This window comes from Zalophus californianus, chromosome 4 (assembly GCF_009762305.2).
Source record: "Zalophus californianus isolate mZalCal1 chromosome 4, mZalCal1.pri.v2, whole genome shotgun sequence".
NCBI classification, from domain to species: domain Eukaryota; kingdom Metazoa; phylum Chordata; class Mammalia; order Carnivora; family Otariidae; genus Zalophus; species Zalophus californianus.
Window position 1 is genome coordinate 96,943,006 of NC_045598.1, and position 144,179 is coordinate 97,087,184.

The 144,179-nt window shown below is 43.3% G+C and overlaps 2 protein-coding genes, 1 long non-coding RNA gene and 2 pseudogenes across 6 annotated transcripts; 3 read left to right on the forward strand and 2 right to left on the reverse strand.

Annotated features, from left to right (window-relative positions):
• Nucleotides 1-15,678: 15,678 nt before the first annotated feature.
• Nucleotides 15,679-16,746, forward strand: TSHB (thyroid stimulating hormone subunit beta). Its single transcript, XM_027574979.1, has 2 exons — nucleotides 15,679-15,992; nucleotides 16,437-16,746. Exons 1-2 carry the CDS (start codon nucleotides 15,831-15,833, stop codon nucleotides 16,689-16,691), a joined length of 417 nt encoding a protein of 138 aa, XP_027430780.1. The 5' UTR covers nucleotides 15,679-15,830; the 3' UTR covers nucleotides 16,692-16,746.
• A 4,160-nt stretch (nucleotides 16,747-20,906) lies between these two features.
• Nucleotides 20,907-24,368, reverse strand: LOC113935601 (annotated as a pseudogene).
• Nucleotides 24,369-28,043: 3,675 nt separating this feature from the next.
• On the reverse strand, nucleotides 28,044-93,157 carry TSPAN2 (tetraspanin 2). 3 transcript variants are annotated; one of them, XM_027613182.2, is made up of 8 exons: nucleotides 91,013-93,157; nucleotides 74,383-74,485; nucleotides 62,972-63,069; nucleotides 61,123-61,197; nucleotides 59,734-59,832; nucleotides 58,414-58,485; nucleotides 30,838-30,921; nucleotides 28,044-28,231 (listed from the first exon to the last, which is right to left on the reverse strand). In XM_027613182.2, the coding sequence occupies exons 2-8, from the start codon at nucleotides 74,429-74,431 to the stop codon at nucleotides 28,166-28,168; spliced, it is 543 nt and encodes a 180-aa protein (XP_027468983.1). In that variant the 5' UTR covers nucleotides 74,432-74,485; nucleotides 91,013-93,157; the 3' UTR covers nucleotides 28,044-28,165. The 3 variants fall into 3 exon arrangements, with proteins under 3 accessions (XP_027468983.1, XP_027468966.1, XP_027468974.1); XM_027613165.1 differs by lacking the exon at nucleotides 91,013-93,157 and adding an exon at nucleotides 90,323-90,468; XM_027613173.1 differs by lacking the exons at nucleotides 30,838-30,921; nucleotides 91,013-93,157 and adding an exon at nucleotides 90,323-90,468.
• On the forward strand, nucleotides 89,787-91,006 carry LOC113933257. Of its 2 annotated transcripts, none has more exons than XR_003523307.1 (3): nucleotides 89,787-89,958; nucleotides 90,197-90,352; nucleotides 90,664-91,006. It is a non-coding gene; the product is annotated as an uncharacterized LOC113933257 (long non-coding RNA). The 2 variants fall into 2 exon arrangements; XR_003523305.1 differs by having other exon boundaries at nucleotides 90,214-90,352.
• A 41,777-nt stretch (nucleotides 93,158-134,934) lies between the features above and the next one.
• LOC113933241 lies at nucleotides 134,935-135,727 on the forward strand (annotated as a pseudogene).
• The last annotated feature ends 8,452 nt before the right edge of the window (nucleotides 135,728-144,179 follow it).

Below are 144,179 nucleotides of genomic sequence, written 5' to 3' on the forward strand. Positions count from 1 at the left end.
TTCTAGTTCTTCCTGGTTCAGTTTTGGTAGTTGATTCATCTCTAGGAATGCACTCATTTCTTCCAGGTTATCTAATTTGCTGGCATATAGTTGCTTTATTTCAGTATTTTAAAGATGATGGTCCACTGCCTTTTAGTTTGACTTGATTGTTCCAGTGAGAAATCTCCTGTCATCATTATCTTTGCTCTACTCTGCATTATGTGTCTTTTTCTCTGGATGCTTTTAAGATTTTTCTCTTTTTTCCTGGTTTTAAGCAATTAATTATAATGTGTCTTGGTTTGATTTTCTTCACATGTCTTATGTTTAAGGCTCACTGGGCTTTTTGAATCTGTAGATTTGATCGTGTTTATAAACTTTTTTGACCATTATATCTTCAAGTTTTTTTTTTTTCTATATCCCTTGCCTTCAGGAGTCCAACTACATACATTTTTTGGGATCTTGAATTGTTCCACAACTGAATCATTTATTGTTCATTTTTTTCATTCTTTTTTCCTCTGTGTATTTATTTAGAATAGTTTGACTTGCTAAGTTTTTAACTTTACTATTTTTTTTTCTTGGCAATGTCTCCTCTACTGTCAACTCATTTAAATGTATTTTTCATCACAACCATTGTTGTTTTCATCATTAAAAGTTCAGTTTGGGCCTTTTATATCTCCTGTCTCTATATGCTTAATCTTTCCTCTACAATATATGGAAATTAGTTATAATATCTTTTCCCCAACTTTATTTATTGAGGAATAATTGACAAGCTAATTGTATATGTTAAAATTATACAACATGATGATTTTATACACACACACACACACACACACATTGTGAAATAATTACCAAGATCCAGATAAATACATCCATCATCTAACATAGTTAAATCTTTTTTGTTACATATTGAGAATGCTTTACATCTGCTCTGAGCAACTTTCAAGTATATACAATACTGTATTATTAGCTATAGCCATTATGCTGTACTGTAGATCCTCAGAAATTATTCTTCTTATAATTGCAACTTTATACCCTTTGACCTACATATCTCCATTTCTCCCTATCCTCAGCTCCTGGCAACCACCATTTTATTCTCTGTTTCTATGAAATTGGCTTCTTTTTTCTTTTTAGATTCTGCATATAAGTGATACCATACAGTATTTGTCTTTGTCTGGCTTATTTCACTTAGCATACCATCTTCCAGGTTCATCCATATTGTTGAAAAAAGACAGGATTTCCTTCTATATTGTGGCTGAATATATTCTACTGCATACATATATACCACATCTCCTTTATCCATTATATGTTGACAAACACTTAGGTTGTTTTCATATCTTGGCTATTGTGAATAATGCTTCCATGAACATGGGAGTGCAGATATCTCTTTGAGATACTGATTTCATTTCCTTTGGAGTAGGATTAATGTATCATATGCTAGTTCTACTTTTAATTTTCTAAGAAACCACCATTCTGTTTTCCATAGTGGCTACACCAATTTACATTACTAACATTACTAACAACAGCATATAAGGCTTTTCTTTTCTTCATCCTTGCTAACATTTTGTATCTCTTGTCTTTTGAAGGATAGCTTGTCTTACAGGTATGGAGTGATATTTCACAGTTTAGATTTGCATTTCCAAATGATTAGTGATATTGAACACCTTTTCATGTACCTATTGGCCATCTGTATACCATCTTTGGAAAAATGTCTATTCAGGTCATTTGCCTATTTTTTAATTATATTATTGCTTTTTTGCTATTTAGTTGTATGAGTTTTTATATATGTTCGATATTACCTTCTTAACAGATACTGGTTTGCAAATATTTCCTCCCATTCTGTAGGTTACCTTTTCAATTTATTGACTGTTTCATTTGCTTTACAGAAGTTTTAAAAATTTGATATAGTCCTACTTATTAGTTTAGCTTTTGTTACCTGTACTTTTAGAGTCAGATCCAAAAGATCATAGCCAAGACACATATCAAGGAGCTTTTTCCTGCATTTTCTTCTAGGAATTCTAGTTCCAGGTCTTACATTTAAATTATAATCCCCATTCTGAGTTGATTTTTTTGAATAGTATAAGGTAGGATCCAGTTTCATTTCTTTGCATATGGCTATCCTATTTTTTTCAATATCATTTATTCAAGAGACTATCCTTTTCCATTGTGTGTTCTTGCCTCCTTGTGAAGGATTAGTTGACCATGTTTATGTGGGTTTATTTCTGGGATCCCTGTTCTGTTCCACTGTTTTACATGTTTTTTTTTAAATGTTAGTATCATACTGTTTTGATTACTATATCTTTTGTAATATAGTTTTAAATCAGGATGTGTGATGCCTATAGCTTTGTTTCTCTTTCTCAAAACTGCTTTAGCTATTCAGTCTTTTGTGGTTCTATACAAATTTTAGGATCATTTCTGTTTCTGTGAAAAATGCCATTGGAATTTTGATACAAATTGCATTGACTTTGTAGAATGATTTGGGTAAATGGACATTTTAACACTATTATTTCTTCCAATCCATGAACACAGGATATCTTTCCATTAATTTGTGACTTCTTCATTTGCTTTCATCAGTGTCTTATAGTTTTCAGTGTATAGGTCTTTCACCTCCTTGTTTAAACTTATTCCTCCTTGTTTAAATTTATTCCTAAGTATTTTATTATTTTTTGCTGCTATTTTAAAAGAGATTGCTTTCTTAATTTTTCTTTCAGGTAGTTTATTGTTAGTGTATAGAAATGCAAGTGACTTGTGTGTGTTAATTTTATATTTGGCAAATTTACTGAATTTATTATTCTTTTTTTTTTCCAAGTAACTTACTGAAGAGTATTTTCCCTATCATTAAATATCCTTGTCCACTGTGCTTTTCTGTAGATGCATAGTTTTGCCTTGTATGCTCCTGCTACACACCCACAATTGTTATATCCTTTTGATTGACCCCTTTATCATCACAGAAAGATCCTTCTTTGTTTCTTGTTATAGTTTTTTTTATTATGTTGTTAGTCACCATACTGTACATCATTAGTTTTTGATGTAGTGTTCCATGATTCATTGTTTGCATATAACACCCAGTGCTCCATGCAATATGTGCCCTCATTAATAACCATCACTGGGCTAACCCATCGCTCCACCCCCTCCCCTCTAAAACCCTCAGTTTGTTTCTCGGAGTCCATAGTCCTCTCATGGTTCGTCTCCCCTTCCAAATACCCCCCCTTCATTTTTCCATTCCTTCTCCTAATGTCCTCCATGCTATTCCTTATGTTCCAGATCTTGTTATAATTTTTGACTTAAAGTCTATTTTGTCTGACGCAAGTATAGCTACTCCTGCTCTCTCTTGGTTTCCATTTGCATGGACTGTCTTTTTCCATCCCTTCATTTTTTAGCCTATGAATGTCCTTAAAGCTTAAGTGAGTCTCTTATAAGCAGCATATCACTGGGTCTTTTTTTTCCCCCATTCAGTCACTCTAAGTCTTTTAATTGGAGAATTTAAAACATTTACATTTAAAGTGATTATTGATATGTAAGCACTTACTATCATCATTTTGTTATTTTCTGATTGTTTTGTAGTTCTTTTTTGCTCCATTTTCTTCTCTTGTATCTTTCTTTGTGAATTGATGATTTTTTATAGTGGTATGCTTTGGTTCTTTTCTCTTTATTATTTGTATATCTATAATGGGTTTTTCTTTGTGATTACCATGAAATTTATATAAAACATGTAATGTTTGGGAGCGGAGCAAGATGGCAGAGGAGTAGGAGACCTGGATTTCATCTGGTCTCAGGAATTCAGCTGAATAGGGATCAAACCATTCTGAACACCTACGAACTCAACAGGAGATTGAAGAGGAGAGTAGCAACAACTCTCTGAACAGAGAAGCGACCACTTACTGGAAGGTCTTTTCTGATTTGTATAGAGTATATTTGCTGGGGACGTTGTTAACCTGTTAGCATTTTGTTCTCTCATTCATCTATTCTCCTCCGGACAAAATGACAAGACGAAAAAAATCACCTCAGCAAAAAGAACAAGAGATAGTACTGTCAGCCAGGGACCTACTCAATACAGACATTAGTACGATGTCGGACCTAGAGTTCAGAATCATGACTTTAAAGATACTAGCTGGGCTTGAAAAAAGCATGGAAGTTATTAGAGACACCCTTTCTGGAGAAATAAAAGAACTAAAATCTAACCAAGTTGAAATCAAAAAGGCTATTCATGAGGTGCAATAAAAAAATGGGGGCACTAACTGCTAGGATAAATGAAGCAGAAGAGAGAATCAGCGATACAGAAGACCAAATGATGGAAAATAAAGAGGCTGAGAAAGAGAGAAACAACTACAGGATCACGAGGGCAGAATTCGAGAGATAAGCGATACGATAAGGCAAAACAACATTAGAATAATTGGGATCCCAGAAGAAGAAGAAAGAGAGAGAGGGGCAGAAGGTATATTGGAGCAAATTATAGCAGAGAACTTCCCTAATGTGGGGAAGGAAACAGGCATCAAAATCCAGGTGGCACAGAGAACCCCTCTCAAAATCAATAAAAATAGGTCAACACCCCGACATCTAATAGTAAAACTTACGAGTCTCAGAGACAAAGAGAAAATCCTGAAAGCAGCTCAGGAGAAGAGATCTGTAACCTACAATGGTAGAAATATTAGATTGGCAACAGACCTATCCACAGAGACCTGGCAGGCCAGAAAGGACTGGCATGATATCTTCAGAGCACTAAACGAGAAAAAGATGCAGCCAAGAATACTATATCCAGCTAGGCTCTCATTGAAAATTGAAGGAGAGATAAAAAGCTTCCAGGACAAACAAAAACTAAGGAATTTGCAAACACGAAACCAGCCCTCCAAGAAATATTGAAAGGGGTCCTCTAAGCAAAGAGAGAGACTAAAAGCAGCACAGGTCAGAAAGGAGCAGAGACAATATACAGTAACAGTCACCTTACAGGCAATACAATGGCACTAAATCCATACTTTTCAATAGTTACCCTGAATGTAAATGGGCTAAATGCCCCAATCAAAAGACACAGGCTATCAGATTGGATTAAAAAACAAGACCCATCGATATGCTGTCTGCAAGAGATTCATACTAGACCCAAAGACACCCCCAGACTGAAAGTGAGGGGGTAGAAAACAATTGACCATGCTCATGGACAGCAAAAGGAAGCTGGGGTGGCAATCCTTATATCAGACAAATTAGATTTTAAACCAAAGACTGTAATAAGAGATGACGAAGGACACTATATCCTACTTAAAGGGTCTATCCAACAAGAAGATCTAACAATTGTAAATATCTATGCCCCGAACATGGGAGCAGCCAATTATATAAGGCAATTAATAACAAAAACGAAGAAACACATTGACAGCAATACAGTAATAGTGGGGGACTTTAACACCCCCTGACTGAAATGGACAGATCATCTAAGCAAAAGATCAACAAGGAAATAAAGACTTTAAATGACACACTGGACCAAATGGACGTCACAGACATATTCAGAACATTCCATCCCAAAGCAACGGAATACACATTCTTCTCTAGTGCCCATGGAACATTCTCCAGATAGATCACATCCTAGGTCACAAATCAGGTCTCAACTGGCACCAAAAGATTGGGATTATTCCCTGCATATTTTCAGACCACAATGCTTTGAAATTAGAACTCAATCACAAGAGGAAAGTTGGAAAGAACTCAAATACATGGGGGCTAAAGAGCATCCTACTAAAGAATGAATGGGTCAACCAGGAAATTAAAGAATTAAAAAAATTCATGGAAACCAATGAAAATGAAAACACAACTGTTCAAAATCTTTGGGATACGGCAAAGGCAGTCCTGAGAGGAAAGTATATAGCAATACAAGCCTTTCTCAAGAAACAAGAAAGGTCTCAAATACACAACCTAACCCTACACCTAAAGGGGCTAGAGAAAAAACAGCAAATAAAGCCTAAACCCAGCAGGAGAAGAGAAATAATAAAGATCAGAGCAGAAATCAATGAAATAGAAACCAAAAGAACAGGAGAACAGATAATGAAACTAGGAGCTTGTTCTTTGAAAGAATTAACAAGATTGATAAACCCCTGGCCAGACTGATCAAAAAGAAAAGAGAAAGGACCCAAATCAACAAAATCATGAATGAAAGAGGAGAGATCGCAACCAACACCAAAGAAATACAAACAATTATAAGAACATATTATGAGCAACTCTATGCCAGCAAATTAGATAACCTGGAAGAAATGGGTGCATTCCTAGAGATGTATCAACTACCAAAATTGAACCAGGAAGAAATAGAAAACCTGACCAGACCTATAACCACTAAGGAAATTGAAGCAGTCATCAAAAATCTCCCAAAAAACAAAAGCCCAGGGCCAGATGGCTTTCCAGGGAATTCTATCAGACATTTAAAGAGAATTAATACCTATTCTCCTGAAACTGTTCCAAAAAAAAGAAATGGAAGGAAAACTTCCAAACTCGTTTTATGAGGCCACCATTACCTTGATCCCAAAACCAGAAAGACCCCATCAAAAAGGAGAACTACAGACCAATATCCTTGATGAACATGGATGCAAAAATTCTCACCAAAATACTAGCCAATAGGGTCCAACAGTACATTAAAAGGATTATTCACCATGACCAAGTGGGATTTATCCCTGGGCTGCAAGGCTGGTTCAACATCCGCAAATCAATCAACGTGATACAATACATTAATAAAGAAAGGACAAGAACCATATGATCCTCTCAAGAGATGCAGAAAAAGCATTTGACAAAGTACAGCATCCTTCTTGATCAAAACTCTTCAGAGTATAGGGATAGAGGGTACATACCTCAATATCATAAAAGCCATCTATGAAAAACCTACAGCCAATATCATTCTCAATGGGGAAAAGCTGAGAGCTTTTCCCCAAAGGTCAGGAACACGGCAGGGATGTCCAGTATCACCACTGCTATTCAACATAGTGTTAGAAGTCCTAGCCACAGCAATCAGACAACAAAAAGAAATCAAAGGCACCCAAATCGACAAAGAGGAAGTGAAACTCTCACTCTTTGCAGATGATATGATACTTTATGTGGAAAACCCAAAAGACTCCACCCCAAAACTGCTAGAACTCATACAGGAATTCAGTAAAGTAGCAGGATATAAAATCAATGCACAGAAATCAGTGGCATTCCTATACACCAACAACGAGACAGAAGAGAGACAAATCAAGGAGTCGATCCCATTTACAGTTGCACCCAAAAGCATAAGATACCTAGGAATAAATTTAACCAAAGAGGCAAGGGATCTGTACTCAGAAAACTAAAAAATACTCATGAAAGAAATTGAAGAAGACATAAAGAAATGGAAAAACGTTCCATGCCCATGGATTGGGAAGAACAAACATTGTGAAGATGTCAATGCTACCTAGAGCAATCTACACATTCAATGCAATCCCCATCAAAATACCATCCACTTTTTTCAAAGAAATGGAACAAATAATCCTAAAATTTGTATGGAGCCAGAAGAGACCCCGAATAGCCAGAGGAATATTGAAAAAGAAAAGCAAAGCTGGCGGCATCACAATTCCGGACTTCCAGCTCTATTACAAAGCTGTCATCATCAAGACAGTATGGTACTGGCACAAAAACAGACACATAGATCAATGGAACAGAATCGAGAGCCCAGAAATGGACCCTCAACCCTATGGTCAACTCATCTTTGACAAAGCAGGAAAGAATGTCCAATGGAAAAAAGACAGTCTCTTCAACAAATGGTGTTGGGAAAACTGGACAGCCACATGCAGAAGAATGAAACTGGACCATTTCCTTACACCACACACAAAAATAGACTCCAAATGTTTGAAAGACCTAAACGTGAGACAGGAGTCCATCAAAATCCTAAAGGAGAACACAGGCAGCAACCTCTTCCACCTCAGCCGCAGCAACTTCTTCCTAGAAACATCGCCAAAAGCAAGGGAAGCAAGGGCAAAAATGAACTATTGGGACTTCATTAGGATAAAAAGCTTTTGCACAGTGAAAGAAACAGTCCACAAAACGAAAAGACAACCGACAGAATGGGAGAAGATATTTGCAAATGACATATCAGATAAAGGGCTAGTATCCAAAATCTATATACAACTTATCAAACTCAACACCCAAAGAACAAATGATCCAATCAAGAAATGGGCAGAAGACATGAACAGACATTTTTCCAAAGAAGACATCCAAATGGCCAACAGACACATGAAAAAGTCCTCAACATCGCTCGGCGTCAGGGAAATCCAAGTCAAAACCTCAATGAGATACCACCTCACACCAGTCAGAATGGCTAAAATTAACAAGTCAGGAAACGACAGATGTTGGAGGGGATGTGGAGAAGGGGGAATCCTCCTACACTGTTGGTGGGAATGCAAGCTGGTGCAGCCACGCTGGAAAACAGTATGGATGTTCCTCAAACAGTTGAAAATAGAGCTACCATCCGATCCAGCAATTGCACTACTGGGTATTTACCGCAAAGATACAAAGGTAGGGATCCGAAGGGGTACGTGCACCCCAATGTTTATAGCAGCAATGTCCACAATAGCCAAACTGTGGAAAGAGCCAAGATGTCCATCGACAGATGAATGGATAAAGAAGAAGTGGTATTTATACACAATGGAATATTATGCAGCCATCAAAAGGAATGAAATTCTTGCCATTTGCAATGACGTGGATGGAACTGGAGGGTGTTATGCTGAGTGAGATAAGTCAATCAGAGAAAGACATGTATCATATGACCTCACTGATAGGAGGAATTCTTAATCTCAGGAAACAAACTGAGTGTTGCTGGCGTGGTGGGGGGGTGGGAGGGATGGTGTGGCAGGGTGATAGACATTGGGGAGGGTATGTGCTATGATGAGCGCTGTGAATTTTGCAAGACTGTTGAATCACAGATCTGTACTTCTGAAACAAATAATGGAATATATGTTAAGAAAAAAGAAAAGGAGAAGATAGCAGGAGGGGAAGAATGAAGGGGAGTAAGTCGGAGGGGGAGACGAACCATGAGAGACGATGGACTCTGAAAAACAAACTGAGGGTTCTAGAGGGGAGGGGGGTGGGGGGATGGGTTAGCCTGGTGATGGGTATTAAAGAGGGCACGTTCTGCGTGGAGCACTGGGTGTTATGCACTAACAATGAATCATGGAACACTACATCAAGAACTAAGGATGTAATGTATGGTGATTAACATAACAATAAAAAATTAAAAAAACATGTAATGTTTGTAATTGTCTATTTTAAGCTGACAACTTGACTTCATTTGCATAAAAAGTTCTATATATTTACTTGTCTCCCCCATTTTATATTTTTGGTGCCCTAATTTATATATTGTGTATCCATTAACAAAATTTTTTTCACCAGTTGTCTTTTAACTAACATACTAGAGTTCAATATGATTTACATATTCTTCAGTCCAGAACTTCTGTTTGGTTATTTTTTATATTTTCTGTCTGTTTGTTGAGTTTCTCATTTTTTTCATGAGTTCAGTGAATTGCCTACATTCCCTCGAATCTTGCTGAGCTTCCTTAAAGTAACTATTTTGGATTGTTTTTCAGGTAACTCCCAGATTTCTATTTCTTTGGGATTAGTTACTGAAAAGTTTTGTATTCCTTTGGTAGTGTTATGTTTTGATGTTCCTCGTCTACTAATTCTGTTATCTGTACTATTTCTGGGTCAGTTTCAATTGACTAATTTCCTTTTCATTATGAATTGTATTTTCTTGCTTCTTTGCCTGACTACTAACTTTTTTATTAAATGCCACATATTGTAGATTCTACCTTCTTGCGTGCCAAATATTGTTGCATACCTGTAAATATTCTTCGGCTTAGTTTATTGACAGTTATGTTACTTGCAAACAGTTGATCATTTTAGGTCTTGTTTGTAAGCTTTTTTTGGCAGGGTCAGAACAGCAGTTAGTTTTAGGGCTAATTTTTCCCCTTGCTGAAGCAAAACCCTTCTGAGTATACTGCCTGATTTCCCATGAGTTAGGAGATTTTCCACTGTTGCTGGTGGGTACAAGCACTATGCCTAACCCTGTGTGAGTCCCACGACTATTCTCTTTAATCCTTCCAGATATTTCTTTTCCTAGCCTCATCTAATTTTATCACATGCATGAGTTTATCATTTTCCACTGAATACTGAAAGACATCCTCTGCAGATCTCCAGATTTCTGTGTGTAGTTCTCTCTTCTCCAATATTCCTCTCTGTGAATTCTAGGACCCGGATTCCATGGACTCCCAAGTCCATCTCCTCATTTTGGGGACAATTCTGGCCTCAGCCATGCATGGTGCATTTCCCTGTACCACCTGCCAGAAACTTTCTCCAGGCAGTAAGCTGTAGTTCTCTTGTTTGTTTCCCATCTCTCTGGGATCACTTTTTGTTGTTGTTGCCTAATGTCCACTGTATGCAAAGCATTGTTTTATATATTTTGTCCTGCTTACAGTTATTTTAGGTGAGAGAGTAAATCTGGGCCAGAAGTGAAAGTTCAGTCTGCCTGGATTCTTTTAAGAGTATGAGATCATATACATGATATTCCCTTTGAAAAGAAAATAATTACATAAATATATGATATATTTTAATAGTTTTTTAAGTAATAGGCCAAGTATATATCAATTCTATTATACATATATATATTTCTCAGGGATAGGTATGTAAATGTGCTAGAAACTGAGTTCCTGAATTAATTATTTATACAACAGAGGTACTACTTCCACTAGAAACAAACATCTAATGTTCCCAATTACTGTACTCCTGTCTTAATATCTTGCTTGGAATCACATGAAGCAGGTTAAGTTTGGTATCTTCATTTCCACTTTTCCTGTTTTCAGAGTTTTTCTCTTATTACATAGTAACTTATATTTCTGAGATTTGAGGCCTCTGGAATGGCTATTCCTGGTAAATATACCAGATTCTGCCTTGATCTCTCCATCCCACCACCAGGGAGACTCACCTATACCGCACTTATTTTTTTTTTTTTCATTAACTTTTGCTAAAGACTAGGATAAATGAAGATCAATGGGGTTGTCAATAATCAAGAATAGTATCTATGATTTATTGAGTATCTACCATGTGCCAGATGTCCTATTATTTTCTCTAATTCTTTTAAAACACTAACCATGAGGAAGGCCTTGGGGAATCAAGAGAGGGCTTTCCAGAAGGTCTGCTTTCTCACTTAACTAATGAAAGATGAGTAGGAATTAGGTGGGATGAGGCATGGAGTGGGGGATCAGGCAGATGTTCTAGACAGAGAGAATGGCATATGAAAGGACTTGGAGGCAAGAAAGAAAGTGACTAATTTGAGGAATTCCTTTTAGTTTGGCTGAAGAACATAGAAAAAGAGGGAGGGTGGAGAAGATAGGGGGAGGGGTGACAGATAAAACCAGAGAGGCAAAATAGATTGCAAGGTATCTTGCAAAATAGATTACAAGTATCATTGTAAGGGACTTTTTTTCTGAGGGCAATGGAAAATTCCTCATTGAACTTTTGGTATATTACCTTGAACAGAGAAAAATGGATTGAAAGAAGTAAAATTGAGTTACAGCCATGGAGATGGAGAAAAGTGTATGTTGTTTTCAAAAATTCAATAATTTTTTATTCATGCACTCCCTCAGCCATTTGTGCATTAAACATAAAAAATGACTGCCTGTTATATACTAGGCATTCTGACTAATTATTAAACAAATAAGTGTTGAATTATTAAATTAGCTATCATTTATTAAGCACTTATTATATGGCAGACACTGTGTTAAGTGCTTTACATAAACACTGATATTACCTTTAAATAGGTGACAAAATGAAATAAAGCTCAAGCATGTTAATGTCATAGTAGATGGCAGAGCCAGGATTTGATTTCAGATCAGTTTGACATCTTGTCAGATTTGGTCATTTACTTAAATGACTGTTCTTACACACATGTAAATTATATTTATTATTTTTTCAAATCCGAAGATAAAACAATAAAATATTCTGAACTAATCAAGGATTTCTTTTTGTTTTAATCGGCAACACATGCTATTTGCCCTGGAGTTCCATTAAAAAGTTGCCTTTGTTTTGTAGATAAGCAATAATTTTATATATCTGTAAATGAGAATTTAGGCAAAATTTGGGGCATTCAAGCCCAAAATAAATTCTTTATTCTCAAGACTAACTTAGATTGTATAGAGTTTTTTTTAAATTTTTTCTCCTGTGTATATCCTTTGTTAGTATTACTAAATATTAATAAAGGATGTATTTAAAAGGGTAATTTTATTTTGAAATAGGAGAGAGGAAAATTCATGCTGTAATAATGTCAGAGTTTCCAGAGGAGTATGTTGTGAAATTGTTTGTCTAAACACATTTTATTTGGGGTTCAGTATGAATTTTCAATAGCTGTCTTTCAGATAAGAAAGCAGTAATTCAAACGCAACTATATAAACAAGGAGATCAGAGAGGATTTATCCTGAAGGGTATAAAATGAACCAAGAGTTTTTAGTCTGGGTCATTATACGATCAGCTCCCCAATGCAAAGTAAGGTAGGTGTCTACACTGAGAAGGCTTTGTGAAATGAAATGTTCTCATCCTAATTCTTTTTTTCATTTTCACCATTTTAGTTGATATTAAAAAATGGCAAATGCTAAGTGATAATTTGCTTCTATAGACTCTAAGAATTCTAATTATTGCTCCAAAATTGTTCGGTGGTAGGTAAAGGTGGGTAAACTACATATATAAGGATAAGAAAAATTTCATTGACTTCAAGTAAAAGGAATAACTGGTCAATTCCCTCATGAAGGCTAATTGATGTGCATTGCTTTCTCTTTCTATTTTGATTTAAACATTTTTATTAATTGAATAATCTGTATATTAAATCCTATAAATTACTAATGGTTATCTTTGATGATCATATACTTCTGGGAAAACTTACAGTAAATTCACTTTGGATAGTGTCCAATGAACATTCCCTGCCTTATAGTACATATTGGTTTCTAGAAAAATATATTGTTTAGTGAAGTTCCTGGATTGCTCATAGAGTGGGCAATTGATTCTTTTCATAGCATAGTAAGGAAATTGGAGAGAAAAGATTGGCAGAGAAAATTGGAGGAGTAGAGAACAATGTCTTTTTTAAGAATGAAGGCAGTAAGAACAAAAAGAGGGTAAGGTGGGGTAAGTGGTAAAGGAAAGAAGATATCTTATAATAAGGTAAAATATTGAAAGTGTAGACAGATGGTCATGCCACTGAAAAAGGCATCTCTCATTATTTAGGGCCTGAAATCATATCATGCCTTCTGTGCTTAGGTGCTCAATAATCATTTATCATGATTTTAAAAGAGGCAATTAAGTTGCAGAGATTAGAATCCAGTGACAATAAAGAAGAAATTATGGCAGATCATATAGGGAGGTATTAAACTAATACTGATTTATATAGTGTTATATAGTTACTAGTCTTTCTTCCATATCATTCCAAGAGCTTCACATATATTGGTTTTATTCTTTTTATGATTTTTAGGAAGGAGCATATGGAAAAATGAAGGCAAAAAGATATTAAGTTGCTCAGTTACACATAACTGTAAGAAAATCTAGAAGCAGAATTCTAGATCACTGAGTCTTATGGAATAGGGACCTGACACTAATTTATCACATAGAATTACAATCTATTTGTGCTGAAAAGAACTTCTCAATCATCTTCTGGTTCTAAGCCTTCCTTTTAGATGAGGAAATTGAGGCTCAGAAAGATTCTGTAGGTAAAGTTTTACTATTTGCAATAAAGGGGAAAGAATAATTCTTACTTTTTTTAAATCCACAAAATTATACAGCTACCATTGCTAGTAATTCAGCCCTTTTAGTTTTTCCTTTTTTTTGTTTAGAGTTTTACATTTATAAGAGGAAATTTGAAAAAATATAGTATCCATAATGAATATGATAACAACGGGTAAAAGTTCTAAAACAGTGTTTTCTCCTACAATTAAAAATAGGAAGGGAAAACTGAAGGGGGGGAAGCCAGAGGGGGAGATGAACAATGAGAGACTATGGACTCCGGGAAACAATCTGAGGGTTTCAGAGTGGAGGGGAGTGAGGAAGGATGGGGTAATCTGGTGATGGGTATCAAGGAGGGCACATATTGTAATGAGCACTGAGTGTTATACGCAAATAAAGAATCGTTGAACACTACATCAAAAATTAATGATGTACTATATGGTGACAACACAATAAAAAAAATAGGGTTGGGTTTACTTGTCTCTCTATGTTTTCCAGATAAGAAAATAAGGCCCAGACAGATTAAATATTTTAGTCAATTTCTTATAGAGCCATGGGAGATCTTGAAATAGAATTCTATCCCTTGACTCCAGGACTCACCACTAGATTACCACACATCTATTTTATGTAGAATCACAGAGCTAAAATAGTGATTAATTATTTTTTATGCAAAAACCCAGTAGTTGGCTGGCTAGAGAGGCAAGAACGATATGATCATGATGGCTGAGTATTTTATGTCATTTTTAGAGGATCCTCTAGGTCTGTGGCTCTAAAATAACAGAACCAATTCTGTACCATAAAGAGAGCTTACATTCACAAAACACTTGAGAGAACCAGACTCCATGAGGAAGGAATTCTTATATTTTTGCTCTTTAATTGAAATACCAAAACTTTCTGAAGAATACTTGAATATGCAACATTTTATCTAAAGGAGTTAACCAGGAAAACTTTTTAATGGATTACTTCACTTCCTTGTTTATACAGAAGAAATTTTTGATAATTTTGTCTCAGAGTCATAATTTGGACTCTTTCAGAGCACTTAGAACAATATTTTTTTATTAGTGCTCAATCTTATCTACTGTGATTAGACTCTCAGCCCTTGAAGTCAAGGACCATAGTTTATCCATTTTGTATTTCTCATTGCCTGGTTTAAATGCTCAATATATATTTATCTAATTTATCTGCCATTAGTCATAATTTTATCCAGCTCATTATGATAAACAGAGTTGATATTGAACAAACTCTTCATTAGACAGGTTCTACTGAAATACATATTCTTCTGTCTGGGGCACAATGGACCCTCTGTTGTCTTCCATGCAGCTAAAACTTATTCTACTTTTCTGGCTAACCAACAGCGGGTCTGTCCTGATGGTCTTTCTCTGTGTCAACCTATATTTTTTGCATATCCTCAGGGTTTTGAAAAAAGGGGGGTTTCTAGATTTCTGGGCTAGCCCTTTAACACCAGTGGTGATTTTAGTTGACCTATTCTGGACATTCTCTAGCTTTATCTTGTCTCCTTGATAGACATTGGATAGAATTATATGCAAGATGATTTGTGCTGAGATGGTACTGAAGTCTGATTATACTTTTTCTTAGTTTCTTTGGGCTTTCTGATTATGACTGGTCTGTTGGCCGTAATGAACTAAAGTTTTTAGAAAACTACTGTTCTGAGGAAAGCCCCTACTGAGGCCTCGCTTTTAGCTGACATCTTATAATTAGGGGCAGGTATTCGTACTGTTTCCACTGAGTGAATTGTTTTACACTTAGTTGACATTATGTGTCTCTGCCACTGTTCTGTTGTGATGTTTCAGGCTTTCCTTTACACTGCCCAGTGTTGCTAAGTGACACTTGCAAGCAGGACCTTGACTATGTGAGTTCCTCCATTATGAGGTATGTGACTCATAGTCACATCTAAATGCATAAAGAAAGATTATTGAGAGTATTAACTACGTAAAAGCACCTAATATCAGGCCTAGAATGAAGTAGGCATTCAATAAATACAAATATTCACACACACACACATGCATGCACACACATTTTAGCTCTTTCTAAATGTCACTTCTGAATGTCCTAAAGGATACATGTAATAGATTCTTTAATTTTATCTTTGATTTAGCATGACTGCTATCTACCTGATGTCCATGCTTTTTGGCCTTGCATGTGGGCAAGTAATGTCTTTTTGTTTTCCAACTGAGTATACGATGCATGTCGAAAGGAAAGAGTGTGCTTATTGCCTAACCATCAACACCACCATCTGTGCTGGATATTGTATGACACGGGTATGTAGTTCACCTCACTTCTTTTGGCTGTAAATTAGATAAACCTAGACTCAGTCCATTTCTATCCAGAAAGGAAATGAGATAAATAACAACCTCATTTCCTAAATCTAATGTTATTGGCTCCTTAGAGGTAGAGTCCCCAGGTTATAGTATTATATCGATCTTTTTAGCACAATTGGTATAGAAAATTTCATGATAGTTTTACTCCCAGAATTTATTTAAACCTTATATTGTTCCCATGATCAAGGATAAAAGAGAGGGGTGTGTGTGTGTGTGTGTGTGTGTGTGTGTGTGTGTGTGTGTGATTTTTGTCTCTATAGGATTCAGTGTGGATATGTTGACTTGGTACTGGGGAATGGGACTAAGGAATCCTCCCCAATCTTATTTGTGTCAAAGGAATATAAGTGAATTAACATTATGCTCCCTTTTCTGTTCTTTCCTCAGGATATCAATGGCAAACTGTTTCTTCCCAAATATGCTCTGTCCCAGGATGTTTGTACATATAGAGACTTCATGTACAAGACTGTAGAAATACCAGGATGCCCACGCCATGTTACTCCCTATTTCTCCTACCCTGTAGCTATAAGCTGTAAGTGTGGCAAGTGTGATACTGACTATAGTGACTGTATACATGAGGCCATCAAGACAAACTATTGTACCAAACCTCAGAAGTCCTATGTGGTGGGATTTTCTATCTAACTTACTAGTGATGTAACTTGCAATTCAGTTAAATGTGTTCACCTGGAATAAAATTAATAAAATATCAATACATTTCACAACACATTGTGTACATTTTGAATACTATTTCATCCAAACCTATACCCACAGGCTTTAGAAGAAAAGGTGAATGAAAGAGCCTTTTGAGCTCATATGAGGGTTAGTTTCCACATGAAAGGGCAGAGTGCAGGTAAAATGGCAAACAGGGATATGAAGTACTAATGAAAGCCAGGCTTGAGCAGGCTTTCTTAACAGAAGGCCATGACATGAGGCTTATCTTGACATAGAAAATGAATATGGGGATGCTGCCGAGTTATAAGGGTAATGTGATCAGAAGCTGAAGGAACACAGGGCATCAGGGTACTGGCGACACTTGCTTCCAAAAGCTAGAAGCAGGACTGGAGAGGACATAGAGAGTAAAAAATATGTGAAATCTGCAACATAACACTGTATTCTAGTTATTCAAATACACAGGATAGAACTTAACCAAAACTCAATAGACAGTATATTCTATTCTAAAAACTGTTCTCTTTAATTTAATTACTCTGATGGGCCAACTGACTTATGAAAGTTATACCCCAAAAGCCTAGAAAAGAGGCCATGATCATTTTACATGTGGAAGTCTAAATCCTTTGTATTCTTTCAAGTAATAGGAGACACTTTTCAGTATTTATACCAAAAGCAACTTGTGCTGTTTTAGCTTTTGGTGTCCTGAAAAATTAGTATGATTGTGAAAGATTTTAGGGACAGGTGGAGAGTGCTAAGGGATTAAATAGCATAGAATCATCCTAAATTCTAATCTAAACCTTCACCAATATTGAAACACTGTTTTCTGGCAGATGAACTCTGTAAGTGGCTGTTTATTTATTTATTTTTCCTTCCTTAGGTACTGTTTCATGAATTTGGTCTCAATAGATGCGTGAAGTGAGACAGACCTAGTGCCTTGCAGACTTGACCTCAAAAAGATGATTTATCCTATATTTGCCCATTTCTCTCCGTCTAAACTGTTACCATCAGGGTAAAAATCAATTATCATCAGGGATGGTTGTCTTTGCTGTATCCCACAGTCACTGGATGAATTCAGCTGGGCATCTTGTAAATGCCTACATGCTGACAGTGCCGCGTGTGTGTGTGTGTGTGTATGTGTGTGCGTGCGTGTGTGCAGGTGGTGAGGTAGTGTAGATGGATTAGTACCAAGGTAATGCTCTGCCAACGGGGAGGGAATAGTTGTACATTTATATACAAAGTCAGGGATCCACATTATGCTTACCTTAATATTTGAGGTTGACATCAGCATAGTCTTCAAATATTAATCTGGGGGTTTGGGTTCTCATATCACTTGATAACATGAACACTTAAAGCTGCAGGATTATAACATCCCCTCTAAAAACTGTATATGAAACACAGATCTTTGATTAATGAGTAAAATGTCTAATGTTCAAACCTAACTGGCACTAATCACATACGACTTTCATGGGACCTGAAATTGACAAGACATCGTGGGTCATGAGAGCTCCCCGTCCTAGCTGGTGGATGCCATTCTGAACAAGATTTCCTTTTATTAATTTTCACATTTTGATCAAGATCTTTCTTTGAAAGCATCACTGATCAAAAGTCAAGTTCTTTCTATTTAATGGGTTTGTCCCTTGGTACCAGGAAGGACTTTTCCTGGTTGTCATGTCCTATGTCAGAGGGAAAGGACAGAGTAGTTAGAAACCACTTCAGGCTACATCTGAGCAAGAAGGAAGGTTAGCAGGGAGAAACTCTCAGGTACTGCTCCTCTAAAGTCTATCTTTTCAGGGCACCTGGGTGGCTCAGTTGGTTAGGTGTCCCGACTCTTGATTTTGGCTCAGCTCATGATTTCAGGGTTGTGGGATTGAGCCCCGCATCAGGCTCTGTACTCAGTGGGTAGTCTGCTTGTGATTCTCTCTCCCTCCCCCCATGCTCTATCTCTCTCTCTCAAATAGATAAACAAATATTAATTTTAAAAAAGCCTATTTTTTCAAGGTTTTAAGTGTTGGAATTCACCTTGAAGCATTGAGCCAGCATCACCTTTATTGGGTACATGTTTTTGTTTTGTTTTGTTTTAATTTGAGAGACAGAGTGAGAGAGCACAAGATGGGGAGGGTCATAGGGAGAAGCAGACTCCCCGCTGAGCAGGGAGCCTGATGTGGGACTTGATCCCGGGACTCCAGGATCATGACCTGAGCCGAAGGCAGTCGCTTAACCAACTGAGCCACCCAGGAGTCCCAGGTATGTGGTTTTTAAAAGAAGTTTGATGGTAAAGAAAATACAAAACTTAACATAATAAAAGAAATAACATAACAATTCCAAATTGTATGATGGTTTTAAACCAGGACTCTAGGTCTGAAAATAGCCAACTGAAATATTTATTGGCATTTATCCCAATTATGGGGAGAAAGGTTCTCTCTGTGAAGGCAAACCTGGAGTCATGCATGCCTCCTAGAAGTCTCTGCTTAAAGCGACCATGAAAGCAGATTAGTGAATACTGCAGGAGTGTACTGAAAGAATTAACCCAGTGCATTTGGGAAGACAGAGTGCAAGTATAAACATGAAGAAATAGTTGATGAACTTTTTGAAAAATAGCAAAACTTCAAAGATGTTTTAAAATACTATTTATCTCAAAAGAACTGTTTGGAACCAAATGTGTTATTGATAATACAACCTGTAAGTTTGCAAATTCAGAAACCATAAATCTGGATAAAAATCCAAAGTCAGTTAATAGTTTAGATAAAAGAAGACTTTTGTGAATTCTGAAAATTCTAACCCTTCAGAAAAAGCAAGTGAAAATTAATGTGTCCCAGGATCATAATGAAGTTGTTTCTGAAAAGCCATAATCAAAAGACTAGGTTCTCCTCTTTTGCAAGGGCTTGGGAAATGCGGACAAGGATATGGTCTTTCCATGGAAGAAGCAGAGAGAAGAAGCAACAGGGAGTAAAAGGTATATAGTCCTGTCCAGACATCTTGGAAAAGCTGTCTCATCAGATGTGTCTGCTTCAATTCCAGGAAATCTTTACTTTCAGGTCACCAGACGGTGTACAGTCAGGCTTTGGTGCTTTCTTTAGATGCATCATGTGAATCCAAGAGTCTGTTCCCTAGAGTTTGGCAGCACAAAGGTGGTTAGCAATTCCTGATAATTATGGGCCTGTCCTGCGAGGTCAAAGAGTCTTTCTGGAGGTGTCTTTTCCAACAGATGAAATCCCCAGGTTGCAAGGTATGATGCTTAAGGTCATTGTCTCCTGGGGGTGCACTTCCTCATTCAGGGACCTGGAGTGATTGACAACAGGGCTGGAGTAGGCCAGCAGGTAGAGTGGCAGGTTGCAGGGTGCAGCACAGCCACAGGACATGGAGTACCTGCTGGACATGGGCAGGTTCATGTTTTCTTCTTCAGCATCTGGGTCTCGGGGCAGGGGCTATTCCTCCTGAAGGGTGTGATGTTGATGATCGAGTAGGGGTTGAACTCTCATTGGGACCACAAATGTAGTGCTTTCTACTGGACTGTCCATATCTGTTCCCATCCCAATTTTTACCTCCTAGCCAGGAGGTAGACAGACTCCTGCCTGTCATCCCTCCAAGTGCCTCTCGTCCTGTACCACCCCCACCCACATTTTCAATTCAAATGATGGAGTGGGGCATGCTATTAGGCTCAACCAACCCTGATTGATTGAGGGATGGGCATGTGAACTAATCTCTTCCAGTAGGAGTCAGTCTCAGGGCTTTTATTATAACTATTGGACAAAGAAGAATGTTTGGCCTATTGGGGTTTTGTAAGCTGTGAGCCTACAGCCACTGCTGGCCATCTTTGGCATCTCCTGGAAACAGCCAGCCTGAGAATAAAGCCAACCCAGAGGACAGCAAGAGAGGGTGAAGGAGAGAGACCTAATGATATCATTTGAGTCTAATCAGAAGCTGACTTCAAGTCTAAATGAAATTGTAACTTTTTTTTTATTATGTTTGTTAATCACCATACATTACATCATTAGTTTTTTGATGTAGTGTTCCATGATTCATCGTTTGCGTGTAACACCCAGTGCTCCATTGCGGTACGTGCCCTCGGTTAATACCCATCACCAGGCTAACCCATCCCCCACATCCTCCTCCCCTCTAGAACCCTCAGTTTGTTTCTCAGAGTCCATAGTCTCTTATGGTTCATCTCCCCCTTTGATTCCACCCCCTTTATTTTCCCTTCTGGCTATCTTCTTTTATCGTTTTAAAAACATATAATGTATTATTTGTTTCAGAGGTACAGGTCTGTGATTCAACAGTCTACTGAAATTGTAACTTTTAATCATAACTGCTTAAGCTAGTCCGAGTTGGGATTCTGACACTTGCAACTGAAAAGTACTGACTGATTCAGCATCTTTCCCCTTAGTCTTTTTTTTTTTTTTTTTTTTTAACAAGCTGTGGCCAGTTTTATTAAAGAAAAATTTGCATGATTTACTTTTCACCAGTCTGTTCTGGCATGCTTCTAATGATATCAGAATCACCTGGAATCAATGATAGCCAGTGTGCATACTCTGTAGTATTTCCCACATGCTTGTGCCCAATTCAATATTATTGCCACTGTAGTGATGGACACCAGTTTTTGGCTAACATGGCGTAGTATTCTATTTCAGATTTCCTCAAGGCTGGGCAGTTGTTGGCGAGGATGACCAGTTTCGCTTTGCCATGTCTGATCATTTTCAGAGTCTGCTTGTACCCCAGCACATAATTTCCACTTTTCATAACAAGCTGGAGCCTGGAGTTGATCGACTCCAGCGACTTTTTCGTCTTCTTTGTGGCCACCATCTTCCTGCCTTAGATGTGGGACAGCTCCAACCAAAAGCAGCCGCCAAAATGGCTGGGAGAGAGAAAGGAAAGACTTTCCCCTTAGTTTTAAAAGATCCCATCCCCCATTTTCTCCAGGACTTTGCTGTTTCTCTTTTCTCTTGCTTCCTCTTTATTGGCTTTTTTCTCCTCAGCAAGAATCATTCTTCAATCTCTTCCTAAATAAAAATGTAAAAGCAAAAACAACTAAATCTTCTTGTGAGCCTGTGCAACCTTTTGTTTATTTGCTCCTCTCTCTTTGAATTCTTATTCCAGTTTGTGCGTGCGTGCGTGCCTGTGTGTGTAAAAATCCCATCTTAATCTGTTTGGTGGCTATAACAAAATACCACAGACTGGGTAGCTTATAAACAACAGAAACCTATTTTGGAGGCTGGGAAGTTCAAGGTCATGGTGCTCAGCATGGTCGTGTTCCATTGAGAGATTTTTTCCTAGTTCATAACTGGTCCTTCTCACTGTGTCCTCATTTGGTGGAAGGGCCAAGAGATCTCTGTGGGGCCTCTTTTATAAGAACACTAATCCCATTTATGGGGGCTCCACTCTCATGACCTAGGAATCTCCAAAAGACCTCACCTCCTAATACCATTACACTGGGCATTTGGATTTCAACACATGAATTTTAAGGAGACATAAACTTTCAGACTATAACAAGCCACCTACACTGACCATTTATTTCCTCACTTCTCATTCTCTTCTCAACCCACTATGATTTGACTTCCGCTCCCATCTTCCCTTGAAACTGTTTCCAGTAATGTTGACAATGACTTACTAATAGTCCGATATACAGGTCCTTATCTTCTCTGACCACTGTGTCACCCTAGAGGGCCCAGTGGAGGTCACATATCTGGATTCATAACATAATACATCTATGGCATTTATAATCAGTCCTAATGAGGCCAAAGTCCACATTTTCTCTTTTCCTGTCTTTTCTTGCTATCCTTCTCTATGATGAGTAGAAATCCATGCTATGGTCTAGCAGGCAACTGTAATGTAGTTCTGAACTGTACTTCTTCTGGAAATGTAATTTTGCTTTGTGCTATAGGAATGAAATTTGCACATTTTGTGAAAGAAGGGCTAGTGTTCTGATAACCTTATGTATCCTATTGACCCTTCAGACCCTGTTAAATGTACAACAGATGAGCAACTACCCATTTCAATAAAAGATGGTTTAGATGGCAGCTACTGAAGGAGTTCGCAGGTAGCTGATAGAGACCCTCCAGCGTGAGATGGAGGAATGGATGGGGAGTATAGAACTGTTTCGGGCTTTAAACTTTTACTGGAGTAGAGGATTTTAGTTTTTGAAAATTTCTCACTGAGGTCTTTAATGTGAAAGGCTACCCATATTGTTCAAATATGGGCACTACTGCTTTTATGTTGCAGATTCCTAAACTATAGTTCCAGCTCAGACTCCTTTCCTGAGCTTCAGGGTATGTATCCAGTACCTGATTATGTTTCCTCTTGGATGTCCTATAGTCATCTCCAACTTGCTTCATCACTGCAGTCTGCTTTTTCTCCTGGGCACCACCATCCTTCAGCTGTCAGGAAACCTGGGAATGATTCCAGGTTCCTCTTTCCCTCAACTGCCCCTATATCTGTCTACTTCTTGGTAGGAATCCCAGTATGTTAGTTAGAAATCCTCATGAAATCCTCTGGCCTTTGCCCTCCAATCATTGTTCATACTAAAGCTACGTGATTTTTAAAAGGTTCAAATTTGATTCTGTAACTCATTGCTTAAAACTTATGCTGTGATGGCTGTACAAAGATAAGATATTGGGGAGGGTATGTGCAACGGTGAGTGCTGTGAATTGTGCAAGACTGTTGAATCACAGATCTGTACTTCTGAAACAAATAATGCAACATATTTTAAGAAAAAAGAAAAAGAAGAAGATAACAGGAGAGGAAGAAAAGGGGAGTATGTCAGAGGGGGAGACGAACCATGAGAGATGATGGACTCTGAAAAACAAACTGAGGGTTCTAGAGGGGAGGGGGGTAGGGGGATGGGTTAGCCTGGTGATGGGCATTGAGGAGGGCACGTTCTGCATGGAGCACTGGGTGTTATGAACAAACAATGAATCATGGAACACTGCACCAAAAACTAATGATGTAATATATGGTGATTAACATAACAATAAAAAAATTAAAAAAAAAATCTGCAAAAAAAAAAAAAAAAAAAAAGATAAGACTCCTTGGTATAGTTTAACAGGGCCCTTCATCTCCCCGGTTCTTGACATGTCCTCTTGGAATGCTTCCATGCTGTCTGTTTCAGGGTCTTCTTGATGTCGTTACCCTAGTGATCCACTTTTCTTCTCTCCCGCTATTACTTTTTATTTGGATAATTTGTATGAGTTCTTCAGGACTCAGTTCAGAGACCTCAAAATTCAGAAAATCTCTCTCCCCTGACCAGCCTCTCCAAGATAGAGAGGGTCTACTTCTGGTTAGTCAATATCATAGCACTTACCTCATGGGAATTATATTTGCCTGTTTTTGTCCCAGTCGAAGCTCCTTGAAGGCAGACTTCTCTTGTTCATCTTAGCATATCACTATCTTCTAAAGAGTTTTTTCAAATGTATAAAATAGTAGTCCTCAAACAAAGTAAACAAAAATCTAATATTAGAGTGGGTTGCATCTTATAAGGCAGAGCAGGCCCAGAGGAAAATATAGGGACTCAGACTATGGCTATTGATATTAAGTCTTTGAATTAAAATAGAATTGGGAAATATATCAAAAGTTATTCATTAATTCAACAAGTGAATGTGTTCAAATAGGCATTTGGTATGATGCAGAAGTATCTTCGGTTATGCATGATGATGCATATTTGATTTATAATTAACAGAAACTCTCATCAATATAATAATTGTAACAATTTAGATAATATTCATTCATTGCCAGGTTTGCTAACCTCATCGTTGGTTATTTCTTTTAATTTAAATTTCTTCTAGTTAATATAAGTAAAACTAACATTAAATTATACAAGAAAAAAACAACGAAAACAAATCCCAAAGCTTCAGATGGGTTTTTTGGCACATTAGCTAAAAGTTTTATGAAATCAGCACAGATTTTGCTTCACAGCATTCAGGACATATTACTTCTATACTTCATGCTTTCCATATCCCCAGGAGATAGCCATTGGAGTAGTGGTTTCCTGGGATGTATTTAACTTTTGTTGACAGTGAGGATATCAACAAAATGATTAATAACATTTTGAATTAGTGTAGTCTTTTTACCTTGCAATGGATACCTACAGATAATAACTTACAGGTACATTTTATAGGAAAAAATAGTCATGTTGAAAGAAAGTAGAAACTTTTTGTGCCCTTAAAATATACCTTAATATAAATTTGATTTTGACAAGTCCAAATTAAGATGATGCTGTTAATTGACTGGCCTTGGGGCTCACGAATCCTCCCTCATATGGGTGGGTAAAATAGGGTTGCTGAAATCAGGGGCTGGTGGCCAAAGGGGGTGTCAATGGAGCAGTGAACCAGGAAAGTTCCTGAACTCCCAAGGGTGCCTCTTCCTTTTAATCTTTGATACTTACTTCAGAAGGAAAGCTACACTATCTCCTTCACTGCCTTTTCCCCACAAGCCTCATTTTCATCAAGTAAATCTATTAATGGTACACAGGGGGAAAGGAGAGCAACTCTCTTGGATAACTGTGCGGGGGACTACACTGGTCCCTGTATCAGTGTGTGGCTTTACAGATTGAACTCTGGACAACAAAGGAGCTATTCTGGATAGTATGGTTTGGATGAGACAATGTTAATTGAAATCTATTTGCACAAAAGTCCTTAGGGTGTTGCTTTCAAGTCTAGCTCCTCATAGTCATACTACAGAAGGGTTACTATTCTTTCCTCTTTTTTTTTTAACCATATTGTTTGGTAATTGGACATTTAGATACGTTGCGTAAAGATGTGTATAAAGATATATTAGAATTTTGGGGCACCTGCTTCTTAGAAAGCAAAAAGGTAAGTTCTAGAACTTTCTCACAGTCGCTAAGTGCCTGTCGTCGGCTCAGGTCATGATCCCAGGGTCCTGGGATTGAGCCCCACATCGGGCTCCCTGCTCCGCGGGAAGCCTGCTTCTCCCTCTCCCCACTCCCCCTGATTGTGTTCCCTCTCTTGCTGTGTCTCTCTCTGTCAAATAAATAAATAAAATCTTTTTAAAAATCCCTTTTAAAAAAGATATAATAGAATTTTAAGAGAAATCAAGCAAGCAATTCCAGTACATAGAAAATTTAATTTGAAATAACTTAAAATAGTTCATCAAGAAATTTTAATTCAGTGCCTTGGTACCAGATGCTTAAGAATATGTTTGGGTCTGATCTCAAATCAGTTCAGGTAAACAGATATAACCAAAAATTTATATATGTGTGTGTGTGTGTATATATGTACCCATATATGTATACATGAATATGTCTGTATTCACACACATTCAGGCATACATATATTCAAGTTATACGTGTATATATATTCAAGAGTTATATATTCAAGATATATAGATTTTAAGACATATATAGATTCAAGATATATAGGAATTCAAGATATATATAGATTTACGATATATAAAAATCTACCCTCACTCAGAGGTGGAATTCTCTAATTTTACTCATGGCACAGATTTTGGAAAAACTACTCCCAAGAGGGACACATTAACCATAGATGGAACAGATCTCCACTCCCCCACTTTTAAGTATTGTAGTCTTCTTAAGGTTGTTAATCAGGTATAGAATGAAACAGTTTTTTGAATCAGAGACGATTCTGAGGTGGAAGAAACGTATGCACTTGGGCCTGTCTTCAGGTAGAGGATGAACTACAGCCATGAAGAGAGATGGGCTCTTTGTTCTTTGCTTAAAAGGTTATATTTCTCACCTACTGGAGTATAAACGTCTGTTTCATGAAGTGATTTTGTTAAAATAAACTTTCCTTTAGCTATAGACACAGTGAAGTAGCCATGTACAATTAAATTTTTAGCTTGCTTCCAATCTGACTTCTTTTTTCCATAGAAGCTTCCTCTAAAGTTAGTAGCCGTAGCAAGTATGGCAGAGGAAGTGTGGTTCTCTATGCAAATAAGACCATTTGTAGCGGTTAGGTCTTTTCAGCAAAACGTTTTGTAAAAGTTTCTTGGGAGTGCACACTTTCCTTTAGTGCATACCCAAAGACTTGTGTTCTCACAGGCATATGAACTTACATGGTTTCCAAAGTCCCCCGTACTTTCACTTTTGTGTGGCCTTTTAAAATGTATAAAAAAAAACCCCTCTATGATCTACTAAATGTACTAAGTTGTTAAAAATTGACAAAGATATAAGTTTAGATTCTAAATTTGGGTTTACCTACCTAAATTGAAGCATCAAGACCATAAAGAACATGAAAATTTTATTTTTATGGGAGATTTACATAGGAAAAATATTTCTGTTCTGTGGGTTTAAGTATTTTAATTTTCTTAGCTTGTCTCTGCTATGTGCACACAACCAGTAGATGCTTTTCTTTCTTTTGGTTTGGCCAAGGATGCTTATAATATATGAAGTAGGAAGGATTCTGTTTTATCTTAAGGGGTGAAAACAGTAGGTCAAAATCTATGAAGAAGAATTCTCTAGGTGAATAAGAAAAATACAAAAAATTAGGAAAATATGTAAACTCAAGTTATGAGGTATTTCAAAGATACAGTGCCAGTAAAAATTCTCTTTCCCACTATTTGCAACTGCCAGATCTCTTGCTTTTGTCTTTCTATTTGTACATTGGAGAAACATGGAAAAATTTGAGATAAAAGCCCTTTTGTTCATGTGAGGGCCGCTGTAGTTCAGAGCAGAGTCAGAAAAAGAAAGTTATAAAGTAATATTTAAATGTATTTATATAAGAACAAAAAATTTCTTTAAAAAGTTACTAAAAGGTATTTTTTTAAAGTCCTAAAAACACTCACTTTTATAGGGCACATGATTGTGTGACCACTCTTCAGAGGGAGTTTTTTGTTTTTAAATACTAGGAAAGTATGACTTATTCAAATTAGATTTTCCATGCTATATTTAGTTTTACAGATGTGTTTAGTTCTAAAATTGTGTTTTACTGTGTTCTGGGTAGAGTATGTATATAAAAAAATCCCAGGAAACCCTTACACCTAACTCAGATGTAGTCAGTTTTAGCACTACACCATGATCTCTCAAGTCCTGTAACTTATTGCTTCCGTTAACCAGAAATCCTGAATTCTCTGTATCTAACTTTCTATGGCTAGAATCTGAGAAAATGACCCATTATCATTTCTTCTGAATAGCCAAGTTTTTAAAGTTTATCAAAGTTTGATGATCTTTTTCTGAGAGTCAAATAGGTTGTTCCTCTGATACAATAAGAACCAGGAATTTCCAGCAAACAGATTTCATTATGTACAATGCATACACCAGAAACACACAGATCACACATGAATCTCAGTCAACATATACACAGCATTCACTCAAGGGGTAAACGAATAATGAGCCAAACATACATACATGTGCAAATGTACAATTAACAGCATATTATTTTAGATCCTAATGTCCTTTGAATATTAAAAATGAGCCAGGAGACAGTTCTGGTGACAGCCGTATGAAGGCTCTAGATTGCAATTTTCATGTAGAAGTAGCTTCATATCATATCTCGTGAGGTTCGTATTGCACAGCAAAGAACCATGCTGAATATCATGCCAAAGATCTGAAACAGAAGGAACCACTTGTTAATGACTTTCAAATGATAGAAATTGACTTAAAAAAAGTCAGCAAACTGCGTGGATGTCTAACAAATAATTATAACCAATAATTACTGGCTATAATGGCATTTTTATATATACTACTTAATTACGGCTGATGGCTAAAGAGTTCCATATTAACCTGTCAACTATTAGCTGTTTACGCTTTGGTCTAAATAGTTTCTTATTGTTGGAAAAGCTCTGAAATTTTGAAACAGTGACCACAGATTACAAAGTAGAGCATCTCTTCACTTTTCCTGCTCCATTTTAAGGTACAAATGATGCTTCACTATTTAACTCAATAGTTTTCCCAAAGCATAAACTGAGGTGTTGGAACTATGGTATTACTGACGTCTTCTGCCTCTTCGATAATTCCTTGAAAAGCCAAATACTTGGCAAAACCAATAGCCACTGGTATGGTTTGAATAAAAGGATGCCAAAAGATCTTTCTTGTTCTCAATCATTTCCCCTACAATTTCACAAAGCCTATAGAAGGTCATCTGTGGGTGCGATGTTTATTAACTACTGTCAATGTCTGTTTAAAGAAATCTGTACCATAACCCTATGATTCTCTCCTTAATCCTATCCTACATCAGGCTAGAACCTATAAATGTTACATTTAAAAAGCCATGTATTATCTGCTATTATGGAAGGGAAGAGGTAGGCTTAAGAGAACAGCCTGGAGCAGGGCTCTATGCTTCTGGCTGCCAGAACTCAGTTCCAGTGTATGGCAGGGGAGACATCTAATGGACATTTGGCTAACTGACCACGGTGTGCAACTCTTACCTTAAGAAGAAAGGAATTACAGAAGGAAACTCTGGGGGTGCTGATTCAAGATGACCAAAAGAGAGCCTTCCCCCTTTAGTGTGGTTGTCAGGTTGGATGCAACCCTTGCTTCATCCTGGTTGTACTCTAAAGGGATCCCCTCAGAAAGGAACTTTTTCAGCACTGTCCTGGCACTGTCATGAGTCAGGGGTGACTGCCTCTAGGATGCTCACTCATTGAGACTGTAGAATTGTTAGGAGTGTCTCTTTGATACCTCTATTATGCAGCCCATTTTTAAATCTTCTGCCTCAAAATTGTCCTCAGGAAGCCACAGAATAGCAACCAGGCTAGCCCCAGAGCAGGTGAGGAGGGCCTGAGAGATGTCCCTGGATTGGGAGGTCCTCAGCATAGTATTTCACCCCGTTGCCTCACCCCTCTGTGCTCTAAATACAGAAAAGAGGGAAGATGCTTGTGTGTCCCAGAAAACTGCCAATTCCTTGATTTTCCTTGTAATGCCCTTTGCCTCTGCCTTAGCTGATACCATGAATTAATCTACAGAGATAGCAAGGTGGTAAGTACTACATTAGCATTAGCTATTATCGCTCAACCCCTGGACAGTGGAAATCACCTCTTTACTGGCCTGACTCAAATCCTGCCTCCCTCCAACTTATCTCCACACGGCAACACAGGTCCTTCTAGCCCTTGGTGGCTTCCTACTACCTTAAGGATAAAGCCCAGTCTCTCAAAAGGGCACACAAAGACCACGGTTATGTGGACCCTCACACCATCCTCACGGTCATCTCTTGCTGCTCCTATCACATCCCTTTGACTCCTATCGATTCTTGCACACGCTTGTACTTTGGAGGCCCGGAGCCATCTGCAGCTGCCTGGGTGCACTATGCTTCACACTTCCGCATATGTTACTCCCTTTATCTGGATTCTGGGCTTCGGAACACTCCGATTATGTACGGAGCTAGCGTTCATTGAGTGCTATCTTCCAGACACTTTATATGAGTTAATTCCTATAAATACTTTATCTGTATTACCCCATTTTATCCTCACAACAATCTCATGAGGTGGGTACATTAAAATCTTCATTTTACAGACGAGGGAATTGAGGGATAGAGAAATTAAGAAACTTTCCCATGATCCCAGGGCCCGTGAGTAGCGGAGCCAGGAGGTGAACCCGGGGCCCGTGAGTAGCGCAGCCAGGAGGTGAACCCGGGGCCCGTATGTAGCGCAGCCAGGAGGTGAACCCGGGGCCCGTATGTAGCGCAGCCAGGAGGTGAACCCGGGCCCGTGAGTAGCGCAGCCAGGAGGTGAACCCGGGGCCCGTGAGTAGCGCAGCCAGGAGGTGAACCCGGGGCCCGTATGTAGCGCAGCCAGGAGGTGAACCCAGACAGCATGATGCCAGAGCTTGCACTATTAATCACTACACTACGCTACTTCTGCAAATCACAGGTGAGAGAGATTAACCTGGCAGGCTATTTTAAAAATTTCTAACAGTAAGGAGTGACCCAGAATTGGAAATGACTTGTCTAGTTTAAGCTTGCTGGCCTTAATGTGGGAAGTTATTGCAGTGATCAACTCAAGGTCATAATTAGGTTAAAGTTAAAATTGGTATCATATTTTAGAGAACTGAGTATTGCTATGTCAAATGAACTTTGTTCTTAGAAGATGTCCTGTCAACAAACGTCCGACTTTTATGAGAAATCTCTTCTAAGATACTGCCATATCACACTTGAAGACAAATAAGATGCAAAGGCTTCTTAGAAAGCAAAAAAGGTAAGTTCTAGAACTTTCTCACCGTGAGACCTGCAATCCCAATACCAACAATTCCGATGAGCTGGAGCTTAACACTGATTATGGCCTCAATTTCATCAATGCAATTCTGTTTTGGAAAAAAAAAAGGAATAACAAACGATGGTATCTGTGAATCATCACTCTGATCCAACCCTCTGCTCTACAGAGCATCCTGTGAAAGTTAATCCCTGTCAGCTTCTGCTCACATTTAAACCACTTCTCTCAGATAGCAGCATTCTGATAACCTTAAAGCAAAAATGTGTATTGGGGAAAAAATACAATCCTCTCTTTTTGGTGGAATGTTCCTATTTAGGCCAACGACCACTTCAGAACCCTGAAACCTGGCTGGAGGAAGCTATTCTAGGACCCGAAGCATTTAAAAATTTGGGGCATCTTCTTGCTTTCAGCATATAAAAATAAGTAAAATAACCCCCAAGTAATAGTCCCTTGCTTTTGTACTGTTATTAATAATCTAAAAGACTTTCTACATACTCGGTCCAATTTATTATGGAAGGTAGGTATTACCTAATAAGAGGCTTAAAATTCTATACACGTTCAAATTAAACAAAAGAAAACAATGTTAGCAGTTAGAGGACCACTCCTTTCTATGATGGCTGGGCTGGGTGGGTCTCTATCCTCTCATCTGCCCCATAGACACTTGTGCAGGGCAGGTTCAAAGATGGAGGATAATTGGACAGGGAGCAGTAGGGGTCACTTGTAATTATAAATAGTTTCTCCAGCTTCTATTTGGAATTCTCTTAAGTACAGAGGTATGCTCTCTATGCAATTTTGTCTTTAGGCTGCCTGGGGCCTTTTATTTGTCACTGGTCAACTCCCTTTAACACTCACATAAGCTATATGAAACCCTTACCACTTATGTCTCCTACCATACTGCATTCATTCATTCATTCATTCATTCATTCAACAAACAGCTCTTGAGCATCTGCCCTGCATCAGGCAGTCACTGGAATGGTGTGGTAGATATGGAGATAAGACATGATTTCTTCTGCCCTTAGGGAGTTCACAGTTTAGAAAAGGATACAGACCCACAGAAAAATAACACATTATAATACATTCTGGTACAAGTTTGAGAACCACTGCACTAGAGAGTGGCTCTCTTACTGGAGAAAATGGGAGTCAACCTATAGAAATCCTCCAACCTTCTTCTCCTTCACCTATAAACTGACATGCTCCATTCAGTGCCAGGCGCTGCTGTAGGCAGTGAGCATGCGAAGTCAACAAGGCAGCGCTGCTCCTTACTTCCTTCTCTCTCATCAAAGCCACAGAAGTGCCCTTCTCTGTTGAAAGTGAACCCCTTTACGGAGCCAGGTCTCCTCCCTCTCATCACCTCAGGAAGCCTGTAATGTCAGTTATCTTATTTTCTTCCTATACATTTAGCCTCTACTTCTCCATTGACGTTTCCACTCATCATATAATGCCGTGCCCGTGTTCTTCAGTCTAAAACAGTACCCTCTACTATTGTCCTCCCCTAGGCTCTGCCCATATTCCCCCCTTGCTTTCACACCCAGCTTCTTCTTTGTGAAAAAACTAACATGTATTTGTTTGCTTCATTGTAGAAGAAATATGTGTTTACTGTTGAAATTTGGGGAATTCAGTAGATCCCCCTTATCCGTGGTTTTGCGTTCACAGTTTGTTACCCATGATGAACCGCGGGTCTGGAAGCAGATGATCCCAGCATACTGTTAGGTCATTAGGAGCCCAGTGACCTAGTAATCTCATCATTTTATCATCTCGCATCATCACAAGAACAAGGGTAGGTAGGGTACGGCAAGATATTTTGAGTGAGAAAGAGATCATAGTCATATAACTTTTATTACAGTATATGATTATGATTGTTTTATTCTATTATTAGTTACCGTGCATGTTCTATGGTGCCTAATCTATAAGTTAAACTTTATCATGGGTATGTATGTATAGGAAAAAAGACAGTATATATAGGGTTTGGTACTATTTGTGTTTCAGCCACCAACTGGGGTCTTGCAGCATATCCCCTACAGATAAGGGGGAACTACTGCAGATTAAAAAAAAGAAAATAAGACATATGTGTATTCTTACACTAAAGATAATCACTAACACTGTTGGTGTATTCTTTTTCTTTTTAAGATTTTATTTTTCTGAAGTAATCTCTACACCCAACGTGAGGCTTGAACTCACAACCCAGAGATCAGGAGTTGCATGCTGTACGAACTGAGCCAGCCAGCCACCCCTATTGGTGTATTTTTTTTAAAGATTTTATTTACTTATTTGAGAGAGAGTGAGAGAGAACATGAGCAGGGGGGAAGGCGCAGGGAGAGGGAGAGGGAGAGGGGCAAGCTGACTCCCCACTGAGCATGAAGCTCGATGCGGGGCTCATCCCAGGCCCTCGAGACCATGACCTGAGCTGAAGTCAGACGCCCGACTGACTGAACCACCCAGGCGCCCCTGGTGTATTCTTAAACACAAACACATGCTAAATTCGTTCTTTATATCCAACTATGTGCTTTTTAGACTTAAAATTATGACTTCAAAATTATACTTTCTTTAAAAATTCTTTGAAATAGTGGCTTTTTTTTTAAAAGATTTTATTTATTTATTTGAGAGAGAGAATGAGAGACAGAGAGAAGGCGCATGAGAGGGAAGAAGGTCAGAGGGAGAAGCAGACTCCCTGCCGAGCAGGGAGCCCGATGCGGGACTCGATCCGGGGACTCCAGGATCATGACCTGAGCCGAAGGCAGTCGCTTAACTGACTGAGCCACCCAGGTGCCCTGACATAGTGGCTTTTAATGGTTGTAAAACAATCATATCATAGTACATAATTTAGACAATCCCCTATTGTTACATATTAATGGCCTATTCAGTATTTTATTCTTATGAAAAACACTGCAATGATACCTTATCTCTGATTTCTTTTCCTTAAAATAAATTGAGGAGTGGAATTTCTGAATCAGAGGGCATGAACATACTTAACTCACTAGACTTTTTAATTTCTTTTTAAATTTTAATTCCAGTTACTTAACATACAGTGTTATATTAGTTTCAGGTGTATAATATAGTAATTAACAGTGCCATACATCACCCTATGCTCATCACGACAAGTGCACTCCTTAATCCCATTACCTATTGAACCCATCTCCCCACCCCCCTCTCTCTGGTAATCATCAGTTTGTCCTCTATAGTTAAGAGTCTGTTTCTTGATTTGTCTCTCTCTCTTATTTTTTCCCCTTTGCTTGTTTCTTAAACTTCACATATGAGTGAAATCATATGGTATTTGTCTTTCTCTGACTTCTTTCGCTTAGCATTATACTCTCCAGCTCCATCTATGTCATTGCAAATGGGGAGATTTCATTTTTTAATGGTTGAATAATATTCCAGTGTGTGTGCGTGTGTGTGTGTGTGTGTGTTTGTGTATACACACAGTATCTTCTGCATCCATTCCTCAGTTGATGGACACTTGGGCTACTTTCATATTTTGGCTTTTGTTGATAATGCTGCTATAAACATTGGGGTGCATGTATCACTTTGAATTAGTGTTCTTGTTTTCTTTGGGTTAATACCCAGTAGTGCGATTGCTAGATCATAAGGTAGTTCTATTTTTAACTATGTGAGGAGCCTCCATAACGTTTTCCACAGTGGCTGCCCAAGTTTGCATCCACACCAACAGTGCATGAGGGTTCCTTTTTCTTCACATCCTCACCAACACCTGTTCTTTCTTGTGTTGTTTATTTTAGCCATTCTGAGAGGTGTGAGGTGGTATCTTATTGTAGTTTTGATTTGCATTCCCCTCATGATAAGTGATGTTGAGCATTTTTTTCATGTGCCTGTTGACCATCTGTGTATCTTCTTTGGAGAAATGCCTGTTCATGTCTTCTACCTATTTTTTAATTGGATTTTTTTTTTTGGGGTGTTGAGTTTTGTAAGTTCTTTATATATTTTGGATACTAACCCTTTATCAGATATGTCACTTGCAAATATCTTCTCCCAATCTGTAGGTTGCCTTTTAGTTTTGTTGATTGTTTCCTTTGCTGTGCAGAAACTTTTTATTTTGATGATGTCCCAATAGTTTATTTTTTGCTTTTGTTTTCCGTGCCTCAAGAGACATATCTGGAAAAATGTTGCTACAGCCAATGTCAAAGAAGTTACTGCCTGTGCTCTCTTCTAGGATTTTTTATGGTTTCATGTCTCACATGTAGGTCTTTAATACATTTGAGTTTATTTTTGTGTATGGTTTAAGTGAGTGGTCCAGTTTCATTCTTTTGCATGTTGCTGTCCAGTTTTCCTAACACCAGTTGTTGAAGAGACTTTTTTCCATTGGACATTCTTTCCTGCTTTGTCAAAGATTAGTTGACCATAGAGTTGGAAGGTCCATTTCTGGGCTCTCTATTCTGTTCCATTGATCTGTGTGTCTGTTTTTGTGCCAGTTTTTGTACCATACTGTCTTGATTACCATAGCTTTGTACTATTTCTTAAGTCCAGAATTATGACGCCTCCAGCTTTGCTTTTCTTTTTCAAGATTGCTTTAGTTATTATTCAGGGTCTTTTGTGGTTCCATGCATATTTTAGGATTGCTTGTTCTAGTTCTGTGAAAAATGCTCTTGGTATTTTGATAGAAATTTCATTAAATGTGTAGACTGCTTTGCATAGTATAGACGTTTTAACATTATTTGTTCTTCCAATCCATAATCATGGAATATCTTTTCATTTCTTTTTATTATCTTTAATTTCTTTCACCAGTGTTTTATAGTAATCAGAGTACAGGTTTTTCACCTCTTTGGTTAGGTTTATTTCTAGGTATCTTAGTATTTTGGGTGCATTTATAAATGGGATTGTTTTCTTAATTTCTCTTTCTGCTGCTTCATTATTGGTGTATAGAAATGCAACAGATTTCTGTACATTGATTTTGTATCCTGAGACTTTATAGAATTTGTTTATCAGTTCTAGCAAATTTTTTGGTGGAGACTTTAAGGTTTTTCTATATATAGTGTCATGTCGTTTGCAAATAATGAATGTTTTACTTCTTACTGATTTGGATGCCTTTTATTTCTTGTCTGATTGCTGTGGCTAGGACTTCCAGTACTATTTTGAATAAAAGTGGTGACAGTGGACATCCTTTTCTTGTTCCTGACCTTAGGGGAAAGCTCTCAGTTTTTCCCCATTGAGGGTGTTAGTTTTTCATATATGGCCTTTATTATGTTGAGATATGTTTCCTCTAAACCTAGTTTGTTGAGGGTTTTTTTCTTGAATGGGTGTTATACTTTGTCAAATACTTTTTCTGATCATATGCTTCTTATCCTCTCTCTTATTGATGTGATGTGGATTTGTGAATATCGAACCACCCTGGCAACCCAGGAATAAACCCCACTTGATCATGGTGAGAGTGATTTTTCAAATGTATTGCTGGGTTTGGTTTACCAGTATTTTTTTGTTGAGAATATTTACATCCATGTTCATCAGGGATATTGTCCTGAAGTTCTCTTTTTTAGTGGTGTTTCATCTGGTTTTGGTATCAGGGTAATGTTGGCTTCATAGAATGAATTTGGAAGTTTTCTTTCCTTTTCAATTTTTGGAATAGTTTGAGAAGAATGGGTATTAACTCTTCTTTAAATATTTGGTAGACTTTGCCTGTGAAGGCATCTGGTACTGGATTTTTGTTTTTTTGGGAGTTTTTAAAGTACTGATTCAATTTCATTGTTAATATTCAGTCTGTTCACATTTTTTTTTCCCTCTCTGATTCAGTTGTGGGAGGTTATATGTTTCTAAGAATTAATCCATTTCTACTAGGTTTTCCAATTTGTTGGCATATAGTCTTTCATAATATTCTCTTAAGATTGTTTTTCTATGGTGTTGGTTGTTATTTCTCCTCCTCATTTGTGATTTATTTGAGTCCATTCTCTTTTTTTCTAGATAAATCTGGCTAGAGGTTTATCAGTTTTATTGATTTTTCAAAGCAGCAGCTCTGGTGTCATTGGTCTGTTCTTTGTGTTTTTTTTTTTTTTTAGTTTATCATTTATTTCTGCTCTAATATTTATTATTTACTTTCTTCTGCTGGCTTTAGGTTTTGTTTGTTTTCTTCTAGCTCTTTTTGGTGTAAGGTTAGGTGTTTATTTGAGATTCTTCTTGCTTCTTGAGGTAGGCATGTATTGCTACAAACTTCCCTCTTAGAACTGCTTTTGTTGCATCCTAAAGGTTTTGGACCATTGTGTTTTCATTTTCATTTGTTTCATGTACTTTTTCATTTCTTCTTTTATTTCCCAGTTGACTCATTCATTGTTTAGTAGCATGTTATTTAACCTCCATGTATTTGTGGTCTTTCCAGATTTTTTCTTGTGATTGATTTCTAGTTTCATAGTGTTGTGGTCAGAAATATGCTTGGTTTGATTTTGATCTTGAATTTGTTGAGGCTTTTTTTGTGGGCTAATATGTGATCTCTTCTGGAGAATGTTCCCTGTGCACTTTAAAATTTTTAGGATGGAATGTTCTGAATGTATCTGTTAAATCCATCTAGTCCAGTGTATCATTCAAAGCCATTGTTTCCTTGTTGATTTTATGTTTAGATGATTTGTCCATTGTTGTAAGTGGGATGTTAAAGTTCTCTCCTACTGTATTCTTATTGATTAGTTCCTTTATGTATTTTATTAACTGTTTTATGTATTTAAGTGTTCCCTTGTTGGAAGCATAAATATTTCCAATTGTTGTATCTTCTTGTTGGATCGTCCTCTATATTATGATATAATGCCCTTCTTCATCTCTTGTTATAGTCTTTGGTTTAAAATCTAGTTTGTCCAGGGGTGCCTGGGTGGCTCAGTCATTAAGCGTCTGCCTTCGGCTCAGGTGATGATCCCAGGGTCTTGGGATTGAGCCCCGCATCGGGCTCCCTGCTCCACGGGAGGCCTGCTTCTCCCTCTCCCACTCCCCCTGCTTGTGTTCCTGCTCTTGCTCTCTCTGTCTCTGTCAAATAAATAAATAAAAAATCTTTTAAAAAAATAAAATAAAATCTAGTTTGTCCAATTTTAAGTATTGCTATCCCAGCTTTCTTTTGATATCCATTTGTAAAATAGACATTTCCCTGTCCCCTCACTTTAAATCTGCATGTGTCTTTAGGTCTGAGTCTCTTACGGGCAGCATATAGATGGGTCTTGTTTTTTTTAATCCATTCTGTCACCCTGTGTCTTTTGATTGGAACATTTAGTCTATTTACATTCAAAATAATTATTTATAGATGTGTATTTATTGTCATTTTATTATTTGTTTTGTGGTTGTTTGTGAAGATTTTCTCTGAAACTTTCTTGTCTTTCTTTTTTGGTTGCTGATTTTCTTTAGTGATATATTTGGCTTCCTCTTTATTCTTTGCACATTAGTGGCTTTTGACATATGGTTACCATTAGGTTTGTATGTAACCTCTTCTGCATATAGCAGTCTATATTAAATTGATGGTTGTTTAAGTTTGAACTGATTGTTTTTTCTTCTCCTCCCCATATTTTTATATGTTGTTATATTATTATATTTTATATCCTTTTTGTGTGAGTTCCTGGATGGATTTTTTACAGAAATAATCATTTTTATTCTTTTTGTATATTCTACTTCTATGCTGTCACTTTTGGTCTCTCTTTATCATTCAAAGAGTCCCCTTTACTATATCTTGCAGAGCTGGTTTAGTGGTCATTAACTCCTCTGTTGTTTTTTGTTTTATTTTGTTTTGTTTTTTGCCTGGGAAACTCCTTATCTCTCTTATTCTAAATGACAGAGTATTCTTCCTGCATAGAGTGTTCTTGGCTGAAGATCCTTCCCATTCAGCACTTGGAACATTTCATACCATTCTCTTCTGGCTTGGGAAGTTTCTGCTGGAAAATCTCCTGCTAGCCTATGGGTTTTCCCTTGTACTGACTTCTTTTGTCTTGCTTTAAAATTTTTTTCTTTATCCCTATATTTTGCCAGTTTAATTACAATATGTCTTGGTGTGGATCTGCTTTTGTTGATTCTGATGGGAACTGTCTGTGTCTCTTAGCTCTACATATGTTTCCTTCCCCAGATTAGGGAAGTTTTCTGCTATTATTTCTTCAAATGAATTTTCTGCCCTTTTTCTCTCTTCTTCTTCTGGGACTCCTCATATAGGAATGCTATTATGTTTGATGGAGTCATTCAGGTCCCTGAGTCTATTCTCACTTTGCATAATTCTTTTCTCTGTCTTTTGTTCAGCTTTCCATTACTTTCCATTACTCTCTGTCTTGTAGGTCACTAAATTCATTCCTCTGCTTCTTTCATCCTGCTGTTCATTCCATCAAGCATGTTTCTCATTTTGTTTATTAAGCCCTTTATTTCTGCTATGTTATTCCTTATCTCTGTGCTAAGGGTCTCACTCAGGTCTTCCACTCTTTTCTCAAGTCCAGTGAGTATCCTTATGATCACTGCTTTAAATATGCTATCAGGCATGTTACTTTTATCTGTTTTGCTTAGATCTCTGGATGTGGCCTTGTCCTGTTAATTTGTTTGGGATAAATTTCTGTCTCCCCATTTTGTCTGCCTCTCTGTGTCTGTTTCTGAGTGTTAAGAAAGTCAGCTGTGTTGGTGGGGGCGGAGCAAGATGGCGGAGGAGTAGGAGACCTGGATTTCATCTGGTCTCAGGAACTCACCTGGATAGGGATCAAACCATTCTGAACACCTGCGAACTCAACAGGAGATTGAAGAAAAGAATAGCAACAACTCTCTGAACAGAAAAGCAACCACTTTCTGGAAGGTAGGACGTGCGGAGAAGTGAATCCGAGGCAATATTTGGGAGGCTAGGCGGCAGGGGAGGGGGCCTCTGTTGGCCGCTTCTGGCAAGTGATAGAGCAGCAGAGCACAAAATCGCAACTTTTAGAAGTCGGCTCCGCGGAGGGACATCACTCCAGTGGCTAAGCAGGGGGTGGAACCCTTGTGGGACAGTGTGGTCTCAGGACCCTCGGGGTCACAGAAAGACCGGGGGTGCCTGAGTGCAGCAGAGCTCCCAGGTATCAGAGCGGGGAAGCTGGCTGCAGAGACGGAGCCGAGGCGCGGGCTCTCAGCTCAGGGTTGCCATAAACTGATCCGTGGCACAGTCGGGCCACTGGTCCTCCAGCAGGGACCCAACAAGTGGCAGATCCGGGGAGACTCCCCTTCCTCCCCCAGGAGGAGTGGTGCGTGAGCGCACCACAGGGATCTGCTGGGTTTGGAGACTCCACACTGAGTTGGGTGCCAGAGATAGAAATGCCTGGTCACAGGCCAGATAAGCGTGGAGTGTGGCCAGAGACTGGGGAGACGGGAGTGATTGACTGCTTTTCTCTGGGGGCGCACTGAGGAGCGGGGCCAGGAGTTCTTGGCTCCTCCTGGGCGGAGATTGGGAGGCCGCCATTTTCACTCTCATCCTCCAAAGCTGTACGGAAAGCTTGCAGGGAACAAAAGCTCCCAAGAGCAAACCCGAGCAGATTGCTTAGCCTGGACCAGCAAGGGCGGGGCAATACCGCCTCCGGCAAAGACATTTGGGAACCACGGCAACAGGCCCCTCCCCCAGAAGATCAGCAAGAACAGCCAGCCAAGACCAAGTTTACCAATCAGTGAGAATGGGGGGAACTCCAGAGCTAGGGGAATACTGCACATAGAATTCATGGCTTTTTTACCATGATTCATTAGTCTTTCAAAGTTAATTTTTTAACTGTTTTTCTTTTTTTGAATTTTTCTTTTTCCCTTCTTCAACCAACATCTTATCAATCCTTTTTTAAAAAAAATTTATTTTTCATTTTTAGAGTCATATTCTATGCCTTCATAATAGTTACCCTTATTTTTGGCATATATATATATATATATATATATATATATATATATATATATTGTTCTCTCTTTAAAATTTTGAGATAGTTTCTTCTAACATATCAAAGTATACCCTAAATCTCTAGTGTATGGCTTTGTTCCAGTCTCCTGCCTGATCACATTCTCTCCCCCCCGTTTTTTCTTTCTTTCTTTCCTTTTTTTCTAATCCTTTTCTTTATTTTTTCAAACACCTTCTTATCAATTCCTTTTTTAAAATTTTTTATAATTTTCATCTTTATAGTCATATTCCATCCCTTCATCATATCAACCCTTATTTTGTACATATATAAATCTTTCTTTCTTTAAAATTTTAGGAGGTACTTTCTTCTAACAGACCAAAATACACCCAAAATCTAGTGTGTGGCACTGATCTATACACCAGCATGATCATATTTGATCATATTCTTTTTTGTTTTGTTTTTGTTTGTTTTTATCTTTTTCTTTTTTTCTTTTTTTTCTCTTTCTTTTTTCTTTCTTTCCCTTTCTTTTCCCCTGGTTTCAGGTCTTTTCTGATTTATTTAGAGTATATTTTCTGGGGACGTTGTTAACCTGTTAGCATTTTGTTCTCTCATTCATCTATTCTCCTCTGGACAAAATGACAAGACGAAAAAAATCACCTCAACAAAAAGAACAAGAGGTAGTACTGTCTGCCAGGAACCTACTCAATATGGACATTAGTGCGATGTCAGACCTAGAGTTCAGAATCATGATTTTAAAGATACTAGCTGGGCTTGAAAAAAGCATGGAAGTTATTAGAGACACGCTTTCTGGAGAAATAAAAGAACTAAAATCTAACCAAGTCGAAATCAAAAAGGCTATTTATGAGGTGCAATCAAAAATGGGGGCACTAACTGCTAGGATAAATGAGGCAGAAGAGAGAATCAGCGATACAGAAGACCAAATGATGGAAAATAAAGAAGCTGAGAAAAAGAGAGATAAACAACTACTGGATCACAAGGGCAGAATTCGAGAGATAAGCGATACGATAAGACAAAACAACATTAGAATAATTGGGATCCCAGAAGAAGAAGAAAGAGAGAGAGGGGCAGAAGGTATATTGGAGCAAATTATAGCAGAGAACTTCCCTAATGTGGGGAAGGAAACAGGCATCAAAATCCAGGAGGCACAGAGAACCCTTCTCAAAATCAATAAAAAATAGGTCAAAACCCCAACATCTAACAGTAAAACTTACGAGTCTCAGAGACAAAGAGAAAATCTTGAAAGCAGCTCGGGAGAAGAGATATGTAACCTATAATGGTAGAAACATTGGATTGGCAACAGACCTATCCACAGAGACCTGGCAGGCCAGAAAGGAATGGCATGATATATTCAGAGCACTAAATGAGAAAAAGATGCAGTCAAGAACTATATCCAGCTAGGCTGTCATTGAAAATAGAAGGAGAGATAAAAAGCTTCCAGGACAAACAAAAACTAAAGGAATTTGTAAACACGAAACCAGCCCTCCAAGAAATATTGAAAGGGGTCCTCTAAGCAAAGAAAGAGCCTAAAAGCAGCATAGACCAAAAAGGAACACAGACAATATACAGTAACAATCACCTTACAGGCAATACAATGGCACTAAATTCATACCTTTCAATAGTTACCCTGAATGTAAATGGGCTAAATGCCCCAATCAAAAGAAACAGGCTATCAGATTGGATTAAAAAACAAGACCCATCGATATGCTGTCTGCAAGAGACTCATTTTAGACCCAAAGACACCCCCAGACTGAAAGTGAGGGGGTGGAAAACCATTGACCATGCTCATGGACACCAAAAGAAAGCTGGGGTGGCAATCCTTATATCAGACAAATTAGATTTTAAACCAAAGACTGTAATAAGAGATGACGAAGGACACTATATCCTACTTAAAGGGTCTATCCAACAAGAAGATCTAACAATTGTAAATATCTGTGCCCCGAACATGGGAGCAGCCAATTATATAAGGCAATTAATAACAAAAGCGAAGAAACACACTGACAACAATACAATAATAGTGGGGGACTTTAACACCCCCCTCACTGAAATGGACAGATCATCTAAGCAAAAGATCAACAGGGAAATAAAGACTTTAAATGACACACTGGACCAAATGGACATCACAGACATATTCAGAACATTCCATCCCAAACAACGGAATACACATTCTTCTCTAGTGCCCATGGAACATTCTCCAGAATAGATCACATCCTAGGTTACAAATCAGGTCTCAACTGGTACCAAAAGATTGGGATTATTCCCTGCATATTTTCAGACCACAATGCTTTGAAACTAGAACTCAATCACAAGAGGAAAATTAGAAAGAACTCAAATACATGGGGGCTAAAGAGCATTCTACCAAGGAATGAATGGGTCAACCAGGAAATTAAAGAAGAATTAAACAAATTCATGGAAACCAATGAAAATGAAAACACAACTGTTCAAAATCTTTGGGATGCAGCAAAGGCAGTCCTAAGAGGAAAGTATATAGCAATACAAGCCTTTCTCAAGAAACAAGAAAGGTCTCAAACACACAACCTAATCCTACACCTAAAGGGGCTAGAGAAAAAACAGCAAATAAAGCCTAAACCCAGCAGGAGAAGAGAAATAATAAAGATCAGAGCAGAAATCAATGAAATAGAAACCAAAAGAACAGTAGAACAGATCAATGAAACTAGGAGCTGGTTCTTTGAAAGAAATAACAAGATTGATAAACCCCTGGCCAGACTTATCAAAAAGAAAAGAGAAATGACCCAAATCAACAAAATCATGCATGAAAGAGGAGAGATCACAACCAACACCAAAGAAATACAAACAATTATAAGAACATATTGTGAGCAACTCTATGCCAGCAAATTAGATAACCTGGAAGAAATGGGTGCATTCCTAGAGATGTATCAACTACCAAAATTGAACCAGGAAGAAATAGAAAACCTGAACAGACCTATAACCACTAAGGAAATTGAAGCAGTCATCAAAAATCTCCCAACAAACAAAAGCCCAGGGCCAGATGGCTTCCCAGGGGAATTCTATCAGACATTTAAAGAAGAATTAATACCTATTCTCCTAAAACTGTTCCAAAAAAAAGAAATGGAAGGAAAACTTGCAAACTCGTTTTATGAGGCCACCATTACCTTGATCCCCAAACCAGACAAAGACCCCATCAAAAAGGAGAATTATAGACCAATATCCTTGATGAACATGGATGCAAAAATTCTCACCAAAATACTAGCCAATAGGATCCAACAGTACATTAAAAGGATTATTCACCATGACCAAGTGGGATTTATCCCTGGGCTGCAAGGCTGGTTCAGCATCCCCAAATCAATCAACGTGATACAATATATTAACAAAAGAAAGAACAAGAACCATATGATCCTCTCAAGAGATGCAGAAAAAGCATTTGACAAAGTACAGCATCCTTTCTTGATCAAAGAAATGGGGAAAAACTGAGAGCTTTCCCCTTAAGGTCAGGAACGCGGCAGGGATGTCCACTATTACCACTGCTATTCAACATAGTGTTAGAAGTCCTAGCCACAGCAATCAGACAACAAAAAGAAATCAAAGGCATCCAAATCGGCAAAGAAGTCAAACTCTCCCTCTTTGCAGATGATATGATACTTTATGTGGAAAACCCAAAAGACTCCACCCCAAAACTGCTAGAACTCATAGAGGAATTCAGTAAAGTGGCAGGATATAAAATCAATGCACAGAAATCAGTGGCATTCCTATACACCAACAACGAGACAGAGGAGAGACAAATTAAGGAGTCGATCCCATTTACAATTGCACCCAAAACCATAAGATACCTAGGAATAAATCTAACCAAAGAGGCAAAGGATCTGTACTCAGAAAACTATAAAATACTCATTAAAGAAATTGAGGAAGACACAAAGAAATGGAAAAATGTTCCATGCTCATGGATTGGAAGAACAAATATTGTGAAGATGTCGATGCTACCTAGAGCAATCTACACATTCAATGCAATCTCCATCAAAATACCATCCACTTTTTTCAAAGAAATGGAACAAATAATCCTAAAATTTGTATGGAACCAGAAGAGACCCCGAATAGCCAGAGAAGTGTTGAAAAAGAAAAGCAAAGCTGGCGGCATCACAATTCCGGACTTCCAGCTCTATTACAAAGCTGTCATCATCAAGACAGTATGGTACTGGCACAAAAACAGACACATAGATCAATGCAACAGAATCGAGTGCCCAGAAATGGACCCTCAACTCTATGGTCAACTCATCTTTGACAAAGCAGGAAAGAATGTCCAATGGAAAAAAGACAGTCTCTTCAACAAATGGTGTTGGGAAAACTGGACAGCCACATGCAGAAGAATGAAACTGGACCATTTCCTTACACCACACACAAAACAGACTCCAAACGGTTGAAAGACCTAAACTTGAGACAGGAGTTCATCAAAATCGTAAAGGAGAACACAGGCAGCAACCTCTTCGACCTCAGCCGCAGCAACTTCTTCCTAGAAACATTGCCAAAGGCAAGGGAAGCAAGGGCAAAAATGAACTATTGGGATTTCATCAAGATAAAAAGCTTTTGCACAGCAAAAGAAACAGTCCACAAAACCAAAAGACAACTGACAGAATGGGAGAAGATATTTGCAAATGGCATATCAGCTAAAGGGCTAGTATCCAAAATCTATAAAGAACTTATCAAACTCAACACCCAAAGAACAAATGATCCAATCAAGAAATGGGCAGAAGATATGAACAGACATTTTTCCAAAGGAGACATCCAAATGGCCAACAGACCATGAAAAAGTGCTCAACATCGCTTGATGTTGAGCACATCAGGGAAATCCAAATCAAAACCTCAATGAGATACCACCTCACACCAGTCAGAGTGGCTAAAATTAACAAAGGAAATGACAGATGGTGGGGATGTGGAAAAAGGGGAACCCTCCTACAGTGTTGCTGGGAATGCAAGCTGGTGCAACCACCCTGGAAAACAGTATGGAGGTTCCTCAAAAAGCTGAAAATAGAGCTACCCTATGATCCAGCAATTGCACTACTGGGTATTTACCACAAAGATACAAATGTGGGGATCCGAAGGCGTACGTGCACCCCAATGTTTATAGCAGCAATGTCCGCAATAGCCAAACTGTGGAAAGAGCCAAGATGTCAATCGACAGATGAATGGATAAAGAAGAGGTGGTATATACACACAATGGAATATTATGCAGCCATCAAAAGGAATGCGATCTTGCCATTTGCAACGACGTGGATGGAACTGGAGGGTGTTATGCTGAGCGAAAGAAGTCAATCAGAGAAAGACATGTATCATATGACCTCACTGATAGGAGGAATTCTTAATCTCAGGAAACAAACTGAGGGATGCTGGAGTGGGGGTGGGGTGGGAAGGATGGGGTAGCTGGGTGATAAACATTGGGGAGGGTATGTGCTATGGTGAACACTGTGAATTGTGCAAGACTGTTGAATCACAGATCTGTACCTCTGAAACAAATAATGCAATATATGTTAAAAAAATTGAAGAAGAAGATAGCAGGAGGGGAAGAATGAAGGGGGGGAAATCGGAGGTGGAGACGAACCATGAGAGACAATGGACTCTGAGAAACAAACTGAGGGTTCTAGAGGGGAGGGGGTGGGGGGATGTGTTAGCCTGGTGATGGGTATTAAAGAGGGCACGTTCTGCATGGAGCACTGGGTGTTATGCACAAACAATGAATCATGGAACACTACATCAAAAACTAATGATGTAATGTATGGTGATTAACATAACAATAAATTTAAAGGGAAAAAAAAAAGAAAGTCAGCTGTGTCTTCTGTTCTTGAAAATGCTCTTTTATAAAAAAGAGGTCCTGACACTTTAGGAGAGTATCCTATGTGTGTTGCTTATGCCGTTATTGTGTCTGAGTTACTTTTTCTTTCCATTCAATTGTCTGCACTGACTTTCTGCTTGTTGGTGTGTTGTACTTGCTCTCTGTGCTGTTTGGGACCCAGGGAGGTCAGCTCTGAGTGGGCATGCCTTCCAGGGAACTTGGGAGCAGGGTGGCAGTGTTAGCAAAATTTGCATTGGGCCACTAGTCCTATGCTGGACCCCCAAAGCAGTGTGATAGCTTGGGGCTATGTGCGAGGGCAGCCAGGGGTATGAGGCTGGGCCTTGTATGTAGCTGTGACTTAGCACATGATGGTGGCTAGGGTACTCTACTGGGCATGGTGCAGCAGCTGGGTAGTCAGAAGCTGAGCAGGTGTGCAGGCAGCTTTAACAGAATTTGTTCTGAGCCCAGGGCCAAGGTTAGCAGGCTTGGAGTGGGCGAGTCCTCAGGAGATCTCGTGGTCATGGTGCACTGCTAGCAGGTTAGGTAGCAAGTATCTGCACAGTCCTGCTTCCCATGTTTATGCTGGAGGACGGTGGAGGAAAATGGTACCTGCCCAGCTCCTTTGTTCTCAAAGTCACCCAACATGCTCTGAAATCAGTATGAACAGATCTGTCTCCTGTTTGCCCCTGGCACTGTGTAAACTGCTATTTTCATGTTGCCTCTCCATACAGGCTGCTCTTTAAGGGTGGTGACCCAGCTATCTCTCACCCTCCCAGCTTGCCCAGTGCTGAGTCAGCTGACTTTTCAAGCTCCAGGCTCCAAGTCCCACAGGTTTTACAAACTCACGGAATTCAGCCTCTCTGGTTTTTAAAGCCAACTTTATGGGGATTAGTCTTCCCTGCGTGAGCTCCCTGGTGCCAGAGTCCATTTCTCTGTCCTCTCTGCGTGTGCAGCTCTCTCCCTTCTGTAGGCAGCCTCCCACTGCCTTTCTGACCTTCCTAACCCTTCAGATGCAGCTTCTCTATATTTAGTTGTGAAGTTTGTTTTTTCAGTCTTTGGATTGCTTTCCAGTTTACTGACTTGGATGTGGGTGATATCTAGTTGTAAATATGTTGAGGTCAGAGTCCTCCTACTCTGCCATCTTAGAAGCTCTCTTAACTCATGAATTTTACAGTCATAATGATCTCTAAAAATTTTGTACCAATTTCTCTGAAAATGCTTGTTTTATATAATTTTTGCCAACATCATATATAATTAATAAGAACAAAAACCCGGCCAATTTCATAGGTTAAACAATGACAGCTCTTTAATTTGCAATTTTTTTAAAACATTGCTATTAATTGCCTACATTTTTATGTGTTTAATGGTAATTTCGATTTCATCTTTTCTGAACTCTCTTTTCCTGTCCTTTGCCCCAAGACTACTTGAAAGGGCACCCCTATTCCTTACATCTCATTTCATGCAGCATGGATTCTGTCCTCACTCTGCCCCTGACATCAAGCACCTTTTTAAAATGCTCAATCCTATCAACATTTCAGTAGTTATCTTACTGAACCTCCTTGGACTTTTAGTTCCCTACACAAACCATATTTTCTGCTTCTGTGCCATTGCTTATGCTATTTCCTCTGCAGACAGATCTCCCCCTACTTTCTCCTGTCTAATGCTTCCATAGTTACTTCTCACACCTGAAGAGTTAGCTGAGACATCTTTGCTCCAGTCAGCTTTCCCCTGATCTGTCCAGCCTCTGGCCTCACTAAGTAACCCGCTGTGTTTTCATAGCACTTGTACACTCTGTGCATACTTCTGTTCCTGCACTTTATTCATTTCTGGGCTCATCTTTCCTGTTAAACTGCAAGTTCCTTGAGAGGAGGGACTTTGTATCATTCATCTTTGTATTTGCAGTGCCAGGCATAAGATAGGTATTGATAAATGTTGAGCTGACCTCCGTGGCAGCACCTGACCCTGGTGACCATTCCCTCCCTCCCCCACCATGTGTCTTTTCACATGTGTTTCTATTTTTTCTACCTTCCTTATTTGGCAGCTCTTCCTCTCCCCATCCTTAAATGTTCTTGTTCCCTGGAGTTCTATTCTTGCCCTTCTTTCTTCCAAACCTAGTGGATCAAATTCTTATCTACAGCTTTAAGTTTCCCACAAGGTACTGACACCCAAACCTCTCTCCTGAGCTGCAAGCTAGATTTTCTGGCTGTCTTTTGGACGTTTCCAGTTGGAAGTTCCACTGGCTCCTCAAAATTACCATGTTAAGCACTGAACTTGCTTTCTTTTCTCCAAAATTTGTTCCTTCTTCTCTGTTCCTCAGCTCAATAAATGATACCATCTATCCAGCTGGTATCTATCCCTCTTCTTTCATACCTAACTGGTCTGGTGACCAGGTCCTGTAGATTTTACTTTCTAAATGGCCTTCTCTCCATTCCCGGTGCTCAGTCCAGCTTATTACCAGTTAACATTTCTTGGCTGACAATGAGATAGCAGCCTTCCCAACTGGCTTCCTTGGCTCCAGATTATTCATTTTCCATCAATCCTCCAAACTGCTACTACAGCAAACTCAAGAAAATGCAAATCCCATCCCAGATTCTTTCCTAGGCATACAGCATGAAATTTAGACTTTTGGCTTCACAAGAGTACGCAAGGCCCTTCAAGAACAGGCCCTCCTCCTTGAAGAACTCATATCCACAGCCACCTGAGCTTTTATTCACTCCCCACTGTGGGCACTTTTCTGGATACAACTACCTTCTTTCGCCTCCATGCCTTTACCCTATCCCTTCTACCTGGAATACCCTTCTCTTTTGTTTGCTAAACTCCAATTCATCCTTTAAAACTCATCCTAAGAATCACACCAGGGGAGAGGACTTCTGGAAAGATGGCAGAGTAGGATGATCCTAAGCTCACCTCCTCCCATGGACACACCTAGATAACAGCTACATCCACGCAACCAACTCAGAAAACCTGAAGACTAGCAGAACAGACTTTCCATGGTTAATCACAGAGAGGAGGCTACATTGAAAAGGTTAGGGAGGGCAGAGATGCAGTTGGGAAACAAACCCCTGGGTAGACTCACCACAAACAGGAGGGGCACCACAAGCATGGAGAAAGGAGAGAGACAGACCCCATCCCAGGCATCCCAGGCACAGGGGACTGGCACTGGGAAGATAAGTCCCCATAACATTTGGCTTTGAAAACCAGAGGGGCTTAACTTTGAGAGTTTTTACAATCAGTGGGGTTAATACCAGGAACTTTAAAAATCAGCATGCTCTGCTCTGGGAGAGCCAGAGGGTGATAGGAAACTGAGTCACTATTCTTAAAGAGCCAGCATAACAAACAGGCCTACTGAGATACAGCATAGAAGCAGCAGTTTGAAAAGTATCTGGGGTTTATGGGAAGGAGATTTATTTACATCCCAGAACATGTGCTGGAAGGGCAGGGATCTTTAGGAGACTTTTCCAAGAACAAAAGACCTGGTGGGCACCATTTCTCTCCCCCTGCTCCCCAGCCTAGATACCTAGATACCTACAGGAACCAGTGAGAACACCTGCCACCTAGCTTGCTAACACCACATTGCCTGCCTCTGTGTTCTCCTGTGGATCTGGGTCCACCCCATCCAACCAGCCCCACTTGGCAGCAGTCTCTCCAGAATGGCTCCTGCCATATCTCAACCTGCAATCAGCCCAGGCAGGGACTCCACCACTCCAAAGTGACTCCCGCCCTGGGAAGAGGGGAAGATAACCATACACACCATTTCAACTGTAGTCTGAGTAGCCAAACCTTATAACTGGCAGTTTAGAGAGAGAGCCCTGCCAGTCAGCGCATCTGCAGCTCCAGCAGACAGACTGGGGGCAGACATCTGATCTCATTATTGGCTCTGCCCACTGACAAAAACCTCTTTAGGACCTCACAGGAAGAGAGCCCTGCAGTTCATGGTCACTGCAGCATCAGCAGATGGATTGGGAATAGACATCTGATCTGACTGTGGGCCCCACCCACCAATGAAAGCCTCTCAGGGGACAAGGCAGAGATAGTGCCCTGCAGTTTGGTGTGACCACAGCCCCAGTAGATGGATGAGGGCAGACATCTGGTTTGACTGCTGACACTGCCCAACAATAAGCCCACTGTGGCCCCAGACTAACTCTGTAACAGCACAGGGACCAAACCCTGCCCACCATAGGCAAAGTGGGCCACTGCAACTGTCTGGACTGAAGATAAACAAGGCTTAGCTAGAACAGTAGGGCCTATGCAACCCACATAGAAAACACCCCTGAAGCTCCTGGTCCTGGTGAACAGGGGACATTGCACTGCAGGGTACCACAGGACCTCTTCCTCATAGGCCACTATTTTCAAGATCAAGAGACATAACTGATTTTCCTAATACATAGACACAAACACAGAGAGTTAGACAACATTAGCAGAAAATCCTAAATAAAAGAACAGGACAAAAGCACAACAAAAGAACTAAATGAAATGGAGATAAACAATATTCCTGATAAAGAATTCAGAGCAATGGTTATATTCACTGGACTTGAGAAAAGAGTGGAGGACCTCACTGAGATCTTCAACAAAGAGAAAATATAAAAAAGGACCAAAGACGGAGAACTCAAGAATCAAATTTAAAAATACAGTAGCGGGAATCAATAGATTAGAGGAAACAGAAAAATGGATCAGGGAGCTGGAAAACAGGGTAATGGAAAGCAACCATGATGAACGGCAAAAAGAAAGAAAAGAACCATAAAAAATGAGAATAGGTTAAGGGAATTCAGTGACATCATCAAGCATAATAAAATTCACATTATAAGAGTACCAGAAAAGGAGAAGAGAGAAAACGGGCAGAACATTTATTTGAAGAAATAATAGCTGAAAACTTCCCTAATCTGGGGCAAGAAACAGGTCCAGGCAGCAGAGAGAGCCTCTAACAAGATGAACCCACGGAGATACACACCAAGACACATAATAATTAAAATGGCAAAAAATAGTGATAAAGAGAGAATTTTAAAAGCAGCAAGAGAAAAGTAAACAGTTACATAAAAAAGAAACCCCATAAGACTACCAGCTGATTTTTCAGCAGAGAATATGCAGGCCAGAAAGGAGTGGCACGAAAAATTCAAAGTGCTGAAAGGAAAAAACCTGCAACCAAGAATACTCTATCCAGCAAGGCTATCATTCAGAATAGGAGAGATAGTTACCCAGATAAACAAAAGTTAAAGGAGTTCATCGCCACTAAACCAGACTTACAAGGAACATTAAAGGGACTTCTTTAAGTGGAATGAGAAGGCCATAAACAGGAGTAAGAAAATTATGAAAGGCAAAGATTTCACAGGCAAATACAAACATAACGAAAGTAGTAGATTGAAGTACAGAGATTAAAGCACAAATGCAGTAAAATCAATTATATCTATAAAAATCAGTCAAAGAATTCACAAAATAAAAGAATGTAAAGTGTGACATCGTATAAATAAAATGTGGAGAAGGGGGAGTAAAAATTTAGTGCTTTTAGAATGGGTTCAAACTTAAGCAACCACGAGCTTAAGATAGACTGCTATATGCATAAGATGTTGCATATGAGCTTAATGGTAACCACAAACCAAAAACCTGTAATAATATCCAAAAAATAAAGAGAAAGGAATCTAAGCAAATTATGAAAGAAAATCAGCAAATCACAAGAGAGAAAAAAGGAAAAAAGAACAGAGATGAACTACAAAATAACCGCAAAGCAAGTAACAAAATGGCAATAAGTACATACCTATCAAGAATGACTTTGAATGTAAATGAACTAAATGCTCCAATCAAAAGACACAGGGTGACTGAATGGATAAAAAAACAAGACCAATCTACATGCTGCCTAAAATAGACTCACTTCAGACTTAAAGACACATGCAGATTGAAAGTGAAGGGGTAGAAAAACCTTTACCATGCAAAGTGAAGCAAAAAAAAAAAAAAAAAGCTGGGGTAGCAATATTTATATTGGACAAAATAGACTTTAAAACAAAGACTATAATAAGAGACAAAGGAAGGTCATTACATAATGATAAAGGGAACAATCCAACAAGAGATATAACACTTGTAAATTTCTATGCACCCAAATACATAAAGCAACTATTTACACACATAAAGGAAGAAATTGATAGTCTACAATAAAGTAGGGGACTTTAGCACCCTACTTACATCAATGGATAGATCATCCAGGCAGAAAATCAACAAGGAAACAGTGGCTTTGAATGATACATTGGACCAGATGGATCTAACAAATATATTTAGAACATTCCATCCAATAAGAATAGAATACACATTCTTTTCAAGTATATATGGAACACTCTCCAGAACAGGTCACATGTTAGGCCCAAAACACATCTCAATAAATTCAAAAAGATTGAAATCATATCATACATGTTTTCTGACCACAACAGTATGAAACTAGAAATCAATCACAAGAAAAAATCTGGAAAGAACACAAATATATGAAGGCCAAATAACATGCTAGTAAACAAGGAGTGAGTCAACCAAGAAATCAAAGAGAAAATTAAAAAATACATGGAGACAAATGAAAATGATTACACAGCATTCCAAAATCCTTGTGATGCAGCAAAAGCTGTTCTAACAGCAAAGATTATAGCAATACATGCGTACCTCAAGAAGCAAGAAAAATCTCAAACAACCTAAACTTACACAAAAGGAGCTAGAAAAAAAGAGAACAAACCAAGCCCAAAGCCAGTGGAAGGAAGGAAATAATAAACATTAGAGCAGAAATAAATGAAATAGAGACTAAAAAGATAGTAGAACAGATCAATGAAAACAGGAGCTGGTTCTTGGAAAAGATCAATAAATTGATAAACCTTTAACCAGACTCATCAAAAAAGGAAGAGCAGAACTCAAATAAATAAAATCAGAAACAAAGGAGAAGAAAAAACAACTGACATCACAGAAACATGAAAGATTGTAAGAGAATATGAAAAACTTTATGCCGACAAATTGGACACCTAGAAGAAATGGATAAATTCCTAGAAACATATAACCTCCCACAACTGAATCAGGAAGAAATGAAAAATTTGAACGGACGGAATACTAGCAATGAAATTGAATCAGTAATTTAAAAACTACCAACAAAGAAAAGTACAGGACCAGATGGCTTCTCAGGTGAATTCCACCACTTGTTTAAAGAAGAGTTAACACCTATCCTTTTTTTAGTATTTTCTCTTCCTTCCTTCCTTCCTTCCTTCCTCCTTCCTTCCTTCCTTCCTTCCTTCCTTCCTTCCTTCCTTCCTTCCTCCCTCCCTCCCTCCCTCCCTCCCTCCCTTCCTTCCAAGAGAGAGAGAAAGAGAGCCCACAAGTGTGGGGGGAGGGGCAGAGGGAGAGAGAAAGAGAGACTTTTAAGGGGGCTCCATGCTCAGCACTGAGCCTGATGTGGGGCTTGATCATAGGACCCTGAGATCATGACCTGAGCCAAAATCAAGAGTCAGATGTTTAATTGACTGAGTCACCAAGGCTCCCTGAGTTAACACCTATTCTCAAATTATTCCAAAAAAACAGAAGAGGAAGGAAAGCTTCCAAATTTATTCTATGAGGTCAGCATTACCCTGATACCAAAACCAGACAGAGACACTACAAAATAAGAGAACTATAAGCCAACGTTTCTGTTGAACAAAGATGCAAAAATCCTCAACAAAATGCTAACAAACCAAATCCAACAATACATTAAAAAAAATCATTCACCATGATCAAGTGGGATTTATTCTTGGTATGCAAGTCTGGTTTAATATTCACAACTCAATCAACTTGATACATCACATCAATAAGAGAAAGATTTTACCATATGATCACCTCAATAGATGGAGAAAAAGAATTGAACAAGGTACAACATCCATTCATGATAAAAACCCTCAGCAAAGTAGGTTTAGAGGGAACATGCATCAACATAATAAAGGCCATATATGACAAGTCCACAGCTGAAATTATACTTAAAGGTAAAAAAACTGAGAGCTTTACCTCTAAGATCAGGAACAAGATAAGGATATCCACTCTTACCATTTTTTTCCTTTTTTCCCACTCTCACCACTTTTATTCAACATAGTACTGGAAGTTCTAGCCTCAGCAATCAGGCAACAAAAAGAAATAAAGGGCATTCAAACTGGTAAGGGTGAAATAAAACTTTCACTATTTGCAGATGACATGATACTACACATAGAACACCCTAAAGAATCCACCAAAAGACCACTAGAATAGATAAATGAATTCAGTAAGGTCACAGGATACAAGATAAATATATAGAAATCTGTTGCATTTCTATACACTAATAATGAAGTAGCAGAATTAGAAATTGAGAAAATAATTCTATTTACCATTGCACTCAAAATAATAAAATACTTAGGAATAAACCTAGCCAGGGAGGTGAAAGATCTGTACTCTGAAAGCTATAAAACACTGATGAAAGAAATTGAAGATGACACAAAGACATTCCATGCTCATAGACTGGAAGAACAAATATTGTTAAAATGTCCATACTACCCAAAGCAATCTACATATTTAATGCAATCCCTATCAAAATACCAAAAATATTTTTCACAGAATGAGAATAAATAATCCCATTTCTATGGAACCACAAAAGGCCCCAAATAGCCAAAGCAAACTTGAGTAACAAGAACAAAGCTGGATAAAATCAATCCCACATTTCAAGATACACTACACTACAAAGCTGCAATCATCAAAACAGTACAGCACTGGCACAAAAAAAGACACAGATCAATGGAACACAACAGAGTCCAAAAATAAACCCACGCTTTTATGGCCAACTAATCCATGACAAAGGAAGCAAGAATACACAATGGGAAAAAGACAGTCTCTTCAACAAATGGTGCTGGGAAAACTGGACTACTTTTTTACATCATACACAAAAATAAACTCAAAATGGATTCAAGACCTAAATGTGAGACCTGAAAAAATAAAATTCCTAGAAGAAAACATGAGCAGTAATCTCTTCGACATTGGCTGTAGAAACATTTTTCTAGATATGTTTCTTGAGGTATGAGAAACAAAAGCAACATTAAACTATTAGGACTACATCAAAATAAAAAGCTTCTGCACAGCAAAGGAAACAATCAACAAAACAAAAAGACAACCTATAAATGGGAGAAGACATTTACAAATGGTATATCTGATGAGGCGTTAATATCCAAACTACCTAAAGAACTTGAAGAACTCAACACCAAAAAACCAAATAATCCAATTAAAAAATGGGCAGAGGACTTGAATAGACATTTCTCCAAAGAAGACATCCAGATGACCAACAGACACATGAAAAGATGTTCGACATCACTCATCATCAGGGAAATGCAAATCAAAACCACAATGAAATATCACCTTGCACCTGTCAGAATGGCTAAAATCAAAGCACAAGAAACAAGTGTTGACGAGGATGTGGAGAAAAAGGAATCCTCGTGCACAAGCTGGTGCAACTACTGTAAAGAACAGTGTGGAAGTTCCTCAAAATATAAAAAACAGAAATACCATATGAGCCATCAATTTCACTATTGGGTATTTACCCAAAGAAAAACACTAATTCGAAAAGATATATGGCACCCCTATGTTTATTGCAGCATTATTTATAATAGTGAAGATATGGAAGCAACCCAAATGTCCATCAATAGATGAATGGATAAAGAAGTAGTATATATACACGATGGAATATTACCCAGCCATATAAAAGAACGAAATCTTAACCATTTTTTAGATCATTTTCTCAATTTTAATAGTCTTACATAAAAAAGAAATTATTTTTGTTACTTCCTTATAAGCAAGGAAACAAAAATCTCTCACCTCTACAGCCTTTGAGTGCCTATATATTTATTTTTTTAAATATTTTTTAAATTTTATTTTATTATGTTACGTTACAACATGGATGGGCCTAGAAGGTATAATGCTAAGTGAAATAGAGAAACACAGTCAGAGAAAGACAAATACCACGTGCTTTCACTCATATGTGCAAATTAAGAAACAAAACAGATGAGCAAAGAAGGGAAAAAAAAAAAAGACAAAAAACAGACCCTTAAATACAGAGAACAAACCGGTGGTTGCCAGAGGGGAAGTGGGTGGGCAATTGGGTGAAATAGATAAAGGGGATTAAGGAGTGTACTTGTGATGAGCACAGAGTAATGTACAGAAGTATTGAATCGTTATACACCTGAAACGAATTTAACACTGTATGTTAATGATACTTGAACAAAAACAAAAACGAATCACATCCGAAGGGCCTCCTGCAAGCCTTCAAATCGCATGCCCCTGGTTGAGTCTGTGGTGCCCCCTCTCATGTAGCCTTACTCATGCACCACTGTGTGGTGGTGCTGGCTCCCTGGCAGGTCTGTCCAGCAGATGGTGAGAACTTTGAGGGCCGTGGCTGTGCCTTACTCATGCCATCCAACTCACAGGGAGTCAATAAGTGTTCAATGCCTGACTCACGACACAAGCTGGAGCTAAGATCTCATCAGTCCCTTCACAGCTGCATGCTTAGAGCATCCATGTCACTGTCCCCACATTCTCCTATCTCCCCCCCCCCTTATTTCCCACATTGTATCTGTGCTTTCCCCAATCCCTTTACTGAAACTGCATAGCAAACACCATTAACGATCTCCTAAGACCAAACCCAACACATTATTTCCGGCCTTCATTTCTTTGTCTTCTTCCCAGCCTTGAACTCTATGGACAAACTCTCTCCTCCTTCACTTCCCAGACACCACTGTCTTTGGACTCCCCTAGTCCGATTCCTCCTTCACAGTCTTCTGGTTTCTTGTCCTCTGCTTACCCCTTAAATGACAGCGTTTCCAGCCCACTTCTACCTTACTCTACACAACATCCCTGGAGGCTCCCTTCTACTGCTATGGCTTCGGCTACCACCACTATGCTGGGATCCCTACACCCATCTTTAGCTCAGATTACATGTAAGTCCCACAGGCACGTCAAGGGCAAACTTGACCAAAACTGCCCCAGGATCTGCTCCTTTCCCTATATTCACCTCTCACGGGGAGCAGAGCCTCTACCCACCCACTCTGCCCAAGCAGAAGTCTGAAGTCTTAACTTCCTCCCTTCTACTCCCCACTCACATGCAAGAGGCCTGTGGATTCCACCCTGAACGTCTCTGAATCTGCTGCTTCCTCTCACTTCCTACAGCTTGTCACTTGCATTAGCTCCTCATCCTCTCCTACCAGGGTGACCACAAGTGTCAACGAAGTGGCCTCCCTCCATCACTCTCCAACCATCTATCTGTTGCGTCCGGCAGCCCGAGTACTGTTTCTATGATGCAACACTGACTATGTTAATCCTCTGCTAAAAGCAACACCTTTCCCAAACTTCCAGGTGTAAAATCATGCCTTTGTCTACCTCCTCCCCAAACATGTACCTCACCATCCCCTCTGGGGTCCCTATTTTCCTGGAGTTCCATTCTGCCACGCCTCTGTTCCTGCTGCTTTCTGGGCCTGGGATCACCTTTCCTTATCAAAATGCAGCTCAAGGATTCCAACCTCTGTGAAGCTTTCCTAATACCACCGTGTCCACTGTACTCTGTACAGACCAGGCACAGCACCTTCTCCTTTGACTAGTCTGCGAGGCCACGGACGCAAGAGCCATGTTCTTCATCTGAGAGTTTTCAGAACCTGGCACAGTGCCTGCCACACAGCACTTAATAAGTGAAGCACTTATCAGGGATTTCCACAGAGAGGAGTGGGGCAACATTCTCAGGGTGCACACCCCTGGCCCTGGCAAGTTTAATTAATGCCACAGCATTTGCCCCATCATGGGCAAGTCAGCATACCATCGTTTCCCAGGGCACTGGGATACTGGACTCAGCGTGCTTCACTTAGTTTACATAGAATAGAGCTGAGGCACAGAAGTCCCTGGGAGAGGGTCTCCTAGAGTCACACCCATCACCCCATGGGCTAGAACCATCTTACATGACAGGTGGGTTAGGGACCCTGATGGAGAAGCTTACCTTGGGCCCCAGAAGCTCCTTTGGGCATGTGGGTTGGACCTGTTCAGAGCTTTCTTTGCCACAGCACTGAAACTAGAGAGTCAGAGAAGAGTTTTTAGGGCACAGGAGGGAGAAGCGGGAGCTACAAGTCTGGGCATCACTGCTGAGGCCCTGGGGCACTGAGGCAGCAAAGCAGCTACGGGGCCCAGTGACTGCAACCCAAACTGCCATTTCTAGAAAGATAGTGAAGACTCACATAATCATGCTAGCAAAACAAGAGAAGGACTTCTGTAAAGTTTTCTGAGTTTTCCGATGGGAAGTGACTCAAGGCAACCCAAACAAAGCAAGAAGGCAATTGACGGTGTCTGTGTTACACAATTGCTGTGTTTTAGACAGGAATTCGGTCTTTAGATTCTTTTTTTTTCAGCCTGGGAGTAATTTAACCTGCTGAATAGCTAAAGTTTTATGAGCTTCAGGAAGGGCTCATTAACCGGGGACAGTCTGGGATGGAGAGGAGAAGTGACCACAGTAAATAAACCCTGGAGGCTGACAGGTCAGGGCCTGAAGGTCTGGCCAGCGGACAGGTGTCCTGCCTTACGGCTGGCCCTTCAAGGACAAAGGAGGGTGTGTGCTGCTTGATGTCCTGGGGGCAGTTGAGGCTGAGAAGGAGAAATGGTTTGCACCTTCCAGGACATTCCCGTGATGAATAAGAATGGCGCTACCTGAAAGCACTTGGCACAGGAGTTCATAGCTACTTCTCCATATCAGAGGGGTTAAGACTCTGGCCTGGCCCCTCTCCTCTCCTCTGTATGCCCTCCTTGGTTAACTGTGTGTAGCCCTCAGCACTGCACGGACAGCACAGTCCCATGGAACGTTCCAGGGAGCGTGGCTGTGTCCGAGCCGTTTCATTGTACAAATGGGGAGCTGAACGGTTATCGGGGAGACAAGGAACTTGTTCAAGGTCACGAAGCTGCCCAGTGGCAGAACTGCAGCTAGAACTGAGCTTTTCTGACTCGAAGGTCATGGTTGTTTCTGTAACGCCACCCTGCCACCTTTTGAGAGACCTTGGTATTTATTTGGGCTGCTTTCTGGGTGTTCTTATTTGTGCTCTTTCGTCTCTCTGGGGCACATTTCTTGACTTCCTCTTGTGAACTTTCTGTGCTCGGCTTCTTCCTCTTCTAGGTTCTACACAGAATGTCAACTGTGGCTCCCGTGAGGGCTGAAATACAGGGCTAAGGCTTCATTATACCAAATTTACTCTGATCCAGGTGATGGGAGAGAAGCTGGCTAATGAATGCTCTTTAGAAGATATGATTTTAAGGAAGAAGTAAAGTTACTTACTGTTGAGTGGAAGGTAATGAGAGTCCCGTTCCCCCTTTCCCTGTCTCTCAGGTAATCATTATAGGCCTCTTCATACATGGTCTGAACATGCCGTATGGCCTGAAAAAATACCAGGAAACCAAAGGGACAGTGAGTGGGAAGTTTCAAACATTCTCCTTTCATCAAGGAAAACCCCTCTTCCTTACCCTTGGAAAATACAGCCTTTCCCCATGTTTATCTGTATTTTAAGACAATTCTCCAAATATGGGACAGATTATAGACTCTGGAGTTTCTCGGATACTTTTGGAGATGGAAGGATAGAACTAACCAAGAATAACTTTCATAGACTAGAAAGATTTCTGAGAGTGGAGGTTCTCAAACCTGAATGGACATCAGCATCCATCAGCCCCCAGACTCCTGGGCCCGCCCGGGAGATTCTGACATATAACCAGAGTGGTGACTTATGCCTTCTTGGTACCTTACTGGTTGAAAGTACTCATGTCTATTCATGACATGGTTTGAAAAATATTCATGACCAAGGAATATAATATGAAATACAAATATAATATGAAACTTAGGGAATGCTTTTTCTGGTATAAAGGCAGGTGATCTGACATCCATAGCATCTCAAAAGGTCCTAAGATCCAATTCCTCCAACCTACAGATAGAACCAGCTACTTTAGAAATATTCCAAAGGAGGTGATATTTATTTATTCTACATATTTACCATTTTTTTAAAAAAAAATCTAAAGTTCATAAACACAATACTGATAGCACATGAATTTACATGAAATACAGTAAACTTAAGATTCCATTCTTCCTCCTTCTCATGCCTTCTTTCCCACAGTGTGTCTTAACACAGTGTGTCCCTTATGAAAAGGCCATTTCCTCTGTGGGTTCTCTTGATAACCTATTTTGGACACCTATAGTTTGAACACCAATTTAAATAAACTGGCTTCACCAGCACACAGCAGGTCGGGCTTTAAGTCTTTGAGGATGACGTGACCTCTTTTCAGGCCAATCCCTATGGACAAATGGTAGTCTAACAAGGGATGAAAATGCATGTTCCTCTCCATACCTCTTTCTCATGTGTGCAATCTACCCGCTTCCCCATTACAAATGGGATCATCTTAAACTAGAGATGCTTTAAAAGAAATCATAGACTCTTTTATAGATTTAATGAAAGCTATGAACTACCTCCTCAGAAAAATATGTGCAAGTAAATGTATGCACACTTATACATGCAATATGCACAGGTCTGCATAATACTTCTAGGTTAAAAAGTTATGTGCAAATGATATCTTGGGGATTATTTAGTTTTCAATATCATTGTGGGTGTAATATTCTCATAGCCTTTGCCGCAAAGAAACCCTTTAACCATCGTAAAAAGAAATTGTAATTTCTACTTACTACATCCTTGCCTATAAAAGCAAATACTCCAGTGGTTACTTCAGCAGCAAATATCACCAGTAGGCAGGTGAAGAACTGTAGATAAGAGAATATACTCACTTCATTAACTCAATACCTTTTCAATTTATTTGGCCTCTTTAATGCTAGTTTCATTTAAAAAAAAAACATTAGGCAAGATTATTAGTTTGAATTGATCTGGTAGGAAGCATCTACCTCCATTCCCCTGTAGTTCATTCATTCATTCATTTGCTCATTAATTCATTCAGCAATTATCATTAAGCATCTACTCTGCACCAGGCACCGTCCTTGACACTGGGTATACAGTGAGGAATAAGATACAATCCCCACATCTCTGCTATCATGGACCTCCTATTAGAAAAATGGGAAGAATATGTACCATTTGCATCGACATGGAGGGGATTATGCTAAGTGAAATAAGTCAAGCAGAGAAAGTCAATTATCATATGGTCTCGCTCATATGTGGAACATAAGGAATAGTGCAGAGGACCACAGGGGAAGGGAGGGAAAACTGGACAGGAAGAAATCAGAGAGGGAGACAAACCGTGAGAGACTCTGGACTCCAGGAAACAAACCGAGGGTTTCAGAGGGGGGTGGGAGGGATGGGGTAGCCCCGTGAGAGGTATTCAGGAGGGCACGTGTGGTGATGAGCACTGGGTGTTACACGCACCTAATGAATCGTTGAACACTACATCAAAAACTAATGATGTACTATATGCTGGCTAACTGAACATAATAGTAAAAAAAGAAAGAAAGAAAGAAAGAAAATGGGAAGTATGAGAAATGAGTAAAGCAACAAAAAAGCGAGTTAGATCATTTCAGGTAGTGATAAAGAAATCCTGCCACTTAGAGAACAGTGCCTGGCACCTAGGTGCTCAATGAATTCTTGAGGAACCAAAGAGATTCCATAAAGATACAAAACAAGGCCAGGACATTGGGAGCAACTGGTGGGGCCTGGACTTGGGGAAGAAGGGGCCCAGACTGTGTGGGCTGTGAGGCTTCTCTGGGGAGTGGGAGTGGCAGTGAGGGGTGTCCTCCTGGACAGATTTCTGTTCTGGTCTCTCGGGTCTGCTCTGTGTTCAGTAATAAACGACAGGGATGCTCAGCAACAGGGGAAAGACAGGCAGAACAGAGGACCGAGGAGATGAGTTAGAGATTTTACCCAGCAAGAGATCAGAAGCATCAGCCACAGTTAAAAGTCAAAGATTGGCAGCGAGTAAGGAGAGACTGCCCCCCTAAAATTGCTGTTTCTAGACCCCTCGTGGAGATAGACAAGATCTTTCTCTCCTCCGGCCCCTCTTCCTTCTTGTTTCTCTCAGCTCACTCTGGTATTGGATGTATAGTAGTAACTAAAATTCATTCTTTCTTTTCTTTTCTTTTCCTTTCCTCTTTTTTCTTTCTTTCTCTCTCTCTTTCTTTCTTTAAGACAGAGGCTGCTTAATAAAATAAACTACAAGAGGGATGTTTGGTGAAGTTACTGATCTCAAACAGCAATTCTTTTCTTATAGTTAACAGCACTTCCCTGCCTATAGGAACCTTAGCTGCCTCCCTCACTGTGATATAATTTTGAAAGAGCAATCATAATTATCCCTTACAATTATTAGGCACGCTTCCTCCCCAAACATCTTCACGCTAATGACCTCATATTTTTCATACTTTCCATATGAGGCAGGGATAAAGATAATATTGTTCTTAAGCAAGAGATGGAGAAACGGAGACTCAGGGAGGAGGGCGCGAGTGCCAAGGTCTCAGTGGGCCCCAGGAGCTGGCGCTGGAGGCCAGACCCGGGGGCCTGCTTCAGACCAGTTCCCGCCCCCAACGCCCCACTTACAGATCCGAGCACACACTGCGACTCCCGCATGGCTCCGCAGCACCCGAAGAAGCCCACGGCCATCATCAGGGCCCCTGCTCCAACCAGCACATACAGCCCTGCGGGGAAGAGTCAGAGGAGTCGCTCGCTGACCCTCAGCTGGCGGGCTCCCCGGCCGCTCCAGGGGCCCGCCTCGGCCGGGTGTCACGTCCACTGCGGATAATGTAATGGGTAACACCTGTGGCATGCACCTGAAGGGCGCTGCGCAGGGATCCTGAGAGGCAGGGGCTACGGTTATCCCCAGGGAACAGAGAAAGCTGGTACTTACGGAGGTGAAGGGACCTCCTCACCGTCACTTGAGCCGCAAGGACTGGAAACCTCGGCTGTCAGAGTCCCACAGCGCATGCTCTTAATCACCTCCACATGCCTCCCCCATGCCAGGCACTTTACCTTCCCGATCTCTACCGCCCCTGTCAAAGTGGCTGTTACTATCATTTGCGTAAAAGTGATGCTGTTGAGCCCAGGGGCGGTCAGGATCAGTGCCAGGGCCAGGACACAAACCCACACCTCCCTAGGAGCCCCTTGGGCTCTCATGGCACTCAGGAATTAATTAATGGCTGTCGCCATGATAGGAGAGACCGGGGAGGACAAAGGGCTGATGGTCTGCCCGGATGGGGAAGCAGGGACACAATGGGACAGAAGAGGGAGGCTCTAGTTGGGGGGGGGGGGGGGAAGGGGGAAGACACAGCAATAAGGCCGAAAAGCTTTGTGAGAATCACACACTTTAGAGGGCATCACCATGTACGCTGGGCACGTGGGAGGTTTGCAACGCTGCAAGAAAACAGCCAAGGAGAGGAGGCGACAAGGTAACACACATCAAATACTCATCCTAATACAATATTAGCTACGTTTATGAAGGGTTTGTTTTCTGGGCACAGCAACTGGGGAAGATTTATTAATTTAATCTTCGTGATCCATTTTCTAGAGAACTAGGCCCCCAAAGGTTAAGCGATTTGCCCAAGATCATAGAGCTGGGATAAAAATACCCATCCACCTCTAAAGCCATCCCATCACCATTACCCTAACCTGCCCCGCGTCCCAGCAATAATAGCAGCCTTAATGTGGGCGCTAATTTCCCTTACTACTGAAGTTACTACTACTTACTACTGAAGCCAAGCCCTAGGAACTGTTGTTCTCATGGAGAAAGCAAAGGACAGAAATGTTCTTGTTCTGAGAGAAATAAAGCCAAACCCTTTCTTATTTCCTTTTCTGATCCGGAGATAAGTTAGAACACAATGTGAGGCCTGGTCCTTGACTTGCTTAGAATAATGCTAATTGTCCCTATTTTATTTTTTGCATTGTATTCATATGAGTCACCTGGAAACCCCTCCCATTCTCTGAAAGGGTGGGGAGCCGGGCGGTCCACCTCTGGGGGGCGGGGGGGGGGGGGGGAAGCCTGAGCTCACCCGCCCACGGGGTGCCTGGGGGGGGCCTCTGGGGTGCTGCCGGTGGTTTGTGGGCAGATCTGTCGGGTCCCTGACACAGACGGGGTGGCAGGACAGGCTGCTGCACTTCCGGTACCACCCAGGCTGTTCTCAGGGCCTCCGGGGCCGGGGAAGCCCTGCAGCGTCTGCAGTCCTGCTCTGCCGGCTCGGCCCCCTCCTCCCCTTTCCTCTCTGCCAAAAGCAGGATTTCGTGTGGAATGGATGTGGTCATGCGAGAAATGACACCGTATTAAAAACAGGGCTATTGTAGGCTCCGCTGCCTCAAGACCTTGTCTTAAACATTTTCTTTTTCAAAGCTCCTTCATTTTCGTCATTTCACTGGCTTCTCGAACAAGCCCATTAGGCGAGGCAAGGGTTCCATTTCTGTTTTGCTCCCGGGGGGTCAGGCCTGGAGACCCGATTCCAGTCCTGTCCCAACAGGCTGCAGGCAGGGGGCCACCCTCACCTTACTCAGTCCCCTCACAAAATGTCTCATGCGCGGGTGGCCTTATTACATTGATTTCCCTCTACAAATTCTGCTCAGAGTTATAGCCTAGGGCCCGAGCCCACCTGGATCTTTCTTGAACCTGGGCTCGGGCCACAGGGGAATGTACCGCGACCTGACCTGGCCCTGCTCTTTTCCATTTGGTGCTTTTGCACGTTCTCATATTTGTCTTTCTCTGTTTACTTAAGTCCACCAACTAACCCTATTCACCCAACCTAGACTATGCCCAGCACAAGACAAAATTCTTGATCAGCCTGGCGGTCTGCCATTGCCCATCTTTGCTGAGAGATACATGCTAGGAATACATCTCAGCAGACCCCCACCGAGCCGCCACAGGGTGGGGCTCTCTCAGGGCCGGGCAGATGAGCGCATGGCTGCACACCCTGAGAACGGTTTCCTGGGAGTCTGGAACACAGGAAAGAGGCTGCTCCTGGGGAGGCTGGGGTGCGGTGGACATAGGCGTGGGGCCTGTGGAGGACACAGTTGTTCCCCGAGCTGCACACAAGCTCACTCAGTCCCTCGGGCAACAATCCCTGTCCTTCTAAAATAATGACCCCCCCACCCCCCACCCCAAGAAAATCTGCTTATTGGTATAGTAGGCCATGCTTAGGCTATCGGAATCCTAGAACTCAGAGCAAACACAGCCTGGAACGGACCCAGCAGCTCCAATTCCTGAGGCCTCTCCCCAGCAACCAAAAAGCCTTGTCTGTATCAACTCATTTTAAAAGGACTCCCCTCTTTGGATTCAGACTGTCTTGGGAGCAATTCATTCTGAAACAAGTTAAGGCACATCCTCTACCAGAAATGGTTCAGGAATTTTGTCCTGTTTCATATACAAGTAATATACATACTCATAACAATATACATTTTATATATATATATAATTTCCATAATCTGTTGCAGATTGCATTTCTCTGGCTCCCAACAGTGTTAGCTGCTATATAGTTTTCCATCTCGTTTCTCTCGTCTTTAAGCTGATGGCTTATTGAATTTACCAGAAGCAGTGTGTTGAGATAAAAAGGACATGGTTTTTGGAGTCAGATCTTGTGATCTACTTCTGTCACTCATTTGTTGTGTGCCCTTGGTTAGGTTTCTTCATCTCCACATTTCTGTTTCTTCCGAAAAAATACCTACTTGATATGGTTGTAAGAATTTAAAAAGATAATGTATGTAAGTCACCAAGAACATAGTTCACACTGAATGCTCAAGTTCTCTACCTTTCTTTGTGATATGCAAATAAACGTAATCAATTGGTTTGGAAAAAAAAAATGACTCCCCCCTTCATGGGACTGAAGAGTGGCATGGTCATCAATTTCCGTGGCTTTCTGGCGGCAGACGGTTTTACAGACCCGGCTAATGACCATTTGTCATCTAAGAATGTTTTTTCTCTGCCTCTGGGCAACTCTCCCTCCCTCCCATCTTGCCCTGGGTGCACATAATTTATATGTATCTAGAATACGGGATGGGACTTAGCTTATGCAGAAGGTAAAGACTTGAGCTCTGTGTAAATAACAGCTATCGTTATTGAGTACTGTTGTATGGAGCTTAACATGTCTGAGTCACGGAGTCATTCAGCCCTAGAGTGACAACCGCCACTTCCTGGCACCTCAGCCTGCTCCATGCAGTACCCACACTGTGCTCCTGACAGGCATCAGCTCGGGAACCTGCCTCCTGAGAAGCCTCGATGTGATCAACCAGTCTCTCATTCTGACTACACGGCATCTAAACCACTCACTCCTTTATCTAACTTTCCTTCTCATATCCTCCCGTGTAATCCTCCTGTAGGCTGGCTCCTTCCTTTACTGAGGAACACAATTACCTACCTACATCAGAATAATAAAACCTACACCACGGGTACTGCGCTTAAGCGTGCTCTTCTGTTACGTCATGCTATGAGGTCTGTGGCATATTAATATTCATATTTCACAGCCGGGGAGTCTGAGACACGGAGAATTTAAGGCGTTTGCCAGAGACTGCCCAGCTCATGAGGGGCAAAATTGGAACCGAGCTAGGGAGTCTGCTCCAAAGTGTACAGCCTAACTCCTCTGGCGCAATTCCAGTGGGAACTCAGAAGAATGGGGACTCTCAGCTAAAAGGCTGTTCACTTAGCAATTTATAAATGTCAGGAGGGTGCTCTTCTTTCTTCTTCCTTCAGAAAAGGGTTGCGCAGTCTCTAATGGATGATGTCTGGGTTTGCCTCTGAAAATACAGGGCTGGGAGCTAGAGATCCAGGCCTGTCAACTGACCTTTAAGTACCTCCTCTTCTTCCTCAGTTTTGTTATCTGTGATATGGAAATAATAATATAACTTGTAAAAATGCTTTGGAGAAACTCTCAACCATGTAAGCTATAGCACCTCTCTTCTGCAACCACCACGACTCTCAAGTACAACTGAAAACCAAGAAGTAAAAAAATACGATCGGAACGAGTCAGAGTTTTGAAAAAGGCAAGCCAGCTCCTCAGCATTCAGCACTGGAACCCTTTCCTTACACATGATGTCCACGCACAATCGAAACCAGGCTCCCGGACTCTGAATTCAACAGGGAGAGACAGCTACGGGTCAGCCTGTGACCCTGGAGAGCCAAGGGGTTGCTGTCTGTGAGCGCAGCCCCTTCGTGGAGAAAACCTGCCAACGTCCTCGGCTCACAGACACGGCTTCATGCACTCCAGCACCCGCGCCCTGTCCAGGCTTCTGAGGGCCTGAGGGGCCGGCTCCCCACTGAGCACCCCTGGAAGGAGCCCCCTGCAGTGTCTGTCCCTCCAGGAGGCAGCCCCTGGAGAGGGACTGTAACAGGAAGTCCCAGGGCAAGTTGGTGGAGTTTGGAAGACAGAGGGTAGGGGAGCTCCCCCCCCCAGGAGTTTGCTGAGGGAGTCTACAGCGGAGAGAGTGCAGGAAACCCGAACTTATCTCAGCAGTTCCTCTCTGGCAGGCTCTCCGTTCTCCATGTTAACACTCCAGGGACACAGATATCCTGCACCAGCCTCCAGACCTTGGCCTGGACTCAGAGGACCTTGAGAAGGGGCGTCAGGTAGAAGTCTGGCTGCCCTCAGCGCCTGCTCTCCTCAGGGCTCAGGGCTGGATCTCTCCACCCTGTCCCCAGCTGCGATGTCAGGGTGGATCTTTACCACAAGAAGGGAACCTCTCTCCATCACAAGGAAGAAGCAAGGATCCCAGACAGGAAAGCATCCCCCATCAAGGACAGCGAGAAAGTTCTCCTACAAAGCCTGGCAGTCATCTGCCCAGAAGCAGGGAGCTAGGCCACGTGTGTTCCCGAGGTCCCTCTCAGAGAGGGAACTCTAGGCTGTGAGGCTCTGTTTCTTTAAGAGCCACTTGAATGTGCCAAGCCTGTTCCCCAACACTCTTTAACAAAGGGGTGATAAGAGTTTTGTGGGCTGATTGCTCTGGCACTTACTCTGAAAAGAAAACACACAGCTCAGTGACTGCCACCCTGTGACATGAAGCGAGATTTTCCAAAATCTGGGCCTGCTTCTTTTTTAAAGTCCTATTACCTCACACCATTTGCTCTGTTAAGTCCACACATGGTGTCCTGGTGTATTTTTCTTCTCGTTTTATTGCCAGAGAGCAGGTATCTTTCCTATCTAGACAATTATTTATTGAGGAAAGAAATACCAATTTCTGCACACATGTAGATGGCTCCATTTATAATATAAGAAATATCTGGAGTGGAGAGGAGGTCTCTGACTTCCCAGGACTGTTGGTTGCCACTGTCCAGGGGAAACAGAACAAGCACAGGCCGGGGTGTCGGCAGACTTGGGTTGTGGGCTGAGCCCCACCACGAAGAGCTGGAAAACCGTGGCTGACTGCCAACCCCCGTTGTTTCCTCACTGGTTCTGTTTCCTTATTCTACCTAGCGCTAAGATTCGTTTTTTGTTTTGTTTTTTTTTTTAAGGTTTTATTTATTTATTTGACAGAGACACAGTGAGAGAGGGAACATGAGCAGGGCGACTGGGAGAGGGAGAAGCAGGCTTCCCGCTGAGCAGGGAGCCCAATGCGGGGCTCGATCCCAGGACCCTGGGATCACGACCTGAGCCGAAGGTAGACGCTTAACGACTGAGCCACCCAGACGCCCCTAGTCCTAAGATTCTTGACCACATGTTTCCCTGAACTTGGAGCACTGACCACGAGCATCTTCACCACTGGCCACTCAAGGGCAGACCCGGAGACAGGAGGTGTGGCTGAGGAAGAATTAAGGGTGGGCGGAGCCCACATCCACGCCCCAGGGGGTCACTAAGAACACACTAGAAGGACTCTGGCCCTGCCATATAGACTGTTGTTTTCCCTAGCCAGCATTCACTTCCTCTTCATCTCTGTGAGAGAAACAAACCTTCTCTGCTCAGTCCCTGTGGAATTTAGCCTTTAAGGCAGATGTGAAGCCCAGACTTTGGCCAACAAGCCCATTCCAATGACTGGTGTGGGAACAGGCCCTGGACCCAAGACTGCCAAGCAGAGTGAGGCTCAGGGTTTTAGTCGGAGTTGCTGGAATGAGAGAAGTAGGTACCTCCGTTGCCAGGGTTACTAGGGAGCCGGCACCTGCAGCTGTGAGCAGCCATGTTACCACGTCTGGAGGAACCCTGCCCAAGAATGGAGCCAAAGGGGAGCAGAGCAAAGAGACGGGTACAGGCTGGACTCTGACCCCATCACTTGCACCCCCCGAGATGAGCACGAATCCTGGACTTTTCGGTTTTGTGAGTCAAGAAATTTCTGTTTTGCTCAAGACAGCCTGTGTCAAGTTTCTGTGACTTGCAATGAAAAGAGTCCTGACAGATATGGCCATCAAGATAGGACATTTCTTGCATCTTGGGCCGTTCATATTGCTTCAATTAAGATTAGTAAATAGGATCTGGAATGTCTGCATGGAACTAGTTCCCCTCCTACTCAACCCTGGAACCTCCGGAATTGACAAACACTCCATTCTGATTTTTGCACGTTAGTGGTTAAGTAAATACCAATGTGGGGGAAAGTTCACTCTTATTGTGGGAGTCTGCTCAGTTTCTTGGGCTTATAAAAACATGAAAAAGGTTTTCTTACATTGGACCCAAATCGACACGTGTGAAACTGCTGTCAGCACTTTGTGGGCCAACGCGGACAGAGGCTGCTCCCCACACTGCACCTCAGGTCCACAGCCCACCCCCCCCACCCCCCACCTGAGCAGGAGCCCTTCCTTCTGCAACTCCGGTTCCCACTGAGAATCATGAATTATTCCTGCTAGGCTTGACTCTTCTATCACTGATATCTTTGATCGTTTTGATTCCTTCTGTCCCTGACTTTAATACTGTTTAATAATAACATTTAATAACATTGCTTGTCTTCCTGTCTCTTTCTTCACAGTTCCTACTGTTGACAACCACCACGCCGATGCCCTTCTGTCTGACGGTATCAGTCACCTAGCGTGTTCTTTTCTGTCTCCACTCTCATTCCGCTGCTGCCAGAATAATCTCTTTAAAATGCAGCGCCGATCATACCTCCCCCCAAACCCTGAATTATCCCTCTGTTGCTTTACCAAATGACATTCAGGGCCCTGTGTGTTTGTCCTCTCCCTCCCTCCCTGGCACTTCTAATCCTACCTCCCACCTTGCCCCAGTCTGTTCCACTCCGACCAGAGTCCTCTGCCCAGCCTGGGCTTGCTGATCACTGTCCCGTGGATGCGCCGGTGCCGTCTTTGCCCAACAACCTCTGCTGTCCCTGTTTGTCTTCCGCTCATTGATGACAGCCTGGTCTTTCAAACCTAGATCAGATCCTTGCCTCGCTGGTTTAGAATGACCCCTGATGCACCCACGGCACATACCACTTAGCTGGCATTTAGTTACACGCTCGTTTCCATTAGAATTTAAATTGTTAGCTCTGTGAGTCTTTTCAAATAGACCGCAAAGATACATGGGAGCGAGTACGGCGTTCTCATCCTCCTTTGTGTGACTCCAGAGCCCAGGACTATAGATGCTGGCTGATGTATCCGTGAATAGATTATATTTTTTCCTAAATGGAAAAAGAGCCTATAAAAAAAGAGGGAAAGAATAGAGGAGCCCCTGCTTCAATGCATAACTATGTTTGCAGAAACCCAAATACCTGATGAAATCCCCAAATTAAAAACACCATGAAGAGGTTTTTAGATAGCCAGATGTTTATCCTCATTGAAAGGGAGACAGCCTTTCTTACATGTTTTTCGTATAACCCAGGTCTTCTGGTCTTATAAAAATGGTTTTTCTTTACTGCGGCCCAAAATTCCCAGTTCAAGCTCAGGAATTACATTATAGAGATTTACATCTTTCAACCTCAACCTTGGTGGTGAGGGGGGTAGGTGGCTGGGTTTTTGGCAGTTAGTTATTGCCAAACAACTTGAAGGGGCATGTCTGCCTGTAAGTGAACGGGTGGATATTTTCCCACCTTTCGGTTCTAAAGAAGAGCGGACTCCTCCCCACCCACCTGAGGGCACAAAAGCAGCTTCTGAGGGAAAGTCTTGGGAGTCCTACCTGAGGAAGAGGAGATAAATAGGGTTCTGGTGCAGAGCCAAGAGCATGTGAAGAGAAGACAGACGGAAGGCTGATACCCTGAACCTCTATATGCCTGAATTTCAGGAGCAAAAGATTTTCACCGTTTTATTGGGAGTGACATCGTGTTAGGACATCAGGTAACTACTGCATTCAGAGTAGAGAGAGAAAGTAATGTTCACTCTGAGGATCAGTTATATATGGTTGGAGGAGCTAGGTTAGGAAGACCCCCCTCAAAGAGTATCCTGAATGACGAGCCATCTCTTCCTCTGGCTAGAGAAATGGGTGGGCAGCTGCCTGCCTTACACTGGCCAGTGCTAACTCAGAGTCCTGACTACGGCTCTCCCTAACTCAGTCTATCTGAAACCCACTGTCTTCTGAGGCCCCATTCAAGCACCCCTCCACCTTGAGGCCTGTCCCGCTGGCTCCTGCTGGCCCCCAGTGTTTTCTTCTTCTCCTTCTCATTCCCCTTCCTCTCCTTCTCCTTCTTCAACTTGGCCCAACGTGGAGCTCAAACTCATCACCCTGAGATCAAGAGTAGTATGCTGTCCTGACTGAGCCAGCCAGGTGGTTGTTAGAAGCTTCTCCTCAATCTGTGATGTTTTTTTAACGTGACTGCTAAAGTCACAGGCACATACCATCCCTGTTCCCACACAGAATCTTTTTTTTTTTTTTTTAAGTAGGCTCCACACCCAATGTGGGGCTTGAACTCACCACCCCGAGATCAAGAGTTGCATGCTCTACCCACAGAGCCAGCCAGGCGCCCCTTCTCACTTCTTAATTCAGTGATTCTCTTCATACCACCCATGAGCACTTAACATATGCTTGTGATTACTGTCTGCTATTTATTATTGCATATGTCTGTAGAGGCAAGAATCCCATTACGGCGGGATCAGACCTCTGCTGTGGGTAATCCAGTGGGCACTGAGATGTGACAGTGCCGAGTGGAGTTCGGAATCACAGGGAACAGTTATGAAATAAGCTGCCCTGGGACCATGAGCAACACGAGGGGAGATGCATTCCTTCTGCTACCTTCCCCTGACTGTTCCTGCGTGTCCCCTGGAGGTGGTGCAGGACCAGGACATGCTGAGCTTTGTCCTGGGGCACTGGGGCCTGCTCTGGGATGGAGAACGATTCTGAGGAGGCTCGCAGAGCCAGGAGTTCCTCAAGGAGAAATGTGTTAAGTGTGTGTGTTAGCTTTGGACAGAGGGGTGTGTGTAACCTGGAAACCATGTGGGTGGAAAAGAGCATTTCAGTGTTAAGTCTGATGGCAGATTCCTCTGCTTCTTCTTGTAACAAAACTCTGATTTTGTCCAAGCGTGAGGGGCCCTCTGGGGAGCCTGGGCCCCTTCCCAAGCCCAGGGTGACTCTCCATTAGTCACAGGGGGCAGTCACAGGAGGTCTCCTCTTGGCCAGGACTTGTTCAGGCATGAGCACACAGTACAGTTCTGGCCAAGGCTACAAGGAGAGGTCTGCTGGGGGTCTTCTGACAAAGGCTGTATTCATTCCTACAAAGGGCCATGTGAGGTGAAACTTCCTTTTTTTCCTCCTCTTTTGGACGTTGCTGTATGAGGATATGATACTTGGAGCCACCACAACTATCTTTTAAATCTGAGGGGACACATTTGAGGTCATCCCGAGGATGGCCAGGGGAAAGATGGAAAAAACCTGGGTCCTTGATGACTTTGTTGAACTCTGAACTAACTCTGGAGAGTCCCCGTCTCCACGCTTCTTTCAGTGTGTTTCACCAATTTCAATGGATACATTGGACGTATTCACATTTTAATGTCCCTAAAATTAGGATGCATATTTTATGGTATGTCATGGTTGAATTGGCAGCATTTCTCCTTTTCTTAGTGGAACTTAAGATAACTGTGTGTTTTACCAAAGACTGCATCTAAGATTTGAGGAAATGTGCACTGTCTTATAGTAGGTTTGTGGTTACTTTCTTCTAGAAGTATCCTCGCTGCGATGGCTGCTCTCTTCAGGAGGCTCCGGTTTGGGAAGGCTGCTGGGAAGAGGAAGCAGCAGAGCTGTGAGCAGCACTTTACGAGGCTCGGGGTGAGCCTGGGGGCTCCTTCCCTCCCGGGAAGCAGACGCTGCTTTTCTGGAACCGGGAGCAAATGACCTGCACAGGACCCTGCTTCTCCCCATACTCTATGTACTCTGTGGCTGGCGCAGACCTTGGAATGGCCAGACACATAGGACTATGACCTGTAGTGACAATGGTCTCAGGCTTTTTGAAATCTCGAGCCTGGGTGTACTCAGCTGGAGAGTGAGGACAGCCCGCAGAAGAAGACGAGAAGTAGATCAGAGGGACTAAACCCAGGGAAATGCTCAGCCCCTATTTACCACATTGTCTCAGAATTGCAGGCCACCCCCCACGCCTCACCCCTTCCCTACAGCTGGGAGGGAGGTGGCCTCATCCCCAGGGGAGCCCTGCCCTTTGCAGTCTCTAGTTAGGGAGGAAGTGAGTACCTCTGAACCTTGAAATGTCTCTTCACTTGGAATTATGTCTCCCTCATGCACAACTTAAAATACAAGATCACAAATAAACCCCTCACTCGCCAGGGGCCACATCAGCCCAGATGGATGGATGTGTAACTGACTTTGTGGAGCATCCACTTTGCTCAGTGGGCAAAAAGGAGTCTTCGAATTTCTTTGGAAATGAGTGGTGGCTGAAAGAAGCACAGTGGGTCCGTCCTCCCACACTGGTCTTTCTTGATTTCGATGAACCATGTGAGGAGCGGGCAGGCTAGGGGTGCAGGGTCCTTGCCCGCCCTGACCACAGAGCCCCTCCAGCCCCTGGGCCAGAGAGAGTCTACAGGACTCAGTTTTGCCTCCTCACTTCCCCTCCCATGGAAGTCCAGGTGCAGGTTCTGCTCTAAGCCTCGGGGGCAGCTCCAGGTCACGCTCAGGGAAGCTGAAGTCACTCACCCATGTAGAAATACTCTGGGGACTTGTCTTCCGATGAGAAATCCTTCATGGTGCCTCCAAACCGAAACCATAGTCCAAAACCAATGACAGCCGACCCTGCCAACTGAAAGGGAAAAAAGGGAAACAACACTGGTTTTCAGCAAATGGAAGGGGACAGGGTAGGCATAGCCCAGGAGTGGGCTGTGGGCACAGAGTGCTGAGGCTGGAAAAGGCTATCCCTTTAGAAATCAGCTTGTCTGCCCTTCACGTTTCCTGGGGGAGGAGAAACGATGAGCTCAAAGCCCCCCAGGTCCCTGACGGTATTATCAGAACTAGGGTTTCCTGATTCCAAGCTGAGTTGTCCCCATTCTGCTGGGCTGCCCTGTGGTTTCTGGGTATAGACAGCACTGCCCGGGGAGGCATTTCAAAAAGAATGTTCCAATAACAGTCCCCCTGGAAGGCATCTGCCCCCTGCCCTGTTGTCCCTTGCTGGGGACCCCAGACCTCCTCACCAGCATCACTGTGAGAGGGACTGTGTTTCAGCCTCTGGGTTGCCAACAGCAAGAGGAACTCTCAGACCTGGTGGAAACCCACTCTTCTAAATTAGAAGGAAACACACAACCTTCAGGACCTGCCCACACCTCAAGAGTGTGCAGTACCACTTAGAAAGCGGTTTCAGAGACATCTAGAACACTTTCTCCCCAGGGCCTCCAGGGTCACTGCATTGCCTGGGGATGGTTTTGCAGGCAGAGAGGGAGCTTGGCCATTTTTTGTTCTGTTTTGTTTTGGGTTTTTTTTTTTTTTTTTTTTTTTTGGTTGCTATTTTGAGTTTCTATGGAAAGTGAGAAAGGAAAAAAAACTTTTCTGAAAAAGCATGGTCTGTGTGCTGTGTGGCTCATGGTGAGGCTGTGTGGCTGGTACAGGCAGTGGCTGGTAGAGTCATTGCCTGCTTCCTCTGGGTGACTCGGGGCTTTTGTGAGGCTCCGCATCAACGCTGGGTCTTTTCTACCATTGCAGGATTGTGGGGACTGCCTGCCGGCAGGCTCCCACCACAAGCACCCACCCCGAATTGCATCACGTCAATCAAGCAACAGACATTTGCTGGGCACCTTCTGGACTCAAGTCACACGGGGAAGTAAGCAGATATAAAGACTGCCTCCTGGTTCTGCCAACCCATCTAGTTAGTGTGGGGCTCCCTAGCCTGTCACCAGATCAACAGTTTCGAGGCTGTCCCTGTCCCTGACCTCCAACAGTGTGGGGGGCCCCTAGCCTGTCACCAGATGAACAGTTTAGAGGCTGTCCCTCTCCGAAGAGCAGACACAGATGCTGGCAACAGGACAGGATGAAGTCAGACAAGTAGAGGTTTAATAAGGACAAATGGTATCAAAGTCAGGGGCAGACCAGAGCCCTTTGTACACAGGGTCCCTCTATTGGCAGGGCTGCATGTCAAGACCTGGGGCTGCCCTTTGGGGTTCTCTGGCTGGACTTATAGAAGGCCTTAGTCATTCTCTTCTCTCCCCTCCAGGCCAGCTTCTTCAGAAGAGCGGCGTGACTTCAGTGAGGAGTCAGAGGGGCTAGAGCTCAACCAGCTGGACTCTCTCATGTGGAATAAGTAAAAGTTTCCAGTACTCAGAGGAAAGCACTAATTGGATAATGTGAGGGACAGCTAAAGGAGCTGGACTCAACCAGCTTTAAAAGAGTTTTGCCTTTTTAAAAGGGTAGCATGGCATGGAAAAATATTAAAAGAAGTCAGGCTAAAACATTCACAGTATTTATCTTCGAAGGTAGGATTACAGGTGGCTTTTTTCTTTTCACTCTATCTTTTAAATCGTCCGCATGAAGCATGTAATTACTCTTGTACATTTAAAAATGTTGTTTCCTCGATGCATTATATGGTAGTTTATCTGCTCCATCCAGAAAAAGTGGAGAGGGTTTTCTTGGGCCGTATTCTACTTTGGGAGGAAACCAGCTTTGAGGTCATTGCTGCTCTGGTGCAGGAAAGAGAGTGATGCCCTTGGGAAGGCACTGTCCTGGAAGCTCCCGAGGCTGCCTGGGACAGATATGCCCAGCAAAGCCACACAGGCAACCCTCCCCATTTTGCCTCTGTGGTGACTTGATGGAAAGACAGTTTCCAAATACAAAGCAAAATCTATTGACAGAGGCATCAGGCCAAGGCCTACAGCCACCAAACCGACTGTGGAGGAGGTGACTGGTCCCAGGGACACCCTACCACGCGGCCACATTTTTGGCATGTCTGTACACAGACTCTAATTTATTGCTGTCTGGGATCGTCCTCCCAGACGGAATACATTTGTCCACTTCTGGCACAGATGTATTTGATGCATAATGGAAAATTAAAAGAGAGGTTGCAATTTCAAGCCATGGGGCAATGAGAAAAAATCTGCGCTTGCTCATCCACACCCCCAACCCCAAACCACACGGGTTTCCTCCCGGGTCAAGGAAACTGTGGCTTAACTGAATGTCATCACTGTGTAGAGGGAATCCTCCCAGCACACAGCCACTGGCCATGTCAGTAATACGTGGGTGAGGACCCATCAGACCTGAGGTTGCTCGTGACAACAGCGATCACTGCTTTGGAAAGTGACATCAACAGAGACCACGTAGCCCTTTGGTCTTTCCAAACTCACCATTCCTATAAGGCTCCGGTTATACTCTGGTCACTGGGCTTTGGTTGATCTGCCTCATCCTAGAAATGGAATTGAATTGAAAAAATTCACCCCAGTTCCAGACCAAGTCAGGAGCAACGTGAGCAAGGCTAAAGTGTTATGAAGTCCCATTGCTCTGTGTATCCCAAGCCCCGGAAGAGACATCTCACTAAATGATGTGGGGGAAGCCTTCAGGCCCATGAAAAATTTTAACCCCTTCTAGACCCAAACCCCTCTGTTCCCTGTTCTTTCTTCTCTTAATCTCAGCCGCAACATTGCCCCTTAGGCAACGTTAGAACAAGTAAGGAATGAGAGGCTGCCCTTTCCTTCTCTTGCCCCTGCTCTCAACTCCTTCCTGTCTTTCCAGGAATCAACTGCGGTCCGGGTTGGGGATGTGTTAGGCTTCAGGGAATCAATGATGAAAGCCAGGACTCACAGTCTCACATGGGAGCTAATCCCATAAATGGGTATGTGCAATATAATGCAGGAAGTGTGCTCAGGGGAAGAGCGTCACACTGCCTAGGGAGCAGAGCAAAGCACGACAATCGGTGTTCAGCAGAAGACATTCTGTTTTGATTTACACCATGAAGAATGAATTTGATGTCCTTGAGCAGGGGAGGACTGGAGGGAGGAGTGAACACCAGACAGAGGGAACTGCATGGGTAAGGCTTCGCTTCCTTACCTGGAGCCTGTCTTGGGCAAAGAGGAATCTGGGGTTGGAAAAGGCCAAGTTGGGGCAGACCATGCATGGCCCATGGCTTCTTCTTAGCCTGCTACCATCTTGGAAAGTCCATGGCAGGGCCTCGAGGGAGGGGAGACGGGAGCTATTCATTCTGATGGAATCAATTGGGAGCATGAGTGCTCCCTGATGCCAGACAGCGAGGAGCCAGAGATAAAGACCTGATGGCCGAAGGTGAGGGCGGCGAAGCTGGGGAGTGGATGTGGTGAGCAGTGAGGACCAGAAGGATCCACTCTACTGACTAAAGAACGTGGCTGAGGGCTGCCCTGCTTCCAGGACTAGTACCAATCCCCATGCCTTTGGAATAATTATCACTAGAAATGTTGTTTTTCCAGGAATGGACTATTTTGTACAGCAGCATGAGTGGGACTTTGACGCTAGTCACTTAATAAACATTTATCGAGCATCTATTGTGAGCCAGGAGCCAAGGATTAATAGGAAAGGAAGATCCAGCTCCTTCTCAGGAGGATCTCAGGGGCTCGTGGAGAAGCTGATTCCTACTGGGTGGTCTAGGAGGGACACTAACCTTGCAGGTGAGAATTCAGTCACAGAACCAGCCCAAGAGAAGATGCTGGATATCATCATTTCTTTGTGTCACATTTCTTTCCTGAGTGTCAGCTGTGTGTTAGGAACTCAGAGAATGTGATGAGACAGGATTCCAAGGGCAAAAGTGTACCCATTATTTAAAAAGAAATAAAATAGAAAAAAAAAAGCAGCAGTGAAAGGAACAGTGACATATCAATCCATGTTATTAAATGGGGGGGGGGGTCACCAGATACAATTATATTATGCATCTTCACCGGCAAGTGATTTCAGTTTCTAACCATATTCCAGAGTCTGCCGGACACAAAATTGCAAATTGTAAGCATATGTTTTTAGAGAAGACAGTTTGTCTTCTAAAACAGAAGTAGCAGAAGAGAGGACTACCGACGTGCTCAGAAAGCATTTAAAGCAAAGTGGATGGGCCAGAAGTTTCCTTTAAGTAATGGCTATCTGTCAGAAACAGGTCATTTAACACGAAGCAGAACTTGTTAAAGGATTTCGGTTTTACTTTACTGTATTTACTTCTACTTTCCTGGGATTGCTGATGAAATGTTCTATCTTGAGGACACATTTTTTTTTCACTTAAAAAAAAAGATTTCATGAATCACAAACTTGGTTCTTGGCACTAAGTTGGAAATCAGGCAGTGCTGAGATGCAAAAAGGCTAAGATTGCTGTCAGAACTGGGTCCCCCCGGCTTCCTAGCTTACCCCCACCCCCACCGCACCCAGAGGAGGCCAGCCAACCCTGATGACAACCCTGAGACACACCACTCTGCTATCTGGTTACTAACCCCAGCAGAAAGCCCCCTTTCTGGGTAAAAAGCTTCCTTGGGGAAGTTCTCACACAGCATATGTTTTTTCACCTAGATGGGGGACAACTGTCCTCAGATCCTCTAGCCACAAGGTTTCAGTTGCCTCTTCCACTTGGGGGTCTCTGCTCCTGCTATTTCTTTAGCTTAGAAAGCTCTTTTCCCCTACCTGTCCACCTAGCTAAACCCTCTCCCCACCCCTGCCCCAGCTGTCAGCTCTGAAGTCACTTTCTCTGGGGAGCCTACCCTGGCCTGGGTATGTACCTGCCTTCATGTCTCATATAACTATTTCTATTTAAATATTTCTGGAATTAAAAAAAAATGAAGGCCTGAGCTGCATGGGCATAGGGACAGTGTGTATACTGCACTTAACCTCTGTGTGCAGAGCAGGCTCCCAACAGACATCTGTTCCAGGAAAGAGTGGAGGGCCTTCACAAAGGTACCGATTAGGCTGTGCTACGGACTGAATTTTGTCTCCCGCCCAGATTCATCTGTTGAAGCCTGGCCTCCAGTGTGATGATATTTGGAGGTGGGGCCTTTAAGAGGTGATTAGGTCTAGATGAGGTCATGAGGCTGAGACCCCATGATGGGATTCTCTTGTAAGAGAGCCCAGAATACTCCCTCTTTCTCTCCGTTTCTGTCATGTGAAGACACAGTGAGAAGGCAGCCATCTGGAAGCAGGAAGAAAGCTTTCACCAATACCTTGATCGGCCAATACCTTGATCTTGACCTTCCAGCCTCCAGGATTGTGAGAAATCCATTCCTGTTGTGTAAGGCACTCTGTGGGGTGTGTGTGTGCGTGTGTGTGCGTGTGTGTGTGTGTGTGTATTTTTTTTAATGGCAACCTGACTTGATTAAGACAGGCTGTCAGGAGTGATTGCCCCCATGGGAATCCTTTGCAAAGTACTATTTTCAAAAATATCTGCACCTGGGAAACACTGTACAGACACCTCGGAAGGCACAGTGTGAACATACTGTTGAATAGACTCAGCAAAGTACTTTCCCACAGAAAAACAGAACAAAACTAGGGCATGTAGTATCAGTTCTGTGTTTTCTTAAGCCTGTGGGGATGTGCGCCGTGCCTCATGCACGGACACCAAGGGTACAGCCACACCTGCCCTTTAGAGGCAGAGGCTTATGAATGCCTAATGCAATTAGAGCAGCATGCACACAAAGCACTTGAATGCAAGAATGAACAAGGTCAATTTTCTGTTCTTGCTTCCCCAGGGTGAACACCGGATGTCTACATAACCCACCACATCTGCAATTCTCTTCTTTGCAATGAAGTCACAGAAAGCTGGAAATGACACTATAACCTAGAGTTTTCATTAAAAGCTTTTAAGCCAATACTTGCTCTTGGTGGCAATTCCCATCCCAGACGCAATCAGGTAATGAGCACGCACAGTCTTGGTCTGATTTCAAACCACATTATGATACCATAAGGTGAATGGAGTTCCATCCTTTTAGCAGGCAAAAGTCAGAAGCACATTTGCTCTGGAAGATGACACTAATTTTCTGCAAGAGGAAAGCCAGCTCCCAAGATTTTCATCCTCTTATTCAGTGAGAGCAAGGCAAGGAGTCAGACGGCACTTTCTCGAAATCAAGGATTCTGTCAGAAGACATACAAGAGCCCAATGCCATAGGACATCCATGCAAAACCACCTCCAGGGAAGCTTGCTGCCTTCGCCTTGACGTCAGGAGCAGATGAGATGGGGCCGCGAGGCCGCGCTGTGGCAGCCTGTGATGAAGCGGCTGTTAGCTTGGAAATGTACCTGTTAGGGACCAGGGTTTCTGATTTTCCCTATTATTTTTCTCATAACGATTCCATGAGAACAAGCTCACGCTAAGAAATTCCCGAAAGACTTCCTTCAGGTAAGGATATATTTTAAAACCAATCAGTGTTGAATTCTCCATCCTGATGGTAGCGTTCTGCAATCACAACCATGACCGAATCAGGAGTGTGCTATTCATCTCTGGAAGGAATGAGGGGCTATGTAGTTGAGCCAAACATACCTTCTTCGGTTTGCTTAGGTTGTTAGGAAGTTGACTTGTGTGGATCGACTGGCATTGCTGTGAGGCAGTGTGGAAGGGCTGGGGGCATTCCGGGCTCAGGGGAAAGAAACTAACCTGGGGTGGGGGAAAGCTTGCTGTCATGACAAAGCAGATCCAACACAGGCGGTGGGAAATGTGTTGAGTTTATTCAGTGGTTCTACACAAGGCCTCTTCTCTAAAGAAATACAGGGCAAAGGAGGAGGGAGGAAAGACCAGCAAGAATTAGGAGAAAGAGGGTGGCGGGATAGTTGTCTTTGACAGCAACACAAATATCACAGACTGCTGGCTCGTGATTCCAGGGAGCAGAAGGCTTGATTAAGTGAAGATCAAATACATACAGAATTAAGATCCAATCCACCAAGTCACCAGAGTGAACGAAATCCAAGGTCTGCCTTACCTTACCTAGCGATGATTTCCAGGACAGTAATAACCTTGTGGACATTCTCTGACTTCGTCCTGGCAACATGGGCTGGCTCTTATCTCAGGCTCGCCCTCTGAGTAAACACTCACCCTGAGGGGTACAATGCCGGCTGTGAGGTCTCATCTCTATTGAGCTGCCTGTGAGCAAAGACTAGGCATTTAACGATATTTGTTTTACAGCCTAATATTGTTCAAGGTAGTTTGAGAGAACTACTCTTGAGATAAATATGATTCTTACATGTCAATCAATGAAAATGATTTACACCCAGTTTTAGTTGTTCCTGAGAGTCAATGGCAGGAAAAAAAACGTTTCAGGTAGAACTCAGGTTAGCCTCTGGAACAAGCCTAAATGCTTTGGTTTATTAAAAAGTTAGCTTGGATGGAATCCCGGAGAAATCATGAAAGTCCAGCTTTTACTTCACAGCAATCTTGCCAGAAGCCATTTTTGTCCTGAAGGCAGGCAGCGCTGAGTCATTTGTGGGGGGATAGGACCCATTCGAGCATGTGCAGTGTGAGCAAGTGGGCTTCCTGGCTGAGTGCCAGTAGCTTGCAAGGCACCAGGCCCTGCCCCGCTGGGGATTCTGCCATCCCTGCCCAATTCCCTTGCCCCAGTTTATAAGCTGACTCTTTCCCAATCACCATTATGATGGGGAGGACGACTTGGCATGCCCTTTGGAATACTGCCAACTGCTCTTCCAGAAACTTTTACCTCTTCTGAGTATTCAGACTGCATAGTGATGCCCGGAGACAGAATGATAACAAAAACATCCACCATAGAGCGCTGTGGTGTCGTGGTGTCGAGAAGTTGCAGCAGATAAAAAAGGGGGAGTTCTAGGCTTCCTAGATTTGAATTGGGTTCTGTCTGTGATCTTGGGCAAGACACTTGATTGCTCAAACCCTCAGCTTCTTCCTCTGCAAAGTGGAGGTAATAATAGTGCCTCCCTAAGAGGTTAAACGAGTTCGGGTTTCACATTTAGAACGGGGAGTGCCTGGCACTTAGTGTTACTATGGTGGTAGACTTGCTAATGTTACATTCAAACTGAAAACTGAATCTTACCCAAGGTAGGAAACACCACTCCCATAGTACCAATAACAAAGTCCTCTGCTGCCTTTCTCTACTCATTTTTATTTTAGCTCTACGCTCTTTCCAGGACAGCTAGAATCCCTTGAGTTTTCTAAATGATCTATACTCAATATGTCAGTGCCCCTTTCTAGAAGCCATGCTCCCCTCTCTCTCTTTAGTTTTAGTTTTATAAGACCCAATAAGAGATAAATAGAAAAATGGTTTAGAGAAAAAGAATAACTATATCTAGCCTAGAGCTCTCCAATAGAACTTTCTCCAGTGATGTACATGTAACGTCCTCAATCTGTGCTCTCCAGTATTGCAGCCACTCGCCACCTATGGTTATCAAGCACTTGACATGTGGCTACTGTGATGTAGGAGCTGAGTATTAAATCTCTTTTAGTATTCATGAATTTAAATTTGAATAGCCACGTGTGATTAGTAGCCTAGCCGCCATATTGGAATTCACACACTTTCTCTCCAACCTTCTTTCCTGTTCGTCTGCAGTTTGGAGTGGGGGACAGCATAGACTCTGGGGCCACACACAGAACCCAGCCCTGCTGCTGGCTGGCTCTGAGTCCCTGGCAAGTCTCTTTAAATTCTCTGGACCTCTGCTTCCTCCTGTGTGACAACAGCTGTTATTTCAGGGGGCCATTGTGAGGATTAAAGGAACCAGTGTACAAAATGTGCTCAGGAAAGCAGCAGCATACAGCTTACATTTATATCACGCTTACTCTCCTTCAAGTTTTTGCTACTGAAATTAAGTTTAAAAACGTCTCTTGATACATATCTTTTCTCAACTCCCATCTTGCTTTTCCTCTGCCTTAAACTGATCAGTAGTGGTTTCAACCTAGCTCTCCTGCTTCTCTCATATACTGGGCCTGACTTTCAGCTTCTATGTCTGTAACATGGGGATAATTACATTATTTCATGGGATTGCTGCAATTCATGATCAAATGGGATAATGCTTGTGAAAGCATTTTGTAAACTAAAAGACCAAATGAACGTTAATTAGCATTATTAGTTTTGTTCCCAATTAAATCCAAAAAGGATGAAAAGGTGGGCCAAGGTAACCCTTACTCATCTGTAAGATGTGCTCCTAGCCAATCTGATATTCTCATTTTACTTGCTTCTTCCTCCATTCTTTCTCCTGATTCCTTAGCAACCATGATATGGTCTCAGTAATCAATACAGCATCATTTACTTTAGGAGAACAGCCCTGTTGTGATATTAATTGTCAACATTAAGGTAGGGGACAGAGGTCATGTTCTCTTTTGCCACACGTAGTTTGAGACCCAAAGACACTGCATGGATGTTCTAGAATTACACAGTGAAATGCAATGGACAATGAACATGTGGCCACCTAGTAATTCTAGAAGCCATCATGTCTTAATATGAAAAAAAAAAAAGGTCTTAAAACAATAATGGTAAAATCGTAACTGGAATTAAGAGAAGTGCCATAAGGAAGCCAAGACGAAGGGCTCTCTCTGCCCCATTCAGAAATGTGAGCCACCAGGAGGTCTTTACCAATGGTTCTCAGAGTGTATTCCCTAGGCCAGTAGCATCAGCATCACCTGGAGGCTTGTTGGAAATGCAGACTTCCTGGGGCGCCTGGGTGGCTCAGTTGGTTAAGTGTCAGGCTCTTGATTTCAGCTCAGGTCATGATCTCAGGGTCCTGGGACTGAGCTCCATGTCTGCGCTCAGCAGGGAGTCTGCTTGGATTCTCTATCTCCCTTTCCCTCTGCCCCTCCCCCGCTTGCATGCTCATGCGCATATGTCTCTCTCTCTCTCTCTCTGAAATAAATAAATAAATAAATAAATAAATAAATAAATAAGCCTTTAAAAAAAAAAAAGACCCACTGAACAGAATATGTACTTGGACAAGATCCTCAGATGATTTGCATACACACTGAAATTAGAGGGTCACCAATCACCAAGGTCTTCCTCTCAGTAGCAGAGAAGCAGGGCAGGGAATAAATAAGCAGCTCCTATGCTGGCGTTGGTGCACACAGTCCTGTGAGCTGGAGCTTTGCCAGTGACTGCTTTAACCTCTTCTAGGTGCTGAGGGATGCGAGAAGGATGATCCCAGCAAGAAACAGTCACTGCCTCAAGGAGCCAAGACACTAGAGAGGAAATAAACTAGTCAAAGGCAAAATGGAGCAGTGAATAGAGGCATGAGTGCCTCAAGGTCAAAGACTGTGTCTTCGTCATTTTTGAATGCCCAGGCACTTGCCAGGGTACAGGGCACAGAGTAGGTCGTCGGCATATGCTTCCCAAGTGCCTGCAGAGGAGGAAATCTCTCCTTTGCATTCCATGCCCTTGAGAAGCTATGCAACTCTTGTTCTTTTTCTTGGCTGGTTGGACCTAGGACACCTACTTGCCACTTCTCTTTACTTTTATGAACCTCTTGGATTCTGGTTTCTACCTGTGCTTCCAGTGCTTAAATATGACCACTACTAATATCTTACGTAATTGAGTATTAATGATGTACGTGGACCATACTATTTACTACTCGACATGTATTAACTCATTTTATCTGCACAAAAATCACAGATCAATGTTGGTACTTAATTATGTCCATTTTCCAGATGAGAAAACTGAGGCTCACGTAGGCTAAACAACATGCCCGAGGTCTCCTAGGTAGTAAATAATACAGGCAAGAGTCAACCCTGGCAGTGTGATGTCAGCATCGACCTTCCTGGCTTTGAGTTCCTGGCTTTGAACGGCCATCTTGCCTGGGCCTATTCAAGGGCTGCCGGACTGCTGGCCCTCTACCTCTAGCCTTTGCACACTGGCCCCTGTCATAGGCTCCTTGCCCCTTCAGGCCACTCCAGGCCCCTCTCGTCCACATTAGGGGAGGCTGGCCTCTACTGCTGTCTTCCTGCCTTGACAGAAATCAGAAATGAAGACTATCCTACAAGAAGACCAAGGAAATTCCTATCTGCCTTCTGGGGCGGTCTAACTTTTTGGGTGGACCCCAAAGAATACTTTCTTCAGGTTTTTTTTTTTTTTTTTTTTTTTTAAACCAGTGTTCCTGATAGGTGGTAGCTCTGAAAGTACTGTCTGAAATAAGTTTGAGAAAGAGGAGGAGGCAGCCTGGGTAAGCCGCATCAAACACCTTTCACTCCCAGGCTCATGGGACACGATCTTTCCTAACGGCACCTGTTAGGCATCACTGACTGAACCCCCAAAGCTGCACAAATGCGGGGGGGCGGGGAAGGAAAGGAGAGCAAGTTCAGACAAGCCATATATGGCTTGTGACTTTCCACAATGAACAGTCCTGCTTCCTGTGGGTTGCTAACACCGACTTGCTCAGTACAGCACAATGATAGGAAAACGCTGAGCGTACAACAATAAAGCAAGGAATAAACAGCGCCCAGGTTTTTCTTTAAACCAACATATGTGGCTTGGTGGACTGTGGTGTTTTATTTATATTGCTATGCAACGGAGGAAAAAAAAATAAAGGTGATTCCAGTGAGAAGCATGGGCATATGCTGTGCTATCTGATTATAGTGTCTGAGTTTAGACATGACAGATGTTGGGAGGGGTTCCAGGTTAGACATCAACCATGATAACAGAAATGAATTTAGTGGGGTTCATGGTCAGGCTTTACTTTTGTTTTTTAAAAATGTAGTGGTGAATACAGTCAGCGGCCCTGGGCCAGGCAGTGCTGTGCTGGCTCTGGCAGGATCTAGCTGAATGTTTATAAGATCAGGAGCACAGCCTAGGGAAACTTACTTAAACCAAGCTGCCAGAGGAGGCTGCAGATCCATTTGTCAAATTGCAGATCACAGAACACACCCGCCCCCACCTCCTTGCCTCCCTTCTGGTGAGTTCCTGATAGGAAAGAGAGTGTGGTCACCCAAGGGGACAAATTGCAGATCACAGAACACACCCGCCCCCACCTCCTTGCCTGCCTTCTGGTGAGTTCCTGATAGGAAAAAGAGTGCGGTCACTGAGGGGGACCTTATATCTCAGAAGGGCAGGCACCCGAGCATGCAAAGGGGTGAGTGAATAAGACACTTGAAGTCACAGCGAAAGCCTAGCCTTCTAGGAAAACCAGCCCCCGCCTTCTGCCCCTACCCCAAACTTCCCACAAACCCCTCCAACCAGGAAAAACAACTTCAGAAACTAGGGTGGGGCTTTTCTGGAATCGGGTTCCCTCAGTTATGGTGAAGGCAGATATCTAGATAGTTTATCCCCAGTAATCACCTTCCCCTAAAGCATTATGTACTGGTTTCAGTTGGCCCTTTCCCTATGGTGGTGCAGGTCTAAGACTTGGGAAGGCCTCCTGTAATTGCTACTTTTCAGACACCCTTGGTCCCCACCCTCCCGTGGAGTTGGGAGAGAGGAAGGCCCCATACCCCCGTCCTGGGCTCAGTCTGTGCAAACAAGGAACAAATCAACAGCTAATGCACAGGAAGAGGTAGGATCAGTCCTCAGATCACTGATTATCCTCAGTGCAAATTGGGAAGGCCATTTGTACCAAGTGCTCTAACCTGCAGATTCAGTCATTCATTCTACAGATATTTACTGAATGCATCCTGCATGCCAGGCTCTGTTCTAGGCACCGGAGATATAACTGTGAACATAACAGAATAATAATAATAAAAAAAAGCCTGCTCTCAAAGTATTCCAAGTTCTAGTGGGGAAAATTCACAGGTACAAATTGAGAGGATAATGTGTAGTCATCCTAAAACAAAGACGAGCTGCAAGTCACTTCACAAACATAGATGCTACTCCCCCAAATTAAGGGACTCAGGAAAGAGAGTTAACTTTTAGTGAATGCTCCTATGTGCAGGCACTAATAACAATGTTTTTTTGAGCACTTACTATGTACTAGACTCATAAGAAGATGAGGTCAGGCTCTTACATATTTCATTTTAATCTTCCTGACAACCCTGTTATCCCAATTGTATAGATGAGCAAACAGACACCGAGAAGTAAGAGTGACTTACTCAAGCACACCCTGCTTGGGATCTCTGCACTCAAGCCTGACCCCTTTGTCAGATGGTAGTCACACTCAGCCTTACGCTGTTCCTCTGCTGGTGGGTGGCCTGTCACTCCCCTTGCCTTACCCACCTTCATTCTACCAGTCCTCTGAGGTCCAGCTTAAACACCCTATTTTTCAGGACGACTGTCCTGACTCTTCGCTGTTGCTGTGATCCTTTCTCTGAACTCCTTTTTTTTTTTTTTTTTTAAGATTTATTTATTCCAGAGAGAGGAAGAGAGAGAGAGAGCAAGGGGGAGGGTCAGAGAGAGAGGGAGAGAAAATCTCAAGCAGACTCCTTGCTGAGTGCTGAGCCTGATGTGGGGCTCAATCTCACCACTCTGAGATCATGACCTGAGTCCAAAATCAAGAGTCAGATGCTTAATTGACTGAGCCACACAGGTGCCCCACCTTTCTCTGAACTCCTTAATTAGATCATATATATAAAAGGTCATGTCTAACCCCCAGTGGCTAACACATGGCAGACACTCAAACATTGCTTTGTTCCTACTTCCCCTCTTTACTAGGCTTATGGCCAGAAGTGTGACATTTGTCACTTGATTATATACTTATTAACTTGTTGTTCTATATGCATTGGACTTATTTCCTTAACAACATTAGCAGCTTAGGGAACAGCATTTTATATTTACAAATTATATATACTTATTTATATTTATATATTATAAATTATCTTTATAATACTTATTTAATAATTGTTTAACAGCAGTTCTCAAACTTGAGCAAGCATCAGAATTACCTGGGGGGGCTTGCTAACGTAGATTATGGGTCCCTTCCCCAGAGTTCCTGCTTCAGCTGGCCTAGAATGGAGCTGCAAATGTGTATTTCTGACAAGTTCCCAGGAGATGCTGATACTTCTTGTCCAGGAACCGCCGCTTAGGAGTGTAATGTGCCACAGTGCTTAGGACCACAGAGGCTGAGTCTGAGTCCCACCTCTGCCACACATTAGCTATGTGACTTTGGGCAAGTCAGCCTACATGAGCCTCTGTTTCCTCATGTGTAAAAATGGGGATGACAATATTATATGCATGAGCATTGTTGCGAGGATTAAGTGTAATAACGAATCCAGTGTGCTTAGCACTGTCCCTGACACACTGAAAACATTCAGTAAATGCTTCCCATGACCCCTGGAAAGGCTGGTACAACACCAGGCACTAAATAAGCACTGAACCCAGCCTGAGAAGTCCTTCTGGGGCTGATAGAAAACTTGTTTTGAATTTGTAAGCAGTGAGAGCGAAGGGTGTCACCGAAGCATGACATCTATAATTAACAGCTTTTAAAATTAAGCCAGACTATTAAAAAGCACAACCTAAAGGACCTTTAGAAATGTCCCTCCCTGTAGTATGCTAAGTATAAATGCCTGGTGTTAAAAAACCATGTGTGTTTTTAAAATTCAGGGGCTGTCTTTGGGGTGCCTCCTTCATACCTTCCCCTGCTGAAGGATGCTGAGCATGGCAAGTTGTCTTTTGAGAGGTTAGGGTTGCTGGAGTCACCCAGGCATCTGGACTAATGGGTTGGCAGACACAAGCAGAGCCCATCATTCACTAATTAATTAGTTGCAGTCATGGGAAGACAAACTCCCTGGAGCAGATAGGACAATCACCATCCTCCTCTCTCCTGGTTGTTTCAAAGCACCCAGGCCACTGCTGCTCCCCACTAGCCTTAGGAACCTGTTCACCCAACACAAGATTTATATTTTCCCCCAGGGCCTAACTGAGCAGTGACACTGACTGACAGTTTCTTGAGAAAGCCCAAGAGGAATGTGCAGACAAGATAATTTTTAGACTTTGTCTGACAGTCCTCCAGGACCTGAGACAGGGTATCCAGAGATCTAGAGATGGTCTGGCCCTAACCTTGTCCCAATAATATAGGAGACAAGGGGCATGGCCCCTATCTCTCTGTGAACCACTAATCCGGGGAATGTTTGTTTGATGCAAACAAATGAGATCATCTGTGGTATTTAGCGGAGGCTGTGGGCTAGGGACTGTGGGGAGATGTTGCTGCCCTTTGGAAGCCCCTCTCTGCTGTCCATCCGCTTCACGGAAGAGCACCACCACCTCCTCGCAGCCAGGTACCCTCCTCTAATACCCAGAATAAGGACGACACGTGCCCCCCCCATGCCATTTTCACTCCTACCCCCAATTTCCTTAAACAAAACCATCACCGCCAGGTGGTGTCTCCACACACAGCGTTTGGGGCACCACCCCTGGCAGCCCCCGCTCCGCTCGGGCACAGGGGTTTCTCTCCCAGTGCCCTGGCCAGGCCCCGGCTGCAGTGGAGAAGCAGAGCGACAAGGGGTGAGTGCCCCGGAGGCAAAGGGGGGGGCGACTCCTCAGGAGGTGAGGAGGGGTTGGTGTCCCCGCACCTGGAGTCACCAGCTGAGGCGGAGGTTCCTCAAAGGGAAGAGCCACAAGGTGTCCCCCCCTTCTCACCGTTTCTTGTTGCTCAATCTTTCCCTCCCTCTGCGCTCCCCCCGCTCCATCCCCCCCGCTATCTCTCCCCTCCCCCTCTTTGTCTGCCTCTTCCTCACCTCAGCCTTTTTGAACACCCAGCCTTCTGGAGCCCGGCTCGGACGCCGCAGCTGCCAGCTCTCCGGGGACCCCGGCCCCGCGCCCCCGCCCGGCCCCTCCCCTGCCCGGCCTGCCCGGCTCCGGGTCTCACCCAGAAGAGCAGGTTGAAGCCGAGCAGCAGGTACTTGATGCACCGCAGGCCCCCGCGGAAGCGCCCCATGCTGCGGCCCCGGCGGCGGGATCCCGAGTCCCCAGGCCCGCGCTCGAAGCGCCGGGAGCGGCGGGAGCCGGCGGGGAGGGGGCGGAGCGCGAGGGGCCGTGGGCGGGGCCTTCGGGGGGCGGGGCCCGGGCCGGGCGCGGGGCGGGAGCCGGCCCCGGGAGACCCCGAGAGGCTGGCGTGGGGTGGGGGCGCAGAGAGGGCGGAGATCCGGCGGCCGGAAGGACACGTCCCCCGCTCTGCCCCCGTAACGCTGGTGCGTCCACCCGCTGCAGGGCCCCGCGAGCGCAGCGCCCTCGGTGCTTCTCCGGGCATCTGCGGGGAAGGAGCGTCCGCTGGGGACCCGAGACCCATTTAATCAGCGCCCTGTGCAGAGACTCATTTGAGGCCTGCGGTGGCTGTACAGAATGAGGACGCGGCCCCGGTGGCTATGGAAACCTAGGAAGGTGGCCTCGGGTAGAAGAGCAAAGTGGGACCCCGGGTCGCCTTGAAGCTGGCAGCACCCGTCGCGGGGCACCCGACCCGGGGCTGTGCTCCCCCGGCGCCGGACGAGCGCACAAGCCGCTGGGCCCCTTCTGGGGGACCCTCCGTCGGTCCCTCCCGCGCTCCTCCGGGAACTCTTACCTTAATAGGCTAGAAGTGGCAGAAGGCGCGGGATGCGGCTGCCCTGCGCCCTGACGGCAGCTCCCCACCCTGCTCCGCCCAGCCAGCGGAGGGGAGTCAGTCAGACCCCTCGGGTCCCGCTGGATTCGACTGATGGGAGGGCTTGGAAAGGAATTCAAATCCTCGGGGACTACTGTGATGTGGAGATGGGAGAAAAGGGGGCGGGTTTTGTTTTGCTCTGTTTTATTAAGTTAGGCTGCTGGCTGGGAAACCAGGCTCCGGCTCCCATTGACTAAGTGTCTGCAATATGTGGTGCCAGACGGCGTGGGGGCGACGAGAAAGTGTAAAATCCAGGGATCTTATGCATCGATTCAGCAAACCTTTAAGTGCTTATTATAAGCCAGGCATAGTAGCAAGCCCCAGGGATTCAAGAATGAGGAGAGAGCCAGGTCTGGTAGCATCATCTCTGAGCTGTAAGCACATAAATATAGCAGGGTGAGGAGGCTGGGCAAGGTGCAGCCTGACTTCACCTCATTAGACAGAGAAGACTTTTCTGAGGAGAGTGGGCCTCACCTGGTCTCGGAGAATGAGCACAGACCACAGGCAGTCCAGACAGAAGGGACAGCATGTGCAAAAGCACAGGGCCGGAGAGAGCAAAGACCACCCCCTGGAACTAGGAGAAATGTAGTTAGCTCAAGTGAAGCAGACAGGAGGTGAGGCTGGGGGGTGTTGGGCATAGCTTTCAGCTGACAGAGGTGCAAAACTACCCTTGGGCCTCAGTTTCCTCATCTGCAACATGGAGATCATAGTACCTACTTCACAGAGTTGTGAAGATTACGGAGTTACTATTTGTAGCGTGCCTAGAACCGTGCCTGGCACAGAATAAGTACTCTATAAAGCTTAGCTATTATCACATTGCACTCTATCAATCAACCAGTTTCTACCACTTTGCCATCTTTGCCTCCATCTGTGCTTTTAGACATTTGTTTGAATATCTAATGAATTTTATTTATGAAAATGAGTAGAAGACAGAAAAATGAAAGTGCTGATTCTGGTGATAAGAATAAGTCTTAAATAGTGCAATAGAGAAAAAGATGGAAGTCATTAAGTATGCAGAAAGAGGCAGATAGCTTCAGTCGAACACTGTTCTAGATCTGTCATCTCTGTTCTATTATAAAGGAAAAAAACTAAAGCATAGTGTCGGATACATAGTGGGCAGTCAATAAATTTCTGAACCGAATGAACAACAATGATATTATACTTTAAATATATTGTTGAATTTTATGTCTCCAAGACAAAATGCATTTAGAGATGATATATTCTATAGTCTCTGGAAACAGAATCCCTATCATAACATGTAAATCTATTGTTCTTTCATATTACAGTTTTAGCACAAATGTATTAAAGACAGATGGCTGCCTGCCTAGCACAACAGGTTTGGATTTTGAGTATGGACTTCCCCAGCTCCTCCCTCTAGGAAGTTGTGTCTTAGGGGAGCTGATCCTTGACAGGACTGGAGCACTCTAACAAAGCATTTTCAAGAGTATATTATTAAGGAAACTGGGGGACTACATTACATGACATACTAAGGAAGTCAGCCTTTAAACTAGGTGTTATGCAAAGCCACAGACAAGATCCAGGCAGGGGATATGATGGTTAGATATCTATTTTTAGAATGGTCAACCTGGGGCCACATGGAGGATGGTTTGAAGTTAAGACTTAAGACTAAGAGACTTAGTTAGAGCAGTTCAGGGAAGAAATGAGAACCTGAACCAAGACAGTGGCAGCAGGTGTGGGACGGAGGCTCCGATGTGAGAGAGATTCAAAGACTGAGAAAACAACAAGACAGTAGATATGAGGAGCAGAAGAGAAAGAGAGCTAAGGATGACTCCTGGGGCTCCTTACCTGGGTAAGATGGGGAGTATAGGAGGTGGAGCAGGTTTGGGGGAGAATATTACAGATACTGTAGGCGGGCTTACGCCATCAACCAATACTGCATCAAATTTAGAGGATAGGGAAATTAAGTACTTGCCTCCTGGTTTCCTTTGCAACTAGGGCGACAGTTCTGATTAATGGGATTTGTGGGGAAGTCTGCTGGGAGGCTTCTGGAAAATCTGAAGCTGTGTTGATAAAAGTTCAGTTGTCACTGGCATAGCTCCCTTCTCCCTTTTCCTATCTTGAACTCAGACATGATGCCTGGAGCTGTAGAACACTTTGTGACTATGAGGGAAGGGAATGGTAGACATGCCAGCGAGGAGATCGTTGAGGCTGTTGAATCAACACCAGCAGCCACCTACCTCCAGATCTCTTGTTATGTAAGAAAAATCGCCCTCGTTTTGTTTGTTCTGTTCTGTTACTTGTAGCTGATGGTATTTCTAACTGACACAGGAAGACAATAAATTCATATTTGGATCTGTTGAGTTTTAGATCTGATGGGAAATCCAGATGGAGCGGTCCAGGAGACAGATGGAAAGATGATTGAGATTCTGGAGAGAGGTTTGGGCTGTAAGTTTAGGTTAGAGATTCATTAGCAAATGGTGGTGATAGAAACCAGTGGGCTTCAAACTTTTGTGCACACATCCCTTAAAGAATTATGAAAAAATATATTCTTGTTTGTATACTTTCCCAATATTTTATTGTGAATATTTTCAAACATGCAGAAGAGTTGAAATAATTGAGCAGTGAACAACATAGACACACCACCTAGCTTCTACTATAAACGTTTTGCTTTAGCTACATCTGTCCATTTGTCGATCTAATTTTTTATACATTTCCAAATAAGTTTTTGACACCAATTCATTTCATCCTTAAGTTCTTCTGCATACATAACATGAAATAGAGTTCATATATTTGTTTATAGTTTTTCTTTTTTCTTGAGATAAAACTTACCTTACTGAAATGTAGACATCTTAAGTACACATTTGATGATTGTTGACAGACACTTTTGCCTTTCTAACCTCAAACTCTGGTAAGGTATAGAACATTACTATCACCCCAGAAAGTTCCCTTGAATCCTTTTACAGTCGGTCTATGCCCCCATCCCTCCCAGAAGCAACCACTGTTCTGATTTTTTTCATGATAGATTAATTTTCCCTGTTCTGTAACATCATATAAATGGAATTGTACAGTATTTACCCTCATGTATTTTTCATTTGACATATAAAATTCTTTAACTTTTAAGTTTGCAAAAGATGTCATTTCCAATGTATTTTAATTATTGACATTAAAAAAAAATGGTCACATCCCTCATTTTAATGCACCCAGGAGAAACTTAGTGTCAGTGTGATCTGCTACCTACCATCATCCATTTCTTTTTTTTTTTTAAAGATTTTATTTATTTATTCATGAGAGACAGAGAGAGAGAGAGAGAGAAGCAGAGGGAGAAGCAGGCTCCCAAGGAGCAGGGAGCCTGATGTGGGACTCGATCCCAGGACCCTGGGATCGTGACCTGAGCCGAAGGCAGACGCCCAACCATCTGAGCCACCCAGGCGCCCCATCCATTTCTTTTTATGTATCAGGGTTAGTGCTCGAAATGACAACAGGAAATTTTTGATCAAGGCTTGTAGATGGTGATCTCTCAATTTTTAAATATTTTCTCATTGATGAGAAACTTAACTCAAAATAATTTTTTATTGAGGGCGCCTGGGTGGCTCAGTTGGTTAAGCGACTGCCTTCGGCTCAGATCATGATCCTGGAGTCCCGGGATTGAGTCCCGCATTGGGCTCCCTGCTCGGCAGGGAGTCTGCTTCTCCCTCTGACCCTCTTCCCTCTCGTGCTCTCTATCTCTCAAATAAATAAATAAAATCTTTAAAAAAATAATTTTTTATTGAGGTGCAAAGGATGTACAACATTATATTAGTTTCAGGTGTACAACATAATGATTCACTATTTGTACATATTCATTCTCCACTTAAAAAATGTATAAATAAACGCCTCTTTACCAGAGTGAAAGTTTGACATCTTTTCTTTTTCTCCTTAAACTTGTATTTCCATTCCATCTTCCATGAAATGTAATCCTAAAGTAATTTTTATGCTTGAAACATTTTTCTTGAATCTCCTTTTATACCTGTCTGAACAAATATTATTTTATGTTTATTAAAAGAAATTTTGCCTCCTAAGACCCTAATGCTCTAAGTGTTAATTAATTTATTCTAGCTTGAGCTATCATTAAAATTATTAGTACACAATTGATTACTGATTAAAATAATAGTAGAGTTTAAATACATAATTATTAAACATAAAAGTAAAATATTACTGGAGCTGCATCTCTTAATGAGTTTGGTGGGGCTGAGATTTTTTTCTACTACTTCATGTATCCATGGATGAATATTCCTTATTGCTAGAACAACACAGGGTTCAGCATAAATTCCCTTAATATTTTTCATTGCTTTGATCTTAATGCTGAGAAAAGTTGTTTAGATAAGTAGGCGGATGAGGGTGGAAGAAGTCGTTATAGCAATGCTGATCAGTTCTTTAACCCCCTTCTGAATTATAAACCCCAATTCACAAGCGGATGGCTCATCAAAAACTATCATCATATGATCAATAAGCTGACAACTCCATTTGGTCTTTCCTCAATTTTATTGAAAGCAGAGTTGGAATCCTTCTAACTCACAAGAGCATTTATTACCCATATTATAGTCATTCCCTGTATTATAGTCATTGTAGGTAGTCTCAATGTCTACAGCCATTTTTTTTTAACTGAAGTATAGTTGACACACAATATTACACTGCTTTCAGGTGCACAGCGTAGTGACTTGACAAGTCTGTACACGTACGCTGCGCGCACCACAAGTGTAGCTCCCATCTGTCCCCATACAAAGCTATCACGAGAGCGCTGACTATATTCCTTATGCTGTGCCTTTCATGCCCGTAACTTAGTCATTCCATAACTGGAAGCCTGTATCTCCATTCACCCTTCACCCTACACTTCCCTTCGCCCATTTTGCCCATCCCCTACCCCTTCCCCTCTGGCAACCATCAGACTGTTTTCTTTGACAGCAGTTTTTCAAGTTGCTGGCCCAGAGATTTTCCTGTAAACTCTGAAGAGATGTACCCTTCTCAGATTTAGGTTGAGTAAGAAGGAGCTCGTGAAGGAAGACGGCTTGATCCCAGGCATATTCTCAGGCAGAGTGACTCTAGGAAGGAATACACATGGCAGTTGAGGATCTGGAAATGGATTCTCTTGAAACTATTCACGTTGGAGTGCCCTCTGGAAAGATTTCTTATGCTGCCAGGTTATTATGCATGCCCCAGAGATGGGACGGCTGCTTTAAGCCATGAGAGTGGATGATAATGGCCAGGGAGGATGCGAAAAGTGTGGAGAATGGAAACTTTACAACAACTACATTTGAAGAAGTGGGCAGAGGAGCCATAACACTCAAAGGAGACTGGCTGGAAATGACCAGAGAGGTAAGAGCAAAATCAGAAGAAAGTAATATCATAGAGGCGGGGCGTGGGGGTGGGGAGGAAGAAGTTTCTGAATGGGAGGAATAGCCACAGTGCACGAACCTCAGCAGGAACAAGTGAGATAAGAGTTGACTGGATTCGGTGCTCTGGTCACTCAGGACTCTGGGGGGAGGGCTACTTTAGAAGAGTTGGGATAGGGGTGGAAGCCAGCCTGCAGTTTAGGGGTGAATGAATAGTGGGGGAGTCGCTGTAGCCGCTCTTCGTGAAGCCCAGCTATAGCGGGGGTAGAGCAAGATGGCGGGGGGGGGAGCAAGTTTTCTTTTCTTTCCTCCCTTCCTCAATGGAAAGATCTGGACATGTTCTTAGTGCTTTGGGAAGGTGCCTGTGGATAAAGACAGGTTGACGAAGAAGCAAGAGCCGAGTCTTGGGGAGAAATAGAAAGGCATGGTGATACGGAAACTGATGGAGGTCTACATTTGGAGACTGGAGAAAACAGGCAAAGATGGTGTTGTAGGAAAAGCCGGCTTTCTAGATTGCTTAATCTCAACCCTTGAGCTCTCTGCGATCTGATTTTGCTGCCTGTGGAACTTTCTGCCTGTTGATCTTAGTATCTTGTTTCCTTGTGAATTGTGTGATTCCTTTCTCTTTTCTTGCTGTAAGCTGCTCGTTTTCCTTGGAAAATTGTGGAAATGCTTTGTGTCCTGAGTTGAGGTTTTGTTTCCCCAGAGAGGATTTACTTAGACTTTTGCAGATCAGTCATCTCAAGGGACCACCAGAGTATTATTTCAGACAGCAGACCCATTTCAAGGCTGGCTTTACAAGATTCCACCCGAACCGCGCCCCACCCCCGCCCCAGACCTCAAGATCATAACATGTCCATTTCCTTGTTGCTCCCTTTCTTACGATGGGTTTATTTCCTCTCTATTCCTACCTTGAGAGTGTAGCCCTTGGGAGGGGACACCAGGTCTGGGTAGGGTTTCCTAATAGACTCTTGACCTTAGTGGGATTTCACTCTTTACTTGATGAACTGCAAGACTTTGCAGCTGTTGAAACAGAAACCCGGGGCTGGAGGCGGCCTCGGCACCTTTACTTTCCAGGATTCTTGCTTTCACTTCACTTTGGCCTTTGTAGATTCTTTTTCCTTTGTTCTAGCTAAGCAACGTGTTTTTAAAAAGATGCTGATGTTCTAGTTTCAATGGGGAAAATAGTTTGGGATATCAAGTCTGCCCTACTGCTGGAAAAAGAAGACTGGTGTGCCTGCTATCATAACTTTTTTTAAAAAAAGATTTTATTTATTTATTTGAGAGAGAGAGAGAACATGAGCAGAGGGAAGAGGCAGAAGGAGAAGCAGGCTTCCCACTGAGCAGGGAGAGCAGGGAGCCTGACGTGGGGCTCGATCTCAGGACCCTGGGATCATGACCTGAGCCGAAGGCAGGTGCTTAACGACTGAGCCACCCAGGCGCCCCTCTCCCTTTCATCCTTGTTTCGCTTCTGCATTTGCTGATGAGAGGAGGGAGAGCACACCTGCTTGTGCAGACATGTGGGAAGCAAGAGAAGGGACCAGGAAACAGGTGAGGGAACAAACGCAAAGGATAATTGATTGTTTCCATAGGGCCCCAGGGGAATAACCTGCTCACTTTTGTTTTCACTTTTATAGGAGGTTGGGAAGGGAGAGAACATAACCCATTCAAGGTCCAAGTCTGAAAATTTATTGTATCTCAGAGATGATCCCCATTTTCATCACCTGGATTAGGAAAAACTTTACAAAATTACAGAATGATAAGCTGGCATGATTTTGTGTGACTTTTCCTGTTGTTTTAAAGTTTTGACAGAGGGTCCAAAGACTGAGAACAAAATCTTAAGGACCTTTACATTCTAAACCAAGGTGTATGTTTGTCTGTATTTGTAGTGTTCTTTAGAGAAACAGAACCAAAGCGATGTATGTGAATATATATTATAAGGGATTGGCTCACATGATTGGGGAGGTTGAGAAGTCCCAAGACCTGTAGTCTGCAGATGTAGAGTCAGTGCTATACTTGCAGTCCCAAAACTGACACAGCTGATTTTTCAGTTGAAATCTGGAGGCAGAAAAAGACCAATATCTCAGCTTATGGCAGTCAGATGGGAGGAGGTCTCTCTTACTCAACCCTTTTGTTCTATTCAGATCTTTAGCTGCTTGGATGCGGCCTACCCACATTGGGGAGTAATCTGCTTTTACTCAGCCTACCAACTCAACAGTGAATCTCGTCCAGAAACACCCTCATAGACACATTCAGAATGATGTTTGGCCAAATGTTTAGGCACCCTGTCTCTGATCTGGTTGACACATAAAAATAACCATTATTCTGTCCATGCAGGACTTGCAAAGAGATGAAATTAAACCTAGTCTACTAGCCAAGGGCATCCCCTATCACCTTGTCTTTATAAGAAAAGGCTAAAAATATATTGACAAACTCGAAAGAGAGAGGGTCAGTCTCACCCACCAGGGTGAAGGGAGAGGGAAGAGATTTCTTTACCCTGCAACTCAAGCCAAATCATGAAGGACCCTGTCTCTTTATGTCTGCTAAGTTATTGAAACTTTATTTTGTGGGGAGCAGGAGAATGATATTTGAGCAGATTTGTGTTTTGCCAAAGAGAGCACTGGACAGTGAGAACGCATTCATTCAACAAGCATTCACTGAGCAGGACCCTTTGCAAAATAACCAGACATGACCTCTGGTCTCAGCAAGCCTGCAGATATTCTGAAAGAAAAGGTGTCTACCAAAACCTTGCACTTCGAAGAGGCCAACTGAGAGTCCTAAGTGAGAAGTCCCAGGTGCTCCAAGTGCAGTGAGAGCTCGGGGAGACAAGATTCCTTCAGGCTGTGAGAGTCTGGGAAAAACTCAGGAAGGGCGACAGTGGAGGGTCTTGAACGATTAGTGTGATTTGAGAGGCAGGGTTGGGTGGTGGGACAAACGTTGGAGTGGAGTGGTGTGTGTGTGTGTGTGTGTGTGTGTGTGTGTGTGTGTGTGTGTGTGTGTGTGTTGGGGGGGGGGGGAAATGGCGAATTGTCCACTTTGGCCAGAGTGCAGGGTGTATGAATGAAGGGCACTGAATGGGAACCAGGGACAGTGTGGTGCCACTAGGGGATGCGTGAGATAGTTTTTGGTGGCATATGATGGACACTTTAGAGTTTATCAGTTAGGCATTTATATTAAAGTACATTGGAAATATTTAAACAGTAATGATAATATTGCTTACAATGAAGGAAAGTAAAGAAAATGAGACAATTTAACCCAATTCACAAAGTAATAATTTGGATGGTGCACAGATATGACAAAGGTCATCAAGGAAAAATTCAGGGAAAGTGGGCTAAGTTTAGAATGATTTAGGAGGGTAGGCACACTAGTGTTTAGGGTGGTGCTTGGGTAGAAAGATCAGTCTGGGAGCTGGTGTAAAGTGGAGTAAAGTGGAAAAAGTGATCTAGTTTGGAGAGACCAGTAAGGAAACTATTGTAACGCATTAGTAGTAAGAGTTTCCTCTTTAAGGAACACGTGCTACTTTTCCTTCCCACGGTCCTATATTTGCTCAAGGTCTTATTGTAAATCCATCAGCTTGCTTCACGTGGAAGCAACATGTGCTGTTGGAAATGGCCGCAATTTTCCCCACTGCCTTTCTGCAAATAGACATCTCTTGGTTTTGGCAGTGGTGTTTTGAAGATTTGACACATTACATGTCAGTTTCATCTCTGAGCTTTTTCCTTAGAATCAATGCCATTCTTTTTGCACCAAAAAGTTTTCATCTCATTGCCATGAAAGAAGTCTTCCGTGAAAAGAGTGTGTTGAGATGGGGGTGCGGGGAACAATAAGACCTTCTGAAACTGTCAGGCTGATGCCTTGAAATTGCACAAAGAATCTTGAGCTCTATTCCAGTGAAACAAAATAGCACGGGGGCAGGCAAAGGCTTTCTGTCCCACCCTAATGTCCAGGCCTGTGCCCTTTTTATCTTTAGTTCTTTTGCAATGTCTACTTTCTTTGAAGCATTGTGGGTTTCTTAAGATACTGCAACCCACAATGAAATGTTCTTCCTGTGAGAAATTAAGCATTGAATTAGTATATGGTGAGGGAAGTTGCCTGTTCGGGAAGGAAACTACAGTGCTATTCTAACGTGATAGATCTTCAGGAGCAGGAGAAGTGGCTCTGGCCTGTCTCTGGGTGCTTCCTGCCTAGAGTCTGTCAGCTCATTTTCCTGGCTGTTTGTTCTGACATCCGGAATCTCATGGATGGGTAATGCTTATCCCTTCCTTCGTCCTTCCAAAGCAGAGGGACACTTCAGAGTCAGCCTTCTTCCTTAGATGGACATGTTTATACATAATTATTGGTGGAATAAATAAATTCCTTTTCAGTTTCCTCTGCCACCTCTCCATAGCTTGGTGGCTTATTTATTTAGAGGTTGGTTACATTATCTCTCTGAATGCTATGGATGAGTCAGAGGATGAAGCCTGGGGAGGGTTACATGGCACGTAACCTGATATGAGGTGCCATCTGGTACCTCCTTTCTCTACTTTCCATCTCCTAAACCTCCCCTATGGCCCACCCCTTGACATGATGCTGCCTGACTTTGTTTCTTAGGCAAAACCACAGGTAAATTTAGTTTGTCCTTAATGAGCCTCTAGCCTTTTTTCAGAGTCTGTAGTAAATGCCTGATTTTTTTTTTTTTTTTTTTTTTTGGTCCAGAATCCCTTCCCACTTCTTTGGGAACATCTCCCCAGTTTCTCTACGATTTTCCTTTGGGGGAACACTCCTCCCCTTGGAAGCTGTCTTACTGAGAGTCTGTCAGGGTAGGTGTGTTGTCTTGTGGCCAAGAAGTGAGCATGTGACCCAACCGAGCTGTCAGGGTCTGTCTCTGGGAAATCACCGTCCGAGAGATGCGTACAAGGACTGGAAATGGTCAGGCAGCTTCTTGGGGATGATGGTGACTGTCTATAATCCCCACTTCTGGGATCTGTGGCATTTCCTTTGTTCCTGTCCTTCTCAAGACCCTGTTGTTTAGCTTTTCCTTTGATGCCACAACATCTGCTTCCAATAAATTAGCTTTTTCTGAAGTAAGCCAGACTCTGTTGCTGTTGTTTATGATCAAAGAACCTCGAAAAGGCCACCCTCCGCTCCTTTTTCTCCGTCTCTTGTAGCTCCCACACTGTTTACGGCTTTGGCAGCTTCACATTTCTTTTAGAGCAAGACGCAGCTCCCGGAGCAGCCTGAAGGCCCAGGCCCCATGGGCCCTGGGGGCCTCCCCGCCCCAGCTCCTGGGTGATCAGTCTCTCTTCGACCTCACTGGCCTTCTCTCCTTCACTGTGTGTCCCATGCGCTCTCGTGTGGGGATTCACCCGTGCTGCCTTCTGCGTGTGGGTCTCTTGGAGTTGGCCTTCCCGTGCCCTTCCCAACCCTTGCCCAGGTTTGTTGGCTAGGGGCTCTCTTAACACCCCTAGTACTTTCTCCTCATAACATGTATTTTGCAATCCTATATCTGTGTGTGGCTTATTTGATCATTGTTTGTCTCCTTCACTAGACCATAAGCTCCTTGAGGACAGGAACTGTGTTTTTGTTCCTGACTGTGTTCTAGTGTCTAACACAGCACCTGCTAGGGAGGAAGAGTCCAAAACATTTTTGCTGAATGAATACAGGAAACACGTGCAATCGGACCTTGCCAGGCCAACCTGAGATATGAACTCACTCCCAGTCTCTATCTTATCAGGATTTCTGGGCTTTTTCTGTTCTCTTTAGGGCTCTGGCCTGCACTGGGCAGTGATGGCTGGAGTTCAAATCAAACCCACAAACACAATGGTGGCTAGCAAGCTTTCCTGAAGCTCTCCTCTCTTCAACCTTTGATCATACTCCTGCCTAATGTTCACCTTATGCCACCTGATTATATTCTCCCACAGAGGCCCATTTCATGGTAGGATTACTAGATCCTTGAAGGCAGCAACTAGGGGTGTGAAGACTAATTCTTATTCTGGTTTTGTGCCTGAGTAGCTAATTCAGTTACTCTCACTGAAGCTTAGTTTCCTCATCTTTAAAATGGGGGTAATATTTGTTCTACTGCTTAACACCTGGTGGTTATGAGAACATGAAGAGGTAATGTCAAAGCACTTGGGAAAATTGCTAAGTGGATATAAAATGTGAGAAATGTTTATCATTGCCTTATGTCTTTCTGATAGCCATTGTAACGTTTAGTCTTTTCTAGGCGCTTTCCAAATGCTATGATGCCTTAATCCACCTGCTCTTCATCTAGTAAGTGAGAGAAGATATACCACTAGTTACCGCCGAATACCCACTGAGAGCCAGGCACGCACATTGCTGAGGGCTTCACATGTGGCATCTCATTTAATGTGCACAAGACTTTGAGATGGACATGAGTTTTCCTCCTTTGAGGAGAAAACCGAAGCTAGGAGAGGTCAGGCAACTTATTCAAGGTCACACAACTTGCAAATTGGGGAGCTGGGGTTCAAATACGAACCCACGGACTCCAAGTCCAGTGCTCTTCAGCAGGACCCATAGGGCCTCCCGCTGCAAATCCCTTAGGTGGCTGATCACAGGTCAGACTCCGCTAAGTGCCCACTATGCTCTGGGCACTGTGTTGGCTGACTGCCATGCCTCTGTTCATTTGAAGTTCACAGAATCATCATTTCACAAATGAGGAAGCCGAAGCTGAGAGAGGGAACTTGGACATCTGTTTCTGGGTAAAATACAGAGTTGCAACAGGCCACCGCAACTGTTGCAGTAAGGCAGTAACTAGAGGAAAACTGGATATATTGTTCAAAGTATAAAGACCATGGAGAGCCTTGGAAGCAATGAGTAGGAAGCAACTAAGCTAGAGAAGAAAGAGCCTTTCCGAGGCCCGGCGATCCCCACTCATTTTCTTCCCTGGGGGCATCTGCCTGGTCTGGGCACAGGTGTGCACTTGATCTGAGTGAGCGGAGACTCCACCGAGGGAAAGAGAAACCACAGAGGATGTGGCCATCTCGAGGGGCTGGTAGGACAGAGAAACCAGAGGGGCCCCTAAGGCAAGGCTGGTCTTCTCCTCGGAGCATTTGCTGAGCTGTCGGGGAGCTGATAAGAAGGCTCAGTAAGGCGGAATCTAGCTCTAAATCTGGGCCAGCCTTGTTTTGATTTTCCTTCCTGGAGCCGTTGGGGATCATGGGATCATCTCCCTTCTTCCCTTTGGTATCTGTATTCCTCTGCATCAATGGTGTCTACATTTTCTGTGGCAAGTAGCTTTTCACAGACATTGGCGCCCCCTGCTGGCGGAGAGCAGTGCTGTAAGGATTTGGCACCTGCTCTTAGCATCTTCTGTTCTGATACTGTTCTCCCAAGAAAAGGAGGTTTAACCCTGATGATCAATTCCAAAATCTGAGATTTTTGTCTCACTAGTATCCTCTACTCCTGAGTGTTAACTGTCTAGATTGGTAGACGCCTGTGGCTGTCAGGTCCTCATCTGTAAAACAGCGTTGATGGTGCCCATTTCACGGGTAGTGCATTCCACGAGGCAGGGTATAAAGTTCTTAACATTGCCTGGTATGCAGTTAGTGATTGGTAAATAGTTATAACAGCAGTGATCATTGTGATCCTTCTCAAAGCTCCTCAAAGGAGGCAGCCCTGGGTGGGACTCTCGGCGGTGATGAGAGCCTCCCTGTCTCCGGGATGTTCTGGGAGACATTCTCAGCTCTCCTCACAGGAGTGCACCAGGAGCCGGAGCCTGGTGTCCAAAACCAAGGAAGAGAAGAGGAAGAGGAAGGCTGGGCTGGAGCAAGGTGAGTGCCAGGCAGCTCCCTGGTACATCAACATCTGGTCTGTTAGCTCGTTAGTGTTGGTGATTCTCAGGCCTCGGGCCCCTGGGAGCTGAGGTGGCTGAAACTACCTCTGCCTCTCTGAAGGTTGTGTCTTGGTCCCCTCTTACAAGATGAGACCCCTGACCTCCTTAGATGGAGGCACTCTGAGTTCACTGATCTGATGGAGAAGCGTGGTTAGATATTTCAGAATAGTTCTGGACTTGGGGAACTGCTTTTCTGCTTCACATGGTGGGTGCTGGGGCCCATGGGTACGGGGGCAGAAACCTGTCCAGGGGGGCTTCCTGGTGCCAGGCTCCTAGAGCCTGGGTCGCCCAGCGTCACTGGGAGCTCAGACCTTCAGAGTCTGTGGCTTCAGCTCTGGATCACTCCCGTTTCCTGTTTTCCAGTTTCCCCCACTCTAAGGTTCCCGTGCTACCAGCACCCCAACAGCAGTGTTCCCGTGGAGGTTTCTTTCCTGGCAATCAAGAAGACTTCCCATCATTCTTCATTTTGAAAGCATACACTGTCCCTTGGGCACCCATCTGCATTCCCCCAGATCTTGGCTTGCCTTCCCCCAGGGCCCGCCCATGATCTTCTCTCTCCCAGCGTGCTTGGCCTCAGCCCTGGCTTGAGAGGATGCAGCTGGCTGCCAAGCCCCCGGACTTCTCTCTCGGAGTCGCAAGCTGCCTACCACACAGGGATGCAGCCAGTAGCCACCTGCAGTGATGGGACAGAGTCTGAGGCATCTCCCCGCTGCCGACAGACCCACAGCATTGTGACTCCGTGACTTGAATTTTCATTTACTCACATATTGCCTCATACACAGACCGAGGTCTGGGGCTTGTGATTTTGTACTGTTCTAGGGTTGCCAGATAAAATACGAGGCATCTGGTTAAATACAAATTTCAAATAGGGAAGGAGTCTTTTTTTTTTTTTTTTTTTTAGTTTAAGTATGGCCTATATATTACATACCAAAAAAAATTCCTTATTTATCTGAAATTGAAGTTTAACTGGATGCCCTGTATCTTTATTTGCTAAATCTGGCAACTCTGTGCTCATCTGCCCCATCAGGGGCCTCTAGGGGCTTGGGAACTTTCTGGAGGAGGCTCCTTTCCTGACAGTGGGGACTTTGCCTCCACCTTTTAGATTAGGAGACTTGTCACCCATGATGTCTTCCTTGGACTGGGAGATCCTTGAAGATAGGACGTGTGCCCCTGTCTCCCAATCCCACCTTTCAGATGCTCTGGGTAAGCCTCGCTGTGTGTGCAGGGTCTCAAGCCGGGGTTCCAGGACTCAACTCATGGTGAACAATTTGGGTGTGGGGCTCCCTTTCTTGCAGAGTTACCCGGCAGAGCTAAACCTACACATGTCCTGCTCACTCGAGGGACCCCAGTTCCTGAAATGGCCATGGGCTGGTGAGCAGCAGGGAAACCTGGAGGGGAAAATCCCCCTCTCACAGGTCTAGTGATGTCTGTGGGGCCGGGAGATCGGCTCTGAGCTGAGGGAGCTCCCTCTGGGTGCCTCATGGCCTTTTGCAGGGCATAGAAGCCCACTTCATCCTTTTCTGTGGCAGATGGTAGAGGATAAAGATCGGGCCTGGACTTCGTTCTCTGCCTGATGGCCTTTCAATTTTTTTGGTTTGTGTTTCATTTCAAAACTTCTTTATACAGATGAGAGGAACAAGTTCAAGCAGGATCTGGCTCTGTGACTCTCAGTCCGGTGCTCAGCACGAGGCTGTCTATCTGGGTGGGATTGAGGAGGATGAGCTGAGGCAGGAGGTTTACCCACAGCCCAAGCTCTGGCAGTGACTGGTTATTGCTTCCCTTCTCGGCAGAGATGATAGACAGGGTCAAAGCCAAATATTCACTGGAGGCGAAGTCTGAACACTTCAAATAAGATTTAGTGACTCCTCAGTCGTGGGCAGCTCAGGAATCCCTGCAGGTTACACCCGGAGAGCCCGGCTAAGCTTAGGAAGAGGGGGGCAGGGGCATTTTCGGGTGTTTATGTTTGGAAATGTCTCCTTTTCTCCTCCACACAGGAAAAAGGACTTTTATCTTCAGGTGTGAAGTCGAGGAGGCCTCTGGAAGTCTGTGATCAGTCGGTGACTATGGCAGGGTCTGAACAGTACTGATAGCCTTTGGATTCAAACAACCCCATCCCCTCACCTTCCCCTTTCCTGGATGTCCATTCATTTCCAGGACCCTGTGCCCATGTGCAGATCAGCCCAACGCTGGTGCTTTTAGAAGCGCAGAGGTCACCCCAACTGTCCCGCGCCTCAATGGCAGATAGGGTATACAGAAAGGATATCTCTTTTTTTAAAAGCACAGCCTCACCCCCTTTAGCCTGAGCTCTCCTTAGTGCATTATCCCCACACTACCTTATTATCAACTTTTTTGCTACATTTCAAATCCCTAAGTGCCCCTCAGAATCCTGTGTTGGAACTTGCCCCGTTCCTCTGTCAAGAGGGAGGGCTCCTCCCGCTGGTTGGTATTTCTAAACTGCAGCCCTTCCCTTGGGCTCTTTCCCACTTTCCCCCACCTCTTGCCCACCTGGCAGCTCTCAGTGAGTGATTAATGGTGTTGTCTCTCCTTAGGTTGCTAGAGGGGAGAAGGTGATGATGCTGAAGGTGGGGGCCTGGGTTTGGGGGTGGGTGGGCTTGACTCTTTGGAGGGGCCTGAGATCCTTTGTAATACCTTGGATTTCATGCATGGACCCCTGTGTGGGCAATCAAGTAAGCTTTTAATTAAAAGGAAAGATTTTGAAAGGACTGGCCCCCAACACTGATGTCGTGGTGTGAGAAGAATTCTTAAACAAGACATAAGAAGAATTTACCACAACATTTATTAGATTAAAATAAAGAATTTCTGTTTATTAGACATCTTAAAGATAAGTTGCATACTGGGAGAAGATACTCAGTGACATGTAATTTGCAAGAGATTAATTTCAAGACAATATATGTATAATTCCTACCATTCAATAAAGGGAGAACAAACAACTCAAGAGAAAAATAGGTAAGTCACAGGAATAGGGGTTTCACAGAAAAAGAAATATATATATGGCTAATATACACATGAAGAGATATTCAACTTTTTAGTTATCAAGGAAAAATAAATTAAGACAACAGTGAGTTAACAATTATCTGTATAATCGGTAAAAATTACAAAGTTTGTTAATATAGGGAATTGGAAAAGATGTAGACATTTGTTCATTTATTCAATAAAAATTCATTCAACCCTACTTGGCGCTTGGTCCTGTTTTAGGTGTCCAGGCTATACCAGTAAACAAAAAGATAAAAATGCCAGTTCTTGTGGTGGCTTACGTTCTTCTGGGAGGAGATGGACAGTAAGAAATAAATGTAATGTAAGGGAGATAGGAAGGTAAGGACAATTGAGCATGATGGTGGGGATGGTGGGGTAATTTTCAACTTAAATGGAGTAGGTCAGGGTACATCTTGTTAAGAAAGTGATATTTGAGAAAGATTTGAACAAGACTTGAACAAGGCTATAGATCAACATGATCTAACAGACATCTATAGAGCACCACACCTAACTAGAGCAGAATACATGTTCTCAGGTGCACAGAGTACATTCTCCAGGATAGACCATAAGACAAAATTCAATAAATTTTTAGTTTATTTTAATTCCAGTATAGCTAACGTACAATATTATATTATTTTCAGATGTATAAGATAGTGATTCAACACTTCATATATCACCCAGTGCTCATCACAGGTGCCCTCCTTAATCCCCATCACCTATTTCGCCCACCCCCACCCTCCTCCCCTCTGGTAACCATCAGTGTGTTCTCTGTAGTTAAGAGTTGGCTTCTTGGTTTGTCTCTCTCTCTCTCTTTTTTCCCTATGATTATTTGTTTTGTTTTTTAAATTCCACATATGAGTGAAATCATATGGTATTTGTCTTTCTCTGACTGACTTGTTTCACTTAGCATACTTTCTAGCTCCATCCGTGTCATTGGAAATGGCAAGATTTCATTCCTTTTTTTTTTTTACAGTTGAGTAATATTCCACTGTATATATACACCACAGCTCCTTTATCCATTCATCAGTCAATGGACACGTGGGCTGTTTCCATAATTTGGCTATTGTAAATAAAATTTAATAAATTTAATACAATTGAAATAACATAAAATCTGTTGTCTGACCATAATGGAATGAAGTCAGAAGCCAATAGTAGAAACAAAGTTGGGGAATGTGTAAATATATGGAAATTATGGAACACGCTATCAAATAACTAGTGGGTCAAAGAAGAAATCACAAAAGAAATCACAAAACTGCTTGGAGATGAATGAAAACACAATGTACCCAAGCTCATGGCTTACGTGAAGGCAGTGCTAGGAGGGTATAAACACATGCAACAAATATTTGCCTCTCAGGTCAAATTACCTTCCACCTAAAGACACTAGAGAAGGAAAAGCAATCTAAAACATTCCAGGAGAGGTGAGGCCGAGCCTATGACCATTCTCACTATCTCCAATATCCAATATTACTTTTCTTTTCCTCTGATAGCCTTTGTTTACCCAACTTGAGTGGTAGTCTCCTGAGGGTAGGAGCATGGACTGCTTATACTCACTGTTGTATCTCCAGTGCCTAGTATGGCGTCCAGTACATGGGATGGACTGAGAGTTTTGTGGGATGAAAAGATGTTACCCTTATTGCTGCACCTGTGGGAAGTACAACATAAGGCATAGATCGTCCCGTCCTTGGGTTGGGCACCTGAAACCAATGTAATACTGTGTGTCAACTATACGTCACAAAAAATATTCTTAGGTCTTTTGTCTGTCTGAGGTGAGTTTCTCAAACTCAACACTCTCTCGATGTTTTGGGCCAAATGAGCTTTTATTCTTGTGGTGGCCGGCCCTGTGCCCTGGAGGAGGTGTAGTGATAGCCTCACCCACTCAATGCCAGTGGCCTCCCCCAGTTGTGATGACCAAAAGTGTCTCTAAACGGTGCCACATGTATTTGGGGGGGGGGGCGGGGAGGAAAAAAAATCCCCTGGCAGAGAGCCATTGACCTAGTGGCACAATATTGAGCCTTGTTGAAGTTTGGACAAAGGACTTTATAGCCACTTCTTGTGTTTGATGCATTTCTTAATATGAGAATTGTTGACAGTGGCGAGGTTGTAAATGAGGAAGTTTTATTTTCAAATGCTCCATTATATATATCAGTTCATCCTTTACTTTGTTTCTCTCCATTCACATTGAATCCCAGGGATTGAGGAGCAGACAGGTGGCCCTGCCAATATTCTGCCTGCAAATTGCAGATCATCAAGTTAGTTGGGTATGGGTCCTAGTTTCCATGTTACTACAGGTGAACGTATTACCAGAATTTGTCTCACGGCAGAGAATGAGTGCCCTGTCCTCCAGCTTCCCATCACGTCTTCCTTTAAGCCTGCACTGACAGGCTCCTAGAGGCAATCAGGCTTTGCTGCGGACAGCATCTTAAGGTCCTTCCAACTCCCAACCATCTGTTACAAAGCCACTGCCAAGTGTTTTTGGCTCTGTGAAGGCAGCACACCACTTCCAGGTACCAAACTCTGTTCTGGTTATGTGTTACTGCATAACGCATTGCCCTCAAACTTAAAAGGACAGTCATTTTCTGTCTCTTGTGGATTCAGGAAGGGTTGGGCTTGGCGGTTCTAGCTCAGGGTCTCTGGGGAGGTTGCAGTCAGTGTGGCTGTTGCTGGGGTTGTGGGGATGTGAAGTGGCTGAGGGTCTTCTCTTCTCTGTATGGTTTTAAGAACTTGCCATGTGTCACTCAGCATGGGCCCATTTGGGCTTCCTCACAGCATGGTGGCCTCAGGGCAGCAGGACTGCTTCTATGGCACCATCCTTCCCCTAGAGTGAGCACTACAGCAGAGTGAGATGAAGCCCATAGCACTTTTTGGCCTACCCTTGGAAGTCACACAACATAACTTTCGTCATACTCTGCTGATTGAGGTCATCCCAAAGATCTGCCCAGTTTCAAGGAAAGGACATAGGCTTTAATGGGAGAAATATCAACGTCGTCTTGGAAGAAGAGCTGGTGAGTGGGAAATATTGTTGAGGTCATCTTTGGAAAATACAATCTGCCACAGCAAACATATAGTCAGATGTATCACCCAAGAAGATTATGTTAGCGCTTTAGGAAAGAAGAGGCAGAAACGTGGGATAGGAAGGAAGGTGGGTGTATTTTGCTTAATGTTCTAGTTGGGGGGATGGGTGGTAGGCAGGGTCATCCAGGACAGTCACGCAAGATGGACTTTGAACCACTGCAAATCACAAATGACAATGTGAGTGGTATTTCCAGAGCTGTGCAGTATGGCAGCCCTGGGTGGGTTCACAAATCAAATATTTATTATATATTAATAAAATTTATCATAATAAAAACAACAAATAATAGCAGATGAATGCATAAGAAGAAAAAATAAATATGTAAAATAAAAGAGGGAAAAGAATAGTCTAAATTTTAGTCTGTCAGAGAGCCAACAGCACTTTGGGGGCAGCCAAGAGCCCGTTCGTGGAAGGACTCCTGAAATACAAGGGCTCTCTTTAGAGAGATTCAGGCCTCACGGTGGCAACTTCACTGGAGTGCTTGACTCATGGCCATTCTTCCTTCTCTGGGGCCAGCAGAGGTGGGTCCTGGCTGGCCCTGTCTCAGGCCCAGCATCTGGCGGGCTGATCTAGAAGTCCACACCTGACCCATCTGGGCTTGTCAGAGAACACCCTGGCCCTGACCACAGGGTTGATCCTCTGACCAAGTCAGGCCTGTTAGTTATTCCTCAGAGTTTTTCCAAACTGGAATTGGAAGTAGGAGCCAAAGGCTTCGAAGCTCTTGAGCCCTCAGCCACCAGGCAACCTGCAAGGGACATGGTCAGTCAGCAGAAGAGAATGAAGCAGCAGGCAGAGAGAAGCAGAGCAGGCAACAGAAGGTGCGCTGTGGCCTCTGAGTCCAGCTACATTCTCGCCCTTCCTTGACGTGGTGTGCAACCTTCCTTTGGTTACACAGTCCTAGCCCTCCTTCCAATAACTTTCCCTTTTGGCCTGGCCTCGTGTCGGTGGGGTTCCTGTCGCTTGTCCTCGCAAGGTCAGGGAGAACACATACACGTTGTCACTAAGGAACACCTCCCCACAGCCATGTTTCAACATGCAGATTGAATGTGAACACCAAGTGCTGATGAGTTTCTAAGGAGGAAGGTAAACAGTTGAGGTCCATCAGAGAAGCCCAAATGCATGCATTCATTTATTCTCTTTATTCATTGTTTCAGTCAACATCTATTGGGCACCTGCTGTGTGCTGGGCTTTTATAAGCTCTGCTTAGTCATAAGTGGGCAAACCTGCCATGATACCAACCCTCAGGGAGCTTATCGTCTGGTGAGAGGCAAGCATTCAATGAAATTAGCCAACATATAACTATATAATTATAAATTCTGATAAACGTGCTGAAGGAAAAGGGTAAGATGTTATGAGAAAATAATAGGAGCGATGGACTTGAGAGTAGGTGATCAGAAAGGCCTGTCTAGGGAAGGGGTGCAAAAACAAAGGCCAAGATGGGAAAGGGGTCAGCCAGGGGAAGAATGGACTGGAGTGCCTCTGGGCAGGGAGAAGAGCATGTGCACAACTGCAACGGAGTTGCATGATGATGATACTAATGATACTAATAAAACCACGTGGTACTTACTATAAGCCAGGTGTTCTTAAATTAACCCTCACAACAATCCTGTGAGGTAGATACTGTCAGTACATATTTCTTTTCTTTTCAGAATTGGAAACCATGGGGTAGAGAGGGGAAGTAAGCTGCCCAAGGTCACACAGCCAGTAAATGGTAGAGCTGTGATTCTTACCCAGGAGAAGGACACTGAGGTTGGAACTGGAAGGTGAGGACAGGAACCGCAGGAGGTTGGGCTGGGGCCCTCAAGAGGGTCTGGGTCCTGTGCAGCCTTGCAGGCCATGGATAAGGAGTTTACATTTTATTCTGTGTGTCATGACAAACTACTGAAAAGACTTAAGTAGGAGAGTGCGTGATTTAACGTACAAGTAGAAAAGCCAGTGATGAGAATTCAGTTAAGTCTCAGGATACAAAACCAATGTACAGAAATCTGTTGCACGTCTACACACAAATAATGAAGCAGCAGAAAGAGAAATCAAGGAATTGATCTCATTTGCAATTATACCAAAATCCATAAGATATCTAGGAGTAAACCTAATCAAAGAGGTGAAAGATCTGTACGCTGAAAACTATAGAACACTGATGAAAGAAATTGAAGATGACACAAAGGGAAAAACATTCCATACTCATGGATTGGAAGAACAAATATTGTTAAAATGTCTATGCTGCCCAGAGCAAGCTACACATTTGATGCCATCCCGATCAAAATACCACCAGCATTTGTCACAGAGCTAGAACAAACAATCCTAAAACTTGTGTGGAACCACAAAACCCCAAATAGCCAAAGCAACCTTGAAAAAGAAAAACAAAGCTAGAAGCATCACAATTCCAGACTTCAAGCTATATTACAAAGTTGTGATCAAAACATTATGGCACTGGCACAAAAAATAGACACAAAAATCAATGGAACAGAATAGAAAACCCAGAAATGGACCCTCAACTATATGATCAATTAATCTTCAAAAAAGCAGGAAAGAATATCCAATGGGAAAAAGACAGTCTCTTCAACAAGTGGTGTTGGGAAAACTGGACAGCGACATGCAAAAGAATGAGACTGGACCACTTTCTTACACCATATACAAAGATAAATTCAAAATGGAAGAAAGACCTAAATGTGAGACAGGAAATCATTAAAATCCTGGAGGAGAACACAGGCAGCAACCTCTTTGACATTGGCCATAGCAACTTCTTACTAGATATGTCTCCTTAGGCACGGGAAACAAAAGCAAAAATAAACTATTGGGACTTCATCAAAATTAAAAAGCTTCTGCACAGTGGAGGAAACAAGCAATAAAACTAAGAGGTAATCTGCAGAATGGGAGAAGATATTTGCAAATGACATATTCGATAAAGGGTTAGTATCCAAAATATATAAAGAACTTATAAGACTCAACACCCCCAAAATGAATAACCCAATTAAAAAATGGGCAGAAGGCATGAATAGACATTTCTCCAAAGAAGACATCCAGATGGCCAACAGACACATGAAGGGATGCTCACCGTCACTTATCTTGAGAGGAATGCAAATCAAAACTACAATGAGATACCACCTCACGCCGGTCAGAATGGCTAAAATTAACAAGTCAGGAAACGACAGGTGTTGGCAAGGATGCGGAGAAAGGGGAACCCTCTTACTCTGTTGGTGGGAATGCAAGCTGGTGCAGCTGCTCTGGAAAACAGTATGGAGGTTCCTCAATATGTTAAAAATAGAATTACTCTATGAGCCTGCAATTGCACTACGAGGTATTTACCCAAAGAATACAAAGATACTAATTCAAAGGGATACATGTACCCCGATCTTTAGAGCAGCATTATTTATGACAGCCAAATTATGGAAAACAGCCCAAGTATCCACTGATTGATGAATGGATGAAGAAGATGAGGTATATGTATATAGAATATGCAGTATCACTCAGCCATAAAAAGAAAAAAATCTTGTCACTTGCAATGATGTGGATGGAGCTAGAGAGTATTATGCTAAGCGAGATAAGTCAGTCAGAGGAAGACAAACATCTTATGATTTCACTCATATGTGGAATTTTAAAAACAAAACAACAATCATAGCGAAAAAAGAGAGAGAGAGAGAGAGACAAACCAAGAAACAGACTTTTAACTCTAGACAACACACTAATGGTTCCAGAGGAGGGGGGGGTGGGGGATGGGTGAAGTAGGTGAAGGGGATTAAGGAGGGCACTTGTCATGATGAACAGCCGGTGATGTAAAAAAGTGTTGAATCACTAAATTGTGCCCCTGAAGCTGATATTACACTGTATTTTAACTAACTGGAATTTGAATAAAAACTTAAAAAAAAGAAAAGCCAGTGATGAATTTTATTATTTTTTAAAACACACTGATCATATTCTATGAATATAAAACCCACACATTGTTCATTTGGAACACACAGAAAAACACAAAGTAGAAAATAAAAGTCACCTTTAATCCCACTGCCTGAAGACAATAGGTAATCACTGTTAACCTTGGAATATAGCAGTCTTGGCATGTAAGTTTTCCAACCCCTGATAAATATTTGTATGATAATTGTAGCATAATTGGAATGATCACCCTATACATACTGCTTTGTCAAGCAGCACTCAAGAAACATAGAGTGTCACATGGTGGTTTTGTTCCGGGGTTTGCAGGAAGAGGGGAACATTGGTGAGGCGACAGGAGCCTGGAGGGCTGGGTTGGGGGACGGAGAGAAGCCCATTATGTTCCAGGAAGACGGGAGTGTCTGGGCCATGGGTGTAGGGTGCCACTTTGGAAGGATGCTTGTGAGCCACCTGTGAGCTCCCTGAAGCGTTCTCCAGGGAACAGATTAGAGGCAACACCTTTTCCTCCGCTGCAGGCCTTCGCCACAAAAACCCAGCTGCCTGTGCGGCTCCTCATGGGGGAGATTGTCTGTGGGCCTCTCTTCCGCCCGCCCTAGGGCCTAATTCCGGCATGAGAGGATGGGCAGGTTGTATACCCCGGCCGACCCTACCTGTTACAGTACCTCTCTGATTTTGTATCAGGCACGGCGACAAGTACTTTTTATATGTGTCACTTTAATTAATCCAACCTACACTTCTCTGAGGTAGGTCACATCAGTCCTCTGACGCTCAGCAGCCGGTAGTGACAGAGCCGGTGGAACTCAAGTATGTCAGACCCCAACCTCCACGTGTTTAACCTCTTCTGCACATGGCCTGTGTCCCCTGAGACACTCTTGTCATCCTGGTCTGATGGCTGCAGGAGTTCACGTTCTCCATCTGACTCTGGGATTGGGCCTGCCCAGGTACACCCCCAGGTTACCCGGGAGGCCGAAGCAGCCCTAAAGCTGGGGGTACTGAAGTCATGCAAATAATGGGTAGGTGCTTGGAAGGCAGCTAGTCCAAGGCCAGAAACCCAGGCTGATGGACTACCACGCAGGTCCAGCAGGGCGAGAAGGCTGGGTTGGGGAGGCAGGACTACCTCCCGTCTAAAGAGCAGGACTGAAAGGCTGAATCCTCACACCCATCGGGGCCTCGGCCACAGCTGGATCAGGTGGGAGTAAGGTCCCCAAAGCTAACTGGGAACGTCCCCAGGATGCTCTGTCGCTCAGGCAGCGTTCCCAGGGAGGCCGCCCCTGCTGCTGCCCTCTTCCCTCCATTCATGGAAAAGTACAGACTGCCAGGCCTCCATGCAAATGCTTCGCTACCCTCCGCACTCACAATGGCAAGCACTGACTCGTTTGTCCTTGGTCCAGCGCTGGAGGAAAATAGTTTCCCAAAAAAGCAGCTTAAAAAAAATGTGGAAAAAAAATCCACACCCCAAGTGTCTGCAGAGTGGGGGCGGGAAGTCCTCTAGACGGGCTTGCAGCCGGAGAGGAGATTCTGCGGTCCTCTTGCGAAGAGGCCGGGAAGGAATATGAAACCCTATCGCTCCCTGGGGGGAGGAGACAGGCACACTGTGCCTTTCACTTTCTGCTTGTTCTTGGAGGCATTGGGGACTCACGCCGGGAAGTCGTGGCCTCCTGAGAGGCTGCCTCAGACGGCAGGGGTTCAGTGAGTCAGGATCCCTGGTCCGACCCCCAGATACTCAGGGGGACCTGGAGCATGCATCTGTTTTCTCAAGGATGCTGCCGCTACCTTGGCCTCCCAGGGCTAACCTACTCTCTGTGACCTCTTCCTCACTTCCTACCTTAGGTAATGATTCACAGTTTACACATGACCTCATCTGACACTTGCTGTCAACGGGGAGGTGGGGTGTTGAAGGTAGACACTACTGGGTCTATTGTACAAAACAGGGGCTCAGGGTCTGGAGGGGAGGTGTCTGCTTAGGGCCACATAGACCTCAGTCTCCCGTGAGTCCAGCATCCCTTCTGCTAGGTTGTGGGCTGCCCCTCAGTCTTTTGACTCAGATACCCCATGGGACCCTGCTGCATTATTTCAGAGGTGGGAGGTGCTGAGGAGTGAAGGCTCTGGAGTCAGGAGCCTGACCTGTGTGGCACTGTGCCTGGCCCCTAGGTGGCTTCTTGATTGTGTGAAAGAATGAGTGTATGCCCTTGGGCAAGTTGCCTTAATCTTTCTGTGCCTCAGTTTCTTTATCTGCACAATGCAAGCGTAGAGTTGGAGCATCTCTGAAGTCTGAGCCCCTTTCCATTCTCAGGCTTTGAGGGGTGAACCTTTCTGATCAAACCCAGATTTGCTAGCTCCTGCCAATGCAGCCATCACCCCTGCGGTCCATTCACACTCTGCTGGGACCCTTCCTGATCCCTACCTGCCCCGGTGAGGTGGGCTGAGCACAGAGCTGGAGGCCTGAGGTCTATTTTTACCTCTGCATCTCCCTCTGCAAGTGTTGGATCCTCCTGCATGACCCAGGCGTGGGTCATCTGGATTCAATGATTCAGGGGGGTGTATTTCCTTTTTCTGGTCTTAGATGGCTGGCTCCTTGACCGGACTAATGGTACGGGACACAGAAAAGGCAAGCGGGGGGCTCCTACAAGCATCAGGGGGCTAAGTTCATGAAGCACGTGGGTGTGCTCGAGGGGGTCCAAGGGCTGGATTTTCACACCCCGTGCGCGGCTGAGCACTGTGTGGAGATTCTATCAACGTGGCTCCTCCACGCCTGGCCTGCCCTGCTCTGGTGGTGTGGCTGGTGTGGGGAGAGCATGGGGGTGCTGACTTGGGGAAGGGTGGGGCTGCATCTCTGTCAGGGCTGGAATGGCCTACTTCTGTGTGTGCAGAGATGGTGGAGACGGGTGGAGGGTGGCTTGTGGCTCCAGGCTTCCCCAGCCTAGCCACCATGTTGGAAATCCAGTTTATTGAATTTACAGTAAAGGTTTTATGGGGCTTTCCTGGAAGCTTCTCATTATGGAAACTCTTGTGCTGGCAGTTTGGTGGCTGGTGTCTGGTTTGTTTGGGAGAGGTTGAGTCAGGTCCTGCCTTGATGGAAAGTTCCTCTGCCTGGGTCACTTGAGGGGAGCAGGCTGGGGGCCTGAGTGGGTCTGCCAGGTTCTGGGAGAGGACCAGCCATCCTGCAGCTTGGTCCCGAACGGGTCCCCACTTGTTTCTTATCTGACCATTCTTTGTGGGTTCCAGATACCTTTTTGGGGGAAGCTGTGGCCAAAAAAAAAAAGTAATCCCAGTTATTAAAGCCATTTTCATTATTTTCCACATGGTTGAAAAGTAGGAGGTGTCAGTTGACTGAGCAAAAACAAGCCAACTCCATGAAAATGGATTTGCTGATTATAAACATCAGGCACACGCAACACACATGACCGCGGCTGGATGGAGAGTCCTTGGGCCTCAGCATGAAGTGCCTACAGCTGCCCCTTAGAAGCTCCTTTGTCTGGCTTTTCCAACTTCCTTTTGGACTCTCAGTCTGCACCTTCCTCACCACTGGGCTCACCTGCCTACCCCAAGACACCCGATTTCATGGGGAGAAGAGCAGGGCTTTGGCCTTAGGATCTTTGAAAAGGCCCAAAAGCCCAGTTTATGAATGTGGGTGTCTCACCAAGGCCCGAAGCGACGTGACTTGATTCACAAGTCACTAACCTTCCTTTGGCTGCTGGGGAGATGATTAGATCCTGCAGCGCGGGGTCACTAGTCCTTTCCTGGGTGGTTTTGTTTGTTTTTGTCTAAGTGTTTAGATCACCGGTGTTCTCTGTCTTTAAAACAAGGGCCGTTCATAAAACAGAACGCACTGCTTGGGATCTGAATGGCAGTCGTGAAAATCAGGTTGTTCAGGTTTCTCTGGGGACTGAGGCAGGTCCCTTTGTACAGGATGTGGAGGGAGACTGCCGCAGGGTCACTTCCCCAGGGGGCAATGTGGCCCCTTGGCCATGCTGGTGGACGGCCATGTTTCTAAGGGTCCCAGGTGTCCACAAGCACGGTCCGTGCCACCCCAGGGCGTAGCAAGCCACCTGTCGCCAGGTTTGCATGGACTGCTCCAAAGGGCGGTTGGCCCGGAAAGTCCCTGAGCTTCCTGGAGTGGACAGGTCCCAGCTTTGCCGTCCGACGGCCCTGGGGTCAAGCCTCAATTCTCCCACGTGCTCGGTTTCCTTCTCTGCAGAAGAGAAGATAACGATCTCAAGGCTGCACTGGGGCATGGCACACGGGCACCTGAACCCGGGATGGTGGCTTGCTATGACACCCCCCTCTTCCTTTTAAGTCAACTGTATGCTCAGAGCATGGGTGTTTCAAATAAACCACCACTTAGCTTCATTTAATACAGGATCTACACACACACACCCCCACGAGTATTTGGGTCTTGTTTTGATTTCTCCCCACCGTCTGTGTTTCCCACACGTATGTATGGGTGAGTGTGTCTGTCCTTGATGGCAGAGCGGGAGGGACTCGGGGCCGCACGGGGCACAAATCTGGCCTTGCAGCGACAACGCCATCGCCGACACTGACAACACCCATCTTATGTTTGTGATTGCCTCTGAATTTCACAGTACCCCTCGGAGGCAGGAAGGTCTGCTGAGGTGAATGGTACTGCTGATGAGAGACAAGAGCTCACAGCTGGCGTAGCAACAGGCCCAGACCCAGAGCACAGGCCCAGCTTGCGGGCTACGCTCAAGACTCCCCAGGATGGCCCTCTCTCTGCCTCCCCCCAATTCCCCTGCTCCCCAAGATGTTCTTTTCTTAATGTCTTGGGCTCCTTTCTTTCTGGACTTGGCTGGAGTCCCAGTAACCAACTGAGGCGGCTAATTTTCCACGTGGGCTCTGAGTATGACCTAAAGGACAAGGAAGCCCTTTCCTCGGACCCTGTAGGCTTGGGTGTCCGGGGTAGCCAAGGGCTTAGCTGCCTGCAGACTAGAGGAACACACCATCTGTCCAGGAAGCTGTAGGCCACCTGGCTTTTGAAAGTCATCTGGTCAGTCTTTTTTTCCTCCCTAAATTAATATGTTCATTCATTCACGCCTCTGGCCTGCATGGCATATCATAGTCAGTGCTTCGTCATATGCAGGAAAGGTAAGATCCTCCCTGGCCTTGAGGATTTTGCAGTCTGGTTGATGAGTCAACTAGACAATGAAGATGGGCAAATGGGAGCACCAGAGAATAATTTAAAGGCTGAGAGAGAGAGAGAGAGAGAGAGAGAGAGAGAGAGAGAAACCATGGCAAAACCAGGATTTCAATCCTGGCCCAGTGTGGGGAGTGGGGATTGGGCTGAGGGGCTGCCATGGAGTCTCAGGTGAGAAGGACACAGGGCCTGGCTGTGGGTCACCTGTGGGTCTGAGCACACTGGATGTGCCTGTCACTGTCGCCCCGCCGGCCTCCCACTCGCAGCCGCTTGCTCTGGGAAACAGCCCAAGGCTTTCATTTTTGCACAAGGCTGGCCCGGATTGGACAGAGCATCTGCCCTAGGTGCAACTCTCCCCTAGGCCTCCCCATGACTTGGTTTGTCTGAAAAGATGAGCCAGGCCCGGTGAGATTCCCCTCTAACTGCTCTGAACCAGAAGAATGAGCTAGCCATGGCAGCTGAAGCTGTGAGATCACGACGTGGGACGGGAGGGTGGCCGGGATGGACGTGGGCAAGATGCTCTGAGAAGCAGAAGCTGTGAGGTGGGGAGAAGCTGCATACGGAGGCAGCCAGAGAGCCACTCAGAGGTGGGAGACGAGAGGAAGGCACAGAAGGAAGCCAAATCACGTTCGTGGTGGCCCATTAGCTGGAAGATGTACAAACTCTGCTGCGGATCTGGGACATACCCCCCAGGGGCTGCCCCTCCCCTGATACCAGGCTCCTTGGCTTTCCTGGGTTCTTGCATCCATGTACCCGTCAAGAAACCCCCATGAAGAGAGGAAGCATTGATCAGTTTCAGTCTCATGCATACAACAGATTAACTTCCTAGAAACCTGGGGGATGAAGGTCAGGGGACGTCCACACGTGCACACACGAACACACATACTCATGCATGCACACACGTGCATCTCTCAATTTAAATGCATTTACAGACTTGGTTGCGATACGGACTTTCTATAAGCGTGGAGCAGCAGGGCTGTGATGGGGTGGACGGGATGGGCAAAGGAAAGCAAAGCTCCCCTCCTGGATAGTCCAGTTGGAAGAACAAATGGGTCATGGCAGTAGAAACTGCTAGTTTTAGTTTCTTTCATGATGTAGATGTCATTTAAAGTCAAACTGTTTCCTAATTCTGGTGCCCAGAAAGTGATTTGTTGAGGAGTGCTAATGCTGTTCTCTGTGTCCGAAGTGGGCAGTGTGATGCTGTCCCGGAGCAGGGGACATGTGGCCAGTGAGCAGTGTTTCTCTCCGCTGTCCCGAGACCCTCCACTGAGGTGGATTCCTCCTCACTTCAAATACGTTTCACATGTGTCATCTCCACATACACTTTCGGCCTTAGAGGTTTGTGTTTGTGTTGGTGGTGTATTGCTTTCTTTGTTTCCCTGAACCCTGGGGCTGGAGTCAGGAGTTCCTGCTTGGGCACTCTGTGCTGTGGGACCTTTGGCAAGCTGTGAGCCTCTCCGAACCTCTGTTTCCCCATCTGTAAAATGGGAACAATGACATCTGAGGATTGATATTATGCTCTTCTTGTAAGGATTTTGCTTTATGGTTTTTACTGGTTCTATCACAACCCCAACCCCAACCAAATTAGCATACCGATGGGCAGATAGGGGCGGCTCAATCAATACTTATTGAATGTGATCACTGTTGTGGCCATCTTCGCAAATTGCTTAATAATGCCCGTCTGGTGCTGCACAGAGAGCTCACCCTCCCTGCCACGCTGACGGATGAGTATGGACACACATATGCTCATGGGAAGGCAGAAAGTTTCGTAACGTGCCAGTGGAGAATAAACATCAGTTACACATAAAGGTTAAGTGCATTCTGGTGGTTAGAAAAAGTGATGAATGAATAATTGAGGTAAGAAAGCAGCTTGCAGGAACAGCTTTAAGATGCAGATTGAAGTGGGGTGGGGCAGGGGCAACTGCTTCTGTGATTAATCTAAGAAGACCTTGCAGAGGAAGTGGGCTTTCAGGAGCAGCTAGATTGGAGAACGAGATAGGCTTGGCAAAGAGGTGGCCAGGGAACATTCCAGGCCCATGAGTGTTGTTTCTGCAGGCCTGAGGTGCTGAGGTGCCCTTAGAGTGGTTCACTTCTTTGGACCGCTTGGAGTGGCTAGAGGTGTATGTGTGTGTGTGCGTGTGTACGTGCATGCGTGCGTGTGTGTATGTGCACGTGTGTGTGTGTGTGTGTGTGTGTGTGTAGATGGTAGAGAAGGAGGGCAGTGAGATGGTGAGGTAGGAAAAGAAAGTATGATGAGTGATGAAGAAAGTGTGAGGGTGTTAAACTCGAGGCATGAGATATATCTGAGGAACCCCATCAAGAGTGTTATGTCCAATAGGGATGTCCCAGCTTCCGTGTCTGGATTCAGAACTTGGTGAGATTGAAATCAGAAGTAGGGATAAGGTTGGGGTAAGGGCAGAGTAAAGGACCCAGATTCCAAGATCCATAGGATGATTTATAGATCTTACTAGAGTTTGGCCGAGACTGACCAGTTGGCCTACCACCTTTCCTTTTGAAAGTTTACCATTGAAATGGAGCTGTTATTTCCTTGCTGCTCCTTGTGGAGAACCGTCATCAACCCCCCCCCCCCCCCCCACCTCAGGCCTCAGAAGGGAGCAATGTGATCAGGCAGCCATTGTGACATTGGCTTGTGCTTCTGGATATGCATATCCTCTGGAAGTTGGGAGGGGGACTGGCCTTCCCTCTGTCCAAGCCAACGATCCAGACATGATCTCGTCGGGGCCACTCCCTGGAGGGAAGCGGGAGGCATAGACTGTTTCATCCCATTTCCAGATGGAGAAACTGAGGAATGAAAGGAGCTGAATAAGGATGAGACGATGAACTTGCTGCGGAGTGGAGAAAAAATTGGGCTCCTGCTCAGAGTGGCTACCATCCAGTAGAGTCAGTGTGTGTACGTGCATGTGTGTTCCTCTCTAGTCCTCCTACATCTTCAAGGACACTGGGGATGACATAGTTTAAAAACAGACCCTGGTTCCTAAGAAAGAATGTGTGGCATTTGGAGAATTACATAATCTTTATAAATTTGATGTCCTCATCTGTAAATAGGGAATAATGATAATACTTACTTCGTACCACTGCTGTGATGGGCCACTGAGGTTGCTAATGGATCTAAATCTCAGAACCCAATTTCTGACCCCTAGTTGGATGTGTGAGCCACCTGACCACAATGCCCACTTGGTGGAGATTTGTCCACGTGAGCTGAGCCCACTCTCTGTTACCCTGTTCAGGCGTAGGAGCCATGACCTGGTCAGCCTAGACACTGGCTAATCCAATGTGGGTCTGTATTCTGTTAGATTTATTTTCCTAATTGTTTTATCAAAGTGGGGGAGGGAGCTAGCTTTGAGTGCCTACTATGCGCTGGGCAATTTTCTAGGTGCTCCCCGTAAAGGATTTTATCGAATTCTTACAGTCCTGTAAGGAGTGTTATCAAACCAAGGGTTTGCCTCCTCTAGAAGATATTGTACCTGGGTAGCGCTGGAAGCTGAGTGGAAGAAGGAAAAAGATATTTTCAGAATCCAAGTTGAAGAGTGTGTGTAAAGAAGGAAGAAGGAAAAAGATATTTTCAGAATCCAAGTTGAAGAGTGTGTGTAAAGACCACAGGTATTTGGTCTTTAATACCAGTTTAATACCACAGGTATTCTTCAACCCATGGCAAGACACATAGTCCTGGTGGTCACTGGACAAGATTGATCACAAGCTTCTTGAAGCTCTCTTCCATGGCTTCAGTCCTTTCTGGTTCTCCTTCCACTTCAGTCGTTCCTCTTGGTCTCCCTGGGGGGCAACTTTTCTTCTGCCAGCTTCTTACAAATGAACTTTCCCTAAGGGTCTGTCCTCAGCTCTCTCCTCTCTTCATATAGACTGTGCACCTTGAGACAGTTTCCCTTCTAGTGCCACAGATTATTCCCAACCCGCAAATCAGTTCCCAGAGCTCCAGACTGAATAGTCAATGAACAGCCGCCTTCCAGAATTTTCCTCAGGGTTGTCCCTCAGGCACATCCAATTCTACCTGTTCAGAACTGAACTCACCTTCTCGCATCCTGATCTGCTCCTTCTTTTTGTTTCTGGTTTGACAGGTGACATTGCTGTCATGCTAACCTGTGTCCTTTACCCTCTGCACCCCGTCCACAACCAAGGCCTGTAGACCTTCCCTCCTTCACATCTCCTCCTCTGTGCCTTCGACATCTTCGGTTTAGGCCCTTGGTTTTTCCTTGCGCTTCAACTTCCGCCCCCTTTACCAGAGAAATCCTTTTAAATCTGTAAAATTGATTTATGTCTCTCTGGCTTCTATCACCTTTGGGATGAAGGCCAAACCCTCCTTTATCTGACCTGATTTTCCCCTCTCCAGCTTCTTCTCTGGCCGTGGCCCCTACCTTCTCTTTCTCCCAGATGGGACTAGAACACCTCCAGTCTGGGCTGTTCTGTCTAGACGGCCTGTTTTCCACTTCTCTGTCTGGCACATATCTCATCCAGAGGGTCGCCCGTCTCGGGAAGACCTTCCTGTGCCACCACTTCCGCTTCTGCGAGGCCAGGGCCCTTCTCTCTCTCTCTCTCTCTCTCTCTCTCTCACACACAGACACACACACACACACACACACACACACACACACACACACACACACACACACACACACAGCTACCACGATAGCCCGGCCTCCCCAGCTAGCCTGAAACCCTCTTGAGGGAGTGATGATGTCTCAGTCGCTTGTCTATGGTGGTGGTGAGCATTCCAGTGGGGATTTCAGCAGTATCTGTGGAATGCGCGCCCAGAGAAGGTGATGGATGAATAGACCCCAGCCGCTCTGCGCAGACCTGAGGATGGCGAGTGCTTGTTGCTCCCGCTAGAGGGCACTGTCGCCGTGTGCTTCGCTGGGCGCCCGGCATAGGCGGGCTCCTTAGCTTCTCAAGGCGAGCTCCAGGGGCGCCATGGGAGCGGTGCCGCCCTTACCAGCCTCCCGTCACTCCCGTTAGATGCATCCTTTGTATTTCTCACTACCCTTCCCTAACCTCATGCCCCCTTGGATGTATACCACAACCCTCAACTGTGGCCGACTCACACCTGTCCTTCCTTCCTTTAGTGGTAGCCAATAACATCTGAAATCACTCTGGCTAAGACACTAATTGTCGCAAGTTTGAGGGTGTCATCCTCCTATCGACGTGGTGCCATCTTAACAATCGCTTTCAATGCCTTTGAGTCACATGCTATGTGCCCAGGCAGTGGGCATGGCTTGGTGGGAGGGGTGGGGATGCCCTCAGAGCCCCTCCATTCACACACAGGGTGGCGGGCCTGTGAGTGCTCAGTCCCCCTTGACGTGCTAAGGCGCACATCCGTCAGCCTACCACCCACAACTGGCCTTCCCTGCGGAGAGCAGTGCCCACCTCTGAAAGCTGGTGGCCAGCTTTGGACTGGGCAGTACTTTCAATTTGTAGAGAATGTCGAAAAAGCAATGCATTCTTTAGCTTCATTAATAGAGTTTCTTCTTCATGGAAAGTTCTGCAGCGCTCTGTGTTGTGAAACCACACTTGAACTATTGTGTTCAGTCATGGGCACGTCTTTTTAAAGACAACGGCTATTATCCCAGGACAGTATCAAGTATCGAAAGGAGGGTAATCAGAATGGTTGTGCCATCTGGGGATCCGATGAAACACTGGGGGCTGTGTAGACAGAAGAAGAGAAGATGAAGGGAACCTGTGAGAGCTTCCTGTTGTGTTCCTGCTTCTGCTTCCACCACCATATAAGAGAGGAATAGAAGATATCAGGGCTTTCAAAATCAAGGAAACTTCTGGGCCTTCTTTTGTAGTGCAGAATCTGGGGAGTGGGTTAAGAGAGAAAACAACAGAAAGTAAAAGAGCTAGAGAGGCTAAGATTATCCCCGAGAGTCGCACAGTCAGGGGGCAGGAGGTGGGTGGGGGCACTGAGCAAGAGGCTGCAGTCCACTGGCAGGCTTTTTGGGAATGGTTAAAAGGAAGAGTTTTGGGGGTCTCTGCACTGAGTAGGAGATCAAAACGAGTTACGTAGAAAGCGGATTGTGAGACCTTGTTTGTAATTGATGACTCGATGGCTTTTTGGTGATCTCTGAGAAATTCCAGGCCCTTTTTGAATCGCATCTTCACCTCTTCTTGGTCGTGAGACTGTTTCTCTGGAATGAGATGTTACCGCAACGGGAGCACAGGAAACTCCGGGATTGTATGCGCGAGGCGAGGAAGCATATTCTGATAACCAGTCCAGAATAGGCTAGGCTCCCCCAGGACGTGGTGCGACCGCCGAATCTGGATGAGCAGCACTCCAGGGTGCTGGGGAGAGGTGTTCTGCTCTGGGAGGAGGGTTGCAATAGCTTCTAGGAAATGAAAATGATATGAAAATGACAGACTGCTGGGCAAGGGTGAGGGGCCCACCTTCTCACCTGTCCTCCCATGGTCTGATGTGCGGTTATGAGAAGTTGGGAATATACAAGATGATGGGCCTCCAAACTATGCTGGGCAGTTCTCTTCTGGCATCTAACTTAGCTCTGAGGGACGCTGGTTCCCAAAAGACCATCAAAGAATCATCCTGTGTTATTGTGCATACAATCAGAACAGTTAAATAAAATTGCAAATGATCAGCTCTCCTGATGTCTGCTGCAGGCATTCTATGTATGGGGACAATCCTAGGAGCTAGGGGTACGAGTGTCACTGAGACTCAGTCCTTGTTCTCTCTTTTTAAAATCTTTTAGTTCTTTAAAAAAGTTTCATTATTGAGGTATAGTTGCTATGCAATGGAACATTAGTTTCAGGTGCACAAAACAGTGATTTGATAATTCTGTACATTATGTAATGCTCACCACGGTAAGTGTAATTACCATCTGTCACCATACAATGTTATTACAGTATTATTGACTACATTCTCTATGCTGTGCTTTTCCATCTCTATGACTTCTTTCTTTTACAATTGGAAGTTTGAACTTCTTAATTCCTTTCACCTATTTCATCCATCCCCCCTCCCCTCTGGCCACCACTAGTTTGTTCTTTGTAAGTCTATTTCTGTTTTTTGTTTGTTTTGTATTCCTCCTATAAGTGAAAACATATGGTATTTGTCTTCCTCAGACTTATTTCACTTAGTATACTATACTCTAGGTTCATCCATGTTGTTGCACATGGCAAGATCTCACTCTTTTTTATGGCTGAGTGGTATTCCATTGTGTGTGTATGTATGTATATGTAATATCTTCTTTATCCATTCATCTATCGATGGACACTTGGTTGCTTCCATATCTTGGCTCTTGTAAATAATGCTACTATGAACATAGGGGTGCATATATTTTTTCAAATTAATGTTTTTGCTTTCTTTGGGTAAACATTCAGTAGTAGAATTTCTGGATCATATGGTAATTATATATTCAAATTTTTGAGGAACCTCATACTGTCTTCCACAGTGGCTGTACCCATTTATATTCCCACCAACATGCACAAAGTTTCTCTCCATATCCTCATTGACGCTAGTTATTTCTTACCTTTTTGATGCCAGCCATTGTGGCTGGCAAGAGGTGGTATCTCACTGTGGTTTTGATTTGCATTTTCTCAGAGCCCTTGTTCTTGAGAAGTTCATCTTCTGTAGGGAGAGTCCTGTAAGCCAGTGGCTACATCCCGTGTCCCAGGCACGGATAGAAGTATGTACAAGGAGGGATGACGAGTGGAGGCGGGGAGGAGCTTTGCAGAAGAGATCATTCTTTTTTTTTTTTTAAGATTTATATATTTATTTTTTAGAGGGAGAGGGAGGGAGAATCCTCAAGCAGACTCCCACCAGAACGCGAAGCCTGACCTGGGGCTTGATCCACGACCCTGAGATCATGACCTGAGCTGAAATCAAGAGTTGGTGGCTTAACTGAGCCACCCAGACGCCCGTGCTGTGGTCCTTCTCGAGCAAATTTTAAAGAGTGAACAGGGGTTTACCAAGTGAGCAAGGGTTAGGAAAGGGCATTCCAGACAGATGAAGTTGCATGGGCAAGGAGCAGGTATGTGAGGCCATATCACGTACTAGAAGCATTGAGGCCAGGGAGGCAGAGGCCCGGTCAGAACTGGAACGTCCAATTATAACGTTTGTGAGATATAAAGGTCTTTCTCTTCCATGATGAGGAATTTTAGCTTTATCCTACTGGGGTTTTGGATCCCAGAAGTACTTTAATCCTATCACTGTTTGGTGAGCAAATGGAAGACGGATTGGAAGGGTGTGATTGCACATATATGGATGTACATGGTCCAGAGGACATTAGTCGAAAAGCTTAGGGGAATGGGGACCTTCCCAGTGGACAGCCTCACACCTGCTTCTACACCATGCTTCCATGCTCAACTTGTTTCACCTCTCATAAAAAAAATTTTTTTTTTTGCTCAGTTCTCTCATTTGACAGAGAAGGAAACAGGATCAGAGTGGGACAATCCCTTACTCAAGGTCACATAGCTAGGAAATGGCAGATCCTTTGGTTTCTTGGCCCTTAATCCAGTGCTCTCTTCATGATATCATTCTGCCTTCAGAGAAGCTCCAATATGCACAGGGCAAAGTTGGAGCTCTGGAAAATGGTAGGTAAAGCTTTGGCAGCCTGGACACAGCCATCTTTCCTCACCAGGGAGGACTCAGCTCATGGCATGCCCAGGGACACCTCTGTGCACCATTTAAAAAGCTCCTGTTTCTCTTCTTCCTAAAGAGCCCCTACTCCTTCTTTAAGGTCCACGGTAAATGTCACCTCTCATCTGAAGCAATATGTTGCCTCAATAACCCCTCTGGGCAGGACCAGTGTGGCAGGTTTATAAGCCTCCTGCCCCATGAGTCTTGAAGTTTCTTGAAGGAAGGCATCATTTCCTTCAGGTTCCCAGTTGTAGCCCCCATGCCTAGCATGGTACCTGGCACCGAGTAGGTATTGGGAAAATGTCTGTTAAATGACTAAATTGATGAATGTATGAGTCAAGAGTCTGACCCTGAATCCTTTTGTGTGGATCTATTATGAGGTTTTCAGGGCCCTAACAAAGTACATGGTTTTCTAATTTTATAGTGGCCGATGCTGGTCTTTCTTTCTTTCTTTTTTTAAAGATTTTTATTTATTTATTTGTCAGAGAGAGAGAGCAAGCACAAGCAGGGGGAGCAGCAGAGGGAGAGGGAGAAGCAGGCTTCCCGCGGAGCAGGGAGCCTGACGCGGGGCTCGATCCCAGGACCCTGGGATCATGACCTGAGCCGAAGGCAGACGCTTAACGACTGAGCCACCCAGGCGCCCCTGGATGCTGGTGTTTCTAAGTAGAAATGCATTAGAGCTAGAAAGCTTTCTATGTGTTTCTTTCTTTTTTTTTTCTAAAGCAAATTGAAGGTGGTGACTCTGGGTTCATTGTTCCTTTGTAATTCTTCTGTCATATGTTGACCCCAGGAAATTAATTTCCCTTGGACACTGACACTTGCAGCCTGAAAATTGGTGTTTTGTTTTTAGCTGCCAAGAGCTGAAGCTGTTTTTACAGTTTAGATTTCTTTTGGGTCTTTTGGTAAGAAAAATTCTCTTGCCTTTTTTTTTTTTATTAAATTTCTTCCTTTTTCCCTCCCAAATTCCATGCTTGTTTAATCTTGTTTAAACAGATTCATCTTAAGGAAGCCAAAAATGGAACCACTTTGGGGAGGGGGCCAGGGGCCAGCACTCCTGCCCAGCCAGCTTTTCTCTCTTCGAGAAGAGCCTTTCCCATCTGTGCTTTTCTGCCAACTGATTAACACCCTGTGATGAGCACCAGGCTGTGCATCTCCAAGGGGTTAGCTCTTTCTGCGTGGCAACACTTGTTCTTTGTTTCAGGGAGAACTATTTACATTTTTTTTTTTTTTTTTTACATGTGATTAAAGCTCCAGGAGTGGCAGACTCCTGGGTCTGGTCCAGGCAATGCTGTGAGGGGGTGACCCTGGGGCCTGGGTGGACCCCATGTGAGAGAGCTCTGGGCTCTCTTTTTTTTCTTTTTTTGAGGGGGGAGGGCTCTCTTTTGAGGAAACAGCAGGATTTGGCCTGGGCAGGATGCCTTTGGTGGTAGGTGTGCAGACACTTTCTCTCACTCTGGCTTCACTTGTCCTTGAGCCTCAGCTCCCTGGGGCCCTCTGGGGGCTGTTTGTGGCTGTCAGGAGCTGGTGGCTCTGGGCAGGAGCTCACAAACCCGCCTTGAAGCCACATGGTGTAAAGCCCTTCCCAGAGCTCAGGGAGGTCTGAGGCCAGAGCAGCCGCGGAATAACAGTCCTTTGGCTGCAGGGAGGGCAAAGGAGTGACATTTGTGGATCACCTTGCAAGTGTGAGGAATTAGGCTAGGGATATTTAAAATGCACATTCATTTATCCTGGTAATAACAGTCACTGATATTTACTGATGCCTGCCTCGCACAGGGCACATTAATACATGGTCACATTTAGTCCTCAGAATGTTCCCCCATCAATTGCTTACTATTTATTTCCATTTTGCTGATATGGAAACTGAGGCTGGAGAGATCAGGTCAGTGGAAGAACTTGCCCAGGGTGGGAATGAGACCAGGCTCAAAATCCCCTTCCGCAAAGTCTTGTCATGGGGTCTATCTTTTTTTTCCAAATGCCATAAAATATGATCTCTTGAATTCCTTCAAATGATCAAGGAGCGATTTCCCCCAGCAAACATGATCGTATTAAGCCACAAACACCAGCGGCCCAGGCCACAAGAAAGCAAACTGCTGAAGGATGCAAGAGTGTTTGTTTCTGAGTTTCTCGTTAATAGTGTCTACTCATTCATTTATTTTGTCTTATACTAGCTCCAGCTAATAGGCAAGTGGTAACAGGCACCAAGGGCGGAACAGAAATTTATGGGAGAAATGCCTACAGTTGAGAAAAGTCTCTCTATGTTCACATTTTGTTTTTAGCGCATCGGGAAAGCTGCTAATGTTTGATATGAACAGTGCAGACATGCTTCCAGAGCACCAGCCTCCACAGAAGCATGGATTCTGAGCAACACTGAGCATGGATGATGGACATGGGTGTGTGTGGGGGACATCTACCCGAAGGATAGATCTGTTCTTTTGGACTCTGAAATAGCCTACAATTTTACACACAGACAATTCACCTTCCAGATCCCTTTTGTTTAGGTTACTATCAAAATGATTTGAAATGCTCAAGCGCACTGATGGGCCCATGAACTTGGCCCGAGTGTGCTAGAGTAGGGGTGGGGGATGGGAAGGTGCTATTTGCCTGGAATTTTAGGAAACAGTTGGGGATAATGCTGTAAGTGGGCCACTGTCCTCCAGAAATTACCTAGTTGATTATCTTCTTCTTGGAAGGTTCTCCAACAGGCACAGACGCACAGACCATCATTTTCCCCAGCGGGCGAACATCCTCCCCAAGGGAGACAGAGAACACTCTGGTTCATCTTCTTGTCCTCATTCCTTGCTGTGGGCCTGAAGGTTGTGAGCACCACCAGTCCCCACGGTGTTTGGAGCCCGCACTGCTTTTGCTGCACTGTTACTTATGCATGAGGGCAGCTCTGTGAACCAAACTTCACATGGACCTCAGGCCAAGCCCTTCCTTTGGAAGGTCAGGGTGGGGGGAGGCGTGGGTGGGTTGGGTGAGTAAAGAATACCAGGGCTACACCAAGGCCAATGCACTTCTCCAGCTCACCTCTGTTGCCAGTCTCTGCACAGGGACTGGGCTCCAGATGATAAGACACTAATGAAATGATTGGGCTGCACTTTGCACTTGTAAAAAGAACAAATGTTAAATAACAACAACAATGGTAGTAATATGATTTTGATTTGGGGCTGAGGCCTCAGAGTTTCAGAGATGGAGCGCATATGGAATACATTCATAGCTCTGTACAATGCCCCATAAACTGATTGGGTTCAGATGAGAAGCATTTGTCAGCAGAGTTCCCATTCCTGAGTGTGGTGGGGTCTGGACTGGGCTCTTACTGGAGGGGCTGCCTTAGGAGACGAGATGCTATTGTTAGCTGCGGTGGTGGGAAACGTTCTGCAGAGAACCCTCCTTATCTTCACGTAAGTGCCAAGCCAAGGAACGATTGAGACGGCTTAGATTGCTCATTTCACCCTGGTACACAGCAGGTGTGGTGGATCAACCAGAAAAATGCTAAGCACACAGGAGGACACCTCCTCAAATCATTTTCTTTGAGAGTTTCAGATTTCATGTTCTTTCTCATGAGACCCAGTAATAGGACAATGTTGGTGAAGGTTTTACAGGTTTGGGTATAAATTCCAACATACTGATGGTTGTTGGTGGTACACTGTGGTGCTGTTGGGGTTCCGTGTACAAAGCCACTGACCTTCCAGTATTTGGGCCGGGCACCCTTTTCATGATAAGATAAACCACCATATAGTCATATGGTTCTGGAAAAGAGGAAGCTGAAGGTTTTCCCAGAGGGCTGTGTCCCTGAAGCTTCCTGCTCCTCTGTGGTTTGGCTTCCCCACTTGGGTGGCCTTAATGGTCTGCTGTTTTCATCCAATTTCCTTGCTTCTATTTTGATCATCAGTGCCACCAGTCATGGTTGCATGTTCTAGCGGAAATTTTACAAATATTTAAAATGAGATTGAGTTAGAGGTTTATCAAACAGAGATCTTTGCCACGTTTAGGGAGTAGCTCTAACATATGCAGAGTATTTACAAAGCCAAAGTCTATTTTAAGCAGGTTTCTCCTTTGTGACATAAATCCGTTTTTTAAATTTTGTTTTATAAAACTCGTTCTTTGCTGGAACTTATTAGGGATACGGGTAGATATGAGCCCTTCAAGGAGCCTGGAGGAGAAGGGTGGTGGGAGCAGGGGTCAAGTAAGGGGACAACAGTGGGAGGGTGGGCAACTAAAGGAGGGGAGATGGTACACATGGGCGGTGTGGCAACCATCAACATCATCAGAATATACTTACCATGAAGTGCCTGTGTATACCACTAATGGAAACATTGGGACTGGCATGCCCAAATCTAGGAAAAGAGGCAGGTAAGCTAGTGGTTCTCATCAAAACCAGGAGGCCTTCCTGGAGGAGATGGGGCTTTTGGAATGATGGGTAAAAAGAATGATGGCTGGACCAACTGGCAAGGGCTGGCCTTGCTTTTGGGGTAGCCTGCATGGGCTGCAGGTCTTTCCTATTCACTTTGTCTATTTTTGCTATCTTTGTCAGTCCTTGATCTAGTTCAAATATTTCAAAGCAGTAGGAGAATTTTAGCAGAGAGTTGGGCTAACTTCTAGAAAGGCAAGCTCTGCTTCCACCATTTAAACCATCTTCTCTCTAGACTCTGACCTTGATTCCTGCCTGAGTCCCACTTATGCATTTCGCCCTGCTTGTGGGACTTCTCCAAACGCGTGCTCAGTCGGTACCTCACATTCGAAATGTGTAAAATATAATTTCTTATCATTCTTCTCTTTTTCTTCTCTCCTGAATCCAATTTTACTCTGAAATGAATTCTACATTTTTATGATTTTTATTCCTATTATGACCACCACAATCTTTTTTTTAGGACCAAATTACATCATGACCAAGTGCATTAGCATGGTTATATTTCTCATCCCTGTCCCCACATTTTCTCTTCTTCCATGTGCTGATGCTAGAATGGCTTCCCATATATAGTCCAGTTTAATAAATGTTGACTAAATGCTTAATATGTGCACAAGGCCTGGCACTTATAGACCCCAAATAAGCGTGACCCGAATTACACCAAATTGAAATACTAATTTTGAGATGCATACAATCTCTTTCAAGAAGACTAGTACAAAGTCATAGGACAGAAATAATTGAGCAAAGGAGAGGAAAATATCAGTATAAAAGAAGAGGATGAAGAAGTTTCTGGGCACTGTGAGATGGTAGACTATATACTGAAGGAAGATCCAGGAGCTGCTCCTAGTCAGTGAGAGACTTGCAATCTAGTACAATACCATACTTCCTAGTTATAGGATCTTGAGCAAGTCATTAGCTATCTCTGGGCTTGTGTTTTCTCATTTTCAGGGTGATAGTTAAAAACAAGATCATCACCAAGTCCCTTCTAGGGGACAATTCTTCGATTATTTTGTTGACTTGTGGTCATTTTCCAGCTCTGCCCAAAGGCTTATTAATGGGTCATGACTGGTGATTTAGTTCTGAAATAAGTAACTTGGTACTTTATTTGTAAATATACATCCTAGAGACCATAACAGGCCTGCCAATTTATGTTGAGCCAACAGACAGTCTCATGAGTGACGTCCTCCTGGAGGACTTTAATCTACGTTATTCTTGGTTGGGAATACTATTGATGTTCATAGCTGTCTACCAAAAGAGGTGTGTCTGCAAGTTCCTCAACCTGGTGTAGGTCTTAGCCACCACCCCCTGCTTCTGTAAGAGTTCACCTGACTCTTTACTCTCAAAGCACAAAGTTCCACTACAGTCCTTGCCTGTAATGGTCTGAGTGGTTCTTCAAAGGGCCCAGGCACTACCTTCAGATAAAGCCTGGGACTTTGGATAGTTAAGTTCTCCAAACTGTGTGGAGTCCAGAGGGGCTGCTCTCACCCTCAACACGGGCTTCTGAATCTGTTTCCAGAGTATATATTAACTCAAATGTCAAGAGAGAAATTATGAGGTGAAAACAGCTCCAACTTTAAATATTACCAGCATTTATTTTTTTTAATTGTCTAATGTCAATTACAGGGCCTATGGCCTAATTTCCCTGGCTTATTAAATGTCAAAATATTAGCTCTGAAGAATAGCACTATGGGCCTGGGAATGAGCTCAGGAAAAATACATCATACATCTTTTAATTCTTCCCAAAGCTGGGAAGGCTTATAATAAATTTGGTCAGACTGACAAGTCTAAGAAAAAATTAATCTGGGTCCAAGGATAAGATTAATAAAAGGAAATAGTCTGCCATATGCATTCTTTGCTCTTCCAGCCAAGCTAATTTGCTCTCAGCAGCCTCTCTCCCCACCAACTTTGTATTCCTTCATCTCTATCAAGGCTTGACTCTTCTTTGTAATGACCTTCACCCTCTCTCCATAGAATTGTGTCATTGTAATCCTCCCAAAATCATTCCTTCTAGAAGTTTTCCATTATCAAGATATCCAATTGGAGGATCACATAGTTGGGTAATAGTGAGCAAGACTCTTAACTCCTATGCCTCATTATTTTTTTTAATCTTTAAAATGAGAGGGTAGAATATTAACGACCTATCAAGTCACAAGGCTATGGCTCAAGATGTGGGAAACTGCATGCATTTACCTTCTTTGTAAGCACTTGATTGCCGATGCAGATATAGGGAGAAGAGAAAGAGACCCGAGGTTCTATTTGAATAGAAATAAAACAGAGAGAAAACATTTTATCCCTCTTTGCAAAGATGATTTTCATCCTCTTCAGATTAATGTTATTCCCATCCTTCCTTGACATTTATTCTTCTGGCGACAGGGTCATTTTTGATTCTTCTTGCTCCTGTAGGCCCCCTCCCCAAGGGGTTAATCATAGTCATCATAATCTGATCATCGTTAAGGTTGTCGTAACTTGAATCCTATTATTAGGTTGAACCATATGAAATTGGCTTTTTTTTGCTATGTCAAAAAATGGTCTAGCTCTTTTCGTTCCCTGCGCAGCCATGGTTCGTGGTCCCAAGAAGCATCTGAGGTGTGTAGCAGCTCCAAAGCATTGGATGCTGGATAAACTGACTGGTGTGTTTGCTCCTCACCCATCTACTGGTCCCCATAAGTTGAGAGAATGTCTCCCTCTCATCATTTTCCTAAGGAACAGACTTAGGTATGCCCTCACAGGAGATGAAGTAAAGAAGATCTGTATGCAGCGTTTTATTAAGATTGATGGCAAGGTCTGAACTGATATAACCTACCCTGCTGGTTTTATGGATGTCATCAGCATTGACAAGACTGGGGAGAATTTCCGTCTGATCTATGACACCAAGGGTCGCTTTGCTGTTCATCGGATAACACCTGAGGAGGCCAGGTATAAGTTGTGCAAAGTGCGAAAGATCTTTGTGGGGACAAAAGGAATCCCTCACCTGGTGACTCACGATGCACGCGCCGTCCGCTACCCTGATCCCCTCATCAAGGTGAATGATACCATTCAGATCGATTTGGAGACTGGAAAGATTACTGATTTCATCAAGTTTGATACTGGTAATCTGTGTATGGTGACTGGGGGGTGGCAACCTGGGAAGAATTGGTGTGATCACCAACAGAGAGAGACATCCTGGTTCGTTTGATGTGGTTCACGTGAAAGATGCCAATGGCAACAGCTTTGCCACCCGACTCTCCAACATTTTTGTTATTGGCAAAGGCAACAAACCGTGGATTTCTCTTCCCCGTGGAAAGGGTATCAGCCTCACCATCGCTGAAGAGAGAGACAAGAGACTGACTGCCAAACAGAGCAGCGGGTAAAATGGTCCCTAGGTGACATGATTGGAAGACATTATATATACTTAATTAAAGGTCATACAGGACGATAAAAAAAATGGTCCAATATTGGCAATTTCGTGTGGTCTTCCTAATACAAGAGCCTTTCCTGAAGCTCTTCCCTCACTTTTTCCACTCTGGTCCTCTCTTCTCACCCCCATCATAATTCTCTGACCAACTGACAAATTTCTGCTCTTCTTTCAAGCCTTTGCTCAGGTATGAGCCTTATCTCTGCACTTTACCTGAGGGCTCAGGCTCTTGTGCTTCGTGAATGTCTCTCTGCTCTGTGAGGTCAGGGTGTCAAGTAGGAAAGAGAAGGCACATTCAAGTGGGGAAATTAAGGAGAGCTTAAGGAGGGGACTGTTTTTAAGATATGGTCAGAATGAAGGGAAACCAGAAGGAATGGTGAAGCCACTGGGGTTAGTGACAGCAAGGAGCCCTTGTGTACCCCCAAGCCTGAAGAAGAAAGGGGAGGCTGGGGGATGGCTCTAACCCAGTGAGAGCCACAGCAGAGCCTAGGAGAGGCCCACGTTTAGGAGATGTGGTCTTCAGTAGAAACACACAGCCACTTCCAACATGTAGGCCTACAGGAGGAAGCCAGGGAATAAATCCCTGGCCTGGTTTTTCTTTCTGTGGAGCCATCTCTGCTTCTGCCTCCCATTTACCAAACCCCATCTGAAGCCAGAAGGCAAGGAAAGTGTTGTCTTTACAGATCAGCTTTCCAGGGTGTAGAGCAGGGTGGAGGGGGGGTCTGCCAAGGTCCGAGATGCTTCTGTGTCAGGAACAGCCTGGAGGAGAGCTGATGACCCTACTGCCAACTTTTGTTCATCATCAATTTCCACTTGCTTCTTGAAGAAGGAGGAGAATCTGGCAGAATCAGACAATTTATCCTTTGTGAAGGAGGAAGAAGCCTGGAGAATGTTTTCAGAGTGGTGATTTACACCCATGATTTTTTGAAAAGTTAGACAATATTTCAAACATAAAACCACACAGTAATGTAAGAGACACCCAATATACCCACCACCAGATTTAAGCGATTGTTAATATTTTCCCATATTTGTTTCAGATTCTTAGATAAAGGAATAAAATATTAGAGATTCCGCTATAGCCATCTTCCCCAAATCCCTTTACCCTCCCATCTCATAAATAACTCCTTTCTTGTCCTTTCTCCTTAATTTTGTTACACCTTCATAAGCAACATGTATTGTCTTGAATGCTTCGATGTATATAAACTGCATCCTACTACAATTTGTTTTTTGTACTCCAGTATATATATATATTTGAGATTTATCCGTGTTAATAAATTAGATCTAGTTCATTCACTGTAACAACTGCTCATTGCGTGACCACTCTGTAATTTATTTACCTGTGCCTAGATCAATGGGTATTTAGGTTCTTCCAGGGTTTTTCTTCTCTTTTTTTGTTACTACACATAATGCTACGTTAAATACCTTTGAACCTGTGTGTTGTGCAAGAGCACCTCTGAGATGTATATTTAGAAGTGGAATTGGTGGGTCACTGGAAATGTGCATCTTCGACTTTACTGGCAGTGCTAAGTTATCCTCCAGACTGGTTGCACCAGTTTACAGAGTTGTGGAATAGACGGCAGTGGCGTATGAGGATGCTTGTGAGTCCTTCCTTAGTCTGGGCCTGGTGGAACGATGAAGGAATCTGCTTCTGGGTCACTCCCATCATCTGGAACCTGGTTTCAAATAGGGAGAGAGATGAAGGTCAATATTTGCCTGTGACAGCTTGTAATTTTCCTTGCAGGGCCCTTTGGGAGAACAAAGACCATGTATATGCTCAGGGGTGAGGGGGTTGCTGAGAGAATAGTAGAAACTATTTTCTGAGTGCTTGCTACGTGACAGGCACTTAATCAATTTTAACTTTTTTGTTAAGAAATACAACACATACATACACACACACACACACATTTTAATACAAAATAAATGTGCTCAGGAAATTATAACAAAGCAAATACCTGTGTAACCTCCACCCCGTAAGAAAAAGAACACTGTTAGCATGTCTTTTGTGCCCACTCATCTGTCCGCGCACTAGAAACTTCCTCAAAGTTAACCATTGACTTCTAATGCTATAAGTTTAGTTCTGCCTGTTTTGAAGGTTATCTAGCTAGAACTGTACCCTAATTTTTCTTTTATGCTTGGTTTCTTTGGCTCCTTCGTGTTGTTAAATGTACCTGGAGTTAGTAAGTTTCATTGCTGTATAATGTTACACTGTACACGCATACTGTAATTTACTTAAACATATTTTCTGTTGATGGACACTTGGATTGCTTTCGGTTTGGGCTATTACAAAGAAAGTTACTATGAACATTCTTTTTTTTTTTAAGATTTTATTTATTTATTTGAGAGAGAATGAGAGAGAGAGAGAGCACATGAGAGGGGGGAGGGCCGGAGGGGGAAGTAGACTCCCCACCGAGCAGGGAGCCCGATGTGGGACTCGATCCCGGGACTCCAGGATCATGACCTGAGCCGAAGGCAGTCGTTTAACCAACTGAGCCACCCAGGCGCCTGTACTATGAACATTCTTGACTGTGTCTCTTGGGTATATGTCTAGGTTACAGGGTATCAGTGTCTTTATCTTACTACTTAATGTCAAACTATTTTCCAGAGTGGTTATACCAATTTAGGCAACCGTCAGCAGTGTATGAGAAATTATGTTGCTCCCAAATTCTTACCAACACTAATTATTTTTACTTCCTTAAATTTTGGCCATGCTGGTGGAAATGTAGAGCTAGCAATCTCACTGTGGTTTTATTTTGCATTTTCTGGATGACTAAAAATTACTGGCCATTTGGGTATTATCCTTTGTAGAGTGACTGTTCAGATCTCTTTCACATTTTTCTATTGGGCTGTGTATCTTTTTTTCTTTTATTAACACACAGGAATTCTTTATATTTTTTCCTGAATGAGAACCCATTGTCAGTTACATAAATTGCTGACACCTTGTTTTATTTTGTGACTTGCCTTTGTAGTCTCCTTAACTGTCTTTTGGTGAGCAGATGTTCTTAATTTTAGTGTTCTTAATTTTAGTTCCCATTTTATCAATCATTTTCTTTATGATTGATGCATTTTTAAACTCCTGCTTAAGAAATATATCCTTCCTCACAGTCATGAAAATATTCTGTATACTAATGTTTAGAATCTTTATTTTGTCTTTCACATTTAAAGCTACATTCTTCTTGGAATTGATTTTTTTGTAGAGTGCGAAGTGACTTCAGTTTATTTTTTCCATATGGATATCCAGTTACTTCAGTGCCATTTATGAAAAATATCATACTTTTCCCAATTATCTGCAGTATCACCTTTGTCACAAATCAAGTGTTTTTTTATGTGTGAATTTCTGAAATTGCTATTTTATTCCATTGGTCTGTTTGTTTATCTCTCCACAAAAACCTGCACTCTCTTAATTTTTGTGGTTTTAGAATAAGTGTGATAAGTTTAGAATAAGTTTCCTCCCTCTTTGTCTTTGTCAAGAGTGTCTTGACTTTCCTTGGCCTTTGAGTTACCATACATATTTTAGAATTAGCTCATTAAGTTCCACCAAAAAAAAAAAAGCCTACTTGTTGATGCAAAATAAAAAAACCTTTTAGAATTTCTAAAAAAAAAAGGAAGAGAGTTTTATTCAAGCCCAAGTTAGGACAGCTGCCCAGGTTTCCATTACGTTCCATGGCTTCAAGAAAGCATCTCCTACCTGAGAATTTTCAGGGATGGTGTGTGAGAAGAAAAAAAAATCTGTCTTGACCTTATTAGTTATCAGTTGTTACAAAACAAATTGCTCCCAAACTTAGCATGTTAAAAAAAACAAGCACTGCTTCTGAGGGTCAGAAATCTAGGAATGATTTAGTTGGTAAATTATGGCTCAGAGTCCAACTCTCTGCCAAGGTTACAGTCATCCAAAGGTTCAACTGGGGCTAGATGATTTTCCAAGATCACTCATGTGGTTGTTGGCTGGAAGCTTCAGTTTCTTACCACATAGGCCTCTCTATAAAATTGTGTATGACATGGCAGCTGGATTTCCCCTGAATGAATGATCTGAAAGAGCAAAAGAGAGCACCCAAGACAGAAGTTGCTGTATAACCTCATATGCTATTGGTCACACGGACAAACATTTGTGCAATGTGCAAGGAGACCACATGGGATGTGAATACCAGGAAGTGCAAAGTCATACACGACCATCTTGGGATCTGGCCGCCACAGTCTGTCTTTTGGCCCCTGATAATTCATATGCCCTACACGTGCAAAATATACTCATCCCCTCCTTCATCCCGTTATAGTATCAGCCCCAAGTTCAGAATCTCATCTTCTAAAGCAAATCCAGGTTCTCGGGTGTTGTTCCCTTACATACCGCTTCATGAGTATAATGCCCCTCAATTTGCAGACCTATGAACTAAGGAAACAAGTAATCTGTCCCCACCCATACAACATACAATGTTGGCACAGCAGAATAGTCAATATAGACACTTTTGTTTGAAAAGGGGGAAACTGAGGCACAAAGGACTCACTGGTTCCCAGCAACTCTGAAATCCAGCCAGACAATTGTGTAAGTTCCTTGACTAGGACTCAGCACTACTCCTGCCTGGAAATGACTTTCCATAGTTCTTGATTCCGTTCTCTGGGCTCTTAGTCCTCCTTTGGACTCATCCTTCTCTGTTCATGAGAGTTATCATGTGTTTACTGCTGAGTGGTTTTCTCAGCCTGTTTTTTGCTTGTAGAAGTTTGGGGGTTCAAAGGCCTCTTTTTATGTTTCTGTCACTTTCAGTTCAAGATGGCAGTATTTCTGGCCATAAAATTCTCTCAAACTTTGTGGTCCTCCTGTGAATCTCACTGAGGTTTGATCCATTTGACAAACCCACACCTACAAATCTCTTTGAGGTAAATCCTCTCTACTTTGGGCTTCTGCTAAGATGGATGAAGGACAAAGCCCTTAAGCTTCTTAGGACCCATATCATTTTACTTATAGGTGCCAAGAGGCAAATGTTTAAAATCTTTAGAGGGCCTTTTGTGTGCTTGAAAGTACCCTGAAGATCCATCTTTTAACTTTCTGAGGTCTTAACAAAGGATTTTACAGATACACTCTTGGCTTCACCTCTAGAACATTGTTTTCTGAGAATGTCCTGGATTTGATCTTTGTGTGGGAGCAATTTCTTAAGTTTAGTATTCTTTGCCATTTGGGGAGCCTCAGAATCTTCAGAATCAGCAAATTCCATCTTCTTTCAGTTTAACAGTCCTTCTTTTAGCTAATCTGTCTCTTCTCACATTTTAATATAAGCAGTCACAAGAAGCCGGTGGCACCTTCAACACTAGGGCTGGAAAACTTCTTAGCTAAATAAGCTAGTATACCAGGTGCATTTTTTTTTACCTTTCACATTATTGCAGGAGAGAGTGTTACTAAACTTTCTGCCATGTATAACAAGGATCCCCCCTTTTCAAGTTTCCAACAAGATTTTCCTCACTTTCCTTTAAGACCTCACCAGCTACCTCCTCAAAGGCTGATTCTGACAGTCTGTTCAAGGTAATTCAGGTTTTCATTAGTACTCTCCTTAAAGTCCTTACAACCATTCCAGCTCTGCCCATTGACTGGTTCCCATACCACCCCTACATTTTATGTTTTTATTGTGGTAGCACTTAATTTCCAGGTACCAAAATTTGCACCAGTTAAAATACTAGAAGGTGTATAATTTTAGTTCTTGGGGGACAGTCTAATACACTAAAGGATGGTAATAAAGAAGTGCCTTGGCATATACTGATTCTTTCAGTGGAATGGTCATCTGGCTTCATCTTGAGTCCCTGAATTAGTTGGAGTTGGACCTGCAAAACTCTAGGGACTTAAGGATGAGTTAACGATTAACACATATGGAAGGATCTAGATCAGTGGTAAATGTTTAAGAAAATACACACACACACACACACACACACACACACACACACACGGAGAAAATCAAGACTGGCCTCATTTTACAGATGAGGAAGCCATGATTCAGGAGGGTAAAGAGAATTTCCTAAGGTCACATGGCCAATTAGTGGTGGAGAAGGAACTAAATCCAGTTCTTCTAACTCTTCATCCAGTGCACATTCTAGGTACCATATGGCTTTAGGTTTCCATTATGTTCCATGGCTCCAAGAAAGCATCTTCTACCTCAGAATTCTTAGGAATAGTGTGTGAGAAGAAAATAAAGGGAAGAATCTTAGGATTTTCTGTTGAAAAATTCATGGTTTTTTATGCTCTGCAGTAATCCAGCTAACTAATGTTTGGAGAACTACTGCTGCTGATGGGAACTTTCCCTTGGGATTCTGAAGATATGAGGACTTCATTGTGACAGATGCAAAGATCAAAGAGTGGAAGATTATCTCTGACTCCTCCTCTCATCTTTGCTTTTATTTCATGAGTAATGAAGCAGGGATCTTTGAACATAGTTTTCATTTTCTTAGTTACTCTTTTCTTCGGAAACGAAGTTTTCAGCACATGTTCAAAAACCTAGATTTTGAATAATTTAGTACACCTGTTTCTATGAATGGTCATGAGTAAAAATTAGCCAGTGAACTCTTCTGAGGTCCTGATGCATATTTCCAACGGTCTACTGGACTTTAGAACCCTGGCCCACAGACACCTCCAACTCTATGTGTTCTTAACTCAACACATTGCCTTTTTCTCTCAACCTGCTCAGCCTCCTATATTTGAAAAAATCTTAATGACTTTATTAATCACACAACATGGAAACTTGGGATTTTTCCATTTTCCTCAGACCACATTCTTTAGAATCTTCCCCAGAAAATATTTATTTTTTTATGTGTGTGTATTTTATTTTTAAAAAGTGGTATTATATAATGCTATATATTTCTGCAAGTGTTTATCCCCCTTAACCATATCATGGACATTTAAAAAAGCAAATAATAAAGCTCTTCAGGTTCTTGAACAGCTGCATAATATTCAGTGTCATTCAACATCACGAGCCATCAGGGAAATACAAATCAAAACCACAATGAGATACCACCTTACACCAGTTAGAATGGCAAAAATTAACAAGACAGGAAACAACAAATGTTGGCGAGGATGTGGAGAAAGGGGAACCCTCTTACACTGTTGGTGGGAATGCAAGCTGGTAAAAAGGTCTGGAAAACCAAAAATATTTCTTAAATATGCCCTTTTCTTTATATCCCCACTGTTACTGCCTACTTTAAGTCCCCATTCATTCATTCACCAATGGCTGGCATTTATTGCATGCCTACACTATGCCAGGCATTGTGTTCTGGGCTGGGATACGAAGGTGAACAAGACATGGTACTGGTCCACAGGAGTTTATCTATATGTGGGAATTGGAGGGGGCAAAAAGAAAGAGTGACAGTAAAATGTGATATGTTCTACATATATCCTTTCTCTCCTGGCTCTTACAATAGATCTTGACCTTTCTCTATCTTTCTTCTTTTCCTCCTGATCCATTGTCTTCATTGCTATCAGAAAGACCTTCTTAACATAACAATTTGATCATGATCATTATTATCTTGGTCTCTTTGTTGCCTAAAAAATGAAGACCATAGTCCTTAGTCTGTTGTTTCTTCACAGGCTGGCCGAAACCTGCTTATCTTCCTCTCTATCCCTTTGTTTTCTAGCTTTGAACCCCATGCTATAGCCACATTAGACTACTAGTGGGTCTCCAAATACTGCTCAGGTAGTCTCACATTTCTGTGTCTCCCCCACCCCCATTTCTCTTGCCTTGAATGCCCTTCAAGTCCCATTCATCACCTGGCTAGCTCTGACTCATCTTCAAGCTCTTACTCACAATGTTTAAGACTCACCTTCCTCAGCTTCCCTACCCTGAGGCAGAATTAATTATGAACGCTTTTCACATGCCACTATTACAGAATTTATTTCATTGCATGGTAATTAATTCATAGCTTAGGTACTGAGTTCCCTCCCAGCACCTAGCACGGTGTTAAATATGCATTTGTTGAATGATTGAAAAAAAGGATAAAATATTTAAACTATACAGTGTACTATTGTAAAGGGTGTTTTGATTTTTACTGGTAATATGTTGTGAAAAAGTAAGCAAAGTCCCCAAGTGCCTGGCCAGGGTAATCAAAATTCCTGCATTTGGAAATAAAAAGAAGTTTCCATGTCTGTTTTTCATCCTTTCTCTTTCATGTAAAGTTTGGGGATATGAGTTGGGACATCTATTGGGTTATCCTGAGTTTCCAAGATGTAAGATGGGACTAAATGACCTCAGGGTTTCCATCAGAGAAGTGAGTGGTGGTGAGAGAGCATTCCTTAGGGATGCTGGAGGTCAGGAGAAAGTCCCACTTTCGCTTCATCCATGTGACGGAAGTTCTTTCGCAATCCGCCTCATGGTTCTGGTGGTGAGGTGTATGTAGATGTGTGTGTGGCAATACTTGGAGATAGTTTAAAACCTTAGACATGA

What these genes read in the sequence shown, in the direction of transcription:
- TSHB (XM_027574979.1), top strand. Translation starts at nt 15,831, where the DNA reads ATGACTGCTATCTACCTGATGTCCATGCTTTTTGGCCTTGCATGTGGG. An exon ending in CTGGATATTGTATGACACGG is followed by an intron (nt 15,993 to 16,436) that starts GTATGTAGTTCA and finishes TTCTTTCCTCAG; the next exon opens with GATATCAATGGCAAACTGTT.
- TSPAN2 (XM_027613165.1), bottom strand. Translation starts at nt 90,391, where the DNA reads ATGGGGCGCTTCCGCGGGGGCCTGCGGTGCATCAAGTACCTGCTGCTC. An exon ending in CCCAGAGTATTTCTACATGG is followed by an intron (nt 63,070 to 74,382) that starts GTGAGTGACTTC and finishes TCTTCCCCGCAG; the next exon opens with GGCTGTATGTGCTGGTTGGA. An exon ending in CGCAGTGTGTGCTCGGATCT is followed by an intron (nt 61,198 to 62,971) that starts GTAAGTGGGGCG and finishes TCTTATCTACAG; the next exon opens with TTCTTCACCTGCCTACTGGT.